A 144,179-nucleotide genomic window follows, 5' to 3' on the forward strand; every position below is an offset into this window, starting at 1 on the left:
GGACCGTTTAGACGGGACGGTTGGTCGAATGGGTTGGGTTGGGCCTAGGAAGACCGAATAAACGATCTAGGAAGACCGAGTTATGAAAAACCGACAATTGTCTTGTACAAACTATTCCCTAACCTTGTTCAAGTTTCACCCTTTTGGCTACACGTAAGTGTATTATCCCCAGCGGCGTCGCCAAACTGTGGACGCGGGCCCACGGGGGCGCTTGGGAAGAACAAGCGTTTGCATTTGTGGAGTCGCCGCCAATTTATTGTGGAAAATTGGAAACCGTTCGAATACCTCGTGCCATGTCAAGACACAAAGTAGTGATATGAACACCAATAACTCGTTACCCTTAGCATTCTATGTCTAGAATGACTCTCGTGGATGCCAATGAACATGGGTGTTCACAGAGATCTGGAGTAAGGGGTGAGGTTACGTATTAGGAAGCTCTTTTGATCGAACACCTAATCCCGCCCGCCTCGATATCGGCCTCTACTAATGATTAGGGAAATTGTTTATACTCGATATATTGTCAATTTATATGCATGCAATGCAACATCCAATAAATTAATCCTAGCATGTGAGAATTAGATTAAGTCGGTTAACACGAAATTTATCATGCAATTGAGTCAAAGTAGGGATTTAAGTTCAATTACATGTGAAAAACATACAAACATTATGATAAAAGAAAATTACAATAAAGAAAATTACAATAATTACATAGGGTTAATTGATTTATGTCGAAAATACTTCTAAAACGGATAATTTAGAAAAGAAAGAATAAAGAAATTAACGAACAGGAATTAGGGTGATAATACGAATAGTAGTTAGTTAATACGTAACTAATGAACTAGGTCAAGGCAAGACGGGAGTTCAGAGACAGAAATCAACCAGAAACAGGCGCAGCAGAACTACGCCCTCTGGAAGAGGCGCAGCAGTTGCTGCGTCTGTTCCTTGGCTCAGTTTTGGTTGTGAAGCCAGAATTGCAAATTGTTAATGTTAATTGGGTGATTTAGTGATTGATTATGAACAATTGACTCGGATGAAAGTGATTAATAGGTTATTTACATGTGATTAATGGTCATAAAAGCAATAAACATGGATGAAACCGATTAATACGAATATTTACAAGATTATAAGATTAATTAATGAATTGAACAAATTAATTAGGTTAAATATGATGAATTAATAATGGACTAATGATGAATATGATAATAAACAGATGGAAATATATCAAAGATCGAATTCCAGAAACTCAATATGAATGAATCGAATTTCTACAACCCGGATTGACTTTAATGACGAAAACCCGCAAATATTAAATATTTGGGATTTAAATCGGGATTTAAAAGATGAATTATATGCTAATGATGATGAATAATATGTTGAACTATCATGTGGATGAAATAAGAACAAACAAAGACGAAAGAAAACAAAAGGACGAAACCAACAGAAGACGAAGGAAGGAGAAGAGAAGCAAGAACGGCGGCAACCTCAGGAAGAGGCGCAGCAAGTGCTGCGTCCTTTCAAAGAGGCGCAACAGTTGCTGGGTCGCTTCTCGACGTCTGTCTCCTGTTAATCCGTAAAAAGGGTTTTAAGAAAGGGTTTTAGAAATCAGTTTTAATTGTATTTTCGACATAAATCTTACAATATGATCACAATAATAAAGAACAATAAATAAAAGAGAGATTTACACCCTCAGACTTACATGTTTGACGAAACGAGATGAACTAAGTTAACGATTAGTGATGCTCGACTCGAATGTAGACGAAAGTGCCCTCGTATGAGGAAAAAAGACTAAGATTGATTAAGTTGATTATGGTGGAGTTGGTCAAATTGGTCGGTCATGCAAAACGAGGCTGGTACTCAGAAAGATCCGAGCTAACGTGGTCAAAAGTTCAAGCACGTAGACGCCAAAAAGTAAGAACGTGGTCTAGAATGCAAAGGGAGAAGCGAAGGGCGGACACTCGTGTGAGAAATATGTGAGACCGAAGGTCTCTATTTATACTAATCACGTGGAGGAAGTAGGGTTTTCGGAGAAACTTTGGAAGTGAATCTTGAAAAGATATGAAAAGATACGAAAAATACGCAGAAAAGGACTTGGGAAGAGGCGCAGCATGCACTGCGTCTCTTGGAAGAGGCGCAGCACTTGCTGCGTCCTTTCCCAAGTGGTTTCCCTCTGCGGAAGAAAGATTTCCGTGTTTAGTTTATGGAATAACGGAATAATTTTGTTTTCCTTAATATTTTGTGTGAATATTACGGGAAATTGTTTTCCAAAGATTAAAAGATTAAAAGATATGGAATGGAAATATCCGGAACATTCCAGAACATTCTGACTCGGGATTTAACGGTTATCAGAAAATGAAAACGGTTTTAGGCCCGGACTCCAAATGTACTCTAATTACTGCCAAAACGACCGTATCGGCACGTAGATGACAATTAAGAGGTAGACATAAATGTTTGAGCGATCACTTGACGATAAACTTATGAACTGTCACAAATCGTTCCGCGTATCAAACTGTGGACAATGGGCCAACGGGGGCGCTTGGGAGGAGAACAAGCGTTTGCATTTGTGGAGTCGCCACCAATTTATTGTGGAAAATTGGAAACCTTTCGAATACCTCGTGCCATGTCAAGACACAAAGTAGTGACATGAACACCAATAACTCGTTACCCTTAGCATTCTATGTCTAGAATGACTCTCGTGGATGCCAATAAACACGGATGTTCACAGAGATCTGGAGTAAGGGGTGAGGGTACGTATTAGGAAGCTCTTTTGATCGAACACCTAATCCCGCCCACCTCGATAGCGGCCTCTACTAATGATTAGGGAAATTATCTATACTCGATATATTGTCGATTATATGCATGCAATGCAACATCCAACGTTTTAATCCTAACATGTGAGAATTAATGCTAAGTCGGTTAACACGTAATTTAACATACAATTAATGTCAAGGTAGGAATTTAGATTTAAATTGATTGCATGTGAAGGTTTACAAACAATACAAGAAATATAATAAAGACAACAAAGAAAATTACAATGATGAAAAATACAATAATTACAATAGATTAAACGATTTATGTCGAAAATACTTTTAAAACGGATAATTTGAGAAAGAATAAATAAATAAATTAACGAACAGGAATTAGGCGACAATATGAATAATAGTTAGTTAAATACGTGATTAAAATTAGGTCAAAGCAAAAACGGAAGTTCAGAGACAGAAATCAACCAGGAACAGGCGCAGCAGAGCTGTTTCCCTTGGAAGAGGCGCAGCAGTCGCTGCGTCTGTTCCTTGGCTCAGTTCTGGCTGTGAAGACGGAATTGTAAATCATTAATGTTAATTGGTGATTTTAAGGCTTGATTAATAATATTTGACTCGGGTGAAAGTGATTAATAGATTATTTACATATGATTAATGGTCATGAAAGCAATAAACATGGATGAAACCGATTAGAACAAATATTCACAAGATTATAAGGTTAATTAATGAATTGAACAAACTAATTAGCTTAAGTATGATGAATTAATGATGGAATAATGATGAATATGATAATAAACAGATAAGAATATATCAAAGATCGAATTCCAGAAACTCAATATGAATGAATCGAATTTCTACAACCCGGTTTGACTTTAATGACGAAAACCCGCAAATATTGGTTATTTGGGATTTGAGTCGGGACTTAATGACAAGTTATATGTTAATGATGATGAATAATATGTTGAATTATCATGCGAATGAAATAAGAACAAGCAAAGACGAAAGGGAACAACAGAAAACGAAGGAAGAAGAAGAGAAGCAAGAACTGCGGCAACCTCAGGAAGAGGCGCAGCAAGTGCTGCGTCCTTTCCAAGAGGCGCAGCAGTTGCTGCGTCCCTTCTCGACGTATGTCTCCTGTTAATCCGTAAAAAGGGTTTAAACAAAGGGTTTTAGAAATCGGTTTTAATTGTATTTTCGACATAAATCTTACAAGATGGTTACAATAATAAAGAACAATAAATAAAAGAGAGATTTACACCCTCAGACTTACATGTTTGACGAAACGAGATGAACTAAGTTAACGATTAGTGATGCTCGACTCGAATGTAGACGAAAGTGCCCTCGTAAGAGGAAAACAACTAAGATTGATTAATGTTGATTATGGTGGAGTTGGTCAAATTTGTCGGTCATGCAAAACGAGGCTGGTACTCAGAAAGATCCGAGCTTACGTGGTCGAAAGTTCAAGCACGTAGACGCCAAAAAGTAAGAACGTGGTCTAGAATGCAAAGGGAGAAGAGAAGGGCGGACACTCGCGTGAGAAATATGAGGACCGAAGGTCCCTATTTATACTAATCACGGGATTAGGGTTTAGGAAAGGAGAGAAAGATCCGGAAACAACCGACGTAGGTTAAACACGGAAACTTGGACAAAAAGAAAGCCTTGAGGAAAAGGCGCAGCAGGTGCTGCGTCCCTTGGAAGAGGCGCAGCACTTGCTGCATCCTTTCCTCAGCGGGTTCCTCCTGCGCAAGAAAGCGCGTTTGACAGCCTGTCATTTTTTAGGCATAACCTTCTCTACAAGATTCGAAATAAGGTGATTTCAGTGGCGTTGGAAAGCTAAGAAAGAGATCTAGAACTTTCTGTGAAATAGGCCTGACCCAAAAAAGTCATTATCACCTCGTAAAACGGGCCTAAAGGTCGGGTTGTAATTTTAGCTAAATGAAATGCACATTTTGTAATGTAAACTTTTAGTTTAGCCTAATGAAGTGACATGAGACTCAAAATGAGATATAATCTCAACATTTTATGACATCCTAACCTTAGGTAGACAAGCACATTGCTTTGACTCGGGATTTAACGGTTTTAGGAAATGAAGACGGTTTTTGACCCGGACTCCGAATGAACTCTAATTACTGCCAAAACGACTGTAATGACACCTAGCTGACGACCATGAGGTAGACACAAGTGTTTGAGCGATCACTTGACGATAAACTTACGAGCTATCACAAATCGTTCCGTATACCAAACATGCGGCCCAATCATCACCGGGTGGCTTGCGGGAGGTGCAGAAATGAGGTATCTACACAAACATGCGGCCCAATCATCACCGGGTGGTTTGTGAGAGGTGCAGAAATGAGGTATCTACAGGGTCGTGGGATTCCAGCTCCGTCTTCTTAATTCCTCTAGTTAATGCTCAAGGAATCCTAAGTTGATGTTTAATGCCTTGTTTAATCACCCGATTAAACTCTTCAACTAGCATCCTAAGCTTCACTAAGCATCCAATGTTTCTACCTTAGTTGGACTTCAAATCTTGGGATTGTCTTTGCATAAGACTTCATTTTGCATTTCCCATTTAAATTCATATCTTTATGCATACAAATCCATGTAGTAATTCAAGGTTGGTCCAATTTTTGCTTCTCACTTAGTCTTACTTCTAGTTTCTTGCACAAGTGATGGAAAAAGCTTCTAAAAGCTCAACTTCCTACAAAATGTGAAAAAACATGCAAAGACAACTAGAATACAATATTAGCTCATTAAAACACTAAGGTTAGTGCAATAATCATATAAATTTGAGCTAAAATATGTGGTAGAAGTATATATAAAATGAACACATCACACATGCATTATTTTTCAATGTTGGACAAATAACATACTAAGAAATACTCCATCTTTTTCGCCCCTAGCTCGACATCCTCCAAATTTCGAATACAGAGAATTGCTACTTCAATATATGTAATAGTTATCTTTGCCATTTATTAATATTCCTACGTTTTTTTTCTACTTTTTATCATAATTAAAATATGTACAAATAATAGGAAATTTATACTCTAATGATAGCATTTTTACCAACAGTCTAATTATATTATTTTCGTAATTTTTATAAATTTTGAATATAATATAGGAAATATATATTATATTCTAGTTATAATAATATTTAAAATACTTTCACTATATTTTTATATCAAAAATATTATTTAGGATATTTTCCTAAATTAATTAATTAACTAGTTTTGTGACCCGTGCAATACACGGGTTTTATTAAGACACTTTCTTAAAACTTTGTTCTGATACGAAAATTTAATGAAGGGGAAGGAAAATGAAGACCAATTTTTTTTTCAACTTGTTCCGGGTGTAATTCCAGAGCAGTTATTTGTTACCACCCGTGCTTGTAGAATGACGTCTTTGGTTGAATCCTCCTTGCTGTCTCCTGAAACGATGAACAAACTGAGGGCTCGGCTTTGGACCGAGCGAACTCACTCCGACGCTCAAGTCAGTAAACTCAAAGAGAGAAGTTGTTGTTACTTGGCGAAGTATATATATTGTAGAGAGATAAGGAAGATATTACCAGATGAATAGTGATTCTTAGGTTAAATTGTGGATCCTTTCCTCAATGAGGGTTGAGGAGTATTTATAGACTTTCACCTTTTGTCACGTAGTGGCCAAGTGGCCAAGTGGCTAGCAGGTGGAAAGACTGATGTACCCTCGGCCGAGGGACCCATGGCAGGCCGGCGGGCCCTGATGACTCGCCGCCGAGGGGTCTTGGATATGAGTTCGCGGATATGTGCCCCGGCTGGCTAGTTGTCCTAGCCGAGGCACAAGAGACAGGCCGAAAGGCTGCGTCGGTTAGGCTGTCTAAGTCGTTGACTTGTTGTGGATATCTTTGACCTTGCTCAATGTGTTGACTCGGTCAGCGGGTGCAGAATATGCCCAATCACAACTATAAATAAAAGATTTTAAGATAAAATGTAAAATGGTTGACACATGTTGTAAAATAATCCATGTTGTGGTAAGATTTATAATAGGAAAGAATTTAGTTTGAGAAGTGGGTTGTTTAATACAGAGTATAACTAGTATAGACCCCGTGCAATCTATGCACGGTATTTACAGCGTTTTACTTTTCAGTTATTATTTGTGAATTTTAAATTGCCGATTCATCTATTTTTCATGTTTCTCATCATTGTATTTTGATATGAGAAATAAAAAATTAAATCGTAAAAAGTCATGAAATGAGTGCTTTTTTTGAATTTTTTTTTTACCGAGAAATTAATGACGTTACTTTATAAATATTTACTAATAACATATTTTTTTAGCGGCAACTTTAATCATAAATAATCAATGAATTTTTATCATAAAGTTCTTAAGAAAAAAAATAAATAATTTCTTTATCATAGAAAGATTGGAGATAAATTTTTGCAAAATGTGAAATATTCAATGTTATAAATATTCAAATGTAAAAGATTATGCCCATTTATAACCCGTCATGTAAATAGCTATAGTATATGCTAAAAATACAAAACACTATTCTAGGAAACATGTTTTAGGCAGGAAATTTGGAGTTTCGCCTATTCATTTAGTAAATAGGGGATCCTTCTTAAAACTTATTCATGCATATGTTTGTTCAAAGTGGGTTGCGAAGTCGAAATGTACTTTTTTGTTAGTAAGTCGACATGTACTTAATGTGATGACATTATAAATAAAGAAGGAACACATAGTTTTATTTACGCGGAAATTCTTATGTTAATGACAAAGTATGCAAACTTAAATTCATTTTGGTGGAGTATCTTGTGAATTTGAGTTGTATTATAGTTATAATCTACATGACATTCTAAACATGATTATGTAAATTGTTGTCTCAAGTCATATGCATAATCATTTTTCATTGTTTTTAATTACTTTGTAGGGTAACAACCGGATATTCTACATCACGTTTCAAACCAAACAATTGTTGTGACTAATCACATACTGCAAATCTGTAGGAATCTTGAAATAGGACAAATTTGTCTTAGCAATGTAAATCAAACTACTTAATGAATGCACAACATCTTCCATATTGGCTTGTTCAATTACATAATCTATATGTACTACACTACGCCAAATAAGACCTTTAATAACGGTCAGATAATGCAATTACCTTTTTTAAATAGAAACACGGGACCGTTATTACGACGACGGTTGTTAAATATATACCACGGTTATACAAACACGCGACCGTGATATAACATCAATAACGGATCTATATTACCGTTATCACAACTCAAGAACCGTTGTCGTAGTTTACTATTGACAACGTTTTATCGTTCCAAAACCGTTGTTAAATATTATATATGATAACGGTCATTTTGTTATCTTATTTAATTGAATGTCAAAATTTAACAACGGCTTTATTGCGTGCAAAACCGTTGTTATATTTCTGCTTAAATAAACCGTTATAAAAATTTTGAATTCGACAACGATTATCTTCGTTATCTTATATTTTTGGCGGTTTGAATGGGAGGGAAAATATGTCAATGGTTATTTATCTAAATGAAACCGTTGTCAAATAATTGTTTGCAACGGGTTGTTTTTAACCGTTATCGTTTTTAATTATTGTTTTTCTAAAAAAAAAAAAAATTTTAGCTTGTTATAGCAGCTGCTGAAATGCTATTTTTTCAGCAGCTGCAGAAAAATAGCATTCCAGCAGCTGTGCACTAGAAAAATTCAGTCCTGCATCAAAATATTACACCTCATGATCAATTAAACCCAGTTTAAAAAACAGTACAAACAGGATGATCAAAAGCCAATACACAACTTCCTCAAAAAATACAAAAGAAGCCAATACACAACAGCTCTATATATACACACGTACATAAAGTATGAGCAAACTATTGAGACTCCGTTAATGAAACAACATAACTGGTCCACATATTTCTCAACTGGGTGATGTCCTTTGGCGAATATTCTGGGGCTTTGTTGAGTATAAGTGGAAACTACAATTCAAAATATATACATAATCAAAATAGATATAATACATGGAAGTATAAAGAATTGAACTCAATTTACGTCTGAAATAGTTTTTAAATCAGATTAACCCATATCGGAATGGTAGAATAATTTCTGTTGATAACCTCCCACAAGGACTGACAAACGTAAAAGGCGCATTGTTTCTCGTTTGGTGTTTTAGGAGACTATTATATAAATCACACACAAATCAGCTGAATTAGATAATCAACCTCTCGCATAAATATAAATTAAATTATACGAGTAATTATTAAGAATATACTTACTAATGGCGTGATAAAATTGGGAATATTGTTGCTTTCATATTTCCCAAGTGGACATAATATTCTTTTTGTTTTAAAAACACTAATTCATAAATATACACACATGCCATTATTATTTGCATATATATGGCTCAAGTCATACAATAACAAATGACATTATTGAAGATTGTAAACTTACTCAGTTATCATCTTTACACAACTTTCAGAGGGTTTGCCTTCGCGAGAGTCAATCCAGTACACTGTTTTTGTTTCCACTTGGATTGCCAGTAACACCCAATGCTTCCTATTCAATTCGGAACATTGAATTGTTAGTTCATTTACACGCATGTAGGCATGTTAATAATAAATTTATAGAACCGTGATTCATTACAATAATCACGTACTATACATACATATTCTCATGTAGGGGACAAGCCATAGTTTTTTGGTCGACATCAGCCGACGAGCGATACTATTGATTTGTTCTTCGTATGAAATTCTGTGCATAGAGAACGCCTTAGGACTCAAGAATCCGTAGGCATGAATTGGGAGCTTTCACTCAGCAATCTGATTATTCAGGTACCTATTACGCCACATGGAACGAAGAATGTTATTGTAATTGATAATTTAAACAAACATCATTATTCGTAAATGGAAATGACTAAATAGTTTTATTAATAAAACTTACTTCATCCAAATCAAAATGTGAACAACGTCTAAATTGTCAAGGTCGACAAATTTCATCAGTTGCTTCGGGTCTAGTACGGCTATATCAGCTGCGCCCATAATTTCCTCTTCAATTTTAATCATGACTACATCCCCTCTAGGTGACTTTTTCTGACCCGGTTGTGCAAAGCCTTCAGCGAAGCAGTTTTCATTTTTTTCTTATATGCACACGATTCATAATAAGAATCATAAGCAGGCTTGACTGCAACAAAAGTAGCTGGCTTATATTGTATGTCCTGTGGTTTTATTTTTGGGGAAGACGTAGTCCTTTCGGTGACTTTGTCCGTTGACGTAGTAGTAATTGCTTTAGCTGCCGCCATGGCTTTGCTTAACTTCTGCAAATGTAAAGATTAAAGTTCTTACGATATGTTAATATTCGTACCCAAATATATTTAAAGAACAAGTAATAATTAACGTCTGCATATAGGTACCTCGGGGATGACAACATTATTGAGGTTGTCAGGCCATTGCACATAAGAACATAGGACTTCTTTCAAATAAGTGACCTCCTCATTAGAAAATGGTATTTTTACTTCCTCATACTCATCTTCATATAATTGGGACACTTCTACTTTCCTGCATTTGTCACGAAGGAGTATACCATGAACCATAACTTGTTGAAGCCGGTCGTAAGCGAACACGTATCCTCTGACAACAACAACTTTCTGTTTTCCCTGTAAATAGAATAGACGACAAGTCACCTTACAATCGCCCTTCACGGCATCTTTAATCAATTAGTACACATACATTCGCTACCTTTAATAAATTTCATAGGTAAAAAACGTGTATGATATGAATAATTATAAACTAGCAGCTATTACCTTTTTCGGTGTTGAGAAGAACGTCTGATCATCAACTATCTCAATCGCATCCCGTGTCACGGCCTTCCTGGCTTCCTCTTCCTCTTCAACTGCCTGATATCGATCATCGGCTCCCACCTCAATCTCCTTTGCCATTTCCTTCTCCCTTGCCATGTCCTCCTCCGCTTCCCACTGTACATTAACACTTGTCCATATAACACGTACTGATTTTCTAAATCATATAACACATTATATATAAGACATAAATATTATTACCCCTTTTTATTCTTCCTCCTCCTCCTCCTCCTCCTCCCCCTCCTCCTCTGTTTCCTTTATGACTTCTTGAACCATATCGAACTCTTCTTCTAATGGCTTTTCCCCAGTTTCCTACATTCTCAGCATCAACCTGGCCATTTTCTGTAGCTGTGTAGTAGAAATTAATGTCAGCATATATAGTTATAAATTACGTTGGTTCAAATACAGTATTTATATGATTACTTTCTCGGAATCATCACCACTCATCATCATTCAAGCAGTTTTCCCAAAATATTTAGTGATACCAACATGCGTCGATACTCCTCTCACATGACCTGGATGCTCTGCTTTGCCAATTGCCCTAGCAAGAATGTCATCACGTCCTAGAGGCTTCCATTTTCCTTCATGTACCCTGATACGTGCTTATTTCATACATTTACTTTACTCATTTACACGCATTTCTATGCTTATTTAGTAGCGACTAGCTACTATTCTCCCATGAATCGGCTACTTTGGCTTCTTTTGTATTTTATGCATATTTGGACCCGAAAGAGTGTAAACAAGCTAAAACCCGTCCCCGGAGTTGCATTCGAGATACTAGTAAAGTTAAGCTCGGGAATGATCATCTTGGAATGTGTGAAGACGTAAGGAAGCAGGATAAAGTGATGATGAACGCTGTTGTTCTCCCAGAAAAGTCGATCGACAGCCTATAATGGTCGATCGACTGGTTTTGCTCAGAGGATTAGTCGAACGACTATTTTCATGCCAGGCCGTGTTTGCTTAACTTGTTAATTCGGCCCATTAATCGTTTAATTAATAATTCTCATCTATTTCTATATAAAGACAAGCTGAGAACTTTATTAGGACATCTTTAGTTTTAAAAAAAAACCAGTTTTACACGTTACTTTGCTCCTTTGTTTTTCGAATATAAACCTGTAATCTTTCTCTTTCAATTTCGGTAATTTCAATTGTTCTTCGTTCTTTATTTTTATTATTGTTCTTTATTGTTCTTATTTGCTCCGTTTTATGCTAGTTCAATATCTATTTAATTCTGTCATGCAATTCTTAGTTTTCTCTTCTACTTCAATTGTTGTCTTTCAATTAATTATGCATAGCTAATTCCTTTATGCTAGGATTTAGGGGATTCTCGGTTGTATGATGGTATTGTGTTAGGTTCTTAGGTTTAGCGATTTACTCCGTCTGAATTGTTAATCGTAGCATCTGATAGCGGTTTGATTAATTAAGTGCACGTAATTAATTGACCATCTTGTTAAACCTTGACCTGGATAAAGAGATTGGAAAAGGCGAAGACTTGCTATGAACAATATGATACTCTAATTAGGGCGAGAGCTTCATTAGAATTCTAGGGCGAATAGTGGACCGAGAGAACCTCTTCAATTCCCTTCAGACCGTTTATTGCTGACCGTTGACTTTACCTTAGATCGTTGTAGACCGTGGTGAACCGATCATCCTAACTGTTTCTCTCTTGTTTGAAATCGTTTATCGATTTATTTTCCTCTGTTTGATACCTTAGTTAATAGACAAACCCAATTCAAACCCCCAAATTTGTGACTCAGACAGACTTGAATTGACAATTAGATTGTAAATAGCCTCCCTGTGGATACGATCTCGACTTCCCTAGCTATATTAGTTAGAGACCAGCTGGTAATTTTTGATGGGTTGCGACAGCCGTGTCAAATTTTGGCGTCGTTGCCGGGGAGGCGACGCATTTTTATATTTGTTTTTATTTTAGTTTGTCTCTTGTCTCAAGGAACCTGTGTTCCTTGAGGCCGTTTCTCACCTTTCAATGCCAGTTTTTTTTACGCCCAGGTCTTTTAGGTCTGAGCTCATACCCTTCACGTGCATCATTCACAATCTCCCGTACACAGAGGACGGGCATGGAAAGGCTATACGAGAGTATAGCCTTGACTGGTTAATAAGTTTGATTCAATTAGACAGATTGAATTTAGTTCAAACTATCTACCCGGACAATGAGGCACATGATGGCTTCGGGCGGTGCGCCCTCATCGAGTTTACCGGGGGTGAGGAGCGGGAATGCTTTCGTCAGGCTCGCAAACTTGAGCGGGCATTCTATAACAATGACTCTTCGAGACTCTGGTTTGATCACGATGATCAGCGGGTAAGCCCATATTTATGAGTTGCGAATGAATCTGGCCGTTTCTTACTACTTCCGATTCTGCACCACCAAGGCCGTAATGCCGAACAAGGGACAGTGTCGTTGGAATGGGAAAACGACTTTGTGGATTGGGTTGAAGGTGAAAGAGACATATATGGTGATATTGTTTGTGAATTCCAGAGGATGGGGTAACAAAAAACATACTTCCTCCATTCAACTCCACACTACACATTTTCTTTTTCACGTTTGTCAACGCTTGTTTTACGCGATAAATATCATTAGCTAGATATTTTTAATGTACTCCTAAAGACCTAAGTCATTATAATAAAAGTTAGATATTTTTCTGGTGATATTGTCTCTGAATTCCAGAGGATGGGGTAACAAAAAACGTAACAAAAATCATAAATAATTAAACTTTAATTCAAACCACCACCATAATCCAAATACAACTTATAATGCCAGATAATAATTAAAGACTTAATTATTAGAATCTGGTGAAGTATTAGGATACTAATCATGAATTTCGGTATAGAGCAAGTCGTAGATTGGCCCTTCATTATCACCGAGAAGCGCATGTGGAATGACCTCTTTCTCCCATGACATAGGCACGGTGGCAAGAATATGATGCCCCCTGTGGAGTCTCAGCAGATGATGATCAAGATGGGTCGCAACCCATAGATAAGGGCCTTGTTGTCTATCATCCGAATAGAAGTCCTTTTTCCCTGCATCTTCCCCCGCAAATCTATCCCCTAATTTTCTTGTCTGACGAAAAACTATCATGACAGTTGGCTTCGTCAAACACGATAAAAGCGAAGCCTACAAAACCTTGCTTGTTTGTAGACATAGGGTACATGTTTTTAACCACGGTGAAACCGGAGTCATGAAGCATTTGCGTCAACCACCCAGAATCAGGGTTTAAACCCTTTCCATTCACATCATAATGAACCGGGAGATTATGGAGAATGCAAGTAAAAGGCTGTGCGTAACGAGAATGTGATTGTAGCTCCGTTACACCAGCCATATTTTTTTAGGGAGAAATTAAAGAGTAATTGTTTGATAATTTAGATTTTGACCTAAAACATTATGAAGACATATTTATAGAATTATTAGGGTCAAATTGAATATTATTGGTCAAATTGAATATTTATTAAAGTTCTGATAAAGTTTTGAATGCAGTAGTCAAACTGAAAAATCTACTCAAATACTGACAACGGTTGAATTGAAAAACCGTTCTTTCATAATGGAAAATAATAACGGTTACAAAAAACCCGTAGCTATAACATAACAATGGGTACCACAAACCGTTGTTGGTATTAATTTAGTAACGGTTTTCGAAATGTTGTTTTCTTAAACTAGTAACGGTTGTCTAACAAACGTTGATAAGAGTGATTCTATAACGAGTTTTTGGAAACCAGTTAAATGTTTTTGAGAATGTTTTGTTAAACAGCCGTTGTCACATTATAATAACAACGGTTTTCGAGGAAAACCGTTGTTCTTATTAGCGCGGTCTAGGTTTCCGCCAATATTTGGAAAACGGTAATCTAAGTGTCGTTATTATATGCATTAAACCGTTGTGATAAGCTCATTATTGATGGCCAGATTTGGCGTAGTGCTACTTGCATGTTGATGGGGGCAAAAATTACAATTTTGTTAGATAGACGACGTGGCAAGCATCTATTGGTGAGAATAAAAAAATGGATTGATGACGTGGACAAATGAAGGCCATCAAATTAGTCAAACCAAAAAGAGTCCACATGCGCCTTATTTTACAAGCTATGAGCAAGTCAGAGCAGTTATACTGCCTATTAAATGGGTTATGGTAGTTACAAATCTGGAGTAGGAGCCTGGACGGCGGACGCAGATGCATGAGAAGAAATATAGAGATTGGAGCATTCAATGGAAAAAGTCAATAACGGCTAGTCTTAAAGGGGAGCATTTAGTGGAGAATTTAAAGGAGCATTTAATGGGGCATTGAAGGGGTTAAGCAACTATATCCTATTCTGGTGTAACCGATGCAGGAATTCAGGAGCAGAAACAGGGAGGATGCTGTGGACTCAAACCCTAGCAATCAACCACTATATAAAGGAGAGAAAAGGCCAACTAAAGGGGAACTCATTCTACATCGACACTTCTACAACTACACTTCCACCAATTACTAAGCAATATTCACTAGAAAATCACCCTTGTATTTTCTTACTCTCGGATTTACGTCTCGATTATAGTGCCAAATTGGTGGGATTCCGACTCCACCCGCGGTTGTTCCTACATCGGGTTTTCCGCGTCACCAAAATTTTGCGTGTCAATCTTTTATTTCGTCGTTCATTCGTTCGTTAAATTTGTTTCACTCATACCGTCGGTTACACCAGAATAGGATATAGTTGCTTGACCCCTTCAATTCCCCATTAAATGCTCCTTGAAATTCTCCACTAAATGCTCCTCTTAAGACTAGCCGTTATTGACTTTTTCCATTGAATGCTTCAATCTCCATATTCCTTCTCATGTATCTGCGTCCAGGCTCCTGCTCCAGATTTGTAACTGCCATAACCCATTTAATAGGGAGTATAATTGCTTTAACTTGCTCCTAGCTTGTAAAATAAGACGCATGTGTACTCTTTTTGGTTTGACTAATCTGATGGCCTTCATTTGTCCATGTCATCAATCCCATCTTTTTATTCTCACCAATAGATGTTTGTCACGTCGTCTATCTAACAAAATTGTAATTTTTGTCCCTAACACATGTCAACAAAAAAATACATGTAAGCAAATTAATCACCTTATAAGCAGATTGCAAATACTAATCACGTGATTTAGAGATTAGCAAGGAAGGAACCAGAGTTGGTTATTTGACTTCATAACTATGAAGTTGAACTTTTTTATTTTACGCAGAACTTAAATATTAATTTTTTAAATTTGTAGCTTTATACTATGAAAACTGTGAATAATCAGGAGAAATCAACATGCAAACAAACTAAAAAATTTAAACTTTAGTAGCAATGTAGCGCCTTTGAGATCCAAAATTTATATGAAATTGAACCATCGATTTTCAAAGCACAATAAAACGGAGGTGGATGAAATGTTTGTCTTCAATGTACGTTTCACATGACCCATGGAGAATTAAGGATGAGTGATATAAAATGTGTTTGACTTTAGAGAGTTACAATATTGATTTTGTATTTGCTTGTTTCTCTTATTTATCTATGAGGAGATATTTATACAAACTCAGTGAGCAACTGAAAAGTCACCACTAATACACTTCATTATGCAAATTCATTGTATAATAATTTCACTAATAAACTTAATTATGATAATTTTCATCGTGTCATAATATACACATACCGACTCATATTCTCTTACTATTCCTAATAAAATGTAAAGAAAAATAACATAAAATATGGCACTTAAAATTGCTTAACATGAAACACGTCAAATAATAAACTACTCATCTTTCATTTTTATTATATTGTATAAATACTAATAGTTAAGTCATTTATCATACTAAATTTCGAAAAAACAATTAATTTGGAATAAATTTTAAAGGATAATTAAACAATAAAAGTGGAATGGAGAATGTCTCATTTAAATTCACCATGAACACAAAATTATCTCTCTCTCTCTCTCTCTCTCTCTCTCTCTCTCTCTCTCTCTCTATATATATATATATATATATATATATATATATATATATATATATATATATACATATATATAAATCTTCTAACATAACCGCTGACATGACATCTTATAGGTGAAGAAATGATTACATGGCAAGTATATACTCCATCTCCATATATTGCATTCAAGATTTTCCCATAGACCCGTACTAAATGCATTTACCACAATCTTCCATTTATATTATGCCTGTGTTATCTCTAATATTTATAAAATAAAAATGTACAATTTTACATTCGTATTCCTTCATATTCCTATGTCATCATCTCTAATATTATGTTAAAAAAATTCACTAGAAAAACATATAAATACATGCCAATACACAATAAATTTGTACACACTACCAAGCAAATCGTACGAAACTAATATTTAAGCAGAAGAATGGCCCAAAAAAACACCCTAATCACCATATCCATGGCTTAAAAAAACACCTCTGTGACATCCACCATAACCGATAGACCTGTCAAATGGGCTGGGTCATATGGGTCGGGTCAAATACATCTCGGATCTCGGGTTGGATTAGGGTGAGAATAAAAGTAAAAAAAAGTTAACGACGTCTTTTATTTTACCATTTTTCAGCCGAAAAACGTACTTTTTAAAATTAAACATATTTAATATTAATAAAATACTCCTAATTATATTAATTACATGTCGTAGCTATATTAAATGATTATAAAAATAAAATTATTTTATTATTAAATGATGGAGTATAAAAGATATAAAATTTGTTTTTTTATTTAAAATATTAAAAAGATTTTTTTATTATTTCAAATAAAATATAAAAATGTCAATATTTTAATAATATTAAATTTATCTTTGACCCATCGAACGGGTCTGGTCCTGTTTTGACCCTAAAATAACGGCTTATTTCGGATCGCGGGTCAAAATTTACGGGTCCTTGACGGGATTGACCATTAAATACGGGGTTGGATCGGGTTTATGGGTCAGGTCAAGCTTTCACGGGTTAAATGGACATAATAATACAATGAGCAGTCCCACATAGGCACATAATATTCATGACAATTATTATATTTAAAAAAAAAATTGTGTGATTGTAAATAATATTGAATACGGAGTTTTTTCATAAAGTTATAACTATCCATCTGATTTAAATAAAAATTACTACATTACACATATCCAACAACTCTACTTTGTAACTCTTACATCTCCAATGATTGTTTATATAAATGATAATTACATATTAATTTTTGAAATTTATACAAACATGTTCTATGTAAACAAATTAAATTATAATCCAGTGAATTTCACGGGTCTGCTTTTAGAATTTTAGATGCATATAGACATATGGTATTAAGATTGTACAAGTAACCATTCTAATTTGTTCCATTTTATATTTATAAGAATTATTTTAGCGATTATAATTCTCTTTTTTGTGGTAACATATATTAGCTGATTCTATTCATCTGAATGTAAAACAGCCCGTCAAATTCACTGGTTTAAAACTAGTAAATATAATTATTTTAGTTTTACTTACTAAATATACATGGTATTACTACCCTTTTAAAATTCTATTATTAGTGTTTAATTTACTTAAGTATTTACAGAATTTGTTTGTAAATTACTTAGATTAAACAAATATTTTCTTTTCCATATATTTTATATTTTCCAAAACCTTATCCTTTATGTGAAATAATTTCATGAACTAAATACACGGTATTACCACTCTTTTAAAATTCTATTATTACTGTTTAATTTCACTTACGTATTTACAGAATTTGTTTGTAAATTACTTAAATTAATAAATATTTTATTTTCCATATATTTTATATTTTCTTAAGAAAATATTTTATATGAACTTTAATACTCATTTGTCGATTAATTAGTTCTGTAAAACATCTTCTATATACAACAAAGTTATAATAACAACAATAGTGAATTAGTGCCTTTCAAAAAAAAAAGTAGTGAATTGTGACAATACAATTTTTTTTTTGTTTTCAACTTCATTTGTTCTTCTTCGTTCTTAATTTCTTATGTATTCAGTTTTTTTTATTTCGAATACATATAATATTACTCCATATGAAATATCTTGAAATTATTAACTTACAGTTAATGCGTATTTTTTTTATTGTAGTTTTTTTTTGAGTTAATTAAGTTTAAAGCTAATGGAATATGGATGGATTTTTAAAGAAAATAAGTGAATTAAATTAATGCAATATAATAATAAATTGATAATCCATGTCATATTAGTTTGCAAAGTCACATTGTTATTGTGTACGTGGCTTTTTTCCAACCCATGTGGCATTGTCTACGTGGCATTTTTAAGCTAACCTTTTAATAATATTTTATAGATTTTTAATAAGAGTAAATTAACAATTACTCCCTTTTATAAACCACTTTTCTAAAACAACTCCCTTATGAAATTTTTTTAATAATTTACTCCCATAAAACGTTCTCATGTCAAAAATTACACCCATTTTCACATTCCAGTGATATATTCCGTCAAAATTCAAATTTTCTGTTTCAAAGTCTAAATATACGAAACTGCCCTTCTTTATGTTTTTATATATATTCCGTCATGTTGTTCTTGTTGTTCTTGTTGTTCGTTTAACTCTTTGGCGTTCAACATCAACACCTGCGATTCTTCCCTCACTTGCCCGCCATCCTCCATATCTTACTTCCATGCTTTAACATCACCCCAATTACCCAAAAACCTTAAACCCCTAATTCAATTTTAGGGTTTCTTTAACCTCCAAAATTCAATTTTTGTTACTGGTTCCATAAAATTAAGAGGAATGGTGGTACGATGATGGAGACGACGATTCCACTGCTACAATATAGATAACGATACTCAAGAGCAAGCTGCTGGAAGTAAAAAGAATGTGTTGGTTTTTTATCTTGGCGGCAGTACTTTTGATGTCTCTTTGGTTGCTATTGATAAGGTGGTGAATATTTCGACACGATTTAAAAGTTGAATTTGGATTTGTTCGAGAGTTGTATTGATATGATCAATTAAAAAACCTAGAAAATTAACCAAATAGACCCCTCAATTTTCTGGGCTAAGAACAATTTTATTTTGGTGAAATCTTGGTTAAGAACAATGTTGATGGTAATTGATGATGTTGAGTGGCAAAAAATTAGCGACTCAGAGTTGTCGTGCATCGTGGCTATAGTGTTTTCACTTGGGTTGCTGCGAATTGGTGATGCAGATGACGGAGAGGCAAGTTGTTGGTGGTGAATGGCTGACTCGGATTCGATTCCGAGTTCACAATTAAAGATGGAGATGGTGGTTATCCAGAACACATGTCTTACAAATGGAGAAGAACAAATGGGGAAGAAGATGAATTTATAGGGGCAAAACAGTCATAAAAAAGATTTTTCATCTGAAAGTGCAACTGGGTGCAATTTTTGACCTGAGAACATTTTATGGGAGTAAATTATTAAAAAAATTTCATAAGAGAGTTATTTAAAAAAAGTGGTTTATAAAAGGGAGTAATTGTTAATTTGAAACTTTTAAGAGTCCTCTAAGACAGTCACACACTCATATTCCGGAAATACAGAAAGAAAGAAATTCCGCGATCGAACTACCAAAAAAGGGCAATACTTAAGAGACTCAAAAGATTTTTGCTTGATACCAAAGTTTCGAAGATGACTCTTATTTATAATCATAGGATCACCCACCTAATGGTAATCTTCCAATGTGGGACAATTCTACTATCTATAAAATCTTATTAAAAGACTATCATAAAATGCCAATTTAAAGCCACCTAGATAATGCCACATTGGATTAGAAAAAGCTATATAGACATTCAATACTCATGTCACCACTCAACAAAATGCCACGCATACATTTCATACCCCATATCATCTGCTCTACCCAATTACCCCGTCAATCTTCACTGTTCCTATCGTCACCGATATACTACGGCCTTTCCCTTTATTCCGCCATCCGACCATCGAAAATCCACAAGGTCCACCGAACTACCCCACCTTCAGAATATGGTTTCCACATATTCTCCCTTTTCTCCCGTGTTCCATTGCCGTTTGTACTCGGCCCATGGTCTCCGTTACGATTCCGCTACAGCTCCTTACGTGGGCCCTTGGTGACGGCTCCAGTTTTCCGCCGCAGGTCAGTTGTTGCTTTAATTTTTAGCAACTTTTCAATACCCCTTCTTACGGTTACTAACTCATACATTGATGACATTTAATCGTCATCTGTTCGCCTCCCTAATGATTTAATTTTCGGTTTTATTGCATTCCTCTATTTCTTCAACTGATGTTTCTATTTTTTTGGGCTCAATTTACATGTCTATTCACCTACATGTTTGATTTAATTGTGTGTTCTTTTATCCGCTATATGATATACTGTTTGTCGCCTTGTGTTTGTGATTTCTACTTACGCAGTTTTATTTTAGTACGTGTGATTAGTTGTTTGAGATGGTATTACTATGATTAGTTTGTGAATCTTACCCAGACTTTGTTTACTGATAGCTATGCTTTCAATTTTAGGCCACCATGAATGTGGATGGAGGAGGTAGTCAGACGGATTAAAGCTGAAATTAGTTGCATTCTTTTCCGGCAGCCGTGTAAGGTATACTCTTTGTTCACCCGTGTTTTTCATTGGTATGATTGTAGTATTACTTTAGTGGCTCATCAGGTTTTGGTGTTGGAATTACTGTGAAATGCGGAACGGGCCTTTATGAATCCCCAACCCTTTTTTGAGCCTTTGAGGAGTTATAGCTGTCAACTCAAATTCCGATTTTGCAATTCCCATGAATGGGGATGCTCTATTGATCACGTTAAGAAATGGTATTACGCTGAATGTAATTACTGTGAAATGCGGAACGGGCTTTTATGAATTCCCCAACCCTTTTTTGAGCCTTTGAGGAGTCATAGCTATCAACTCAATTTCAGATTTTGCAATTCCCATGAATGTGGACGCTCAAATGCTCAAGTTTAGAAACGATATTACGTTAAATGAAATTACAGTGAAATGAGGAACAGGGTTTTATGAATCCCCCGACCCTTTTTTGAGCCTTTGAGGAGTCGTAGCTATCAACACAATTTCAAATTCCGCAATTCCCATGAATGTGGATGCTCCAATGATCACGTCTAGAATTGGTATTACGTTTACAGTAGTAGAGGTTTCTATGATTTCGGCAACCGTTTTAATTGATTTCGTTAGGCATGTATGAATAGTGTCGGTGTAGGAGAATTATGAATGTGGATGCTACCAGCTTTATTTAACCTATTTATCGTGTTTTCAGTTCAGAACTTTTGTTGTCGTTTCACCTAAGATGTTCTGCTAGTGCTTGGGTGTGCTTCCTTTGACAGCAGCAACATCCGTATCAACAAGCATTTGCCCAACTTGCGGCGCCTACTCTAACTAACACGCCCTTCGAAGGTTCTGAGAAACCTATTTCTTTGCCTTTTCACAAATTATTTTTTAAAAAAGACCTGTTAAATATATTTTCTAACCTGTTTCCCCTTTAATTTAACCAACAGATTTGCAACGGTGCACAGTTACCGTAAAAGAAGCCGTCCACGTTATCCCAGAACTCCGGACAACCCAAACTCGTGCACCCCACCGGAGAATAAACTGAGAACGGATAAAAGAAAACGGGTTAGTTCTCATATATAACCACAAAGGAGAAAAGAAAAAATACAAACCCAGCATACAATTGGGCCTGAATAATTGACACCAAGACGGATACAATAACAGACCGCAACGGAGGTTTATGAACGGAAAACCAATGGAGAAACTAAAAACAAAAAAACCCGTGAATTTCATGGGTCCCAAAACTAGTTTATATGTAATATATTCACCACATCTACATAATTCTTCAATGTGTGACAAATAACATATTAAGAAGTACACCATCTTTTATCATAATTAAAATATGAGAAAATAATAATACTTCGTTCATACCATTGAATTGTTTACGTTTTCTATTTTACGTTGTTCCGCTTGATTGTCTACGTTTTTATATATGGGTATCTTTTTTATCAATCAAATGACCCACATACCCTTGTCTACTTTTATACCTTTTGGTGGGTGGGTGCCAAAACATGAGGGGCTTACATGAGAATATTTGTGTAAGTAAACATATGAAAATAGAGATATTCCATTTTCTTAATATTTGTGCAAAAAGTAAATATAAACAATTCAATGGAAGAGTGGAAGTAGTAAATAATACGAAATTTATACTCAATTGGAAGCATTTTTCGCTACGAATCCAATATCTAAGTTTCTAAATTTTTTGCATTATACTTTTTTGTTAGATTGATAATCAAACAGTTCTTCTATGTAAAATATAGCTTTGATATAAAAATATTACATAGTATCTTTGTCATAATCTTGGAAGATCTTATAATATACTTTTCTAAAATTAAAAAAGATGATGTGGACGCTTTAATATCGCTCGAAAAAAGCCTCTTTTATATATGTATATATAGATTAACCATATGGTCATTGTAACACCCCCATCTACCAAGGAGCCTTAACAAGACCTTCCCCAGCAGATAAGGGCTTTATCATCTCGGTTACCTGAGAAATAGTAAATATCAAACGTCAATAAAAGAACAATTACATTTATTACAAGATACTCGACAAAAATAAAAGATACAATTGATGACATCTATCAACTACGTGATACTATCTCTGCCATAACTCGTGCAGTCGTGCTAGACTCGTCCCTCCAAAGCACCCAGCTAAGCTCCACATATCAACCTGCTAAGACCGACTGCTCACCATAATGGATCACGATAGACACAACACGAGAAGAAGACATAGACAACACTCCACAAGGTCAGTAACTGAAGGAACACACAAAACTAGATACAACAAACATACACCCAACACCTCCTCCAATCACCAACACTCCTTTGACTGCCCGAAGGTCAAGTCCTGCCAGATTACTACCGTAACCAGTAATCCTCACCGCCAGTGGGGAACCACAGTCGTTCCCACCTAAGCCACGCTCATAAATACCGAGCGTAAACCCATATTCCTTAATGTGCACATCCCCTTTTTGGCGGGTTCCACAAAGGGCGAATCAAGGGCGTGAACCAGAGACAAACACACAACCACCAACTACAACCAATCCACGCTACCAACAACCATACCAAAATCAAGTAAACAATACAATCGACAAACTAGACAACCAACAGTACTGAGTAGGAAAACCAATCTATAGCAATCCGCAACAATACCGCATACGACCATAGGATGACAAGCAACCACCATAACCACCTATTAGAAACAGTATGACAACCCTATTACTACTACCACAACCATAATCAGAACTAAGGAAGACGACGATGATGATGATGACATACCTATATATAGCGTTCCGGTGACAAGACCGCTACCCAACTCATGCTTCCCATCCCTGTAATACTACGTATTTATGAGTCTCTGGGTACTCTATCGAGTAGGCCTTACTCTGTCGAGTAAGGGCGAGTTGCAGTTTAAAATAGTTTCTGACCCGTTGGGTACTCGATCGAGTAACGCAGATACTCGATCGAGTAAGGGGGCACTCGATCGAGTACCTCAGCTACTCGATCGAGTAGCCGGTTTACGGGGGCTGTTTTCTCGGGTTTTGTTAATAATGCAATTAAGTATATAATAACTTCCGTCATTGTTCTTTAAACACTTTTAAAACCTAATTACTGTGAAAAGAGAAATCAAACTACGTCATTCGCTTTAATCGCATTGTTGGCAAATTCCGGAGTTTGGAAGGTCGGATTTCACCTTTCTTTGTACCGTTGTGATCCTTGCGTCGAGGGTAAGATCTACATACTATTTTTATAGTATTTCCTTAAGGTTGGTTAAACTCTAATATTGGGAATTGGGGGTTTTGTTGTATTGTATGATTGGTAGTGATTATATGTTTGTATGTTAGGAGGAGGATTCGTAGAGGAAGAATTTTGATATCAGCTGTGAGATCGTCTGATTGTGTTGTGCTTTCCAGGTAGGGTTTCCCTACTCAGTATTAGTCCCATAATGCATTGTTGGTGTTGTGTAATTGCTGATTATTATCGTATTGGTTTTATGACGGTTGTTGATTGATTGTTGTTGATGGTTATGATTGTTTATCTCTGGTTCTCGAGATGCGTTCTCGGCTGAGTGGAGTCACTTGCGGGAGTGGCTTCACGCCCTAGATTCGCCCTCCATGGAACCCGCCACGGGAGGGGATGTGCACATTAATGGGACAGGGTTATCGCTCGGTATGATGAGCGGGGATTTGGTGGGTACGGCCTGCGGTCCCTCTCGGGGAAATTGGTCGGTGGTCCAGTGGGACGGTCGATGACGGAGATTGATTGGAGTGGGTGATTGTGTGTGATTGTTTGAGTTTGTGTTGTTTCCGTCTTGTTGGTTATATAGATTGTGTGATTAGTACCGACCCGTTTAATGTTTTAAAAATGTGGTGATCCATTCGGGGATGGTGAGCGGTTATTGAGCGGTATGAGTCGATTCTTGGGATAGCTGGGATGTGCCACCGTCGATGATAGAAGTATTCATTTTGTAGCTTAGTAGTTTTCATAAACATTTCAGTTAGCTCAGTAGACAGTTGGTTTGAGAACATGTATTCGTATTTTGGTTTGGTTTTTGGATTGTAACCTTTCACTAAAGTATTTCTATTTAAACGTTGTTTCATTATTGTTTATTTGATTATCATTGCCTCGGGTAACCGAGATGGTAGCATCCTTATACCTGGGTGGTCCTGGTAAGGCACTTGGAGTATAGGGGTGTTACAAAATGGTATCAGAGCGACGATCCTGAAACCTGTAGCCAATGAATCTAATGAATATAGGGAGTCAATTAAAATGAACCCGGGGTAAAGGTTGTAAGAGCTAATGCAAAGTCTTGGGAGACGTCCTAAAGTCGCGAACTCGCCCTACAATTTTGAACCGATCACATGAGGGGTGTATGTCAAGGTCGTATGTGTTGTTTGTTAGCTTGTGTGTGGATGTGATGAAGTATGTTGTAATTGTTGAATGTTTGGGAGTAGAAGGTTGAGTTTGTGAATGAAAGGTTGGTGAAGTATATAGAACTGTTGTTTGAACATGAAGCATGTTGGATGTTTACTATGTGGCGTTTGATAACATGATATAATTGTTTTGTTGATCGTATGAAAAGCTTGGTAGAATCGCATGCTTAACTATAGTATAATGTTGAGTTTATAAAGTTGTGTAATATGTTGGGATATGATATAGCATGCGGGTAGCATATTCGAGTTAGCATGACTCGATCGAGTGGGTCTGACTCGATCGAGTGGGTATTTGACGATTTTGCAACCAAAATCGTGTTTTTGGGCACTCGATCGAGTACCTCGGGCACTCGATCGAGTAGGGGGTCACTCGATCGAGTAGCCTGGCTACTCGGTAGAGTATGTTAGAGATCAGAAGGTCTGTTTGGGGTCTGATGTCGAGGCACTCGATCGAGTATGGTGGGCACTCGATCGAGTAGCCTCTTACTCGATCGAGTAGGTTTAGGCACTCGATCGAGTGTGTTCTGGGCAGCCTGTTTTCGTGTTTTGAGGTTTTAGTGCGTATGTTTATATCTACTCTTTCTTATATAGTTTCAAGATGCCGCCCAAGAGAAACGTGTATTATGCGAGAGCTGAGACCATGAACATAGATGATGTCGTTAAGATGTTGGAGCATCAAGATGCTCTTACAGAGGCTTTAAAGAAAGTGGGAAAGGAAAAGGAGGTTGATCACTCTAAGATCAACCTTTATATAGCGAGGTTTAACCCAAAAGAGTACACGGGAACCGGGGAACCAAACCTTCTTGACAACTGGCATCGTGAGATGGAGAACATACTAGACCTGGTTCACTGTCCTGATGAGATGAGAGTAGAACAAGCTGCGTTCTACCTGAAGGAAGCAGCTGGCAAGTGGTGGGATACGGTGAAGGTGGGTGCTAAGGAGATGTATGCGAACCAGGGCTTACCTGCTATACCTTGGAAAGAGTTTCGGAGGGCTATGAGGAAAGAGTTTGTACCGGAACATGTGAGGAGTAAGCTGAGAGAGGAGTTTGATGGGTTTAAGATGACATCTGATATGTCGATTCTTGAGTACTACAAGCGAGTTCAATGAGAAGTCTAGGTATCTTTGAGGATATGGGTTTGAGTGAGGAGAATGCGCCGAGGTTTGAGAGGGGTTGACCCCTAAGATCATGGATAAGCTACCTGTAGGAGTCCTTACTGATGTTAAGGAAGCTTATGAGAGGGCTGGGAGAGCTGAGAGGTTAGTGGAGATGGCTCAGGAGAGAGTGGGTATTGAGAAAAGAAAGGCTGAGAGTGAGGGTGGAGGCCAATCTAGTCACAAGAAAGGCAACCACAATCAAGCTAGAGGGTTTTCTTCTGGGTCAGGATTCAGTGTTGGGGCTTCCTTTGGGCATGGCCGTGTGAGTGGTAGTGGTAGTTGGGGGATGACCTGCTATGGCTGTGGCGGTGTAGGCCACAAGAGACATGAGTGCACGAGTGCACCGGGAGCTTTTCAGGGATCGGCTTGGGGGAGCTATTCTCAGAGACCTGCACAGAGTTATGCGAGCAATAGACCGTCTGGGTCATGGTCTAACCGGGGAAGTCAGAGCTATCAGGGTGGAGGTAACCGTAATGGCGGTAATTCTTATCAGAAACCAGCTACGAACAACAACAACAACAACAACAATCAGGGGTCAGGTGCTAAGCCGACCACATCAGCCAGTACTGTCCAGGGAGGTGGGCAGAAGACCGGTGGAAAGCTGTTCATGATGGACAAGAAAGCAGCTGAGGATGATGCACATGTTATCACTGGTACTTTTCTTATTAATGGTATTCATACCTTTGTTTTGTTTGATTCGGGGGCGTCTCAGTCGTTTGTATCTTCGAGTCATATTAAACGGTTGGGTTTGAGGGTATATGAGTCTGTAAGTGAGAAAGTTTTTATACCTTCGGGTGAGTCTGTATCATGTGGGAGGTTGTTTAGAGATGTATCTATGATAGTTGGGCAAGTTGATCTACCTGTAGACTTGCTAGAGTTTCCTTTTGACGATTTTGAGATGATAGTCGGGATGGACTGGTTAGGAAAGTACAAAGCTAAGATATTACGATACAAGTCAACATCTATTATGATACAATCCTAAATTTAATGTTTAACAACATACAACAATTGCATTAATTGAACTAATTTAATTTAAAAGCCCTAATCTTGTAACTCTAGAACAAAAACATAGATACAACAATTATATCTAAAGGCGCAACTTTTTAATCTAATACTTAACAATACATGTTCGCTCTGATACCACTGAAGGGTTCTGTAACGATTTTCAACAGATTTGAATTATAAAATTCCCAAGACCTCATGCATGTTAAGTATTAAGATTAAAAAAAAAGGGGTGATTAGCAAACTTAGTTGGATGCGGAAGAATTCCAATAATATGCTAATAATAAGAAGTATAATAAAACCCAAATCATGGATCCTTGAATAGTAATATAATCTGTAAGACCGTCTCACAATAACGCCTTAAGTGTTGCGCCTCTACCGGTATCCACACAATATGAGTATGTATGCTAGTACAAATTTTAAGGCAATTTTCTTCATTTTCTCTCTTGAGGAGTTTTTTTCTTTCAGAAAAATTGATATATAAACATCTCCCCTTATATCTCTATATATAGGGAGTTCAAGGAGAATCCTAAACTATCTAGGATATGAAAAGTCTAATGGAATAATTTTTTATTATTCTTATTACATTTATAATAATTAATCTATATTAATTATAATTGCCCAAAATTCATCTAGTGTGTGACCCTGTAGGACCGATTAATACTACCGAATCCTAACTCATTTAGGACTCAGACTACAAATGGCTCCTAGCAGAACATTGTAGCCACATAGAATTAATCGGTTATACAATATTCCGGACATATGGGCACACTAACTCTTTCAGTGGAAACAATTCGTTAACATGCCCCGAACTCCCGAAGCATGAGCGTATAAAAAACAGATAAAGTAATCGAGTGAAAATGAGAGAAAAACAATTAATTGAATGAGTATTTTTGTAAGCATGCGTGTTTAGTACAAAAATCGGGTTATCGTGTATGATTTTTTAAAACACAAGGTTACCATGTAGAAAAAAATCAAAATTAAATTAGCCACCTCACTTTCCGTTAGGTACTTAACGGAAAAATTGACGAAATACAAGTATAGGGTCGTGCCAATACGTATTAATAGAGTTCAGGGTTACCACGTGTGTGTTTTGGAAATGGAAGGTGATCATGTAAAATCAAAAAAAATACAGGGTTACCATGTAGAAAAACTCAATCAATCAATATATATAACTAAAAAAGGCTTTTTTTCGAGACACTTATTTACAATTTTCCTATTAGGAGATAATTAATCATTTACAATTTTTCTATTAAAATTAGGAAATATTAATTATTTACAATTTTCCTATTAGAATTAGAAAATTATTCTTTAATATTTTTACACCTATTTTTAACATTATAAACTTTTTCCAACATTTTCAATTACAATTAGAAGATTGTTCTCTAATATGAAAAGTTTAATATAATTTAGAAAAAAACTATAGATATATTCGTACTCTCTAATTTTATTCGGAATAACAAATGTGATAATTCACAACATAAAATATTTGTAACTGACTAACAATATAAAAAAAATGGAGGTATTAAGAGGCCTAGAGGCCCTAGGCCGAACTAAGTTATGACAAACGTGAATGCACAATACGGAGTACAAGGAATTTATTTATGTAATGAGCAAAAAGAACACCGAAATATGCTCCTACATCTATTGTTATTGCTAATGTCATGCTTAATTATGGATAATACAAAGTTTTTTTTGTTAATGATATATGTATTTTTCCCACCAGTTTTAAAATTATCACCCTTCAAAACATTTTGACATTTATTGTTACTCTATTATATTGTTTAAATTCATATTTCATTATAAGAGAGAGATATATAAAAATCTATTACTCTAATTTACATAAAATAGTGAAAAAGTTGAACATCTATTGATTCACAGACTTTCATTTCTTTTTAAAATTCACGGAAACTTCTATTTCTTCACATATTTTTATACTAGCAAACAAACAACCCCTAACTTATTGTACAACCAACTAAAAATGCATATATCCGTTTTATATAAGACCGCATTAGATTTGTCTCACGTAACCCTCAAAACTAATTTACCACTATTTCCAATATTAATATTATGATCGAGTATATTTTTGTGGAATGATACTTCTTTCATCTCATTATTTATAATTTTTTATTAAATATATGATATGTAATGATTTAGAGGATACTACACACGACTATTATTACACCTTTATAGTCTCGTGCATAAAAAGTATAAATATTATGAAATATTTAAACAAATAATTTACTATGTGGGATAATCAAATCTTTCATAAAACGCAACTTTGTAATCGCAGCCATTCACGTCAAGTTATTTGCTTATACTCGAACCTTAGTGCATATATCCAAATATTTAAAGGAACGAATATGCGATGTATAGATTTAATTTGTTTCCTCCCCAACTAATACTCCCTCCAACCTAATCATATGTACCCATTTATTTTTGGGTAGTCTCGAAGCGACACTTTGACCATATTTTTCCTCCTTTATACATAGAGTTATTTTTATCAAAAATATAATTTTGTGAAAGATATTTTATAGAAAAACTAAATATATTAGTTTTATCTTTCAAAAATTTATATTTTTTAATGAATTAACAGTCAAATTTTGACCTATAAAAAGTAAATTAGTACATCGGATTAGATTGGATTGGAGGGGGTAATTGATTAGTGTACAAGTATGATATTAAGGTTTATAAATTTGAATATAAAACAAATTCCATGAGGGGTTGTTTAGTTCAAAAGGCCGGAATGGAATATGATAGAGTGTGATACCATGGAGGTATCGATTCTGAATCCCCTACCTTCTTATGGTTGTTTGTTCCTTTTTAAGGAGTGTTTGGTTGGGTTTTCTCAAATGGAATGAAATAAAGTTGCTCCATTACAGTGTTTGGTTGGTGTATTATGAAATGGAGTTAAATACCCATGAATTCTAATTTCATTTTAACCCCTTCGAATTTCATACCCATATTCCTCCCTGGCAAATTATTTAATAAGGCGGTCTTATAATATAAGACCTCCCTATTTGAAGGGCCCAGCCCAAATTCTCTAATTGCTATTTTTATAGAAAAAAAAGAAAAGAAAAAACAACTACACTGTAAACTACCCATCACGGCATCACTCATAGTCATCGCTACAGTTTTTCTTCTCTTTCAACATTTCCTCTCTCTCCTCTCCCACACCAATCCGCACAATTCATTTTTTTTTGTATTTGCTTCTTCTAAGAATCTCCGGCATCTCTCAGTCTCTCACCCCATTATGTACTACGTAGATGTTTTTTTCACCCATTTTATTACATATTACGGGGGTTCGTGCTAAATTGATAGAATAGAGTAAGTTACTTTTTCCTTCTCTTAATTGTATTTTAGTTTTTGTTAATCCAATCTCGGTCATTACTACATTTCTCCGGTATTCAAGGATATTTAGAATTTCGAGTGATTTTGTTTATTTAGCTATATTATGAGCTTGATTTCAAGCTTTGTCAAATCGTATATTTTTGTGTACTATTTCGTGTCATGAACAATTTGTTTGCATTGATTGTCAAATTAAAATCTTGACTGATGCTCCGTCATTTCAATTTTTTTGTTTTTCAAACTTTGATTTTAAGCAAATAATTTGGGATTTTAACTTAAAAACTCAGGTTTTAAATTGCACTTTTGTCAAAAGCTAATTAGCTCAAATGAAAGAGCATGTGTAATACACAAGGTGTGGGTTCGAATCCCGCGTTGGCTATGTGACATATGGTATTTGGCACCAACAATAAACGCCTAAATTATCACCAGTTATAATTTGTTTTTAGAAATAATGGTTGTTTACCTCTATTATTATATTTTTAGTTGAAAAATCAATTATAAGTTTAAGCTCAAGTTTGTGTTAAAAACCCTTGATTTTAGCTTGAAAGGTTGAAGTACTTAAGAGATCCAATTTTAAAATATTAATTTAAACTTAAAATTTTGAGTTTTTAAGTTCAAAATTCTGGATTTTAATTTGAGAACTTGACGTTTTAAGCTAAAAAGTCAGGAATCATAAGTATGAGGCTTTTTATGTTTTAAGTTGAAAACTCAAAGGTTTTAACAATAAAACTATTAGTTGATTATCTTGGATTCAATGTTTTCTTATGACACAGAAATTTCAATGTTAAATATAATAAAAGGTTGAAAACTCAATATCTATAAATATTATTAAAAGGCTAGCCTAAAAATGCCACGTAGACAATGCCACACGGGATGAAAAAAAGCCACGTACACAATAACAATGTGACTTGGCAAACTAATATGACATGTATTATCCAATTTATTATTATATTGCATTAATTTAAAATACTTATTTTCTTTAAAAATCCATCCATATTCCATTAGCTTTAAATTTAATTAACTAAAAAAACTACAATAAAAAAATATGCATTAATTATAAGTTATAATTTCAAAATATTTCATATGAAGTAGTATTATATGTGTTCGAAAAAAAAACAAAAAAAAAACTGAATACATAAGAAATTAAGAACGAAGATGAATAAATGAAGTTGAAAACAAAAAAAAAATTGTATTGTCACTAATTCTCTACTTTTTTTAAAGGCATTAATTCACTATTGTTGTTACTATAACTTTGTTGTATATAGAAGATGTTTTACAGAACTACTTAATCGACAAATGAGTAATAAAGATCATATTAAATATTTTCTTAGGAAAATATAAAATATATGGAAAATTAAATATTTATTTAATTTAAGTAATTTACAATCAAATTCTCTAAATACTTAAGTGAAATTAAACACTAATAATAGAATTTTAAAAGGGTAGTAATACCGTGTATGTAGTTCATGAAATTATTTCCCGTAAAGGATAAGGTTTTGGAAAATATAAAATATATGGAAAAGAAAATATTTATTTAATTTAAGTAATTTGGAAACAAATTCTGTAAATACTTAAGTAAATATACAATATAGTTAAAAGGTTAGATTAAAGCATTTAATTTAATTTCACATGGCATTAGCATTTAATATTTTACAACCCATTAATTTCTATTATTTTTATTGATTATTTAATTATTTATTAATTATTATTAGATTATTGGTTATTTGATATAATTCTTAAAAAATGAATGATTACTAAAAGTCCTTACAAAAATGTCATTACATATTGTGTAACATACAAATAAAGAAAATCAAAAGACATCATTAATATTCTTAAATTAAATGTATATATTAAAGATGTGATGAGCTAATAAAACCAAGAAAAGATGTAACTTAACAAAATTCACATAAAAGTTTCATAATTACAATTATATTTCACATTTTAATTGAAATTTTTGGAAGAGAACATAGTTGTTAGTGAATCGGTTAAATTTTTTTCATATTAACACGACTCATAAAATTAAAGTATACATTTATTTATTTCTGTAAAATTTATATAATAAATAGTATAAAAAGGCTAACATTGAGTACATTTTTAAATGACATGTGATATAATCACATGATTTCAAGAAGTCATATTACAAGTCTCATCATCATAATTATTTTCTTTTATGTCCCCTAATATTTATTCTTACAATTACAATATTAGAAAAAATTAAAGAAGACAATAAACTTTTTATCTTCTTCCACTTCAATACTTTATTCAATTCACCACAAGCATTTAACCATACTTTTCATCTTCATTCTCCATAACTCATTTCTCAAGTTTCTTTATAATCATTCATATTTTTAGTTTACCTTAAAACTTTTGATGATATTATGACTTCTTAGTTACTATTTTTTTTCTTGAGATGATAATGTTTATTCCATGAGCACAACAATAGACATGCATTTTTATTATAATTTTTTATCAACCTACAACTCATTCGTTTTTCTCATGTTCTTTTTTCCATTATAAGATTTTACTATATTGGTGAAACTCATTTGATAATATTTTAAATATACCCGGTATACATATCTTATGCAATTTTATATTTCGTGTACAATTGATTTTGACATAATACTAATTTGTACATATTGATTGAATTTTCAGGAGCATGACATACTTGGAGATCAATACGTGCAAATGACAATCGACAAGTATGCGGATTTTTTAAGAGGATGATGTTTCTCATTTTTTTCCTTTGGAATTTTTTTGGGAGATTTTCCTATTTTAATTATTAATACAAAACTCATTTGATAATATTTTACATATACTCGGTATATCTTATGCAATTTTGTATTTCGTGTATTGATTTTGGCATAATACTAATTTGTACAATTGATTGAATTTTCAAGAGCATGACATACTTGGAGATCAATACGTGCAATAACAATCGACAAATATGTGGATTTTTTAAGAGGTAGCATGATGTTTCTCTTTTTTTTTTTTTTCTTGGAATTTCTTTTTTTTGGGAGATTTTCCTATTTTAATTATTAATACATGATAATCGGTGAGTACATAACACAATTTAAGAATTATCAATTTTTATATTTCAGATATTAGTTCAATATCAGTTAACACGATAGTTGATGTTGGATGACGTGTTCATATGAATGATCAAATCTGAAGCTCTTGAATGGAGTAATCACCATATTGAGGATGTATTTTTATGTCGTTGATCATTTTAATTGATATTAGCCTATCTATTTTTGTTCCAATAATTATGCTAAGGTTTTTAGCTTATTAGTTATTCTTGGCCTTTTATTTGTAGTGATAATATCGACACAACATTAACGGATAATTCTTACAAGAGAAAAAAAAAACATCAAATGATAATTATATTTGAAATGGAGAGACACGTATTCAATGTATTCAATTACTATATTTCTTTTAGCTATTGAAGGAGAAGAACTTGACCGCCTTTGGTAAATTGGCGGTTAAGAAACTCCTCAATCTCCGGAGCACCAATATATTAATGTTACATAATACAAAACCCATGTATAAGTATTAATCATTGATTTCTATATAAACAATTTATGTCCATATACATGTAATTAGACTATTTAATTTGAGTATGATGAATTGAGAATGCAAATCATTACTGAATTTACGAGTTAACATAAATCATGAATCATCAGAGCAATGAGCAGCGTCATCCGTTCAACATATACATTCAAAAAAACTCTCTATTAAATGCCTAAATCCCATTAATTTACTAGGTTGTTAATAGAGGAGAAGAAGAGTTACTCATGATTAGATTTTTTTTTTGTATCTTTTACAAAGAACCACATTTTAGCGACAAATACAATGCCTCTATTCCCCACTAATCTCATATTATTATTATTTATATTACCGTGTTATTATGTTCAATCTCATAATTTACATCCTATTTTATCGTCTGCAATGTTTTCAAATCAAAATATATTTTATACAAGTAGTATAAATAAAAAAAAAAGGGAATTTGTATAGGACCCGTGATTTTTCACGGGTTTTAAAACTAGTTTTTTGTTTAAAAACCACATATTAAGTTGAAAATCCAACATATAAAAGGTAAACAAATATTAAAAACCCAAATTTCTAAAGTTAAAATGTAAATATTAATATTAGATAATTCACCTTTTAATTTGTAAATTATGTGCTTTTAATTTAATAATTAGACATTTTAATTTAATATCCAATATTTATAAGCCAAAGTCATAAGCTTCACTTTTGATCTTGATGAAATATCAATTTATCATGAAATTATGATTAAGTAACTTGTGTGCTGAAAAATCACCAAATCATGAACATGGTACAACACGGGAGACATGGAGTGGGACCCAAGTGAGATAAACTCGTGATTTTCAATTTGGTCTAAGCCACGTTTTCTTAATATTACTTTCCCATTTTTTTTTTATCAAAACTCTCTGGTTGGACTAGTTCCTCTTATTGGGCCCGTCCTATGTTATAGGACGGTCCTATAGGAGAGTAGTTGTTCCTCCCTTGATATCAAACTCTATTCCTTTCCTTTACAAGTTTAGAATGAACCAAATAATTTTAGAAAGCAATAGATTCTCGATCCCATAACTCTATCATTTTATGGTATCATATTTCATTCCATTCCATTCCATTTCTTTACCTTAAACCAAACGACCCCAAAGAATGTATACTAAAGGAATGGAGCTTATAACCTTGGTGAAAATCAGGTGGGTGTGAGATTTCAACGGATTGGAATGGAGTTAGATTCTAATTGATTCTAACTCCATTTCAAGATAACCAAACTAAACATTTGAATGGACCAAATCCATTCTAACCCATTCCAATAACTCCAACCAAACAACCCCTGAGTGTATTATAAAAAGTGGTATTAATCATAGTTATATTACATAAAGATAGTTTGTATTCTGTATTCCCTTTTTTTTTTGTATGTTCAAACTATTCTTTACAGGTGGCACATGGATCTAATAGGGCGAGGGCTGATTTTATAGTAGATGTTTTATTTTTACGAGGGGTGGAGGCGGGCTTTGGGGAAGGGGAAGAGTGTAGTCTCGACGGATACGATTCCTCTTTGACGTTTACGAGTGTGATTTAGGAGATAGAAAAAGGTATTTATACGCGGGGGCTAAGTTGGTTCTTCAATGATAAGGTTGATTTGATGTTTAGGTTGGTTAGTTGGGTAAAAAGGGTTTGGATATGGAAAAAGGTTGGTTTGATTGAGGTGTTGATTGGAGAAGTTAAATAGATAAGTTTTATTTTAAAAGTGTATTATATGAAAATAAGAACTCGACAAGTAATATAAATATAGGTTAAAAACCTTTGAAAGCTAAGTATATAAACTCAATTTTTTTTTCCTTTATTTGTTACACACAAAACTAAACAATCAAATGCTATACCCCTTCCTCCAACCTAATATTCCCTTGGGTCAAGGCATAAATTTTGATGTGGAATGATTTTATATTGTTTTTGTGGGGGTATTCTTGAAAGTAATTAAGAGTGTTTATAAAAAGATGTTGTAATGTAGAGTTTAAATAAGGTAGTTACAAAATTATCATTGTATATACGAAGAACATTGGAATGGACTGAAGAGAATATATGTCATGTTAATATTATACACAATTTATTTTCGCATTACGTTTTTTACTCAATTCAGTACATTATGGACACTATTTTCCATTTTGTTACCATTAACAACATTCACCAAACAAATTCTCTCAATTTCCATCAACTAGATCTCAAATCAACCAAAATTTCTTCAATTATAATTTTTAATTTGAATGTATAACAAGTATGATGTGGTGGTGGAAGAGGCGGTAAAGGTGGTCGTTCTTGTTCATAGACGGTTGTCGGGGTCAGCATAGTTGGTAGGTGGGTAGTCAGGGGTGGTGGAAGCCTAGAAATTGCAGTACGTTGTTTGAGTTTTTTTTTCCATGTAGTACAAATGTACAGTAAACATAGGAACAAATGAGAGGGGCAATATGAGAAAGTTGTACTGCAATGAGTAAAAAACGTACTGAAAAAATCAATACCCATATTATATCACTAACTTTTAACCGAGTTAGATTTCTTTTTATGATGAGAATGATTCTAACTACACACGTTGCTCTATTATATCGTCTTGAGTGTACTATTTGGATCCCTCCATTCCTTCACCATTTATCTCATACCTTATTTGCTAACCAAACAAGGAATTTTGCATGCTTTTGTTCCCCTCTCATTTCGCAATCCAACAAGGTCTTGATGGTCAAGACATTTTGTTGTTCTCTACTACTTCTCCATATAGACATAGCGTTAAGTTAGTAACTGCCTGAAATCTAAAATGACAGTATATCAAACATTAGATGCACTTACAACTAAAATAAGTATTGCAAGACAGTATAATTATAACTTATTTTAGTATCCGTGCAACGCACGGGTAAGAAAACTAGTATTTTTTTTAATCTAGATATGATTAATTTGGACAATATTTTCACAAAACGGCTATTTTGGTAGGTAGAAATTATTTTGGCAAAAGAGCCGGACGGTCTTGTAACAAAACCTATAGAATTTGGGTCGTGTAGAGCAGAAACAAAAAGAGTAAATTATCAATTACACCCACGTCAAATACACATTTTTACATTAACTCCCACGTCAAATTTTTTTTTTAAATTACACCCACGTTAATGGCTCAGGTTAAAAATTGCACCCCATCCCATTTTCAGGTGAAAAACCGTGTAAAATGACAGATTTGCCCCCGCGTGTTTCTACTTGTGAATGAACCTGTTAAACTCTTCATTCACTTCCCCCCTTTCACTTTTAACCCTAATTTCATCCCCAATATTTCCCCAAAATCGTCCCCTTTCAAATTCCCCCAATTAAATCTTAGAATCTTAATTATTAGTATATTGATCATCCGTCACCATCAATCACGTTAATAATCATATGTAAGTTCCCCTTTCATCTCTTCTTTGTAATTTGTTTGTTGGTTAATTTTTAATTTTTGATTTCTGTTGCTATCAATCACGTTAATAATCATTGCTATGGAATTATTCAATGTTGTTTATCCTAATTTGCGACTTTATGAATTCTGGGTATTGTAGGAAAGATGAGCAGCAACGCGTCTATAGTTCAGGGTATACAGGATAAGATTGATCGCATATTGGGTGAGGCTCCAAAACTATTTCAGCGTTTAGATGTTGTTTTGGCACCAACCGCCGTGTGGGATTTGACTAGCCAAGATCCGGTACTCGACTGCTCGGCCTCTTCTCGTGAATATCCCAAGTCCATCTCACGCTCTGAACCTTGGTGGTGTCGTCTCAAGTAGTAAGTTGCAGTATCCATAAGAGTTAGGTTTGTTGTGATTTTGTGATTTGCAACTACCAGTTTCATTTACGTTCGCAAAATTATGATGCAGCCGTAGCAATTATTATATTTTCCTAGCTAGCATTGTACCGTGGATTCAAGTAGTTGTCTACTCAGGGCTTGCTTAGGACGGATAATTGTCATCAGGATGATGGAAGGGGGAGAAAGGGGTGGGTGATAGGCTATAACTTGTACTTCCAAATGGTAAAGTGGTCATCTGTCTTATAGAAGTATTCAGTAGCAAGTTATTTTCAGAATTATTTTAGGTTTGTTCCTTTCTATGTTTTTGAATTGTGTGCTCATAGGTACTAACTTTGTCACCGACAAATTTAACATTCTTAACTGTAACTAGTGGGGTTGAAAGATTTTAATGAGAGGGTTGATCTGATATTTTGATGTTCTTTGTTAGCTTCTTTCTGCTGTGAACTGTTGGCTCAAATGCATTATGCTTAGGTTTGTTGTGATTTTGTGATTTGCAACTACCAGTTTCATTTACGTTCGTATGTTTGGTCTGTTGCAGGAATGGTTGCCGATAAACGGGAGGAACTGAAACAGCTGACTAATGAGGTGCTCCTTCTTTTTGAAAGGATCCGAAATGTCTTGTCCTGGGATGCAGTGGTGGATATATGCCGTGCGAGTAGGAGAATTGTGAACCTCCCAGAAGGACAGCATGAGTACCTCAGGATTCTGGATGTTTATTGTGATCATTTAGAGTCCCTACACGAAGACAAGCTTAGAGAAGAAAGGCTTCGAGAGCTTGACTCTTCTCCTTCTTCGATGACGATTCATGTACCGATGAATGAGTGTATTCAAAGGGGGCAGGCAAGGTATGGAGGTTGGGGGGTTCTAGCATGCTGTTGAACAATATGTTGTATTTGCACTGATGTATTTGCACTTATGTAATGGATGCATTAAGGGATGTATTTGCACTGATGTACGGTGATGTATGCTAGAGTAGTGTTTCAATTAGAGTACTCTTTCAATTAACAGTTGTACTGTTGAACAATATGTTGTAATTCAACAAATTTCTTTCGCTCATCTTTGTCTGATTCATCAGTTCCGTCTGCTAACCAAATGCAATGCCAAAAATTGCAGTGTGTAATTGTCATTGCCATTACAAAAATTGCCATTACAAAATTGTCATTCCCACAACCAGTACAACCATTTCAGACAAATATTAAAGAAATTGCAGTGTGTAATTAGACTCTCAATCACGGTATCGTCGTACTCCGTAGTATATAACAATAAATTCACCCTGTCTCTATTCGTCACTTCGAGGTTCATATTTATCAAAGATAAAATTGCTTGGCATATACCCTATGTCTTCGTCCTCTCGGCATACGTAACCCATAAAATCAATGAACACATGACTCCAGCGGATACGAGTACTAGGCCTATATAGATCCACTTTGTGTATACAATCCAAAGGCTACATTCTCTCTTGAATTCATTTGGTTGTACAATGTCGGTGTTAGCCTTCCTGTTGTCGTGCATATCTCGTTCTTATTTACTCGTTTTGCCTCACAAACGTAGTTCTTCCACACCTGCATTAACCCAATTAAGGTAGTCACTCGTTTTGCTTTCAACTGGGTTGCTCATCAATACCACTATGATGAGTGCTTTCATAGCTACTTTCAATTGACATTTTAAATGAATTTCTAACCCTAATATTCAAAAGAGAACCTAATTATCAAGAACCATGACAAGATTAAATGGAAACGAAATTTATTGAATACAAATTAATAAAATTGAACACATTGAACAAAAACAAAACAATGGGGAATGAATTACCTTGAGGATTAGTAACACAATGAAGCAAATCAAATTAGGGGAAATATAAGAGAGAATGATGAAGAAGGAAGGGAAGGGAATGAATGAGAGAGTAAACATCAAACACACACAAGGTTAATAAAGAAAGGCAGAAGGGCAAAATCGTCCTAAAAATATGTTTTATCCCAGAAATTTTGAAAATTGACGGAAATTTGGCCGGATTCCGATATTGGGTGCAATTTGTAAACTGAGCAATTAACTTGGGTGTAATTTAATAAAAAAATTTGACGTGGGAGTTAATGTAAAAATGTGTATTTGACGTGGGTGTAATTGATAATTTACTCAAACAAAAACCACTAAAATAGTAGGCCAGTACAGAGAGAAGACGTTGAAGCCCAACAGAATACTTAGTATCAGGCAACATGAAGTGATGAAGCGGAGGAGTGCATGATAAATCAATGGCGATGGAGAAAAGTGGAGTAGACGTTAGCAATGGTCATCTTTACAAGCTCATGCTCTCTTGTCCCTCTGGTTTCACTCCCTCTCAGGTTTCCCTTCCCCCTTCTTTCTTCCTCGATTCTCAAACTTAATTGTAGTAACAACAATTCTTTCCTTGTTAACATTATTTAAATCGGTTATGAGTGCCGTCAAAACTTGTGACCGTAACAAGTAGCTTTTTAATTTATTTGATTTTGGTGAAGGTGTCAGTTGTGTTGGACAAAGCATACGATAGGATCCCGCATCCTGACATTATTCTCGAGAATTCAATCAATCAGGTATTCCTATGTCTTCCTCTTTTAATCTGTGTAAAACCGCCAAATCCCTTTAATGACTACTTTTACGCACTAATTTGGTTATGTTTTAATCCGTTTGACACTATTTTTTTGTTTGTGTAAAACCGTCTTACACAAGAATAACTAATTCGTTTATGCTAATACGGGGAATTCCAATCTGATCACACTGTCTAGTGTCTACTCTACAACTGTTGTGGAGCCTAAATAATTGCTTTGATCATACTCGCTCCCTCCATCCCGGTCAATTGTTGTCCTTTGGTTTTGGCACAAAGACCAAGGAAAGAGGAGGAGGTCAATTATAAAATGACAAGTAGACCAATTTGAGTGTGAATGATCAAATTGCTCATCAAATTCATTCTTAAAATAGAAAGGACAACAATTGACTAACCCAAAATGGAATAGGACAACAAATGACCGGGTCAGAAGTAGTATTAGCTTTTTGCGTTGAGACTCGAGAGTTATTTAGTTTTCAGTATCGCCATTTCTAGAGAATTGGCTCATTCATGATGCTTGTTGACTTGTTATCTTTTTCTTGTCTATATATGCTAGATATGGGATCAGAAGGCACAAAGTAATTCATCGTTGTATAACGGAACCAAGTTTAGAGTATGTCAGCCTCTCCACTTGGACAATGCGTCAATGCTACATTTGGTTTTGACTTGAATAGTGTAGTTTCCTTCACGTTTAGTCATTTTGCTTTGTTAATCTTGTTGGAGACATCATGTGTGTGGAAGTGAGCTCATGAAAAGTGTTTTGCAGTATGGAGGTCATCTTGTAGAGGATGGTGATGGAAGTCAAATGCAAAACTGTCATGTTCGTTTGCACCTTGGTTTGACGGATTACAGGTTACTCTCCTCCTCTAGCTTCATGCCAATTACTTTGCACTTTTACAGTTTTAAGTTTCAATCGTTCATGTGATCTGTGCTGTGTATTGGCTTTAGATTATCGTGGACATTCCAGGATACACGTAGTTCGTTGTTGAATGACACGAGTTAAATGAATATGTGATGGTAGGTCCTTATCATCAGATGTGCGGTGTTTACATCTGACAAGTAGAGCCGTTGACTGCCTATTGATTACTGTGTCAGTTTACATTTAGCCTTCTCCATTATGCTGTATATATACCCAATCTGGATCATGACGGACTAAGAGTCCAGGATATCACTTATTCTGTTTTCTTGTTGCTACCATATTCAGTACTAGAATTGTTTCACATGACATACTGGCTTAGGTTTCAGTCCTTACGTCCCTACTCTAGGTAGTTAAATTACCTCCCATGTTTCTGCAGTGTTTTCTTAGTGAGTGCCACGGCACTGAGTGGTATTGTTTTGAGGGTTGTTCTGTTACTAACAAACGCTCTGCTAATTCATATAGGACATTCATGGGGACCAATCTAAATGCGTTATGGGAAAAATTTCTAGTTCAATCAGAAGGTAGCTTATCAATGGTTATTATATTTGATGCTTGTGTTGTTTGGACTGATGTGAAATTTTTGTGCCATGTTTGTAGCTCTATACTTCTATATGCATAATTAAAGAGTGCTAAATATAACATCATATAATTTTGCCCATTAGTATGTTTGGCCAAATGCATTAGTTGCTTCGTCAAATCTTTCCCTGGGAATTAGAATTGTTGATGCCGCTAATGCAAGTTGTTCAATTGTGAAGGAATGGTTGTCCTCCTGCCCCTTGTCATGTTACATGTTTTTAATAGTACTTAAACCCATTTCCAAGTTCAAGTTTCTGATTGTCATGCCATCATCTTAATTTCTTCCATTTGTTATATTCAAATAAAAAGATTTTCGGATTACTATCATTAAACACATGTAACTGGATTGCTGGTCAATTTTACAGATGAAACTGTGCGATGTCAACACACTTCAAACCCTCTAGGCAACGGTGCTATTGTCGAGACCAACGATGGCAGAATTCTTGTGCTGAGACGCAGCAATAATGTGGGGGAGTTTCCGGGACACTTTGTTTTCCCTGGAGGTCATCCGGAGGTAGTTACAATCTCATCACAGAATCTACAGTTTCAATCTTCAAGGCCGCTTGATCTAAGTAGTCTGCGAGTGGAAATTTTGTTGTGATGCGTTTGAAACCACCGCTCCCAATTATATGCTGTTACACTCGTTTGTGGATATTGGCTGTGTGTGACCTGGTTGCCAAATAGTAGCATTTCTTGAGAAAAAACTGAACATTTGGAATTATAAATACTTGAAACAGATGTTAATAATGTTCTCTACTCATTTATTTTCCCCAGCCAGAAGAGATTGGAATTATCTTTCATGACGCTTTGGAACCAGCAGATCTACACAAGAAAGTTGTTGAGGAGATGTTCGATAGTATCATTCGTGAAGTAGTAGAGGAAACTGGGGTACCAACCGAATCCCTGGTTAGTCATATTTTTCATTTATGAGGTGCTGTTTTGGCTTTAATGATGAAAAACTGAGTGCCATATATTATTGTTTTTAAAATCAAGGGAGATTGTTGTTAGAATATTCAAGTTATCTGTTATTTGCTTCATTACTATTTATTTTATCGTCCTATTTCCTACCGGTGCTCCAAGTAGTTCTTTGTTTGTGAAAACACAAGGAAGATTCTAGAGCAGCATTTCAGATTGTGTGCAAACTGGTACTTTCCTATTACGATGTTTATGGTGGTTATTCGGCTTTCTATGCAGTGCAAACCAGTTTTTATTGGTATATCAAGAAGGGAGTTGAATGTGCGACCAACTGCTTTCTTCTTCATGAAATGCTCGCTTCAGTCAGAAGAAGTTCAGAAGTTATACGGTTCTGCGCAGGATAGTTTTGAGTCAACTCAACTACACACAGTTTCAAAGGTTAGTTACCCCATTCTCTTTGGATTGTGTTTTGTGCCTATGTGCTCAGCTTCTTGATTCTCGTGTTGTAGGTTCGTAATGCTTTCGACAATATTTTGCATCTTCTGACTATGAAAACTTGTATACGGTTAAAATGTGAACAATACATTTACATGAACTATGATGGAGACAGTATATTGGTAACTTCAGATGGAAAATAGCATAGATGATATTTTCAAAACATTGTGATTGCTTTCTGGAATTCACGTGTAGTAGTTTACAAGCTATGTAGGGGTTTTGAAATGTAAATTTTAATCCCAGGATGAACTAGAGAACATGGCATGGAAGATGCCTGGTTGCCACCATGGAGGTTATGCTTTGTTCAGACTAATGGTGGATGCTACTAAATCATAAGGTACGGACCTGTATCTTAAATGGTCATTTTATACTCCCCCTATAATCACACCTTAGATTTTTCCAGCATTCATGGATTCCTTCTAGTTGCACTGGTAGATTGATAATTTTATCGTTCAAACTGTTGTTACAGTGAGATATTCTTTAGACTATTGTCTACCATTTAGAGCTGTATGAATATTTATTCCGAGCATCACGTATTTTATCTCAAGGATTTTATATCTGAATTACGTGGCTAGTCGTTTTGCCATTGAACTTTCAAAGTTTCTAAACCCCTAATATCCATAGGCCTCTGATTTAATATAGTCAGCTTGATTATTTTAAAATCTGTAACCTTATGCCTTGTTACCAGAAAAGGGCAGAAACTATAGCTTAGTCTTCCTTCTCCCTCTGTCTGGGAATAACACATCTTTGGTCAGTTTATCATATGTGATTCATGTGAACCAATTAGAAGACTCTGGTAACCTGAGTTCAGGTGGAGATCTTCCGGCATTCAGAAAAGTTGGCCAATCCAGTAATATGGTAGCATGATACTTTGCTTTGACACATCGATCACCTACGTAAGACTATAATTTACCCAACTGACTTTCATGTTGAATAGTTGTATTTTAAGGTATAGAGTTGTGGGACAAGAGACGCAAAATGGTGCAAAGAATCTGGTCTCGGCAAAGCTGAGAGTCAGGAGTAAATGGAAGTTTTGTGGTGCAATGATGGGTCCGTTTTTTTTTTTTCCCCTCACTACACTAGCAAGTAGCAAGTGTTCTTTACACTATGTGCCATATTAGTGTCATGGCTTTTGTTATACCTGAGTCATTTTGACCTTGATAAAATTACTAAAAGTAAAAAAGAATGGTTGAGTGGTAGGCCAACGACTCTTTGGCATCTTATATTCTTATTGACTGAATAAACCATCTGCATGGTTATTCAGTATTCATGTAGGATGCAGACATTTTAGCTACCACAACATTGGATAAAGCTCGAAGACTTTTGATGCCGAATTTATGTACTTTTGAGAGTAGAGAACCTTAGACCTTTGATTTAAGCCTTCTTAATCCCTTTCATAATAAATCAGACCTACCTTTAGTTGGTACAACATTCCTTGTTTGAATTGAAACACTTTCAGATAGTCACTTGTTTGTTGAATGGAAAAACTTTCCTCATGCCTTGACATTATGAGAGCATTATTCCCATGAAATTGTCCTTTTTTCTTTACAGATTTTCTTGATATAGCCTTATATTAAAATTATATTATCATGAGACGGACCCATATTGGATTCAGCATAGGATTTATCGCTTTATTTCATTTTTTTTTTTAACCTTTCGTAGATGGATGTAATTTGTTAGTTGAATGACTCGTCTCACCCACCTATTGCCGCGGTCAGTTTTCACGCATCCGTGGAATGTATTTTTCTACATGGTTTTTGTGGAACAATCAATGATTCTACTGACATTATGCTTTTCGTATTCTAGTTTTCATTGGTTTAATTTGTTCACTTGTGAGATTCTATTTTTCATCTTGAAGCGTCATTATCAATACATTTATACAATGGGTGAGGTTTTTCAACCAAGCAACTCCCATTCAAGTGATTTAACTCACTCAAGCACCAGGCCAAGAATTCATTGACTGACTTATTACAACGATGTCGACATTTCGTCTTGACTTGTTCATTATTATTTACTCCGTATGTTATTTTCTCGTCATTATCAGCTCAAATCCAAATTAAAAAATTTGGCATAACTTGCCTTTGAAAAACTATCAAAATTTGCCCTTTGAGTAGATTACGCATGTCCCTTGAGTTATACTTAATCTTTCCTTTCACTGTAATTAATTGACTAATAAAACCCAGTAAAGTATTACGAAATATAATACAGTGCACAACAAGCAACTAAACAAGTGAACCATAGCTTAATCAATAAAGACATTGGTTTATGCTTCCGCGTCAACGGTGACCGGTGCAATATCATTGTCAATAGTACGTACAGCTGAAGCAGGCATTTGAACTTCTAAAGAGCTAATACAGAACTCGTGTAGTCGTGTGATAGATTATACGGAAGATCTTTATGTGACGCATTATGGTAATAACTCGCTCGTGTATTTTTTGTGTTCAATAAGGCGCAAGGCTAGTATAGTACATGGGGGTAATCGGGTAGGGGATTCGGACCTATGACCTTGGTGAAGATTTTTTCGGTGGAAATAACTCGTTTTCGAATGCGAGTCTCTGAGTCAGCCACCCTTTTGTAAGTCATTTCGTGAATTGTGACTATCACACCAAAGTCACCTCTTTACTTTACTTTTTATGTTAATTTTTTTTAGCTTTTGAGTGAAAAAGGTGATAATAATAGATTCCCTGAAAAAGAAGGGCATTATAATAATGGTGGTTGTGAAAATAGACTTGTAACGCTGAATGTTGCATGGATAGTGGATGAGCTGAGTCATATGATTCTATATCAAGGTCGTTTGTCTGCTAAACCACGTGCACTTTTGCACGTGTGCTTAAAACGTATTCTCCTAATTTTTCAATAAATAAATTCGGTTAGAAAGTACTGTAATTAAACTGAATGTCAAAAACTGACAGAAGAATGAGTTGAGGTAAATTCAGCCCCGCAATCAAAGGGTTGATGCTAATTCCTCAATTCTAAGTCATACTGGCATGCATGCAAATATGCAATAATGTGAACCAGTGTAATTTTGTCAATCTAATTATAAATTCAATCATGATGTGGATCAGATTGATTGAGCTTAATTGTATAAATTATGGTCCATACTCTCAATTACGAAAGTTGAATCATATCAAATGACATTATTAACGGTTTAGGAAACAATGTAGGACAACCAAACATAGGGAAAAAGTTGAAACCAATACTCTAAAAGATCAATCAAGAAACTCTAACATCTCGAAATAATGGTGTAAAGACATCGTTCCTAGAAATGTACTTACAACCAAATATATTTGCATTTTGTATTCACCGATTATGAAACTACTTACTTGGTCATAGTTTTGTTGGTAGGAGTATTATAACCTTGAGGCAGCGTAATTCGTAATTCATACTCCGTAAATACTAAGAATTTCTAAAAAGACGACAATTATAACATAATTGTCAAGCTCATATTTCTTTAGATCTTACTTATGGCTGCCTGGCTAGGCTGTATATTTCATTATGTTTTTAACATATTAACAAAATAAATAAAATGTCTTAGTTTAACGGTTGAGAATTTGCTTGCGATCTTATCTATCTCGGAAATTGCAAATAATGCAAAATGGAGGTGGGGAATATAGCGCGTGGTGGAGGGAATTGTCATTGTGATTTGTGATGCATTAACAATTAAGCTAGTTTTCTTATAGACGGATATATCTGTCTATAGCTAAAGACGGGTCAAATAGCTTAAAAGTGGTAATATTTTTTGCCCCCACCACCCCACTTATTGCTCGTCTTATTAGAAATGCGGTATTGTATTTGACCCGTCTTTAATTATAGACGGATACGTGCCGTCTATAATGAGATTTTGTGTACCAATTATCAACCAGACATTCGACAGTGGATTGTTTTTGGCCTTTACCATCTTATTCTCTCTCACTGTCTTCCTCTCCCTCCCATTTTCTGATTGCAAATCTAACTTAGCTTTTCATTAAAGAATCCTTTTTATTGCTTATATTGTCTTTCATCCCTACATACATTTTTTTAATTACATTCTTCCTATTATTCATCCTTTTATTGTTTGTTGCTTACATGTGCATAATTTATATATTCCGTCTGTTCTAAATTCTAATCATTTGTTTATCTTTTATATTCCGAGGATTATAAAAACAAACATTCAAAAGGCCCTTTCAAATCTTATGCAAAAAAGCTCTTTATGCATTAATCTACAATGTCTAGCTCCTAAGTTATTTGGCTATTCTGATTTTTAATGGTTGAGAGTAAAAGTAGCTGTTTCCTTAATCTTCAGGTTATCTCTTTTCTTCAATCTTTTTAGTTGTAACCCATCACATATTTCTTTCATCTTTTTTGTCATCTTATGATTTAATTATTTATTTATTTTTAACATATTGGTAATAATTTAAGAATTTCATGTTTTATGGACCATGGTATGTGCAATGTTATAAAACAACCAAATTGGTAATTTTTATTTTTGTTGAATTTCGCCGCATCAGGTGATTTTCTGAGGGTTTCAATTGCAAAGACTTGAAATTTAGGATTTGTGAAAGATTAGTGTATGTTTTATGTGAGGTGAGGAACAAAATTTTAGATAAAAAATGGAAAACCAAGGGCAGCCGAATGCGCCGCAGAAGAAGATGACAAAGCAATTGACAGGAAAGAGGGATGACACCAAACTTCATGCCGCAGCAAGAGCTGGAAACTTGGATGAGGTGATGCATATATTGAATAATACTGATGAGGATGAATTGAAGGAATTGCTTGTAAAGCAAAATCAGGCAGGGGAAACTGCACTCTATTCTGCTTCGGAATATGGGCAGGTTGATGTTATTAGGGAGATGATCAATTATTATGATCCTATTGCTGCTAGTATCAAGGCTAAGAATGGTTATGATGCATTCCACATTGCCGCCAAGCAAGGGGATTTGGGTATGTGTTATTTCATCTATTTGTAGATTAGACTGCTTGTAAAATTACGCTGAGAATTGCATTGAATGATCGCTATTTGCCTACTTTACAATAAAAAAAGGAATTGGAGTTAGTTTAGCGAGTCATTTTGCATTACTAATTGGAGTTATTAGTAATACCAAAACTAATAACCCATACGCGGAACGAATTGTATCAAGTCGGACAAATACGTCTTAAACTATTTTAATTGCTACCCAACTATTATAGATTAGGAAAAATACTTAATAAATTAGAAAACATGACTACGACGATAATTAATTTAAAAAATTACCTAAAAGACCTGATATTATTAAGTTTCCTGATATCAGCATCGTGTTTGTCATTGTCCTTAACAAGAACAACTGATCAAACCTAAGATGTGTGAGTCTAGTGGAATTCCAGGGTAACCTCAAAGTCTCCTAAGGAGGAATTGCGAGGTCCTGGGTTCGATTCCCTAGATGAACACTTTCCTGGGGACCTGACGCCCGGAGAGGGAATAATCCCCGCGGGAAAGAACTCACATGGTACAGGCGCCTAGCAGGGTGGGGTCCTGTACCCGGGGAGGATCCAACCTCCTCGTCACCAAAAAAAAAAAAAAAAAACAACTGATCAAGGTGTAAACAACGATTGCTTATCGTCATCGGACACATGATCAAGATATTTCAACATCCTTGTCGTCCTAACAAGATCGGAACGACGTCGTTTCATGGTCTTTGTCTTTGGTCTCGTAGGGGCAGGTGGAGGACATGACAAATTAACCTTAATCTTGTGCTCAATTCCTGTAGGAGTCTTAAACCCGTCATTATCTTCCTTAATCTCTAGCATTTCATCATCATCATTATTATTATTATTACCTTCATCTAATAAAGATGGTGTTTTGATCATCGCGGTTAAATCAAAATTACGTAAATGCCCTTGTTCTTGATCTTGGTTGTGTAATGGCATTGAAGAAGGGGTCGAAGTCGAAACGGAGGTGATGAACGTGTTATTCGAGATGCCCATTATATAATATACGCTGAGAATTGCATTGAACCTTACACTATTTTGTGAATGATGTGACAGAAACATTGAAAGTTCTGATGGACGTACACCCTGATCTCTCAATGACGTATGACACATCCAACACCACGGCATTGCAGACAGCTGCGACTCAAGGGCACACCGAGGTGGTGAATTTCCTCTTGGAGTCGGGAAGTGGACTGGCTACCATTGGCCGAAGTAATGGTAAAACGGCCTTGCACGCTGCTGCAAGGAATGGGCATGTGGCTGTGGTGAAAGCGCTCTTGGAGAAAGAGCCGGGAATCACTACAAGAACAGACAAGAAGGGCCAGACCGCACTTCACATGGCGGTCAAGGGTCAGAATCTTGAGGTGGTGGAGGAGCTTATTAAGTCAGATCCTTCTATGATCAATATGGTTGATACTAAAAGCAATACAGCATTGCATATAGCTTCAAGAAAAGGCAGGGGTCCGGTTAGTTTCATTTTCTGTCATAATTCTTCTAATACCTTGCATTACAATGATTTGTGAGGGTATTTTTGATGATTCGCGGTCTGTAGGGGGTGGGTATATTGGTGAATGAGAATGAAGTGTTGAATAGTCACAAGTTAGTTTAGCCTTCCATAGAGTACGAACACAAAAATCTTAACTTTTTAATTGAAGGAGATGTATAGACACCTAGACAATCCCAAATTTCCCGGAATTTTGCTATATATTGATCCCCTTCTGGACCTTTTATTTAGAAGTTTTTGCTTAAATGGGGTTGAAATCCAAATTATTTAACAAAATAGTACGGGTTTCAAACTATTTACCAAAAATGGGTCCACGTCATTATTTCCGATTTTTTTTTTTTTTTGAAATTTAGAACATGTCGCTGCTGAGAAGTTTGCTTCCATGTTCAGTTATTTGACAAGCTACATTCGTCGTGTCCGTTCTCCTTACTCCGACCACCAAATAATGAAATACAACCACCATTCTCTTCTTCTCACTTCCCTTATCATATACACATCTTTGTTTGAGTTATTAGCTTCATGGTTTATGCAAAAAATGACCCGCAATATCACCGTTCACAAACAATTTCGGTTTCGAGAAATTTTACATGTTGCAACGCTATTCTGAGTTGCGAGCTTCAAGCTTCCAAGAAGCTGCTTATTTGCGGTTTTGAAAAGTAAGCGTCCCATGAAACAAAGTTGTATCTTTCAAAGCTGACCATAATTCCTAAATCCTACTCTATATCACTATCACCATAATTCCTACTATATATCAGTATCATCACTATCAATATAAATGGATTTCTCGAAACCGAAATTGTTAGTGAACGGCGATATTGCGGGCCGTTTTTTGCGCAAACCATGGAGCAAATAACTCAAACAACAATGTGAATACGATAAGGGAAGTGAGAAGATGAGAATGGTGGTCTTATTTCATTATTTGGTGGTCGGAGTAAGAAGAACGGAGACGACGATTGTAGCTTGTCAAATACCTGATTATGGAAGCAACTTCTCGCTGTCCAGGATAGCGACAAGTGCTAAATTTCAAAAAAAAAAAAAAACAGAAATTTTGACGTGGACCCATTTTTGGTAAATAGTTTGAAACCCGCACTATTTTGTTAAATAATTTGGGTTTCGACCCTATTTAAGCAAAAACTTCTTTTATTTATATGTCGTATTGGTCTTATCTGCTTTGTCCTGTGAATCTTTGAATACTTCGACAGATCATTACTGGAACTGTCCTCGGGTGCTGTACTGCTGTTGACTGACTTAGTATATGCGTCTGTAGTTGTTGCGTTGAGATGGTCAGTCATATGGAATCTGAATCCGATATGTTGCCTGCAGATTGTCATGAGATTATTAGCAGAAAAAGAAACAGACACAACCGCAGTGAATAGGGCCGGTGAAACTGCCCTTGACACGGCAGAGAAAATGAATCATCCAAACATTGCAACAATCCTTCGTGAGCATGGAGTTCAAAGTGCCAAAGTCATCAAACCCCAAGTTACCAGTACTAATCGCGAGCTTAAGCAGACTGTGAGCGACATAAAACATGAAGTCCATTACCAGCTAGAACACACCAGACAAACCAGAAAACGAGTACAAGGCATTGCAAAGCGGCTCAACAAGATGCATGCCGAGGGACTCAATAACGCAATCAACTCCACAACTGTTGTTGCCGTTCTTATAGCAACCGTTGCTTTTGCAGCCATCTTCACTGTTCCCGGTCAATATGTTGATGACCCTAATAATATTCCAGCTGGTAGTTCCCTTGGAGAAGCAAATATTGCTCCAACACCCGCATTTTTGATCTTTTTTGTTTTTGACTCAATTGCCCTTTTCATTTCTCTTGCTGTCGTCGTAGTCCAAACCTCGGTGGTAGTAATAGAGAGCAAGGCAAAGAAGCAAATGATGGCGATCATAAACAAGCTAATGTGGCTAGCATGTGTTCTTATATCGGTGTCGTTTTTGGCATTATCTTTTATTGTAGTAGGAGCCAAGGAGAAATGGCTAGCCATTGGGGTGACCATCATTGGAACTACAATCATGGTTACTACTTTGGGTACGATGTGTTATTGGGTTATTCAACATCGAATGGAGGATAGAAACCTAAAGAGCCTCAGGAAATCGTCGTTAGATAGCAAATCACGGTCTTATTCAGTTTCTGCCATGTCAGATTCGGAGCTACATGGTGAGAAGTTTAAGAAGATGTATGCAATATGAAGCTATATATAGATGTTGTATTTTTCTAAGGCATAGTAGCTCTAACTACTGATGTTTGCATCACAGACTAATGTAAATTCTTACTATATTCTTGATGATGATTTGTAAATGGCTGCTTCAGATTTTTCTGTAGATTATAAAGATAAACCAGTTGCGATCAATGCTACTCCTTTAACTTAACAGTGTAGGGATCCAACTATGAAGCCTACAAAAGGGCAAGTTCGTTTTGAATTAACTTTGCCAAAAACCATTTCATTATAAATAAATAAATAAACAAAAAGATGTTTATTATTAGCGAGCCTTTTGTATTAGCGGATTTTGTCCCATTTTCCATGTCTCATATGTGTTCCACTGACTTTATCTTCTGACGCATTATTATCTTATGAAACTCACACTTTCTGTTTTAATAATTACTCCTTCTGTCCCGGTTGTTTGTTGTCCTTTTCCAATTTGAGGTGTCTAAGTCATTTGTTGTCCTTTCTATTTTAAGAATGAATTTGATGAGTAATTTAATCATTCACACTCAATTAATTCCACTTGTCATTTAGTAATTGGCTCCCTCCCTTTTCCTTGGTCTTTGTGCCAAAACCAAAGGACAACAAATGACCGGGACGGAGGGAGTAGTTTCTTAGTTTTGGAGTCGAGAACTATTGGTGTGCTAGTCTCCTTTCGCCTAAGGGGATTATCAAGCAAATTAATAAGTTCTTCTGAATGTTCTTCATGGGCAACGAAAGCTTATGTTTAAAAGTTGGTATAATGTCCGCTCTCCTAGCTCGGAATGGGGGATTTAACATTAATGAGATTCTCTCTTGGAATAAATATCTTGTGTCTTAAAAGTTTTTTGAGCATTGTTAGTCATAGAGGTAGCATTTGGTCTCAATGTATTAGGAATAATATTGTTAGGATATTCTAATGCAATGCACTACTTAACCTTCATTCTCTTAACACAATGGCTTAATGCATATGTGTTGCGGAAATTAGATTTGTGATATGTTCATGTTTCTGATTCTGATTGAGGATGTAGGCCTAGTATCCTTCGTTTTAAGGATGTTCCCATGTAATCCAATTATTTTTGGATATCCAAATTATTTGTATCAGATATGGATATTTGATTTCATGAACTTTATTATGTTTATGTGATTCGGATCAACACTTTGGATCGACTATGCAAGCCATGGGACATATTATGAGCTACGATCTTCGACAGTAAGATATTTGTATAATAATACGTATAGAATAATATTACAACAAAAAAATTTCAAACACAAGAAAATCTCTCTAAAAATTGAGAGTCTTCTCTCTGCGGAGAGTTTCCATAGAAAACAACAAAAAACCTAAAAAAAACACCTTTTCTACTTTTTAATAATCTAGCTAGACTACAAACAAAAAACCTCTTAATAGACTCCTCTAAGAGCCGTTGCACCCAATCAGACAAAGGCTCCCAAATCCCTCAATTAAAGGACACGGAATAATTCCTTCCTATGTTTATATTGTATATATTATTTACCATATTTACTTGATTCTTTGCTTGTATATAAAGAGCATAACCTAGCATGTAAAACACAAGTTAATGAACAATAATAGTGATAATCATTCCGTCAATCTCATCTCTATCTCACGTTTATAATATGGTATCAAAGCTAGGGATTTTCCTCTGAAATATTCAATCACGATTCACAGCCGTGATCTCTCTGTCTCTCTTTTCTCTGTTTCGCTTCCATGACGAATCCGGAATCCGGGGTCGTGGTTAACCCTACTCCACCTCCATCTTACAATCTCGTTCATGTCGAACACATGGGGCACAGTATTACCCCGATCGTTTTCGATGGCACAAATTATGATGAATGGTCTCGCTCTTTTCAACTCGCTCTTCTCGCTAAGGGCAAACTCGGTTATATTGATGGAACGATCTCGCCACCATCCTCGACATCTGATAAATTCGAGGCGTGGCAATCGACCAACGCCTTAGTTACCATGTGGATTTTTAACACGTTTACTCCTGCTTTGCGGCGCCAAATCTCGCTCCGACCAGATGTAATACTCCGTATTTATGAGTCTTTGGGTACTCTATCGAGTAGGCCTTACTCTGTCGAGTAAGGGTGAGTTGCGTTTTAAAATAGTTTCTGACCTGTTGGGTACTCGATCGAGTAACTAGGATACTCGATCGAGTAAGGGGGGTACTCGATCGAGTACCTTAGATACTCGATCGAGTAGCTTAGGTTTACGGGAGTTTTTCTCGGGTTTTGTTAATTATGCGATTAAGATATATAACCTTTTTCCGTCATCATTCTAAACACTTTTCCAAAACCTAATTCTTGTCAAAGAGAGAAAGCAAGTACGTTCATCATCTTAATCGCATTGTTAGCAAATCCGGAGTTTGGAAAGTCGGTTTTCATCGTTTGTTATACCGTTGAGATCCTTGCGTCGAGGGTAAGATCTATGTACCCTTTTTATTGTCTTTCCTTTAAGTTGGTTAAACCCTAATCTAGGGATTTGGGGGGGTTTTGAGTAGTTTGTGATTTGGTAGCATTTGTATGTTGTATGATAGGAGGAGGTTTTGTAGAAGAAGCCTTTTGATACATTTGTAGAGACCGTCGATAGTTGTGCTTTCCGGCAGGATTTCTACTCGGTATTAGTCCCATAATGGGATGATTGTTGATGTGTTGTGGTTGATTGAATAATATAGTAATTGTATTATGACGGTTTGTTGATTGTGATTGTTTGTCTCTGGTTCTCGAGGCGTGTCCTCGGCTGAGTGGGGTCACTTGCGGGAGTGGCTTCACGCCCTAGTTTCGCCCTTCGTGGAACCCGCCACGGAAGGGGATGTGCACATTAATGGACAGGGTTATCGCTCATTATGAGGAGCGGGGATTTGGTGGGTACGGTGCGGTCCCCCATCGCGGTGGTCGGTCCAGTGGACGATCGATGATTGAGATTGTTGGGATTGGTGTGATTGTGTGTGTGTGACGGTTTCGCATGTCTGTTTATCTTATTGTTGATATATTGAATTGTGTGATTAGTACCGACCCCGTTTAAATGTTTTAAAAGCGTGGTGATCCATTCTGGGGGGTGGTGGCGATTATTGAGCGGTATGATATGACGCGTATGGGATAGTGGGATGAGTCATCACGTGGCGTTAGAAGTCTTTGTGTCGCATCGACGATGTTTTATAGCTTTGATAGTTTTAGATGAGACCGTCCGAGAATCTTGTATTTCTTTTTATCGTTTGGAATTGCTATGTAATCACTTTAAACTTTATTTTCTTTTAAAGTTGTTTCGTTATTGTCTTATGAATATCATGCCTCGGGTAACAGAGATGGTGACATCCTTATACCTGAGTGGTCCTGGTAAGGCACTTGGAGTATGGGGGTGTTACAAATGGTATCAGAGCGACGATCCTGAAACCTGTAACCAATGAACCCAATGAATATAGGGAGTCAATTAAAATGAACCCGGGGTAAAGGTTGTAGGAGCTAATGCAAAGACTTGGGAGACGTCCTAAAGTCGCGAACTCGCTCTACAATTTTGAACCGGTCACCATGGGATATGAGTCGGGATCGCTATGTGTTTATCCTGTGAATTGTGTACCTATATGGTGATGTGTGGCATGAATCGGTGGATGTATGTATGTGGAGAATGGGGAATGTGTATAAAAGATGGTGATAATGTGATTTCGTATGTTGTTGATTGAAAGCATGTTGCATGATAGTTGGTTTACAATGTTGGTTGGAATTGTTAGAAAAGTGTATGAGAATGATGAGTAATGTGTTGGAAATGGATGAATTGATTGGAAAAGATGGGGTAGCAATTGCATGAGAATATGAATTTTGTGATTATGAATATGTTTAAGTGACGAAGTGTATTTGTAATGTTGTTGTATTAGTAACATGGAAATAGGATTTGTAATGTATGAGAATGTTGTGTTACGAAAAGTTATAAAATTTAAAGTATGCGGTTAGTACATGACTAATGAGTTAAATAATATATGTGCATGATGGATGTTGTTGCTTGATTTTTGAAAATAGTAACATATGATTATGAATACTGGTTTTATGAGTTTTGGACTGGTTTTGTTTGCTTGGTTGTTGTTTAAGTTGTTTGGAAGTAAAATCAAGTAGTTGTGTTTTTTTTCGATTATAAAGAGGTTGTCTTTAAACTGTTATAACTTGAGATGCATAAATGATTTTGATGTGATTCCAATTGGAGGTGATAGCTTGTCCTTTTACGATTCTAACGATAGGTCACACGCCCAAAACGACCAAGTAATGAGTGAGTTATGGCATGTTTTACTAAAACGGACAGATCTTGAGAATTGGGGTACTCGATCGAGTAACTAGGATACTCGATCGAGTAAGGGGGCACTCGATCGAGTACCTTAGCTACTTGATCGAGTAGCCCTGGTGATTTGTTTTACGTGCTTCTGATCTTCACCTACTCGATCGAGTAAGTCCCTTACTCGATCGAGTGGCTAGTACTCGATCTAGTGACCCATGTTTTGGGTCATATGCTTATCTTTTGACATTCGTTGCATATTATGTTTAATTCAAAGTTGTTATTTTACTTCTTTATGCATTGTTTTACATGTAAGTTGGTCTTGATACGTAAGTTACCCAATCTTATGGGGTGGTGAGTGGCACCTTATGGTGAGTATGAGTTTGGTGGGAGGAGATGAGCTATATGTGGTTGTGCTGAGAAGTGGAAAAAGAAAAAGAATATTGATGAGCTGATTGAGGCATGGTGCAAGTTTTGGTGAGACGTGGTGAGTGATTTATTCGCGAAATTGAGTGATGTAAAAGTAAGTGAAAGTGGGTAAGGGATGATGTGGGTCTAAGGAACGTGAGAATGAAAAGATTGAAAGGAAGGTTTGGATAGTGGCAACTTGAGATGTGTAAAGAATTATGGAGTGAGATGGTTAGGAGTCGTGTGGGTTAAGAATATACACAGTGAAAGTTCGTTTTAAAGGGGTTGAGAAGAGTAGTATATAGTGAACTTTATGGAGACATGTTGCGAGGTGGATTTGTAGACAGTGAGTGAGTTTGGGAGATTTGGTTTATTAAGAGGTGAAACTAATGTGTGATTTCCTTGGGCATTTAACGGCATGCAATGAAATTGTTTGAACAGTGAACGTTGATTTTATGGATAGATTAGTGGCAAGTTTGAGTGATAGCATAATAAGAGAAGATCCATGGTAGGAAAGAGTGAGATGATATCGATATAAAATAATGAGATGTGAGTATTGGAGTAATGAGAAAGTAACCAGAACACTAAAGAGTTAGGTAGAAGTGATAAGGAGTTGAATGGTTAATTGATTTTGTCGAGTGTACAAGAAAAGAAGGAGGGGAGTAAAACTAGGAAAATGTTGACCGGAGTTATGTGACATAAAAGTAAGGAATCGTCGAGATGTATGATACTATCAAGAGTAAGTAAGTTAATGGTTATACAGAAGTTTCAGGGCAACATGATTAATCATGAGTTTCGAGGAATTAAGGGAGTAAGAAGTTGGTGGAGAATTTGCACGATAATAGATAATTGGTGGGGAGTTAGATGAAAATACGAGTAAGATAGTATTGGGAATGATGTTGAGGTAATTTTGTTGATGGGTTTGATGTTCTTTATTTGGGGATGTTAACCAAGGATAGGAGAAAAACCGTGTTGTTTTGATACGAGTGTAAGAGGTTTGATATACGAGCAGTGGTGGTATTGTGGTGTTGTCACTAGTGGTTAAGGGTGATGATAGATAAGAAAGACAGCAGTCCTAGAGAGGTTGATTTTACAAAGGCCGGATTGATATGTATGGTTGTAAAGGAGTATAAGATGTGGTTATACGAGGTGAGCGCTAGTGGTTGAATATTAATGGTATGGCATGAGGTGATGGTTATGCGAATGGGAAAATATGTTATGAGGGGCATATGAGTTAAGCTCGGGCGACAGGTAACCTTTATCGAGTGGTAACTTACGTGATCAGGATTGACTAGTTGGATGTGATTATGGGTCTATGATGTGTATAAATGTTTGTGTGAGGTTCTGACTTCACGAGAAGTGGTATGGTGTGATAGTTATAAAGATGTTATATGAATGTTTGTGATATATGTAGGGTACGACAATCTGATGGAATGAGGCTAAAAAGGTAATAATTTGATTGATTTGGCATGGCTAGTTATAATTTTATGTGTATTGATAACACATGCGTATTCCGTGAAATGGTAGAGATGATGTTCATGAGGTGCTTATCTGTTTATCCATATAATATGTTGCGTTGTGATTTAATAAAGTGGATTTGAGTAAGTTTTCTTGTCCGAGAAGTTATTTTTGAGTCGGTGTTTATGGGTTTGAGTAAGTTGTGATGTCTATCGGTGCGGTTGTGGTGCCTCGGGTGGTGATCCGGGCACGGTACTTCGTGTTGTGATGAGGGTATTTTCGCACTGCGGTGCGGTTGTTGGTGACGGTGTTGTGATGCCGTCACCGGTTGTGGTGGAGTAGGCGGGATGATTATGATACGAGTTTTCGAAAGTGCATACCAGTTATACAAAGATTGTTGTTTTGTTTGCTGTTGTTCTTTGTGAGTTTTGGTTGAACATGTAGACTGTTGTTTTGTTTGTTGATGTTTCTTACCAGTTTCAACTTGGGTGTGAGGGTAGAGTATGATATGGGAGAAAGTTGTGTATGTTTTGTTGTTGTGATGGTATAGTGATTTTCTGTTGATAGGGCACAGTTGTAAGAGGTTGTACAGAATATTTGACCTTGTTGTAGATGAGACATCGGTGCACATAGTCATGGCAAGTGATTCGTAGAACATGTGTGGTAATGATCTGAAAGCTGAAGGTGGTTTTAATCTTTCTTTGGGCCAATGAGGGAAGGGTGTTTGGATTTAGTGTCTTGTTAAGTCATGTATGAGTTTTGCAGTGATGAAAGAAAAGAACTTGATGATCTTGTGTGAGTGTACGTAACACGTGTGGATCGTGAGTTATGCTTTTCGCGATAGAAGTTTTATATAGTCTATATAGAGAGGTATGTCATGTTGCGGTAATGTGGAAGAGTTGGAGTATTGGTTATGCTAAGGGTTTTGCGGTATTGGTTAGATGGAGTGCAGAGTGAATTGAAGTATGAGAACTGTTTAAGTAAGAAAGCCTTGAAAATAGGAACGGTTATAGAAATGAGGTTATAGGCGGTTATCTTTGACATGTGGAGGTGATGAGGATGATGAGATGATTTAACTAAGGATTTAGTATTAGTAAGTTACGAGGACGTAACATTTGTCTTAAGAGGAGTAGGATGCGATAAAAGTGAGTTTCATGGTTGTGCATGTTGTAAAATAATTGGAAGTAGAGTGTTAGCATAGCGTAAAGGAGGGATTTGTTTTGTGGTTGATGTTGTTAAAAGGCCATGGCCGTGCTTGTAGTAGTGTGATGTTTAGGAGTTCGAGAGTTTTGATAGTGGCATGATGATGTTTATGAGTGTAAGTAAACTTCGAGGACGAAGTTCCTTTTAAGGGTGATAGAATGTAACATTCCGTTTGATGTTAGAGGTATTTTGATATTGGATTGGCTCTGGATGATATATTACGGAGCTAGTTGGTAGTGTATGGAGTTAGTGTTGAGAGAGATATAATGGAGTCGATACGATATCGTGAGCCATGTTGTGGAGGTAGGAATAGTTAGTGGAGTTGGTGTTACGAGTTCATGTTTGGGTTGGAGTTTTATTTTGAGTTCTTAGTCACGTTGTTGTGTCTTGATCGAGTTAGTATGTTTGTTTTTGAGTATGGATTGAACTTCGGGGACGAAGTTCTTTTTAAGGAGAGAAGACTGTAATACTCCGTATTTATGAGTCTTTGGGTACTCTATCGAGTAGGCCTTACTCTGTCGAGTAAGGGTGAGTTGCGTTTTAAAATAGTTTATGACCTGTTAGGTACTCGATCGAGTAACTAGGATACTCGATCGAGTAAGGGGGGTACTCGATCGAGTACCTTAGATACTCGATCGAGTAGCCGGTTTACGGGGAGTTTTTCTCGGGTTTTGTTAATTATGCGATTAAGATATATAACCTTTTTCCGTCATCATTCTAAACACTTTTTCAAAACCTAATTTACTGTCAAAGAGAGAAAGCAAGTACGTTCATCATCTTAATCGCATTGTTAGCAAATCCCGGAGTTTGGAAGGTCGGTTTTCATCGTTGGTTATACCGTTGAGATCCTTGCGTCGAGGGTAAGATCTATGTGCCCTTTTTATTGTCTTTCCTTTAAGTTGGTTAAACCCTAATCTAGGGATTTGGGGGGTTTTTGAGTAGTTTGTGATTTGGTAGCATTTGTATGTTGTATGATAAGAGGTGGTTTTGTAGAAGAAGCCTTTTGATACAGCTGTAGAGATCGTCTGATAGTTGTGCTTTCCAGGTAGGATTTCCTACTCAGTATTAGTCCCATAATGGGATGATTGTTGATGTGTTGTGGTTGATTGAATAATATAGTAATTGTATTATGACGGTTTGTTGATTGTGATTGTTTGTCTCTGGTTCTCGAGGCGTGTCCTCGGCTGAGTGGGGTCACTTGCGGGAGTGGCTTCACGCCCTAGTTTCGCCCTTCGTGGAACCCGCCACGGAAGGGGATGTGCACATTAATGGACAGGGTTATCGCTCATTATGAGGAGCGGGGATTTGGTGGGTACGGCTGCGGTCCCCATCTTTGGCGGGTCTGGGTCCAGTGGACGATCGGTGATTGAGATTGTTGGGATTGGTGTGATTGTGTGTGTGTGACGGTTAAGGTCGTCATTTATCTTATTGTTGATATATTGAATTGTGTGATTAGTATTGACCCCGTTTAAATGTTTTAAAAATTGTGGTGATCCATTCGGGGTGGTGAGCGATTATTGAGCGAGTATGATATGACGCGTATGGGATAGCCAGGATGAGTCATCACGTGGCGGTTAGAAGTCTTCCGTGTCGACGATGTTTTATAGCTTTGATAGTTTTAGCGATGAGACCGTCGAGAATCTTGTATTTCTTTTTATCAGTTTGGAATTGCTATGTAATCACTTTAAACTTTATTTTCTTTTAAAGTTGTTTCGTTATTGTCTTATGAATATCATACCTCGGGTAACCGAGATGGTGGCATCCTTATACCTGAGTGGTCCTGGTAAGGCACTTGGAGTATGGGGGTGTTACACCAGAGGCCAAACAAGTTTGGGTTGATCTAAAAAATCGGTTCTGTCAAGCCAATGAAGCCCGTATTTATCAACTGCAAACGGATCTCCATTCATGCCGCCAGGGTGCCTCTGAGTCGTTGGTGGATTACTATGGCAGGTTGACGACAATTTGGGACGCTCTCCTTGACCAAGACCCACTGCCTCGCTGCTCGTGCAATCCGTGTAATTGCGATTGGGTCACACTCATCAATAGCCGCAGGGAAAAGGCGCGGGTACGTGATTTTTTAATGGGTCTTGATACTCGTTTTGCTAATACGCGGTCTCAAATTCTTGGTATTACTCCTCTTCCCTCTTTAGATATTATTTATAATCGCCTTTTACAAGATGAAGGCGTTAGAAATTTATCGTCTGCTAAACTCGATACTACACCCGACGTTATGGCTTTCGCGGCCCGTGCCTCTAATGGGTCTCGACAATCACACGGTGGGGGCCGTCGAAATCCGAATGAACCCTCCAAATATTTTTGTGTCATATGCCAGAAACCGGGACACAGTGTGAAGTTTTGTTATCAGGTAACAGGTAATTATCCCGAAACCTGGGGTGATCGACCCCGTCCCCGAGTCCACCTTGAACCCTCTGTTCTTGCTGCCCTCTCGCTGACCGACTCCCGTGGTAAGGCTCAGCCTGACCGTGGGAAGTCCACTGCCTCTCCTAAGGTTAATATGGCCTCTGGTAAGTCCTCCTCGTCGACTACTGCCACCACATCTATCTCAGGTTCACAAACCCCGCTTGCCCAGTTCGACAAAATCGACCTTAACTCTTTGACGCCATAAGCTTTGGACGAATTGGGTCGCCTCTTGCAAGCTCGACAGTCTGACTCTACTACCGACCGTCTCAATGGTAATACTTCTCCTTTATCTTGGATTATAGACACGGGGGCATCCCACCACATGTCCGGGTGCCTTTCGCATTTTTCGAATTTGAAACATATTACTCCCCTCTCTGTTGGTTTACCAAATGGGGACCTTACGATAGCCACTCAAAGTGGCGACATTTGTTTATCACCTCGCCTTATTTTACGCGATGTTTTATACGCGGCTAATCTTCATTGCAATTTACTCTCCGTGTCTAGCCTTTTAATGGATAAAACGTTAACTATTCAATTTTCTCATAATATGTGTCTTATTCAGGACCGTACCTCGAAGACGGTGATTGGTGCGGGTGAACAATATGAGGGGCTTTACCATTTGAAAGGTGTTCGACGTGACCGTGTTCATGCCAACATGACTGGTAAAAACAATTCTTTTGAGCTTTGGCATCGAAGGTTGGGGCATCCCTCTTCCAACATCTCTCGTTTTTTATCTTTTCTTAATAAGAATTCTCGCACTTGTGACGATTTTCATAGCAAACATTGTGACATCTGTTTACGAGCAAAACAAACTCGTGAGCATTTTAATTTAAGTTCTAGTCATGCAATTTCTGCTTTTGAACTCATACATTGTGATTTATGGGGGCCGTATTCCGAAAACGCCTCATGTGGTTCTAAGTTTTTCCTCACCATAGTTGATGATTTTTCAAGATCTACGTGGGTTTATCTTTTACGATCAAAAGGTGAGACTAAACAAAAATTGCTTAATTTTTTTGCCATGATCGAACGACAATTTGATACAAAAATTAAGATCTTACGAACTGACAATGGCACTGAATTTCAACCTCTTATTCCTTTTTTTAAAGAAAATGGCGTCTTATTTCAAACTTCTAATGTCGACACCCCACAACAAAACGGGCGGGTCGAGAGAAAACACCGTCATATCTTAAATGTTGCACGCGCTCTTCTCTTTCAAGCAAGCTTACCTATTTATTTTTGGAGAGAATGTGTCTTAAGTGCGGTCTACTTAATAAACCGTACTCCGACATCAATTCTTAAAGGCAAAACGCCATACGAGCTCCTTTTTAATAAACCACCTCCGTTTGACAACCTTCGAATATTTGTGTGTCTCGCCTATGCCAAAACTTTAAACCGTACTCATGATAAATTCGCGTCAAGAAGCCGAAAATGCATATTTGTTGGGTACCCGTTTGGCAAGAAAGGGTGGCGTCTGTATGACTTAGAGACCGGTGCATTCTTTGAGTCCCGAGATGTTGTTTTTGTCGAGACCGAATTTCCATATCAACAACTAAACATCCATGACTCAACAAATGATCCCACCTCGTTTTCTTTTGAGACTCTTTCGCCTGTTATCGTCTCACCCACATCTTCCACAACTCCCTCCACCTCGCCCTCTACAGCCGAGACATCTACCTCGCCTAATCCCACTGCTTCCCCTTCGACAGCCGAGAAATCTCCCCCGGACCCATCTACCTCGCCACAAGCTCCACCCTCCACGGACCATCCACATCCCGAGTCCACACACACCCCTGCCACCTCACCGGCTGGGGACACGGTCCCTAATACGGACCCTTCACCTTCGACCATCTCGACAGCACTAGGACGCGGGCATCGAAAAAAAATACCAAACTCCAATTTGAAGGACTTTGTCCTCTCTACCTCTCGCCCCTCGATAAATTCACTCCTCACCACATCATCATCTTCAGGTACCGTCTATCCCATTTCACATTATCTTAACTATGCACATTTTTCTACTAACCATAAAGCCTTTTTATCGGCCGTGACTAAACACCACGAGCCTACGTTTTATAAAGATGCAGCACAGATACCCGAGTGGCGAGAAGCTATGAAAAAGGAATTGGATGCTCTCGAGAAAAACAAAACTTGGACTCTCGAAACTCTCCCTCCTCACAAAAAGGCTATCGGTTCGAAATGGGTCTACAAAATCAAATATAATGCTGATGGGTCCATCGAACGATACAAAGCCCGATTAGTGGTGATGGGTAATCGTCAAATTGAAGGAGTGGATTACAATGAGACATTTGCTCCGACAATTAAATTGGTAACGGTCCGCACCCTCCTTGCCATCGCTGCAGCAAAACGATGGGTTATTCACCAAATGGACGTTCATAACGCTTTTCTCCATGGTGACCTTAATGAAGAAGTCTATATGAAGCCTCCTCCGGGTTTCCTTCCCTCAACCGAAGGGAAAGTCTGTCGTCTCAGAAAATCTCTATATGGCCTCCGTCAAGCACCTCGGTGTTGGTATGCTAAGCTTGCTTCCGCTCTACGAGAATATGGTTTCAAACAATGTCCTTTGGATCATTCTTTATTCTCCATCTCACACGCCAACACCGAGGTACACGTACTCGTCTATGTCGATGATCTGGTTATTTGTGGGAACGATGTTCCCTTTATTACAAAATTCAAAGACTATTTGCACAAATGTTTTTACATGAAGGATCTCGGGGTCCTTAAATACTTTCTCGGAATCGAAGTTGCACGAAATAATTCCGGCATTTTTATCTCTCAACGTAAATATGCGTTGGATATATTAACGGAAACAGGACTTCTCGGTACCAAACCCGCCTCCACACCCATGGAACAAAATCATCGTCTTGCCACTTCTAAAGCCGACTTACTAAAAGACCCGCAACCCTATCGAAGACTTGTGGGTCGACTCGTGTATCTTACGATTACGAGACCCGAGCTCACATACTCGGTTCACACTCTTGCTCAGTTTATGAATGCCCCTACCACTGATCATTGGCAGGCAGCTCTTACCGTGGTGAGATATTTAAAGAACTCTCCGGGTCAAGGTATACTTCTTCGCTCCGACAGTAATTTACATCTCAATGCCTACTGTGACGCCAACTACGCCTCTTGTCCAACGAGTCGACGCTCACTTTCGGCCTATATCGTTTTTTTGGGATCATCCCCAATCTCTTGGAAGACAAAGAAACAACCGACCGTTTCACGCTCTTCATCTGAATCGGAATATAGGGCTATGGCAGTTACCATTTGCGAATTGAAATGTCTTAAAGGCCTACTTCATACCCTCGGCATTCCTCAAGAGCAGCCCATACCACTTCTATGTGACAACAAGTCGGCACTTCACATTGCCCGAAACCCGGTCTTTCACGAGCGCACCAAACACATCGAAGTCGATTGTCATTTCATCCGCGACGAATACAAAGAGGTGTGATCGCTCCTAGCTATGTTCACACTAAAGCTCAACTTGCGGACATTTTAACAAAAGCTCTTGGCCGAGCTTCCTTCGATGACCTCTTAGGGTGTGTCATCAACCCACACTCCAACTTGCGGGGGGGGGGGGGGGGGGAGGGGTAATAGACTCCTCTAAGAGCCGTTGCACCAAATCAGACAAAGGCTCCCAAATCCCTCAATTAAAGGACACGGAATAATTCCTTCCTATGTTTATATTGTACATATTATTTACCATATTTACTTGATTCTTTGCTTGTATATAAAGAGCATAACCTAGCATGTAAAACACAAGTTAATGAACAATAATAGTGATAATCATTCCGTCAATCTCCTCTCTATCTCACGTTTATAATACCTCTACCTTGCTTTTCTTACCCCTCTCTTTTTTACCAGCCTACTTTACTTCTCTAAAACAATTTCTTCCTCTTATCCTTATCTGTTTTACCAGATTTCTGGACCCACATACAATCTATCTCTTTCTTTGTTTTGACACATTTCTCTCCACCGTTTTTCCTTTTTCTAATCTTCTGCCACAACTTCATCATCTGCTTTATCACCTCCTTTTTTACCCTTCTTCATTTTTCTTTACCCTTCTCATCCTTAAAACTTTTTTATTTTTCCTACCTTCTTTTTTACTGTTTTCACTTTCCCTTTTTTTCACCATGTCTGCTTTACCATATCAAGCTGGACCACTTATTTCTCTTCCCCTAAATCTTAGAGTCAACCTTTCCTATATTAATTTTGATCTATCTCTTGCGGGCTTTTTCGTTGACCAAAGACGTTTCGACTTAGCCCGTGTTCAGCATAATATTAATCTTTTTTGGACTACTCGCGAAGCTGTCAAGATTCACTTTATGAAGCCTTATTTCGTCTTCGAGTTTTCGCATCCTGCCGACTTTGAGTACTTTTCGCTACTCCGCTTTATTAATGTTGAAGGCAGTATCTTGGTGTTCCGTAATATTGCTTGGGATTCTGTTCTTGAGAATATGAACTTCACTTCTGTCCCTATTTGGATTCGTGTTCATGGTCTCCCTCTTCAATTTCTTCATCCCTCTGTCGCCAGTCACCTTCTTCAGCATGTGGGTGACGTTATTGAAGAAGAACACATTGGTCCCGGGCTTCCCTCACGTCCTTTTGTTCGAGTTCGGGTTTGGGTGGATCTTAATCAACCTCTTATTCCAGGCTGTTATATCCCTCTTTCAGGGGGACCGAGTTCAATGGGTTTCTTTTGGTTATGAGGGCGTTTTCCGCTTCTGTCGTAGGTGTGGAACTGTGGGTCATAAAAGATCATTCTGTAATCTTTCTAACGCCCGTGCCACTGCTAAGCTTGAACATCGACTTCATGGCCTTCACTTATCAGGTTTTCAGGTTATTTATGGTCCGACTGCTACACCACTTTTCTCAAATGTTATCAAGGGCCTCCAATCCTCTTTCTCCAATTCAAATACTCATGTTAATTCCACTCCGAATCGGCCTGTTAATCGAGAGGATTCCTCTTCTTCATCATCTTCAGGTTTGGGTGATTTCTCGCCTTCATCAAGTGACGGATCCGGCCATAACAATTCTCCCCCTCCTGTTTTTGGTTCTACTCTTGCGGGTGAGCGGATCATATCGCTTATGTTGACCCTCGCCATAACGAGCACGACACTCATAATCCGAATATTGTTATGAGATCCGCTCCAAATGTTTTAAATAATACACCTGCAAATGTTCCTAATGGTGATTTACCTCGAGCGGGTTTTCGCATCCGGGCTCCAGAACCGCCTGAAGATGTCTCAGTTAATTTTCACCAAATTGCGGATGACCCTCTGCCTAATGATGCTGTTCCTGCTCATTTGGTTAATCCAAGACAGTTGGTCTCCGTCTGAATTTACTGTTTCTGCGTCATCTTCTTTCTCTCCGGTCTCTATGGTTGGTTTTTCAGATTTCCTTAACGGCATCTCCAGTCTCGGCTCGCGGGAACCATCCTCTTTCTCCTCTTCTTCTGATTGATTTTATGATGTTTACCGCACCTGCATCTGCTTCTCAGAAAAGGAATTTTGCCTGCTTTTCTGAAGCAGAATCATCTCAAGGCTTTATTCCTTCTTTCCCAAATAAAAGGCTAAAGATTTGCTCTCCCCTTGCAGATTTGGACCCAGTTTCCAATCTCGCTTCTCCAATCAACTTTGCTGATTTTTCACAACCTTGGGTTGTGGCAGGCCCGTTTCTGCCACCAGTAGACCGATGAAGATTTTCTCTTGGAGCTGTAGGGGTTTGGGTGGAGCGGACGCCCCTATTGTTCCGTACATAAAGTGGTCCGTTCGCTACTATGATATTTCTTTAGTTTTTCTTCAAGAGACTAAGTGCTCTTTAGCGGATAGTGTTTGTAAAACTAGTTCACTAAACCTGCCTAATAGTTGTGGTACAAATTCAGCGGGTTTAAGTGGTGGTTTGCTTTTGCTTTGGGATGATAGATCAGATATTGTGCCTCTTGTCGTTGATCATCATTTCATCCTCTGTAAAATTGTAGATCATAATTTGAGCTATGTATGGTATGCTCTTTTTATGTATGGTGAGTCTTGTAGTGAGCTTAAAGCAAGTTTTTGGAAAGAAATGAAGCAGCTTTGTTCCGCTTATTCTCCGCTTTGTATGATTGGTGACTTCAACCAAATCGAACAATACTCCGACAAAATTGGAGGCTCGCCCAAAGACATTCTTGGCGGAACGCCTTCGTTTGATTGGAGAATTAATTCGCCTCTCGTGAACTTCCTTTCTCGGGCCCTCGGTTTACTTGGGCTAATAAAAGAGAGTCCTCAAGCCTTATTTTAGAACGTCTTGATCGTGGATATGCTACACAAGACTGGCTACTCAAGTATCCTGAAGCTCATATTCAGAATCTCTTTATCTTTTTGTCGGACCATGCTCCTATTATACTTGATTTTTCTGCCCGTTTGATGAAACCAAAAAGGCCTTACCGTGTGGATATATGGTGTCTCAATCACTCTGACATTCAAAAACTTGTTCTATCTATTTGGCAAAGCTTCTCTTCTGATCCTGTTACTTCCTCAGTCACCTACAAACTTACTCAAATTCGTACTGGTATTCTCAATTGGGTTATTCAAAATCGACACCAGTTCATGCTTGACTGGAGTTCTTTCTCACAAGATTTATATGCTTCCGCTTCTCACATTCACGACTCAAATTCCGCCTCTCAATACCTGCAAAATCTTTGATATTCTGAGCATGAAGTCCACGTCCAGCATTCTTTCTGGCAACAAAGAGCAAAATCCGATTTCCATTTAAATGACGGTCTTCCTACTTCTTTTAAAGGACACGGAATAATTCCTTCCTATGTTTATATTGTACATATTATTTACCATATTTACTTGATTCTTTGCTTGTATATAAAGAGCATAACCTAGCATGTAAAACACAAGTTAATGAACAATAATAGTGATAATCATTCCGTCAATCTCCTCTCTATCTCACGTTTATAATACCTCTACCTTGCTTTTCTTACCCCTCTCTTTTTTACCAGCCTACTTTACTTCTCTAAAACAATTTCTTCCTCTTATCCTTATCTGTTTTACCAGATTTCTGGACCCACATACAATCTATCTCTTTCTCTGTTTTGACACATTTCTCTCCACCGTTTTTCCTTTTTCTAATCTTCTGCCACAACTTCATCATCTGCTTTATCACCTCCTTTTTTACCCTTCTTCATCTTTCTTTACCCTTCTCATCCTTAAAACTTTTTTATTTTTCCTACCTTCTTTTTTACTGTTTTCACTTTCCCTTTTTTTCACCATGTCTGCTTTACCATATCAAGTGGACCACTTATTTCTCTTCCCTAAATCTTAGAGTCAACCTTTCCTATATTAATTTTGATCTATCTCTTCTTAGGCTTTTTCGTTGACCAAAGACGTTTCGACTTAGCTCGTGTCCAGCATAATATTAATCTTTTTTGGACTACTCGCGAAGCTGTCAAGATTCACTTTATGAAGCCTTATTTCGTCTTCGAGTTTTCGCATCCTGCCGACTTTGAGTACTTTTCGCTACTCCGCTTTATTAATGTTGAAGGCGTATCTTCTTGGTGTTCCGTAATATTGCTTGGGATTCCGTTCTTGAGAATATGAACTTCACTTTTGTCCCTATTTGGATTCGTGTTCATGGTCTCCCTCTTCAATTTCTTCATCCCTCTGTCGCCAGTCACCTTCTTCAGCATGTGGGTGACGTTATTGAAGAAGAACACATTGGTCCCGGGCTTCCCTCACGTCCTTTTGTTCGAGTTCGGGTTTGGGTGGATCTTAATCAACCTCTTATTCCAGGCTGTTATATCCCTCTTTCAGGGGGACCGAGTTCAATGGGTTTCTTTTGGTTATGAGGGCGTTTTCCGCTTCTGTCGTAGGTCTGGAACTGTGGGTCATAAAAGATCATTCTCGTAATCTTTCTAACGCCCGTGCCATCGCTAAGCTTGAACATCGACTTGTGGCCTTCACTTATCGGGTTTTCAGGTTATTTATGGTCCGATGCTACACCACTTTTCTCAAATGTTATCAAGGGCCTCCAATCCTCTTTCTCCAATTCAAATACTCATGTTAATTCCACTCCGAATCGGCTCGTTAATCGAGAGGATTCCTCTTCTTCATCATCTTCGAGTTTGGGTGATTTCTCGCCTTCATCAAGTGACGGATCCGGCCATAACAATTCTCCCCCTCCTGTTTTTGGTTCTACTCTTGCGGGTGAGCCGGATCATCCGCTTATGTTGACCCTCGCCATAACGAGCACGACACTCATAATCCGAATATTGTTATGAGATCCGCTCCAAATGTTTTAAATAATACACCTGCAAATGTTCCTAATGGTGATTTACCTCGAGCGGGTTTTCGCATCGGGCTCCCGAACCGCCTTTGAAGATGTCTCAGTTAATTTTCACCAAATTGCGGATGACCCTCTGCCTAATGATGCTGTTCCTGCTCATTTGGTTAATCCAAGACAGTTGGTCTCCGTCTGAATTTACTGTTTCTGCGTCATCTTCTTTCTCTCCGGTCTCTATGGTTGGTTTTTTGATTTCCTTAACGGCATCTCCAGTCTCATTTCATGGAACCATCCTCTTTCTCCTCTTCTTCGATTGATTTTATGATGTTTACCGCACCTGCAGCTGCTTCTCAGAAAAGGAATTTTGCCTGCTTTTCTGAAGCAGAATCATCTCAAGGCTTTATTCCTTCTTTCCCAAATAAAAGGCTAAAGATTTGCTCTCCCCTTGCAGATTTGGACCCAGTTTCCAATCTCGCTTCTCCAATCAACTTTCTTTGATTTTTCACAACCTTGGGTTGTGGCAGCCCGTTCCGCCACCGTAGACCGATGAAGATTTTCTCTTGGAATCGTAGGGGTTTGGGTGGAGCGGACGCCCTATTGTTCCGTACATAAAGTGGTCCGTTCGCTACTATGATATTTCTTTAGTTTTTCTTCAAGAGACTAAGTGCTCTTTAGCGGATAGTGTTTGTAAAACTAGTTCACTAAACCTGCCTAATAGTTGTGGTACAAATTCAGCGGGTTTAAGTGGTGGTTTGCTTTTGCTTTGGGATGATAGATCAGATATTGTGCCTCTTGTCGTTGATCATCATTTCATCCTCTGTAAAATTGTAGATCATAATTTGAGCTATGTATGGTATGCTCTTTTTATGTATGGTGAGTCTTGTAGTGAGCTTAAAGCAAGTTTTTGGAAAGAAATGAAGCAGCTTTGTTCCGCTTATTCTCCGCTTTGTATGATTGGTGACTTCAACCAAATCGAACAATACTCCGACAAAATTGGAGGCTCGTCCAGCATTACTGGCTGGAACGCCTTCGTTGACTGGAGAATTAATTCGCCTCTCTTGTGAACTTCCTTTCTCGGGCCCTCGGTTTACTTGGGCTAATAAAAGAGAGTCCTCAAGCCTTATTTTAGAACGTCTTGATCGTGGATATGCTACACAAGACTGGCTACTCAAGTATCCTGAAGCTCATATTCAGAATCTCTTTATCTTTTTGTCGGACCATGCTCCTATTATACTTGATTTTTCTGCCCGTTTGATGAAACCAAAAAGGCCTTACCGTGTGGATATATGGTGTCTCAATCACTCTGACATTCAAAAACTTGTTCTATCTATTTGGCAAAGCTTCTCTTCTGATCCTGTTACTTCCTCAGTCACCTACAAACTTACTCAAATTAAATGACTGGTATTCTCAATTGGGTTATTCAAAATCGACACCAGTTCATGCTTGACTGGAGTTCTTTCTCACAAGATTTATATGCTTCCGCTTCTCACATTCACGACTCAAATTCCGCCTCTCAATACCTGCAAAATCTTTGATATTCTGAGCATGAAGTCCACGTCCAGCATTCTTTCTGGCAACAAAGAGCAAAATCCGATTTCCATTTAAATGACGGTCTTCCTACTTCTTTTAAAGGACACGGAATAATTCCTTCCTATGTTTATATTGTACATATTATTTACCATATTTACTTGATTCTTTGCTTGTATATAAAGAGCATAACCTAGCATGTAAAACACAAGTTAATGAACAATAATAGTGATAATCATTCCGTCAATCTCCTCTCTATCTCACGTTTATAATACCTCTACCTTGCTTTTCTTACCCCTCTCTTTTTTACCAGCCTACTTTACTTCTCTAAAACAATTTCTTCCTCTTATCCTTATCTTTTACCGATTTACGGACCCACATACAATCTATCTCTTTTCTGTTTTGACACATTTCTCTCCACCGTTTTTTCCTTTTTCTAATCTTTTCGCCACAACTTCATCATCGCTTTATCACCTCCTTTTTTACCCTTCTTCATCTTTCTTTACCCTTCTCATCCTTAAAACTTTTTTATTTTTCCTACCTTCTTTTTTATTGTTTTCACTTTCCCTTTTTTTCACCATGTCTGCTTTACCATATCAAGCTGGACCACTTATTTCTCTTCCCCTAAATCTTAGAGTCAACCTTTCCTATATTAATTTTGATCTATCTCTTGCCGGCTTTTTCGTTGACCAAAGACGTTTCGACTTAGCTCGTGTCCAGCATAATATTAATCTTTTTTGGACTACTCGCGAAGCTGTCAAGATTCACTTTATGAAGCCTTATTTCGTCTTCGAGTTTTCGCATCCTGCCGACTTTGAGTACTTTTCGCTACTCCGCTTTATTAATGTTGAAGGCAGTATCTTGGTGTTCCGTAATATTGCTTGGGATTCCGTTCTTGAGAATATGAACTTCACTTTTGTCCCTATTTGGATTCGTGTTCATGGTCTCCCTCTTCAATTTCTTCATCCCCCTCGCTTGATCACCTTCTTCAAGACATGTGGGTGACGTTATTGAAGAAGAACACATTGGTCCCGGGCTTCCCTCACGTCCTTTTGTTCGAGTTCGGGTTTGGGTGGATCTTAATCAACCTCTTATTCCAGGCTGTTATATCCCTCTTTCAGGGGGACCGAGTTCAATGGGTTTCTTTTGGTTATGAGGGCGTTTTCCGCTTCTGTCGTAGGTCTGGAACTGTGGGTCATAAAAGATCATTCTGTAATCTTTCTAACGCCCGTGCCACTGCTAAGCTTGAACATCGACTTCAGGGCCTTCACTTATCAGGTTTTCAGGTTATTTATGGTCCGACTGCTACACCACTTTTCTCAAATGTTATCAAGGGCCTCCAATCCTCTTTCTCCAATTCAAATACTCATGTTAATTCCACTCCGAATCGGCCTGTTAATCGAGAGGATTCCTCTTCTTCATCATCTTCAGGTTTGGGTGATTTCTCGCCTTCATCAAGTGACGGATCCGGCCATAACAATTCTCCCCCTCCTGTTTTTGGTTCTACTCTTGCGGGTGAGCCGGATCATACTGCTTATGTTGACCCTCGCCATAACGAGCACGACACTCATAATCCGAATATTGTTATGAGATCCGCTCCAAATGTTTTAAATAATACACCTGCAAATGTTCCTAATGGTGATTTACCTCGAGCGGGTTTTCGCATCCGGGCTCCAGAACCGCCTGAAGATGTCTCAGTTAATTTTCACCAAATTGCGGATGACCCTCTGCCTAATGATGCTGTTCCTGCTCATTTGGTTAATCCAAGACAGTTGGTCTCCGTCTGAATTTACTGTTTCTGCGTCATCTTCTTTCTCTCCGGTCTCTATGGTTGGTTTTTCAGATTTCCTTAACGGCATCTCCAGTCTCAGCTCGCGGGAACCATCCTCTTTCTCCTCTTCTTCTGATTCAGATTTTATGATGTTTACCGCACCTGCAGCTGCTTCTCAGAAAAGGAATTTTGCCTGCTTTTCTGAAGCAGAATCATCTCAAGGCTTTATTCCTTCTTTCCCAAATAAAAGGCTAAAGATTTGCTCTCCCCTTGCAGATTTGGACCCAGTTTCCAATCTCGCTTCTCCAATCAACTTTGCTGATTTTTCACAACCTTGGGTTGTGGCAGGCCCGTTTCTGCCACCAGTAGACCGATGAAGATTTTCTCTTGGAACTGTAGGGGTTTGGGTGGAGCGGACGCCCCTATTGTTCCGTACATAAAGTGGTCCGTTCGCTACTATGATATTTCTTTAGTTTTTCTTCAAGAGACTAAGTGCTCTTTAGCGGATAGTGTTTGTAAAACTAGTTCACTAAACCTGCCTAATAGTTGTGGTACAAATTCAGCGGGTTTAAGTGGTGGTTTGCTTTTGCTTTGGGATGATAGATCAGATATTGTGCCTCTTGTCGTTGATCATCATTTCATCCTCTGTAAAATTGTAGATCATAATTTGAGCTATGTATGGTATGCTCTTTTTATGTATGGTGAGTCTTGTAGTGAGCTTAAAGCAAGTTTTTGGAAAGAAATGAAGCAGCTTTGTTCCGCTTATTCTCCGCTTTGTATGATTGGTGACTTCAACCAAATCGAACAATACTCCGACAAAATTGGAGGCTCGTCCAGCATTACTGGCTGGAACGCCTTCGTTGACTGGAGAATTAATTCGCCTCTCTGTGAACTTCCTTTCTCGGGCCCTCGGTTTACTTGGGCTAATAAAAGAGAGTCCTCAAGCCTTATTTTAGAACGTCTTGATCGTGGATATGCTACACAAGACTGGCTACTCAAGTATCCTGAAGCTCATATTCAGAATCTCTTTATCTTTTTGTCGGACCATGCTCCTATTATACTTGATTTTTCTGCCCGTTTGATGAAACCAAAAAGGCCTTACCGTGTGGATATATGGTGTCTCAATCACTCTGACATTCAAAAACTTGTTCTATCTATTTGGCAAAGCTTCTCTTCTGATCCTGTTACTTCCTCAGTCACCTACAAACTTACTCAAATTCGTACTGGTATTCTCAATTGGGTTATTCAAAATCGACACCAGTTCATGCTTGACTGGAGTTCTTTCTCACAAGATTTATATGCTTCCGCTTCTCACATTCACGACTCAAATTCCGCCTCTCAATACCTGCAAAATCTTTGATATTCTGAGCATGAAGTCCACGTCCAGCATTCTTTCTGGCAACAAAGAGCAAAATCCGATTTCCATTTAAATGACGGTCTTCCTACTTCTTTTAAAGGACACGGAATAATTCCTTCCTATGTTTATATTGTACATATTATTTACCATATTTACTTGATTCTTTGCTTGTATATAAAGAGCATAACCTAGCATGTAAAACACAAGTTAATGAACAATAATAGTGATAATCATTCCGTCAATCTCCTCTCTATCTCACGTTTATAATACCTCTACCTTGCTTTTCTTACCCCTCTCTTTTTTACCAGCCTACTTTACTTCTCTAAAACAATTTCTTCCTCTTATCCTTATCTGTTTTACCAGATTTCTGGACCCACATACAATCTATCTCTTTCTCTGTTTTGACACATTTCTCTCCACCGTTTTTCCTTTTTCTAATCTTCTGCCACAACTTCATCATCTGCTTTATCACCTCCTTTTTTACCCTTCTTCATCTTTCTTTACCCTTCTCATCCTTAAAACTTTTTTATTTTTCCTACCTTCTTTTTTACTGTTTTCACTTTCCCTTTTTTTCACCATGTCTGCTTTACCATATCAAGCTGGACCACTTATTTCTCTTCCCCTAAATCTTAGAGTCAACCTTTCCTATATTAATTTTGATCTATCTCTTGCCGGCTTTTTCGTTGACCAAAGACGTTTCGACTTAGCTCGTGTCCAGCATAATATTAATCTTTTTTGGACTACTCGCGAAGCTGTCAAGATTCACTTTATGAAGCCTTATTTCGTCTTCGAGTTTTCGCATCCTGCCGACTTTGAGTACTTTTCGCTACTCCGCTTTATTAATGTTGAAGGCAGTATCTTGGTGTTCCGTAATATTGCTTGGGATTCCGTTCTTGAGAATATGAACTTCACTTCTGTCCCTATTTGGATTCGTGTTCATGGTCTCCCTCTTCAATTTCTTCATCCCTCTGTCGCCAGTCACCTTCTTCAGCATGTGGGTGACGTTATTGAAGAAGAACACATTGGTCCCGGGCTTCCCTCACGTCCTTTTGTTCGAGTTCGGGTTTGGGTGGATCTTAATCAACCTCTTATTCCAGGCTGTTATATCCCTCTTTCAGGGGGACCGAGTTCAATGGGTTTCTTTTGGTTATGAGGGCGTTTTCCGCTTCTGTCGTAGGTCTGGAACTGTGGGTCATAAAAGATCATTCTGTAATCTTTCTAACGCCCGTGCCACTGCTAAGCTTGAACATCGACTTCAGGGCCTTCACTTATCAGGTTTTCAGGTTATTTATGGTCCGACTGCTACACCACTTTTCTCAAATGTTATCAAGGGCCTCCAATCCTCTTTCTCCAATTCAAATACTCATGTTAATTCCACTCCGAATCGGCCTGTTAATCGAGAGGATTCCTCTTCTTCATCATCTTCAGGTTTGGGTGATTTCTCGCCTTCATCAAGTGACGGATCCGGCCATAACAATTCTCCCCCTCCTGTTTTTGGTTCTACTCTTGCGGGTGAGCCGGATCATACTGCTTATGTTGACCCTCGCCATAACGAGCACGACACTCATAATCCGAATATTGTTATGAGATCCGCTCCAAATGTTTTAAATAATACACCTGCAAATGTTCCTAATGGTGATTTACCTCGAGCGGGTTTTCGCATCCGGCTCCGTAACCGCTTTGAAGATGTCTCGGTTAATTTTCACCAAATTGCGGATGACCCCCGCCTAATGATGTTGTTCTGCTCATTTGGTTAATCCAAGACAGTTGGTCTCCGTCAATTTTTGTTTCGCGTCATCTTCTTTCTCTCCGGTCTCTATGGTTGGTTTTTTGATTTCCTTAACGGCATCTCCAGTCTCGGCTCGCGGGAACCATCCTCTTTCTCCTCTTCTTCGATTCAGATTTTATGATGTTTACCGCACCTGTTTGCTTCTCAGAAAAGGAATTTTGCCTGCTTTTCTGGAGCAGAATCATCTCAAGGCTTTATTCCTTCTTTCCCAAATAAAAGGCTAAAGATTTGCTCTCCCCTTGCAGATTTGGACCCAGTTTCCAATCTCGCTTCTCCAATCAACTTTGCTGATTTTTCACAACCTTGGGTTGTGGCAGGCCCGTTTCTGCCACCAGTAGACCGATGAAGATTTTCTCTTGGAACTGTAGGGGTTTGGGTGGAGCGGACGCCCCTATTGTTCCGTACATAAAGTGGTCCGTTCGCTACTATGATATTTCTTTAGTTTTTCTTCAAGAGACTAAGTGCTCTTTAGCGGATAGTGTTTGTAAAACTAGTTCACTAAACCTGCCTAATAGTTGTGGTACAAATTCAGCGGGTTTAAGTGGTGGTTTGCTTTTGCTTTGGGATGATAGATCAGATATTGTGCCTCTTGTCGTTGATCATCATTTCATCCTCTGTAAAATTGTAGATCATAATTTGAGCTATGTATGGTATGCTCTTTTTATGTATGGTGAGTCTTGTAGTGAGCTTAAAGCAAGTTTTTGGAAAGAAATGAAGCAGCTTTGTTCCGCTTATTCTCCGCTTTGTATGATTGGTGACTTCAACCAAATCGAACAATACTCCGACAAAATTGGAGGCTCGTCCAGCATTACTGGCTGGAACGCCTTCGTTGACTGGAGAATTAATTCGCCTCTCTGTGAACTTCCTTTCTCGGGCCCTCGGTTTACTTGGGCTAATAAAAGAGAGTCCTCAAGCCTTATTTTAGAACGTCTTGATCGTGGATATGCTACACAAGACTGGCTACTCAAGTATCCTGAAGCTCATATTCAGAATCTCTTTATCTTTTTGTCGGACCATGCTCCTATTATACTTGATTTTTCTGCCCGTTTGATGAAACCAAAAAGGCCTTACCGTGTGGATATATGGTGTCTCAATCACTCTGACATTCAAAAACTTGTTCTATCTATTTGGCAAAGCTTCTCTTCTGATCCTGTTACTTCCTCAGTCACCTACAAACTTACTCAAATTCGTACTGGTATTCTCAATTGGGTTATTCAAAATCGACACCGTTCATGCTTGATCGGAGTTCTTTCTCACAAGATTTATATGCTTCCGCTTCTCACATTCACGACTCAAATTCCGCCTCTCAATACCGGCAAAATCTTTGATATTCTGAGCATGAAGTCCACGTCCAGCATTCTTTCTGGCAACAAAGAGCAAAATCCGATTTCCATTTAAATGACGGTCTTCCTACTTCTTTTAAAGGACACGGAATAATTCCTTCCTATGTTTATATTGTACATATTATTTACCATATTTACTTGATTCTTTGCTTGTATATAAAGAGCATAACCTAGCATGTAAAACACAAGTTAATGAACAATAATAGTGATAATCATTCCGTCAATCTCCTCTCTATCTCACGTTTATAATACCTTTACCTTGCTTTTCTTACCCCTCTCTTTTTTACCAGCCTACTTTACTTCTCTAAAACAATTTCTTCCTCTTATCCTTATCTGTTTTTTGCAGTTTGACCCACATACAATCTATCTCTTTCTCTGTTTTGACACATTTCTCTCCACCGTTTTTCCTTTTTCTAATCTTTCGCCACAACTTCATCATCTGCTTTATCACCTCCTTTTTTACCCTTCTTCATCTTTCTTTACCCTTCTCATCCTTAAAACTTTTTTATTTTTCCTACCTTCTTTTTTACTGTTTTCACTTTCCCTTTTTTTCACCATGTCTGCTTTACCATATCAAGCTGGACCACTTATTTTTCTTTCCCTAAATCTTAGAGTCAACCTTTCCTATATTAATTTTGATCTATCTCTTGCCGGCTTTTTCGTTGACCAAAGACGTTTCGACTTAGCTCGTGTCAAAGCATAATATTAATCTTTTTTGGACTACTCGCGAAGCCGTCAAGATTCACTTTATGAAGCCTTATTTCGTCTTCGAGTTTTCGCATCCTGCCGACTTTGAGTACTTTTCGCTACTCCGCTTTATTAATGTTGAAGGCAGTATCTTGGTGTTCCGTAATATTGCTTGGGATTCCGTTCTTGAGAATATGAACTTCACTTCTGTCCCTATTTGGATTCGTGTTCATGGTCTCCCTCTTCAATTTCTTCATCCCTCTGTCGCCAGTCACCTTCTTCAGCATGTGGGTGACGTTATTGAAGAAGAACACATTGGTCCGGGCTTCCCTCACGTCCTTTTGTTCGAGTTCGGGTTTGGGTGGATCTTAATCAACCTCTTATTCCAGGCTGTTATATCCCTCTTTCAGGGGGACCGAGTTCAATGGGTTTCTTTTGGTTATGAGGGCGTTTTCCGCTTCGTCGTAGGTCCTGGAATCTGTGGGTCATAAAAGATCATTCTGTAATCTTTCTAACGCCCGTGCCATCGCTAAGCTTGAACATCGACTTCATGGCCTTCACTTATCAGGTTTTCAGGTTATTTATGGTCCGACTGCTACACCACTTTTCTCAAATGTTATCAAGGGCCTCCAATCCTCTTTCTCCAATTCAAATACTCATGTTAATTCCACTCCGAATCGGCACGTTAATCGAGAGGATTCCTCTTCTTCATCATCTTCGAGTTTGGGTGATTTCTCGCCTTCATCAAGTGACGGATCCGGCCATAACAATTCTCCCCTCCGTTTTTGGTTCTACTCTTGCGGGTGAGCCGGATCATACTGCTTATGTTGACCCTCGCCATAACGAGCACGACACTCATAATCCGAATATTGTTATGAGATCCGCTCCAAATGTTTTAAATAATACACCTGCAAATGTTCCTAATGGTGATTTACCTCGAGCGGGTTTTCGCATCCGGGCTCCAGAACCGCCTGAAGATGTCTCAGTTAATTTTCACCAAATTGCGGATGACCCTCTGCCTAATGATGCTGTTCCTGCTCATTTGGTTAATCCAAGACAGTTGGTCTCCGTCCGAATTTCATGTTTTGCGTCATCTTCTTTCTCTCCGGTCTCTATGGTTGGTTTTTTGATTTCCTTAACGGCATCTCCAGTCTCAGCTCGCGGGAACCATCCTCTTTCTCCTCTTCTTCTGATTCAGATTTTATGATGTTTACCGCACCTGCAGCTGCTTCTCAGAAAAGGAATTTTGCCTGCTTTTCTGAAGCAGAATCATCTCAAGGCTTTATTCCTTCTTTCCCAAATAAAAGGCTAAAGATTTGCTCTCCCCTTGCAGATTTGGACCCAGTTTCCAATCTCGCTTCTCCAATCAACTTTGCTGATTTTTCACAACCTTGGGTTGTGGCAGGCCCGTTTCTGCCACCAGTAGACCGATGAAGATTTTCTCTTGGAACTGTAGGGGTTTGGGTGGAGCGGACGCCCCTATTGTTCCGTACATAAAGTGGTCCGTTCGCTACTATGATATTTCTTTAGTTTTTCTTCAAGAGACTAAGTGCTCTTTAGCGGATAGTGTTTGTAAAACTAGTTCACTAAACCTGCCTAATAGTTGTGGTACAAATTCAGCGGGTTTAAGTGGTGGTTTGCTTTTGCTTTGGGATGATAGATCAGATGTTGTGCCTCTTGTCGTTGATCATCATTTCATCCCTCGTAAAATTGTAGATCATAATTTGAGCTATGTATGGTATGCTCTTTTTATGTATGGTGAGTCTTGTAGTGAGCTTAAAGCAAGTTTTTGGAAAGAAATGAAGCGACTTTGTTCCGCTTATTCTCCGCTTTGTATGAATGGTGACTTCAACCAAATCGAACAATACTCCGACAAAATTGGAGGCTCGTCCAGCATTACTGGCTGGAACGCCTTCGTTGACTGGAGAATTAATTCGCCTCTCTGTGAACTTCCTTTCTCGGGCCCTCGGTTTACTTGGGCTAATAAAAGAGAGTCCTCAAGCCTTATTTTAGAACGTCTTGATCGTGGATATGCTACACAAGACTGGCTACTCAAGTATCCTGAAGCTCATATTCAGAATCTCTTTATCTTTTTGTCGGACCATGCTCCTATTATACTTGATTTTTCTGCCCGTTTGATGAAACCAAAAAGGCCTTACCGTGTGGATATATGGTGTCTCAATCACTCTGACATTCAAAAACTTGTTCTATCTATTTGGCAAAGCTTCTCTTCTGATCCTGTTACTTCCTCAGTCACCTACAAACTTACTCAAATTCGTACTGGTATTCTCAATTGGGTTATTCAAAATCGACACCAGTTCATGCTTGACTGGAGTTCTTTCTCACAAGATTTATATGCTTCCGCTTCTCACATTCACGACTCAAATTCCGCCTCTCAATACCTGCAAAATCTTTGATATTCTGAGCATGAAGTCCACGTCCAGCATTCTTTCTGGCAACAAAGAGCAAAATCCGATTTCCATTTAAATGACGGTCTTCCTACTTCTTTTTTCTTCAGCAGAGCTAAAGCAAGACAGAAAAAGTTGCGTATTATCTCTTTGAAACATAATGATGGTTCCTGGACTTCGTCTGAATCGGATCTTTCTGATTTAATTATGAACCATTTTCAGAATTTGTTTACTTCTTCTCTGCCTTCAACCTCTTTCTCAGAACTTGAAGACTTGTCCTTTCCCAGTTAGATGTTTTGCAGCAGGATTATCTTTCTCAGCCTTTCACTGCAAGTGATGTTAAAAAGGCCTTCTTTGATATGAAACCTAACAAGTCACCGGGACCTGATGGTTTTCCACCCAGATTTTACCAGCTCTTCTGGCACACCGTCAATGTGGACATTACATCGACCGTTCTCGGTTTCCTCAATAACGGTCATCTCCCTCCGGCGTGGAATAATACTCACATTGTTCTTATACCAAAAGTTGTTAATCCCGAATCTATATCCCAGTTCAGACTCATCAGTCTTTGTAATGTCATCTACCGTGCTGCCTCAAAATGCATTGCTCTCAGACTCCGCAAGGTTACTAATAATATTATCGACCAAAATCAAAATGCTTTTCTTCCCGGACGACTCATCAGTGACACCGGCTTTCTTGGGCATGAAATTATTTCTTACATCAACCAAAGGCGAAGTGGTACTCGGTGTTTTGGGGCGATCAAACTTGATATGAACAAAGCTTTTGACAGAGTTTCTTGGCCTTTTCTGTTCCATGTGCTCAAGCTTTTTGGTTTTCCTAAAGCTTTCCGAAAACTTATTAAAGCCAGCGTCAGAACTGTCTCTTTACAAGTGCTTACTAATGGTACTCCTTCAAGACGTCTTTTTCCTCAATGCGGCTTGCGTCAGGGAGACCCCATTTCGCCTTACCTTTTTATTCTCTGTATGGAGATTCTTTCTCTTATGATTATTAAGGCGGAATCAAATCGTTCTATTGAAGGCATCAAGCTTTCCAGGAATAGCCCTGCATTTTCTCATTTACTATATGCTGACGATGCTCTCCTGTGTTTTCGGTTTTCTCCAACTGCCTGTGAGTCTTTACGGGACATCTTAATCTCTTTCAGTGCTTTTTCGGGTCAGATGATTAACCACCAAAAATCTTATATCAAATTCAGCCCAAACACACCTGATGATTTCAGAGACCATGTCACAAACACTCTCAGAGTACCTTCAAAGCAGAATTTTGGTATTTAACTTGGTGTTCCAATTGATATTGGCAGAAGGAAAACTGCAGCTTTTCAGTTTATTTTAGACAAGATTTCTACAAAAATTCTCTCCTGAGGTGCAGCTCATTTCTCACAACCTGCTAAACTTCTGCTTATAAACACTTTTCTCATTGCCTCTTTTGCTCATGTTGCATCCATCCTTCCGATCCCTCTTCAAATTACCACGAAAATAAATTATTTAATCGACCTCTTTTGGTGGAAACAATCTCAAAATAAAAGAGCCCAGCATTGGTTGTCCCCAGATATTCTGCAGCTGCCAAAAACGGAAGGTGGTCTTGGTATCAAAAATGCTCGTATTGTTAGTCAAGCTTTGTTATCAAAGACTTTATGGCGCTGTCATCATCAGCATGCTTCACTTATTTCTACTGTCCTTCGCACGAAATATCAGAAAGACTTTCCTATCCCCGAAAAGGTTTCAAAATACTCTGCTGCGTCTTTTGCTTGGAAAGGTGTGGTTAAAAATACATTCCTTCTTCAGGATGGTTTTGCTTGGAAATTTGGGAATGGGAAATTGATTAACATCAAGAACGATGCTTGGATTCTTGGTACAACGCCTTCTCTTAAGCCCATGTTCAAATCACACTCTATCAGGTTTGCAGACTTACTTTCTGGTCCGACTCAATGGAATAAGCAAAATGTCTTTAAATTTTTCAACACGGTCTCTGCTTGAAAAATTTGTGCTCTTGAGCTTCCTCCTGAACCTATTGATGACTTCGTATATTGGAAATTCACTGAAGACGGAAGGTATTCCACCAGTTCTGGGTACTCATTCCTTTTACACAATTGTTCAACAGCACTTGCCTCGCATCAATCTCCTGCTACAAGGGAATTTAAATGGTCTTTCATATGGAGCCTACCTTGTCAACCAAATATCAAGATTTTTCTTTGGAAAATTGTACACGGGGTATCTTGCCTACTGCAGATGTATTAATCAGAAGAGGTATGGCGGTTTACCCAAATTGCTCTTTCTATCATGAAGAACCTGAATCCATAAACCATCTTTTCCGTGACTGCCAGTTCGTCAAACGAATTTGGTGCCGATCTTCTTGGTATTCGATCGGATGCAAGTTCCCAAATTTCTTTCTCCACCTGGTTTAAAAATTTTTTACGCTACACCACTCGACCCTCTGACGGTAATGCCCTTATACTGCTGCATTTTCCTCTCACTATGTTTGCAATATGGAAGCATCGGAATAATGTGATTTTCAGGAATAGCTGTGTTTGCCCTGACGAGATTATTCTTTAAACTCGCTTTCGTCTTTCCCAAAGAACAATATGATTTCATTTCCACTTCAAATGCTATGACAGCACTACCTACCTCACCGAGGTTATAACCCCTGTTACCTCTATCCCGCAACGCTTTTCTTATTATTTTAGGACGGAGGTGGTTTTCAACAAGAACTTTTCCATTGGATCTTTTAAAGTTTTCTGCAACGATCATGTCACATATGAAGCGTTACAATGCTTTGGATCTTCCCTTCTTCAAATCAATATTCTAGCTCTGAATGAGGCTATGACTTTCGCCTCAGTTTTCAGACTTCAAGACGTACTTTTTCAAATCAAAAGCATCCGACTTCTGCGTCTGATGCAGGATTCCAGCAGCTCCTCTATTCCAGTTGCTTTATCTAGTAGTATTAGTCGTCTCAAGTTTTTTCTTAGCTGTAATGTTACTTGGTATTGTAATGGTATCGTGTAATATAAACTTTTATATATATATAATAGTACACAATTGTCTAAAAAAAGACTATGCAAGCCATGCTTTGCCATAATTTTACATAGGAGACCTTGAGTTGACGAGTTACTTGAAAAATTATAAAACTCATAAAGTCAAAAGCATACAAATTACCACAACTTGTAAAGCTGTTCAAACTTAACCAAATGAGTAAGTCTTGCTTAAAACGGGTCGGATTTTAAGACGGGTAGTTGTGTGAGAGGAAATGGGTAGAGGGGACAAAGGTGGGACCCTCCATGTGCTTCTCCACTCACCCTAAATGGGTATTTTGTGAGAGAATATGGTATCCGTCTTATTAATAAGACGGATACCCTTGGTCTGAAATAAGAATTGGGGTAACCAAATATCGTGTCCAGCGGACATATCCGGCTCGAATCCTATACCATGATCTATTGATATACACCCAAAAAAAAGGAAATAAAGAAAGAGAGACTCGTAGTCTTCCTTAAAACGCTTAGTTCCACTTTGTAAGGTGAAGCTAGTGTGTGATTGAATTGAAATTGAAGATGGATGAAGAATTGCTTGAATTGCAGAAACAATTTGAAATCGCACAAGAAGCGAAATCAAGCATCCGATTATCAGAGAGAAATGTTGTTGAATTAGTTCAGAAACTTCATGATCTTCATATCATTCAATTTGATCTTCTTCATACCGTCTCCGGCAAAGAATTCATCACTCCTGTATTCATTAATTTCTCTCTTCTTATTGATTTATTATTATTCTGCTTGCTTACACCAATTTATGTCGTCGAGGTTTAGGGTTTTACAAATTACTCCTTCCGTCCCAATCATTTGTTTACGTTCAATTAAAATACCTCGCAAAGAATAGAAAAAGGTAAATAAATGATTGAGACGGAGGTAATAATTATATAAGTTAGTGGAGTCTTATGTTGCGTTGTTGCAATAGGAACAATTACGCCTGGAAATTATAGGAGAGGTTAGGAGGCTAGGGCGTGTGTCTTTGATCGATCTTGCGGATAGTACTGGTGTCGATTTGTACCATGTCGAGAAGCAAGCTCAAGTTGCGGTGTCAAATGATCCTGAGCTTATGTTTGTCCAAGGGGAAATTATTTCCAATTCATATTGGGACACGATCGCTGAAGAAATCAATGAGAGGCTTCAAGAATGCAGTCAGATTGCTGTGGCCGACCTTGCTGGGCAGTTGCAAGTCGGTTCTGAGTTGGTTGCTTCCATGTTAGAGTCGAGGCTTGGTACTTTGGTATGATGGCTTTCTGTGTCATTTGCTCCTATTAATAATCTCCTGTGCATCCTTATGTTAGCTTTGTTTCATAATGTGTGCTGTTTTATGTTGGTGTGAGGTGTGTAGATAAAAGGTAGGCTTGAAGGCGGGCAATTGTACACCCCGGCATATGTTGCACGTGTGAATGCAATGGTTCGTGGTGCTGCAAGGGGTATAACAGTTCCTATGAATTTGTCTGCATTATGGAGTTCCTTGCAGCAGCTACTACAGGGAATGGAAGGAGCTACTGGTGTGGCTATGGATAATTCGTTTTTCCAATCGTTGTTTAACGGGTTAGTGAAGGAGGTGGAGATCCTTGGCTCTCTTCGCGCTGGAGTCCACTGGACACCTGCTGTAAGGATCAACATTCCCATTTTTTGTTCATGCTTTTCTCCACTTGTTTTTCCTTTGGAAGTTGCAATTGTATTTTGTTTTGAACTTTTGATTAATGTTGATCAATGATGGTGATGTTTCTTATTTGTTCTGTTGTTTTGTCCTAGGTGTTTGCTTCTGCTCAAAAGGAATTTGTTGATTCCTTTCTTTCACAGGTGATAAGCTTAGCGAAATGATTTTGTTCTGCGTCCACCTTTTCCTTAACAAGATAGATTGAAACCAAACGCATAATAATGGGTCACTGCAACACTCTTGATTGTATAATGCACCTTACTGTAACATTATATACGCCTTTGTGCTTGAAAGTAGCTGTAAGAGTTACTGTCACATGGCGTCCTTAAGGCTATAAACTATGTCATTTTAATGGATTTGAATATGGTGAGTGAAAACATGAGCTTGAAAAACCGTAGTTGCTCAAATCCCTTCGTATCATATCCACTGTCATAATATTTTAAGTCGAACTGTAATAAACACAATTAAACTTTGAGCATTAAGGAAAGAAACTGGTTCACTGATAGCAATTGTTTCTGAGAGTTCATGGGCGTGGAATTAATCTCCTAATGGAGAACAGTATTGAAGACAAATTAATTAAATAGGAACCTCTATTTTTGTACTTGCTGATAATTGATGAATCGATATTGTATAGTAGTTGTACATCTCATGGTGTCTTTCTCTACTGTTGCAGAATTCCTTCATAAGCTATGACTCTCTTCATAAATTAGGAATACCCCAGCCTATACAGTACTTGCAGGTATATAGCAGCCATTTCTGTTTACATGTGCATATATCAATTAATTCAGCCCCTACAGATCTAAATGATTGTGTTCTGACTCCTGAATGTAGTCTAGATATCCTGAAGGTGTTCCATTAATCACCATGTTCATTCATCCCTCAATGATTGAGATGTTGGATGCATCTGTTGATGATGCAATTGAACGTAATAGCTGGTAAGCATCTGTATTTTGCTATATGTTGATCTTAATGGTGCATCCGATTTCTTGAAATATATAGTTTCATCATTCATGGAATGCAATTTTCGCTAGCTTAACCACTTTTAGCGAAGATGATCAGCAGGCTAATCTACAAAGGTTTTTTTTTTTCCTGGGGGGGGGGGGGGGGGGGGGGGGGGGAATTCGTCATCCTTGTAGCCGCTTGGGTTTCCAGTAGGCCAGTATTTTGAAAGCCTTGCCTGGTAACTAGGGAAATGCTATCTCAGTCGTGTGAGTCCGATGACTTTCTACTCTGTTAAGATAAATCTTGATTTCGATAATCTATGTTGGCAGTTTCAGTTTGTAAGGGTATATTTTTTTAAATCAACAGTCCTTTCTACTTAAGGATCATGAGTGGTCTTTCCTCTCTCCACCCATCCCATTTGGTATTAAGAGGCATATTTCTTTGGAAAGTAGCCTCTTTATGGTCTAAATTGTGCCTTCAAATAAGGAAGGAGCCTCTTGTGGCTCTGTAGTCGTAGAATCCATCCTGGGCTTCACTGTCTAAATCTGCTACTGCTAATGTTGAATGTTATTAAGAACGGGTAGAAGATAGATAGCTCTATAGAGTTTAAATCTCTAAGAAATATCTCTATTTTTGATTCTGAATAGGTTTCTTGGAGGGACAGTGGGCTGTTTTTTGTTTCCGACTTCCCGTTAAGTTACAGTTTGATTTGCATGATAATTTCTGCCTTCAGTGACCGGTAACTGTATCTTTAGAATACCCATGAATGTGTATGATATTGCAATTACTGTAGCACTTTACTGCTATAGTCCATGTACCCCAATCGCTTTGTAAAAGTTCCAGCAAAAGAACAGTTTTTTTGGGAACCTGGCTCTAACATTAGAGATTTTGGATTCCTTATTAGTTTAGCTCTTTACTTCTATTGTTTCTGGAGTTGTATCTTGGTTTGGTGTAACACAACAATCGTATTATCTATGGAGTACTTAACTTTTACTTAGGCTTGAGTCCTTGACTATTGAATTGCTACAGGATTGACTCACTCACAATACTACCCACCTTATGTGGTTCGCAAGATGCGTACAAGATTTTGTCCCTGTGCCCATCTGTTCAGTCAGCACTAAAGGTGACAGCTCAGACCATTAAGTTATCTCCCTGGTTTATATTATCTGCTCCTTTATATATGTTTTTCTTATTTTGGCTACAGTCTAATTATAATATTCTAATTTTGATGACAGTCTAATAAAGCACTTATTGTGGGAGAGACCTATGTCCTAAGTGATGGGTTTATCAAGGTATGAGATAAATAGTCCTGAAAGCAAATAGCTGATAGGCAAATTACAGTCGACATGCATAAGTATTTGCTGAAGATATTGGACCATTACTGTCCTATTTTCTTACATGATTAACCCTGATTAGTAATAAATTTTAGATTCATTCTCTAGGATGTCTTCAGTCGATTGGAAAAGGACATGCCATCCCTAGCTGTTGCTTCACTTTCTACTCCCATGCTAGGTGATGGGAAGCAACTAACCAAGGAGAGTAAAGGTGGAAGGGATTCAGCTAGATCATCTGAATTAAATGAGGAGAGCGGAGGTAGAGCAGGCACAGAAAGAGGTTCCAAGAAAAAGAAAGGAAAATCTTCAGGAAATAGTAAAAGTTCGACCATAGAAATTGCTCAAGATAATGAAGAAGTCATTCCCACAAAGTCTAAAAAAAACCAGAGGAAAGGCAAGGACTCCTCAGCGTCACATGTTTCAGAGTCAAAAAGATCAAAAGAGAACAATGTTGACGTTCCTTCAGAAGATTGGATAATTGACAAGATTTTGGCTTTGGTTCCCGAGTTCGAAGAGCAAGGTCAGCAAATCATTTTATGTTCTCTTGACAGCCCTCTCTGCTGTAATTAATCATGCGTAGTTGGGGTTGTATAGGCATCGATGATCGTGAGGCAGTTCTAAAACCTTTGGCAAACCATTTAAGACCTATGCTGCTCACCTCATGCAACGAGAAAAGAAAAGCAATGCTAGCAGAGAATTCGGATAGAATGAAACATGTGCTGGATAATATGCAAAAGAAGCTTGATGAGGTTAGCTTTGTCGTATCCCTTTCTAAAAATGTCAAAAACCATTCGTTCCTAAAATTTGAAAATATTTGCAAACGAGAATTTAGCGGCAGGGCTGATTATTTATTGGGGGTAGCATCTGAGACCTGGCTTGACAACCCTGTCCTTTCCAGTTTGAATTTTTTTTGTCAGTACTAGCTCGAAGTAATGTGCTGGATTTAAATTTATTGCATTTTATTGGGTCTCTTAAGTTCTCGAACTATATTTTCTAAACCTTCTGCTTTTCTTCCAGTCGTACTTGAACATGCAGCTCTATGAGAAAGCATTGGATTTATTTGAAGATGACCAATCCACCTCTGTAAGCTCATTCTGTCATTTGTACAAACAGAACATTTTACATACTGGTTAATTAGTTGTAGGGCCCGAGTAATAGTGCTCAAAACAAGGAGAAAGTGGAGGATATTGGTGGCAAGTGTGTTAGTATAAGGTAGAAATAGGTGGTGATGTGGGAATTATTACTCCCATATAGGATGAGGGGAGTGGGTAACTACTCCACACCTTTATGGGATAACTATTACCCTCTCTTCCTCATTTCTACCTTCATTTTCATTTTATCTTGAGCTTTATTATCCTTGTAACAATTACCCTCATAGGCCTCGTCCCAAGCAAGCCCTTGGTCATCCTGAAGGTTGCCATGAGTAAGTCCTGTTATTGATGATCATTCTCTCTTTTGGTTTGTAGGTTGCATTACATCGACATCTGCTAAGGACGACTGGGACTTCCATTGTGGACTTCCTTTTGATTAACTTGGTATCGCTATCATTTCGTTTCCAGTCTCGTACAGCTTTGTTGTTGATGCTTTAACATCTCTTAGTATGGTAACTATGAATCTATTTAATTTAGGATGTTTACAACAAATTGAGGAACGGGATTACTGTGGAAGAGTCTCAAAGTTCAGAGCCTATCTCTCTCAGTCCTGGGGAAAGAAGTTCTCTTGTAAGTGACTGCAATGGAATTGTTGCTGTATTTGACGAAAATTGCTTTCTTAAGCTTACTAGTTTTTGAAACTTCTGTTTTTATTTTGAAGTTGCTATATTTGACGAGGCTCATGGGTTTTGGTTTTGTTCTAGGCTAAGAATTTGCACGGTTCCCTTTCAGCCAAGGCCTCTGCTCTGGTGGAATCTTTGGATGGGAAGGTAGGTGCTTATTTTTTCCTAGGTTTTATCCCTCTATTAAGCAAGTCCTATGGTGGTGAAAAATTTATGCTTAATACCCGTGCAAAAATGCACGGACATATATAGTATACTAAATGAGTGAACTACCATTCGGACCAACCCAGTTGGCCCGTTTGTCATGTCTACCTTCACAGTTCAGGTCAACTGGGTTCGTCCGAGTCGGTCGGTTCAGGTGCAAAAATTTATGCTTAATACCCGTGCAAAAATGCACGGACATATCATTCACAGTTCACCTCGTATTTTTTTTTGAAGGGAAAAGCCCGAAGGCTTACTGCATTAAAGAAAGATCATAAAGAACAGCACTGTTCACCTCTTATTTTTAGTTCTTCCTCTTTATGCATATAACCATGAGGTCTTTGGAAGTGAAAAATTTATGTGCCTTGAATCTTCTTACATTTATTCTGTTGGAGCTTGTATCCTGCACACTTTTTTTGTGTGTGTGTTTTTCCCCTTTAGACCTGATTTGTTATTGAGAGAAGGGAAAAGATTTGAAGGCATATCTGAAGCTTTAATTTGCTATATAGTTCTTGTCTCAAAGAGTTCATTTAGCATAATGCGATTCCATGAAGTTCTCCTCCAGCGACCTTTTTACCTGGTTATTATACAAGCTTGGAGCTTGAATCCATGTTTGGAATTTTGGATGCATAATTCCTCTCAGCTTTGTTATGCCTTGTACTATGCCTTTGTTTACGGGATTCTAAGTGTATAATTATTGAGTGAGTTGTGCTCTGTCCGAACAATTATATTTTACTCACTTCATTTCATAGTTAATAAGACTCATAATTTTTTTGTCTGGCAGCGGGTTGATACATTTATGACAGCACTATCAGCCGCAGCAGAGGAAAGGTATTTACATATTCCAATTCCTAGTATATCAGTAACCAAGTTTAGATGAGAGGTCTACTAGAGTCCTGCACGCTAAAATTTTAACGTTTTAAACTAACTTTTTGGATCCTGTATTGACTTGTACTCTCTGACATTTGTATCTTGTTTTCTAGTGGACTTTACTTGAGGAAGCTTGATAAGAAACTGGAGAAGGCACTAGTGCATTCATATCGCAAGGTAGAGTTTCCTGTGTTTATCAGTTCTTTTTCCTTCTTTTCTTACATGCACATTGTCAGGCTTTGCTAATTTAGACGATGTTGTGATCACCCTTTCCAGTCCTTAGCTTAAAACAGTACATTCTATAGTCAACCCACCAAATTATCCTTGTTTTACACGCACAAGTAACATATGACTATAGGACAGAATGCACCCAAGAAGTCAATGCACGAGTAGTGTGAATAGAAGTGCAGGGTTTAACGTAGAATTCAATGTTTCCAGTCTTGTATGGTTTTTTTTTCCTATGTTGTAGTTGTTTTAAATTTACACACCAGCAAGATAAGAATTTGTTCCTGTTGGACTGACAGTATGTAGACATCTTTTTTAAATGAAAAAAGGATTTCTTGACATAATGTTTGTTTATGGCTCTAATTTTGATGTTGCTACATGTATCCAGGATCTCACATCTCAGGTATCTTCTGAAACGGATCCTGTGTCATTGCTGCCGAAAGTTGTCTCTTCACTATATATGAAGGTTAGCTAATATTTTGAAGTTCAAATATTATGGAGCATATCTTTTTTCACGTAATGATCCTTTTCTCTGATACTCTGGTTATATCATGTTTTTCCTCTTGGCTCATAGGTCTATAACAAAGCCCTTCAGGCTCCAGGAAGGGCCATGTTTACTGCGGTTTCTCGGTTAAAGGTATTTGTGATTTCACCTTGTTAGCTACTGTTGTTTGACCAAAAACATTATTAAGGGTTACACTTACTCCTTTGAGTTCATGACATATTACTTAGCATGCATGAATGTCAGGGAAATTTTACTAATTGAGTGGAGAAGGCAGTCTATGTCTGATCATTGCTTTGCAGAGTTTGAAACCCACAAATATTCAGAAATCTTTTTATCTTTATAAGTCTGTTGTTTTATTATTATGAAAATAGTTGTAGAATTAGTTTGATGATTTCCGGTTCAAATAAGGTAAGACCATCGAGATTTATTTAGTGACCTAAATTATATTTTCTTAAATAATACGGAGTAGTACATCTATGAAAAAACTCACCAAGCAAGTTGAGAGGAGTAGAGGACAGGGTATGATGCTTGATGATTATTGGCTGAGTAGGGAGCCTACAAATGTACAATATTTTTCTTATATGTACGTCTTTTTTAACATGAACAAAAATTGTTGGACTTGGAAGTTTTAAGTTAACCTAGTGGCCTGGATTGTTGTCTGTGAATTTTTACGTAAGCGCAAGGTTGTTTACTTCATACCCCTTCTTATCCTGTTATAGGTGGGAGTTCCTGAAACAAACGGGTAATGTTGTTGATTTTTACGTGTCAAGCTGTTTACTTATGAAGAAACAATGAAAACACTGAGCACCCTTTTGTTTGAACTTTGAACAACCGTACTATCGAATAGTGGTTCATTTACCAAATCCAAAGTTTTGAATCTTCTTTTCAGGATAAGTTAGACGATTCTGCTTACAAGACCCTAATGGACTACCATTCTGCTACAGTGGCACTTTTATCATTGATGTCATCCCCGTCGAATGATGTGAGTGATCCTTCCCAATTTCACGCTAGGTTTTTCCTTTTTAGTTTCAGTTTTGACTTTTGATTTCTCATTATTTTGGTTTAATACCCTGTGAAGTTTTGATAAATGAAGTTTTATTTTTCTAAATTGCTTGGATAGCATGAGGGAAGTCTGTTGTCTCTCGTGGAACTATTTTTACCTTTAGCTCCCCTCTTAACTTTCTGAATATATCAAAGGTTGATGTCTGTTCCTCTTGGAAGGATACACATACACGGGTTGTCATGTGCTTTTGCTTGTAATTGGTGTTAACTTAGTTGTTAAGTCTATATTGAGTAAAGTCTGAGACTGTTTTATGCCTACAACCGAGACACTAACCCTGATTATTAGATGTAGAATACTGTATGGAATAAGATATACTCCTTCCATTCCACTTTTATTGTCCTCTCTTTCCCCAAAATTTATTCCAAATTAACTGTCCCTTTCTAAATTTAGTATACTAAATGAGTGAACTACCAATATTGCCCCTAATATTTTAATCATCATTCCCTCTATCAAAATGACATTGGCCTCGTTCTTTTTAATTGAAGGGGTAAGGTTGTTATTTTACCATTATTTCTTAAATCTTCCTAAAATAGAAAGTGGGATAATAAAAGTGGAATGGTGGGAGTATGTGTTTTGGTTGTATGCATACAACCGTCTTATATTAGAGCAAGTTTTTGTAATAGGTCTAATAGAATCTTCTTGTATGAGATTCACTTGTATGTTATCTGATTTTGGTTCCAATCAGGAGGAAGGCGGTTCAGGGGACCAAATTTCGTCCAAGAAGGAATTTTTAGAGAGCCTAATGCCAACACTGAAAAGTTTAGTGTTAGGGACTCCATTGCCGCAGGAATAGTCTGGACTCTGTATATCGCCGGTGGTACTCCAATAATAAATATTTGCAAGCGAGGACTTCCTTGAGTCATAGGTGGGGACTTGGGAGCAACCTTTAAGCTTTTTGTGAACTTGTGATAGTTTTATACTTTATAAAAGCTTGGTCGACTTTTGTGGCTTTTTCTTGTAGTTTGTATGTCACGTTGTTCATGAATGCAAAGTTCGCTACTCACTATACTTTCTCAATTGAGACAACATGAAACTAACGCAGAGTAAGGATTCATATTATGGTGATCCTCTACATTGTAATGGCTACAGAGTACAGAGTAAGGATACACTCCGTATTTAATATTGTGTAAATGGTTTAAACTTAAGTTGAAATTTTGTTTACACAGAATTTGGAAGGGAAAGAGGGGTGAGAGTGTGAGACTTGAGAGGCATGGTGGAGAAAACTTGGAGGGGAAGGGAAAGAGCTACAATCACCCACCCAACCACCACCAAACCCAATCCTCCACCCCAAGTCTCCAGTTTTTTAGCGCCACCACTGCTGCCTATTATCCTAGATAACTTTAACCTCACAGCAACAGATATTGGAAATGCAGGAATTGCATCAGTTTCAGGTGCAGTTTTTGCTCGTATCGCTATGGGGACTGCCTGTGACCTGGTTGGTCCACGGCTTGCCTCGGCGTCCTTGGCCCTTCTCACTGCGCCCGCTGTGTACCTTACATCCAGTGCAGATTCAGCTACCGGGTTTCTTTTGGTTCGGTTTTTCACTGGTTTTTCTTTGGCCACGTTTGTTTCGACTCGGTTCTGGATGAGCTCTATGTTTTCGCCTCCTGTAGTAGGTCGCGCCAATGGGGTCGCATTTCTCAGTCTTTCTAGACTTGCAGTTGAGATGCATCTAGCAGAAAACAGAGATTGCAAGGTCCCTCCTTGTCGTGTTTTACTTGATGAATGTATCAATTTCGAGTTATGAGTTGAGACTGAACTAGTTAATGCTATTTGGACTTTGAAATGCTTACGCGAGGAAACTAGTTTTATTGAATGGCCGAAGATTGTGCAATAATGAGTGTACACAATATTGCCAGAGTTTTATAGGAGACGGTCTTAGACTTGAGACAATTACAAAATAAAGCAATGTAAGACAACTGTGATTAATATGATATGCTAATAATAATCACTCGAACTTTAGCAATTATCATTACTAGTTCTAGGAGTCTGTGAGGCATTGCGAACTGAGGTGGGCCATCATTGGTGCTTGAGTCTATGAAATTTCCCCACATGATCAGACAATCTTTTTGAATAAGTTATGCAGCTTGTTCGCGTGTCACACAAAACAACCTGTTTTTCGTGGGAAAGAATATAAATCAGCTTTTCATTGTATGGGTGTACCCCAATGTCCTTGGCGTCAACGTAACTTGGGAGAGGAGAGTTAGGGTGGGACTTGGGGTGGAGGATTGTGTTTGGTGGTGGTTGGGTGGGTGATTGTAGCTCTTAAATTGCCGGAATATAAAAATAGTGTGAATTTGGACATAATCTCAAACGTTCGGGGTTAAATTGCACATATGGAAACATTTGGAGGCAATTTGCACATAGCCTCAAACGTTTGGGGACAATTTGCTATTTTCTAAGAAAAACTTGCAAGAAACAGTCTCTTACTGAAGTTACGTATTACTCCAGTTGATATGATTTTTATAACCCCTTTATCATTGGTGATGGTTCAAATCGACTTTTTTATTTGGCACATTTTTTCATAATAAGCGTAATTTTTAATATAAATCGTGATCATTTTTATCGGTAAACCATTTCACATTGCATGTAATATGATTTTTATAACCCCTTTATCATTAATATCATTAATGGTGGTTCAAATCGACTTTTTTATTTGGCACATTTTTCCACAATAAGCGTATTTTCTAATATAAACCGTGATCATTTTTATCGGTAAGCTATTTCACATTACACGTAATACGATTTTTATAACTCCTTTATCATTGATGGTGGTTCAAATCGACTTTTTTATTTGGCACATTTTTTCATAATAAGCGTATTTTTTAATATAAATCGTGACCATTTTTATCGGTAAACTATTTGACATTACACGTAACTATTTTACTATACTTGAGATACCCTTTTATTTCAAAACTAATATGGATCTTGCGCATGCATGCGCGGTATTTATAGATCTTTTAGTTTATAAATAATGTATTATTTATAGATTTGAAATTGACATATTATTAATTTTTCATATTTCAATATGAGTATAAAAAATTGAAATGGAAAACTAATAAAAAGAATTGAGCAAAGCCATAAAATGTGTATTTTAATGAAATTTTTTACCAATAAACTAATGGTGCTAATTTATAAATTTTCTCAAATAATTTTAAAGGTTTTTTTTTGTCAGAAAATTAATAATGTCAGTTCATAATTTTTTTAATACGAATTAAGTACGTGGTATTTTTTTTTTATACCAAACTAATAATATCAATTTATCGGGTTTTCGAATTTTTAGATTTATACCAATTTTATTTTATTTTAATTAAAAGATTATAATTTAGTTAAAAAAAAAAAAGATAATAATGGTATATCTTAATTAAAAGATATCATTTATTAAAAATTAAAAATAGAGTCTTATTGTTTCTTTATTTAGCTAGATTTCATTTGGAGGAAAAACTATTGAAAAGTTATTCTCTTAGTAGTAGGGGATTATAAAATGATAATTCAACTTAGTGCGAAATCGTCTCCCTACGGCCGCAGCCGCGAATCTGTAGATCCAATCAAAGTTTATTATGAATCCTGAGCCCAATTGCCGCCAAATTCCGAGTTTACGGTTTACCCACCGAAATTAATACTCCAGTTGCAGTTCTTCATCTTCATCTTCTCCCTAAAGAAGTTCCTTCTCAAACCCTAATCCTCTCAGATTTAAATCGTAATAATTACAAAATCAGTTGCCAAACAAGAAGATGGTTTGGTTTGATAATACTCTCTTCGTCGTTGATTGTGCTCAATGTTGTGCGCTTAATTCCATTGATTTAAATTCCTACAAACAAGCTATAATTTAAGGTAAATTTCATCTTACGACTAATAATTCTTCTTGAATTCATTGTTGGTTTGGTTTGATAAAAACCAGGAATAAGATTTATATTATTGTTTTCTGGCATTACAGGAAATTATGGCAGAGGATCAAACTTGCATCGTCCAATTGTTGCTGTCTAATTGCCCGACCTACGGAACTCGCAATTCGATTACCATTTTTCACATCAGCAGTCAGTCAGTTTAAACGGTAGCTGCTTCTCGTCATATATCTTTGCTGACTGTTTTAGTTACATGCCTAATTGTGAACTGTGTAGTTCCACCAAATGACTATGTTATGTTACTTCTGACTATCATTGCTTGTTGGACCGTGTGAATCCATTTTATCCGACATAGTACTCCCTACGTTCCAATCATTTGTTTACCTTTGATTAAAATACCCCTCACAAAGACTAAAAATGGTAAACAAATGATCGAGACAAAGGGAGTAGTAACTTCTGAATAGAATTGTGCACTCAAAATGGTACTGTGAAATGCCTGCATTGCTATTTACATGATTTCTTCATGCACACTGTTTCGAAGCAATTGACCATTACAATCAAGTTATAGGAATAACTTCAACCACTAGCTTTTATATACACATGATTCATGCCAAAAGAACTTCACAAATTCTCATTTGTAACGGAGAAATATGAGTTGCGACGACCATTTTATGGTAAAATGTCACCATCATCTGATAAATAATAATTTATGGATGGTTACTTTTAATCATAAAATGGTCACATTTCCTCCATCACAATTTGTGACCCGTCACAAGAGAAACCAACTGAATGAACTTTTAGTAATTATTTGATTTTGCTAGTTCACACTTCACTCTTTGCGGTTTCCTCCTTCCCTAGATATTCTTAATTGCTATGACAAATTATGGAACTATATTGGATGAGATGGAGTCTAGGAGAAGAATCCAATCCTCTTCGTTCACATCACGTGCCATTTGAGTCCATTTTATATCTGTAGAGTAGTCTGACTTTTCGAGTTCATTGTTCCTTGCAAATCGGCCTCTAACTCTTGGCCTGCTATCAGCTAATGTCTTCCTACAAGTATACTGATCCCCAATCACAGTACAGTATTGTGTTAATTTTTTATTCAGTAAGTTACTTGAATGATATAACAGATATAATCTTTTTATCAAGTTGCAAAATTACCTCGTAAGTATAGACTGACCTGAATTTTTTTGCTGAAGTTCCTTTGGCTTCTCTTGCTGCGATACCTTTCAATCCTTTGCTTTTTCTCGGTAGGACTATATCGACATGGCTTCGTCATACCTTCAATAATAATGCTCGTGGTTTCGTTTGCCAGGGGACTTGCGTCATGGTGGTAATGCTGATGTGGCATCTTAACTCCCTGTCAAGATAAGATCAACAGTGTCGTCAGTATGAAGGTACATCATTTAATAGAGTTCACGTTTGAGTTTCTTTTATACATTGTTCCCCCTTGAGTCAGAATATAATAGTTACATTCCCTCCCCACTAGGTGTATCTTCAGAATGGAGTTTGTTACGGAAGTAGTTAAGTAGAGATTGAGAAATTTTTTTCTTGATTTTACCAAGTATAGAAATTTCCAATTATGTTGGAAATGACCCGAAAACTGGCGACAATATTAATGAGATGGAGGGACTATCCGACCGTTGGAAGAGTTACCTGATCTAGATCAAATGTACTAGACACTCGTCTCATGGATCCCAAATTCAGGTTTGAAATGCTTATATGAGGATCTGAAACAGGTGTGTAGATCTCTTTTTTGTGGAGGGAGTAACTACTTAGGCTTCTCTTAAACAACGTCCTAGTGGAATTAAGTGGATGACTACTGGTACAGCTTAAAGGCGAACTTGGTGAACCTATATAACTACCACCAGTACTAGTACTACCGTTACCATTCTCAGCCATTCCAGTCTCGTCAACAGAGTCAAATTCACATGCAAGAGACTCCCTGAATAGTTGTGATAAATTGGAAGATTCAAACTGGCCAAACGAACCAGATGAATGCTCGTATAAATTGTACATGGCTCTTTAAGGCGTTGTGGTTATGGAAAGTAAATAAATGAAATCAATTGGGAATGAAGTGAGAATAGACTTTGATGCTCTCTTTGCTAACTTATATAAATGAGAAGGTAATTAGGAGTTTTGTTGAACAGAGGGCTGAATAGTTGACTCATTTCCTACGATGTCTCTGTCTATATAGGGCTCTACCATTGCTCTCCTATTTTTTCCCACCCCACAAAGAAAAGGTTAGTAGCCTTTCTTTTTCTTTGCATCAGATGCAGCATTGTCTCAATCCATGTGATTGAACATTGAAGTGACTTTAATATTCTCTAATCGCACTATGGTACACGGTCTGTATGGAGGGCATACGGTATGTGAGGTTAGGGTTTTATACAAAAAAAGTAAATGAAATGTTGATTAATTAATTAATACTTTAGTAGTAGTAGTAGTAGTAGTAGTAGTAGTAGTAGTAGTAGTAGTAGTAGAGCTTGTTATTGATACTAGTGTCACCTGTAATATAGGAAAATAAAATCCCATGTATGGATGATTGATATCTGAATGTATCACTATAAATTTCCTCTGTTTTTGAACTCCCATTAACTCGTGAAAACTACCCTCAGTACAAGTTGAGCCCTTAGAAAATAAAGATTGCTCAAAAGAAGGGAAGAGTAAATTTTATGAGAGTAAAAGACGAAGTCCACTTATTCAGAGGTCTTAAGTCTGGAACTTTGAGAATGGAGTCGTGATATTACTTATGAGGGGATAGCTTTACTGCTTTTGTGATACTAGAAACTTTAGTTTAAGCAAATAGGATACTGAAAAGAATTGCTATATCAACGATTTCATGGGCAGAAGTCAGAACAGTGAGTTATTCGGTAAAACAATAAACTTGCTACGGGAAGTAACTAGGACCTCGTTGTATTACTGCAGTAGTAATCCTCCCGTCTCCCATGCCACTTTTTGAGGGATAGAATGGCACCTTGTGGGATATGTATATGAGACTACATGAGGTAATGGTATTGTCATTTTTATTGGAGCTAAAACACTTGATTTAGTATCTAGGCAAAAAAAAAAAAAAATTTGATTTAATATATCATTATTGTTGTAGAGGCTTTTGCATAAGGGAAGGTATTTTATCGAGGTGATCACTAGGAGTTCCGAAATTAATCATTAAAGAGATTGTTTGTATGTTATCGGCATTATTCATGATGCTTTGCAGATGGCTTGGGATATATATCGAGTTTGGTGGAGACATAAAACTAGACTTCCGATATTTCAAGGTAGTAGTAGTCGAGTCATGAGTGAGCACTGTCTCTGTTAGGCTAATGAAATCTCTGTCAAATTTTGGATATTCCTATTACATTTACAACTATATATTTACTGGTTGTCTCCCTATTGTTTGAAGGCCGTGAAAGAAGCCTCAAAAGGCCCCAACCTCTCTTCTACTAAATTGCGCATTGCATTAAAAAAAAGTCATATTACACAAACCAAAGTAATTGTAGCCTTGTAGGTAGGATGAAGTGATGAACGATGAGACCCTGTATCTTAAACTCAAACTCCCTCAATTTAGAGGTTTCAAAGAATTGTAATGTAAAATCTTTAATTAATGAAATGTTCGCCTCCTTATATTCAGGATTGGCAATTTGAATTTTGTATGGCTTTAAACCAACTGAAGATACGCATGAATGAATTTCTTCAGTTTGGAGAACTTTGAGCAGAACTTGGCCTAGTTGTTAATGGGTTGAATGATGCTATAAACGTGCGGCGCCTCAAGGAAAATATGAATTTTTTTTATAAATTTGTCTAATTAGCGTGCCTTTTTTTTTTTTTTTTTTTTTTTTTTGGGTACAAGAGAGGGATAGGCATCCTGAAAAGCGAAGCTAACTAGAAATTGAAACTTCAGTAGCATTCTCGCGGAGGATGGCGCATAGCTCAGGCCGAGGAGAGTCGAGATGGATAGATCGAATATGTTCCGAAAATCAGCTTGCTAAGTGAAATGAAGACTAACATGCATGAGAATAAGGAGAGTATGTATGCCCTTTTAGTAGAAAGGGATAGTGGGGAAGCTATATGGCATCTTAGAAAGTGGGTCACTGGGTCCATCAATTTGATCACTATCACTGTAAGATTGAAAACGGGCACCTAAACCTTAAAGTATATAGTGCTGACTGCTGAACAGTGGAAAATGGAAATGATTTGCTACTTGGACTTGTAGCACAATAGAGTATACGTACATGAGAGTAGTCACTAGTCAGTAGAGCTTACTAACCTGAGACGACTCTTAACTTGAGACGGACTTGACATAAGATTAGCGTTTTAGCTAAAAAATTCGCGAACTATTGTTGCAAATGGTTGATATAGGTGACACGAAATAATTTGGGTTAGATTCGAGTTGAAAAATGAAGATGCAAGAGTATATAGTTTTCTGTGTGTGTGTGTTGACAGAAACTACAGAATTTACTTGGACAACGTTCCATCAGTTGGTTGGGCAATTGCTGGTTGAGCACCAATTGAAAACCAACAAACCCTTGCATGCATCTTCGGCCAATAAGCATGTCCATATACAAAATTTACTTTGCCACCAAATGAATTGTATTGCCTTCCCTTGTGTTGTCACTTTCACTAAAATTTCCTCCTAATTGTCATTCAAACAATTTGATTTGGTTTGTCCACTTAGTCATGACATTCTATAGTTGATACAATGATGTTTCTAAGAATTCTTATGTTATTTCTTGTCAATGATTTTCATAGCGGTTAGATCTGAAAATGATTTGAGAACATTGTGGATTCGTAATTCAACGTACCTTTTATTACAAGCGAAGAAGTTAGTATTTAGATCCTACAATAATAACAATTTGTCTTGTGTAGGGTGGTTTTACATAAGGATATTGTAAAACGGATCCAAAATAGAAAGGGGACAAAAGTAACATTGTCTAACATGTACAATCCTCATAATAAACTGCTTACAATTTTCATATTAACCACTTACTGAAGATATCTTTCATTTATTTCCCAAAACAATATTATAGTAATTTATAATGTAGATTGGTAGAAGAGTTACCGAAGTTCATAGTCATGAGGCTAATTATTAGTTAAATGTTAGGCTTTGAGATGTTAAGCATCACATTTGGGTGTGATTCTATTTTTGCTATAGCTATTTTTACTGTGAAAAGCATTGTTCATCCCTAGTTACATGGAATAGACATGTGCAAATTTTTTCACCCCTGTAACATGGTTACTGAATACTTCCCCTGTTCCCCACCTCTGACACACAGCTTTAGGTAGTGTCAACAATGGAAATGAAGTAGTAGAAGCACAACTCGACACTCTACTGTAGCCTCCACCGTATCCCTACGATTGTAGGAATGTCCTAAGTTGAATTATGGGGTATCTATGCAACCTTAACAGCCACATAGCCATGGTGCGCAGTGGGACTGCACACTTTCTACTCTTCTAGAACTATCTTCTCTGGTGATGTAAATGCAGTCAAGTATAGTTATGGATGTGGCCTGATTGTGGCCCGCAAGTCCAATATTTCCCCCCACCCCACAGTATTTTGTGTGATTCTACGTCTAAATCAAGACCGGCTCAGTGACTCAAAATTAATGAAATGACTAATATTGCAGATTGCAGTAGTGAAGATTGCGGTTTGCGGAATGCAGATTGCAGATTACATTAAAGGTCACTCTCTTCATTCTTCACTGACTTCCTTCGATAGACATTGGACATACATCTTTGTTTTTTTAGCTATTCATAATGAGTGACGCAACACATTTTATGAACAATGTCAATACTACATGAAACATGCAGTCGGCTTACGATTAATTTATCATTCCCTTCCCAAATCTTTAGTGAGTTAGAGCTTGTTATTCCCATCCCAAGCAATAGGTTTTGCAAAGTCAGCGTCATAGCCAGTTTTTCATTTATTTTTTTTGATGGAGGCTGACGCACTCTCTCAAAATCAAAATATACGTGCATTATACATAGAGTTTTTCTAATTATCTTTGTCCACTGTCGCAGTCGCTATCGCTGTCACTTTCTAGTTTTCTTTTAGTCTTGGACGTAACACACTCCTGAAAAAAAGAAAAAGAAAAAAGAAAGATGCTTAGTCAAACCGTTGAAAGCATAGGATGAGATTAAGAAGTAAACTTTCTGATACTTTTGGCGACATGGATTGATGATTAATTATTTGGGTTATCTAGGTTGGAAATAATGACTAACTAATAGTATGCATAAATTCTTGTTTAAGACGGTGATATTAATTTTAGTTGTAAAACGGATTCAAATAAGGATCATTTTACTCGTTAAAACGGATGTCACGGTCTTCTTATGCAAAACTAGCTGAATAGTGTGTGCAATAACCAATCACAAATCTCAAAAATGGTGATATATGTAGTTGGGCAGGTTTGAGATGAGGGTCAACGAAGATGGCTATAGGCTGCTGTGTTTTTGCATGTCAACGCCGCACCAAAAGAAAGAAAAAAACTACGTGATTGATTATTTAAATTTGCAGGATTTGCATTTCGATCATTTCGTCCCTTTGACCTTTCTTTGCCTTTTTCATAATCTAACACAAATTGGGCATTTGTCATGTGGTAATTCTATTACACAATTGTCATTTTTTTCTTGTGTTAAATGACGCCAAAATCAGTATAATATGTGGGATATGAGATTTGAACCTGTGACCTATTATTACGATACTTTGATTTTAGCAACTAGGTTAAAACCTCTTTGGTACGACTTACGAGATAGTGGAGTATTTTGTAAGGCTAACCATATATCGCTTTTATTTTCTAGTGGATTACTTAGTGGGTATAAAAATAGGGATTCTAGTTAAATGCTTGATCTCGAATTACCTTATCATTAGACCGTCTCATGGGTGATGACTATCTGTAGTTACATTATGTTTTGGGAATGGTTTTTGTTGAGATAATTCTACTTCTCTAGATGCATGCATGATTAAATTATGCGAATACATTATGTCTAAACACAAATGCATTGGTTAATCAGTTTGAAAAGGTTGATGCATTTTGCATCACAACTGCACAAGTGGTCGTAGTTCAGCCTCCCCCACCCCACCATAGAACAGAAGATAAGCATAAGAAAAGACAAGACTTAATATTAGTGATATAAAGGTTATTAAACTTTCTAATACATAATTACATATACATCCTCTCTTTATTGCACCTTTCTATCACAAATTCTCACTTTAGACGGACACTATCTGTCTAAAGTTGTAAACGGGTTAAATATCACACCACTTTTATAATAAGACAAACAACAAGTGAGATCTCACCACTTTGTCTTATTATGTAAGTGGTAACATTTTTGACCCGTCTACACTTTAGACGGATATACCCGTCCAAAGCGAGACTAATTGCCTTTCTATTCACTCTTCAATTATACCGCCATTTTTGGGATTAGATGTGTGATATATCAACTATTAGTCTATCTATACTACTCCATTACATTACCTACAGTCCTACACTAGTACCTCTTGCTTTGTGAACTTGATTACACGAGATCGTCAGATAAGAAATACCCCCTCCCTAATGGTTGATAGGTTTGGATGAAATCTGATTTGAACTCGACCCATAATTCTTGTTGTTTTCCTTATGACAATTTAGGTCTATCTATTTAAGTTTATTATATTCGTTATCATTTGTTTTATGTGTAGACTTGACAACCGGTTAATTAGGTTGAGTGTGGGTTGGTGTGTGTGTCATTTTCAGGTGTAGTGTTACCAATTTACTGTATTTAGGAATGACAGTCAGTTTGCGACAATAGACATTCAGATCGGCTAGGGTCGGTTAATTCTAGCTGCGGGTTAATTTAGGATCCTATGTTCGGTGCGAGTCGGGTACATTTAGTTAGTTTTGTCAGGTCAAGTTAGGCGCGTACTATTCACTGATAAATGGTACGAGAACTCGTGAAGGCCTCCTAATCCTCTGTTGGGCCAGACCGGCATTAAAGAGTGGGCCTTAAAAGTCCTAGGATTTAGTTAACTTAACAAAGGCATGTGGGCTGTGGCCCATGTAAATTCAACCTGACTGATTTCTCCGTTCTCTGATGGAAACTAAAAAAAAAAGGGACGTGCTTTTTCACATATGGATTTTACTCTTTTACATACGAATTTTACGATTTTACCCTTATTATTTTTTTCATCCCTTCATCCAACTATTATCCCTTCCGTGTCTCCCTTCACCACCAACACGGCAACACCACCTCCATTCTACGCCTTCCTTGCTCCAGTCAGCCTAGTCGTCGTCCGACGTTACTTCAGTCAACAGGATTTATCTTTTTCAGTTTTGTCAAGACAACTCTTAATTGTTCAAACCGGTGCATCTAAAACCAATAATTTATAAATGGAGATCGATGAATTTGATCAATGAGGCTAAAATTGAATTTTGTATGGGCTAAGTTAAAGCATTTTTTCTTTTTCTTTGTATTAGAAATGCACTAAGTCCAGATCCCTCAATTGCAGAAATGCTTCAATTCTAGCACAATAACAGCCACAACATCTTTACCGCCGACATGCCATTTGTTATTGATTTTAGGGAAAAGTATTTAACAAACCCTAATAATTTCAACGAAAGATATTAATAATTGATAAACAACAAAATTATTTCACTAAATAATCCATTATTCAAGTTTTTAGAACAAATAAATTCGATTTTAAGAAAGTATGGGTAAAAGTTGATTTGATTAGGTTTAGTGAAAAAAGGGTATGGTATGGAAATTTTATGAAAAATTGTATGTGAAAGAGTAAAGTTTGTATGTGAAAAAGTAATTCCAAACCCAACCCTTAACCGATAATGCCATAATTTAGTTAGTCTTAAAATAAAACTATCTTGTAAATAAAAATACCAAGTCCAAAGGGGCAGTACAACAGATTGCAAGTGTGCTAATAGCATTAAACTAACATCAAGTTTTGCTTAGTGACGGTGACAAGTTTGTGACAACATTATTTAAATCGGGTGTGAGTTATCACTAACTTGTGACTGTCACCAGTAAGAATTTGTATTAAGCTAATAGCGAGCAGCAAGTAATGACTGTGATTCCTTCTCATAACGGAAACCCAAACTCTTGGAATCATCAGCACACCATACAAATATCCCATATAGTTGTCTTCTTTTCTTCAGTATCTTACACGCCGGGAAAAATGTTGTTGCCGGCGGTAATCCCTTACTTCCGTCACTGATAAAACTCGTTAGAATCTTACCCCCTTTATAATTCCTTGTTTGCTCCTCGTAATACTTGATGAATTCAGGAATCGTTGTTGTATTATCATACGCATAAAACTGAAAATTTACGTAATCTATAACATGCCCATAACTTTTCCATAACGCAGTATAATGACTTTGGACATCTTCATCATCAAACGGCGCTATAGAAGCAAATTTAATCACCTTTTCGTGTTTAAGCCTTGTTATAAGCTGTCCTATACACTTGGCAAAAGTACTTGAATCAGTCTTGAAGTGCTCATAGTCGATGTCAATCCCATCGAGATTGTATTGTATAATGATCTTTCTTAAGGAAGTGAATGCGTTGGTGACCCATGATTGAACTGAGGTCGGGTCGAAGTAAGCTGGATTGTTGAACACACTGTCCCCTCCAACGCTTAAGGCGACCCTAACGTTTTTGTGTTTACGCTTGATTAAGGAAACTTGGGAAGGCGACAGATTATCGGAATCCCAAAAAATGTTGAAGTTACCATTTGTGGGAGATGGAGGAGAAGTAGAGGTGTAGTCTATGCCAAAAGAGAGAATGAAGTCAAATTGGACATTTGGGTTGATTGGTACATCTGAAAAGGTAATATTTCTGAACTCTGCTCCTATGTATTCTCTAAAGATGTTTGAGTTTTTTGCTTGGGTTATTTTTGGGGAAAATAGGGTGATTAAGCTCAAGATTATTGGTAGAAAGATGGGATTTTTCTTGAGTTTTGAGATTTCCATGATTTGTTAGTTATGCATTTTCATGTGTGTGTATTCATGTGTTATTATATAATGGTTCTTGAGAATAAAATGGCTTGTAGTTGTTGTAGCTTTAAATTCAAAAGGTTGACTTTCAAACAAGATTAGTATATCCAATTAATAAATTGTTAAGGTCTTGACATCTAGAATGTGACAAATTTATGGATTTATTTAGATATAAAATGATGAAATTGACTTTTATCCAAATTAGTACATCCAATTGAGTGAGTAATTGTTAAGGTCATTTCATTTAAAATTGGACATAATAATATTCGGTTTACATGTTAAATTTTAAGATCCGAATGTACTAAATGTTTGATGTAGTCTCAACTAATTATTTATATCATTAGTTATTGTATTTGTTTTTTAATTTTTCTCAAGTATTTGGCTTTGTAAAAAGTTGTACGAGTACAATATTTATAAAGGATTAACATTAAAATGAGCTTATGATATCTCTCTAATATTGTTACTATATTTTGCTAATATTGTTAATGTATTTTGCTGATTCTACTCTCTACGTTCGAATTATTTGTTTACCGTATTTATTCTTTGTAAATAATACGGAGTATTTTAATTAAAAGTGAACAAATGATTGATTATATCATAAGGAGTAACTAGCATTTTATGAAATATTATACTCCGTATGTGGTATTATAGTATACGAGTAATTTGTACTTTCTAATATTATTGTGGATCAATTTACAAAGAATAAATACGTCCATGATGTATTAAGGTCGCATGTTGTTGGTCTAACTAATGCGGGTGTTATCATTTACCAACTCCACACATTCTCTAACTAATTTTAGATGCTCTTTATACCACGCCTTCAATAGAACTCGATGTCATTGACCCATACATGATAATAACATTAATAAAGCTTGTATGTAAAATAAAACTTAATGCTAGTTAAACTTGCAAATTGCTAATATTAATTAGAAGAGGGTTGCTATCTACCTTCTCTCCAACCTTTTTCCTTTCTCTTGTTACAACCGATTAAACTAGTATAGATTGTGTGAGCTTAAAAGGCAAGTGGATGAAGCAAAATATATTTTATTTTAATCAGTTGTGCGAAGAGTAGGTGGAAAAGAAGGTAGAAAAGAGAAGGTAGATAGTTATTCTCTAGTTGTAATGGCTAACGTACAGTACACAACACTGTTTCGGGGCAGTTGGCATGCTGAGGCATAAATAAGTGGCTTTGGGCATGGGCGCATGCCAACTTGATGGTCAGTGGACATGATTATATTGCAAGTCAACTATTTCAACTCATCAACTTATTAATATGATTATGATTTATAATAAAAATAAAAACTAAAGCAAGCATGCATAAATTGCATATAGTTTATTCTGTCAATGTTTTCTTCTTTTCCCTCTTCCTTATTTTTGTATCAGTCTTCCTTGCTATGCTCCTCAGTGAGGAACCACATGCAAAAACCTCCAACAGTTCAACTGTCCAAGACCAATTAACATGCTGTACGTAACAGATCCTGTGTTCTAAACTTTGTTAGCCTTGATGTAATATATTATATTCCGTTCCGTATATGGTTAATTAAAAACCTTCCTCTTATGCTTGATCCCGAAAGGAGTAACTACTTGATCACAAAGGTCATAACCATGCCAAATGTGCCTAGGCAAATAACGACGAAAATAGAAATAATCTGAATTATAATGGGCCTTATCCAACACCCGAACCTGGGCAAAACCGGGTCGCCAGTCATCGGATCCTGACAACTTTAGATAAAGGTAACAGATGGTTGTATCGACGCAGGAAGCATCAACCTGAAACTGGTCTACACTACAAGGCTGAAATGGCTTCCTTGGCACATCATTTAAGACGTCCGGCTCTAATGGGTCCACCCACCTTACGCGCCTCGTGTTTAATGGGTGGACGGTAATGTCATTACTGCTTGAATCTCCAAATCTCAGGCTAATGTGGTTCAATGTGCCAGCATCCCTGGTGCAAGAGGTTTCTATTGTGATAACATAGCTGCAGTTTCCCTACATTCAAAGCCACAACCCACAATGATGACGAACAAATAAGACGGTGTTAGGAATGAAATAATTCCAGGCAAGTTTACTTACTTTGAGTTGCTGTTCCCCTCCGACAAATACCAAGTTTTGCAAACCTATGGCAAATGCAAATAAGATGAGCAGAGCAGTGAAAACAGATTGATTAAAGTTGCCCATCTTTTGAAGTCCTGAGACTGGTGCTAAGTCGTGAAGAAATCGACCTATGTGTTGTTTATATCCGCACAATTTTGGCTTGTTCAATTCATACCTTACTTGAAGAATAAAAAGGCTTTAGATTCCGAAACCATGCAATGTGTAGAAGCTTAAAAGAGAAATATTGTAGCTTGTACATCTCCTCTAGTTTTCTGTAGCGAACGCCCCTGTATTAAAATAAAGCTTGCTGTAAAACAAAACTTCCAAGTTTCCTTTATTCCCATGACTAGTGTACTAGTGTTATGCCATGACAAATATGGCAGAAAGATTGTATGGAAAGTAAAGCACATATGCAATGGTTGGTAAAATTCTTCAAAGGAGAATGCTTGAAAATGTGTCAATCTTTTGGCATTTTGGGCTTTTGGCCCATGAAGTCGTTTGGCCCATGTATAATAATAGCCTTCAAAGTCCATGTTCAATGATCATCTGGTGTGCAAATTCTCTGAATGACTTCAGGTCACTAGCAATTTGTTGACACTTAGAGTTGGACCATAATAAATTAATAATGTTACACCGGTGACCCTTATATAACAAGTGTTTCAACTAATTTAAGGCCCTGTTATTTTAGGTTGAAAGTAGTGAACTGAATTGAAATGAGTTGAATTGCTTTTTACTTAGGGTTGCTGGTTAATAAACCTACAATTATAAGTTATAACAACATGTTTTGTTTACTGTACTTGACGGGAACTATTAAATTAAATAATTATTAATATTTGTACTCGTAGAAGTAGAAGTAGGATGGGTAAAAATGGATGAAGAAGTTGTATCAGAATTCAAATATTCATCTCCTTTGCTGTGATACCCGTCTTAATCGTCAAAGTTTCGGAGAAATACCTCAACAAGACCTTGGATGATATTTATATGTATGAAAATCGTTCTTTTTTTTCATATGTATGAAAACCTTTCTTTTCAATTGCCAAAAAAAAAAAAAAAAAAAAAATCAAAATATTGGATGATATTCAGAAGTCATAACTTTGGTCAAATCGTTCTTAACCAAAAAAACTTTGGTCAAATCGCAGCAATATATTTGTCCCCACGCGCCGTAGCTCGTTTACACCAAAAAGGAAAAAAAGAAAAAGAATAGCGAATGGGCTGGGCGGAAGATGGGTCGGATAAGAATAAGTAAAAGAGGGGAAGCCGAAAAGAAGAGAAATTAGGTTAGCATTAACAAATACGGAGAGTAGAGTACTCACTCCATAGCAAGCGAGTTCAGCAGTAGCACGATACGATGTCAGGGAAGATAGGTCACGCCGGCGGTATTCCTGAGCGTAAAGTCCGGCCAATTTGGGACGCCATTGATTCTCGACAATACAAGACTGCTCTTAAACTCTCCTCTTCTCTTCTCTCTAAATTCCCCAATCTTCCTTACGCTTTGGTTAGTTTCTTACTCTTTCTAGGGTTTCCTTTTACTTGCTTTCTCTTCGTCTTCATTTATTATTTAATAAATCGGTTTAAGTATTTGGTGCATTAATTAATTAATTATATTGTTGTAAGCAGGCATTGAAGGCTCTTATTTTGGAAAGAATGATGAAACCTGAAGAAGCGCTCTCAGTTTGCCTTGAAGCTAACCATTTGCTTCATCATAATCTCTCCTTTTTAATGGATGATCTTACTCTCAGCACTTTACAGATTGTTTTTCAACGTCTTAACCGCCGTATGTTCCTCTTTGTATATATATATATATATATATATAAATGCCTTGCTTGTCCTAAGTTAAGGCGGAGGTCTTAATTTAACACGGTCTTAATATATGTAATTCAACAGTGGATTTGGCGACTAGCTTGTATGATTATGCATGTGCCAAAATTCCGAATAACTTGGAGCTTATGATGGGCCTTTTCAATTGCTATGTTCGTGAATATGCCTATGTTAAACAGCAACAGGTTTTCACTTCACTTCCCTTTCTTCTACTCCCTTTGCCCCGGTCATTTGTTGTCCTTTTCTATTTTTGGGTGTCTCAGTCAATTATTGTCCTTTCTATTTTAAGAATGAACTTGAAAAGCAATTTGATCATTTACACGCAATTTATTCCACTTTCGTTTAGTAATTGGCCCCCTCCCCTTTCCTTGGTCTTTGTGCCAAAACCAAAGGACAACAATTGACCGGGACGGAGGGAGTATTCAATTACGGAGTGTGTTTTATTCAACCACCTTAATGTACTCTCCATTTTCTGCCAGACAGCTATTAAAATGTACAAGCTTGTCGGCGAAGAGAGGTTCTTGCTCTGGGCTGTTTGTAGCATTCAGTTGCAGGTTAGCTGTGGTCAAGGTGCCCTCAACCTCTTAGCCTTGGCCGAAGGTTTACTTAAAAAGCATATTACTTCACACAGCTTGCATGAACCTGAAGGTTTCATTTCCTTGCCTTTTTCTCCGAATTCTTTTTTTTCTTTTGTTATCTGTATGCTAAACTCTGCCACACGGTGCAGCTCTTATTGTCTACATATCTGTGCTCCAACAGCAAGGCAAATTTAGTGATGCCTTACATCTATTATCTGGGAATTTGGGCAAACTTATTCTCATTGACGTTGATCGCTTACGCTTACAGGTAACTTCTCTACTTTTTATAGTTTCCCCTATCAGTTCCTGCATGGAGTGTATTAAGTTTTAGGAAGCTCGTTTTAGTGAATGCCTCAAATAACTCCGACGTTTGATAATGCTTGCATTGTAAACCAGGGTTATCTTACCCGCTTTTCCAAGTCAGGGTAAACAATACTCTTTGGTTTCTCAGTTTGTTTGTATCTCCCAAGTCAAATGAGTATCGGTATCTCAAATCCGGAATAAAGCGTATTTCTTATATTGTCGCTTATTTACTTATGCTCCTTTGCTTAATCTGGCAGGGTAAACTTCTTGCTCAGTCAGGCGACAATGTTGCTGCTGCCAGTACGTTTCAGAAAATCCTAGAATCATGGTATGCATGTGAAACCTTGGGGGGTTGTTTATTCTTGTTGTAATGTTTCAACTATATGAATACATGCGAGTACTTTTAATCATTGGATGCGTTATGGAGAGTTCAGATGACACTACTAGGACTGGAGTTACCATTAGCTTTACCCTAATTTTTTTGTTAGATGATTTTACATTTTTACTGTTCTATTTGATCTTTTGATCCTGCTCACTCGGCTTTTCTCTTGAATCCCTGATACATTCATGCTGAATCAAGTGAATTATTTAATCTGAACCACGTAAAGATCCATTGAAGGCACTCTATGATGCAGTGTGTAGGGTGTCCAACAACTCTTGATTGGCCCATTGTTTTGCACTCATTTCTGGGAATTCATAAGCTTAAATTGGTTCTGTATGTGAAAGGAATATCACGTAGGTTGATTTGTCAAACATAGTTTTGTTAAGGTATTGAAACTATAACTTGCTATTATGCCATGTTCTTGTGTCATGCCATGTTCTTTTATCAAGAAAACCGTAAATTTACCTCTTTTAGTCGTCTAGTATATGCCATCTTCCATAGGTTTTGTATGATTGTTTTTGAAATTCTAAAAGAACATTCTGGCTCATTTTTTCTGAGCTTGGCCCAAATTGATGAACGGCCGAGATCTTTTTGAATGCTTGTTCATCAGCGGATTCAACCCAACCGTCGCCTTAGAAAACTATTTCTTGCTCAAGTCCATTAACACATGCACAACCACCTCTTAATGGTTGATATTTATTCAGCTAGTCTTCTCTAATTTGTGTAGAAACTGTAGAGTTTTTGTGAGGCTGAAACTGAGGCATATGTGGAAGTCGAGAAGTATGCTGTGGGTTATTATAAAGGCGATTTTTTAATTGAATAAACTTTGACAGTTTCACTGCCTCTTATTTCTATAATGTTGTTTCATTTGGTCTTTTAGGTCATTGTTCTTAATTGATTGGTTATTTTTTTTATTCTTTTTATTAATCTCGTGGTCATTTTGTCGGGATGTAGCGTTTTTTTACTTTGCTTTTGCCCTTTCCTAACATTGTTACTTTTTACTTGTACTGGCAGTCCTGATGATTGGGAGTGTTTCCTACACTATCTGGGTTGTTTGCTAGAGGATGATAACAGTTGGTGTGATGGATCAGCTAGTGGAACAAGGTGTCCTCCTATATCTGTGGATAAACCCTCTCATATTACTGAGGATTTGGTACGTGCCTAGATCTAGGCGATCATCTTTTTTTCAGTGAGATTAATCTTGAGCTTGATGATACTTTATGCTTTAGACATCTGTTGAGTTTTATTTTTTTCAACTAAAATTTAGAAAACCGAAAGTTTGCATTATATCTGAATATTATGAGATGTGTCCTGTAATTTCCGGATTTATGTATGTCTAGTTTCCCGAACACCCAAAACCTAATTATGCATTTGGTTTTTCACTTGTGCAGTTTAATAATCGTGTCCAAGATGCATTGTCCTTTGTCCAGAAGCTACAAACTAAAAATAGTGGTGACCCAAAGAGGGGCCCTGATCTGGCTTGTCTTGAAATTGAGAGGAGAAAACACTTGCATGGTATGGGGGATAAGCAAAAATTCATTGATGCATTGGTGCAATATTTTTCAAGGTGGGTTCTTGCATGTATTGTCCATTCAAGGTTACCGGATTCGCTCGAGTACCCTACAAATCGCTAATCCTTAAGAATGAATTATATCCCGTCGCTTACTGAAAGTACGTATAACAGACATTATATAAGAGCGAATCGCGAATCAGGAAGGGTGTATTCATAGCGAATCCGGTAACGATGGTCCATTTAATTATGGTTGTCCCAAAACTGTAGGCACCTGTTAAATTTTATAGTACTCGGTATATTTTATCCACCATTGACTATATGGATATATTGAAGCAATGATGGGAATGGAGTTAGTCTTACCTGGAACCAGCTGGAAGCGTAGTTAACTTAATTTGTTTCTTAAAACTTGTGTCGCTGCTTCCCAAATTAACCTGGAAATGGTTATTTTTGTTTCCCCTCTTCCTACATCACACCCCATTTCACCCAAAAAAATGTCGCGGAGTTTCAAGAGGCTTGTTTTTTGAATTTCCGATCTCATTAGTGCATAGTTACTACGGTCGCGTGTCGACACGACACGACACTGTATATGTGTCAGATACGACATGATGGGACGATTCTTGACTCGCTCTTGACTTGCTGAAGTTCTAAAACCAGAACTACTATTATGGATATTAGATAAGAGGAGAGAGAAAGAAAGAAAATGATCAGAACAAAGATGATCTACCGACTACCGGCAACATGCAGCGACTCCGTGGATAATAACTTCGAGAGGAAAGAGGAAAGAGAGGCGAGACTGCGAGAGAATACCTTACTGAAAAATAAAAAAGTAGGGCACTAGGGCTCATATGTGGCGTTAGACAAATAAGTGCCTTGAGGGTTTTATTAAAGATGGACATGATGATCTTTTTAACCTCTCACCTGTATATTCTAATTTAGTTTATTTTGGATTTTGGTTCCAATAAAACAGCAAAAGAATTAACACTTTTTAACATATGTACTTCTTGGCTGTGTTACCCCGACTCTCCGACACGGGTGTCGGGTGTGACACATGTCGAATACAGCTATTTTATGCGAATTTTTCAGTTTTTTTTGGCCTAAAGTGCAGTGTCGTTAATCGGTGTCGTGTCGGACGCGAAAGGTATCGGACACGCGGCACGGCAGCTAAGTGAAGTGTCGGAGCAACATAGCTTTTTTGGTAGCTACTTTTTATCCTTAAAAACTATAAGGCCTGCCATACCCGTGTCTAAGTAAGTGGTCAAGCACGTATTTGACTGTATCATGACACTTCTCTGCCTTGTTGAAGTAACATAGTTGTAGCGTGAACTTGTTCTATATCTTCTGCAGCATATTTCTTGTAAATCCACGTGCGTTTAGGCTCATCAAAAGTGTATTGTCTATATGCAAACTTACTCATATTTTCAATTGCAGATTTGGCTGCTTAGCCTGCTTCTGTTCTGATATTGAAGTATTTCTTGATATTTTGGCTCCTGATGAGAAAGTGGTGTTGCTAGAAAATTTTAAAACAACCGCTGCATCCATGTCAATGGTACCTACCAAAACTTTGGCCCAGACTATAAGTTTGCAGAAAGTGCAATTGGAAATTGGCATCAACTCTAAGCTGCCTATTGCAGGTATTCTTATTGCGCTTTGCCTTCTACCTTAGTTTAAAAAAGTCCCCCTCAAGTGCCAAGGCTCAGTGTAGCAATAGCCAAAACACCTCGATGTGCCTTTTATACGAGTCACAGCTAGCGAGTGACTCTACTATGCGTGCGCCTCGTAGATAAGTCGTAGTTAGGGAGGCACACTACTATTCCCCATAGTCCTTTTATTGTGTTTTGCTCCTTGCCACATTATCTCTAGCTTTTACTCCGTTACATGATAGTCCTCTTTAAATCTATCAAATGGTATTCTTACCATAAAATTATTTTAAAAATACAAATTTATTTGCGAAAATAGTGTGGCTCATGTCTATGGGGCACGCGTATTGTGCCTTGTGAGCCTCACGCCTTTTAAAACCCAGCCTTGTTCAATGTGCAACATGATTCTACAAGTTTGTGCTTCTTTGCAAAGTGGTATCTCATGTATCACTAACTCACCAATTATTGTTTGTCACAGAACTTGAATTAGTGGCTGCAAAGATGGTTGGCTTGTTTTGTGAAAACCTTTCTCTTTCAAAGGATTTGGATCCACAAGAGTGTATGCATGGTGAAGAGCTTTTATCCATGGCTTGCAACATATTGGTCCAGGTAAGGTTGTTTTTGTCCAAGTTACCTAAAATGGAGTGGACTTGCCCAAAATGGAAAATGGATAGTTTGGAATGGTTTGGAGATAGTATCCACTTATTTTCTTTCCATTGATAGCATTTTATCTTTGTGAAGTCCATGGCCTCTTATTTTTTTTTGTCTAACCTGTCATAGCAGTTTTATTTGAACTGCTGCTTGTACTAACTGTGTACCACGATTTCCAGTTATATTGGCAAACTAGAAGTATTGGCTATCTCATAGAAGCTGTTATGATACTGGAATTAGGCTTAACTGTCAAGAGGTCAGTTAAATTAGTTCCAAAAGGTTTTTAAAATTTAATTTTCGTTTTACATCTCTTAGTGGCTTCAATCACACTCGATTGTTGTTCAATTCAACTCAAGCATTGATAGATTATGTTAGATGCAGTAAAAATTTAAACTGCTACTATTTACATAAAATTTTTTGTGTACTTTGTTGTATTTTTCAATCCATTGATTCTTGTTGAAGGTAGAAGAACTTCATAACTGTTATTATACTTATTAATCCTATGAGGTTAATCATCTCCTTCGAGGTTCTAGCTTAATCAGTTCCTGAAAAATGAGAAATAATGACTTTGGAATCCTTGCTTAACAGACAGAAATTTCACCCTACATTAATATGTTAGATGTTATTACTAGCTGGCTAGATTAGTGTATGTTGGGCACTGCAGGAGTCTGTTTTCAATGTATAAGTTTTTTTTTGTTCGTGGAACAGATCTGTGTCACAGTACAAGATACTTTTGGTGCACATTTATTCATACTTGGGTGCTCTTCCAGCAGCCTACGAGTGGTTAGTATACTTATCATTGATCTGTGTCACAGTTTCTTTTGGGACGTGTGCTCCTTTTAATTCTATTACTCTAAGATTGCCCTTTATTCATGTGGTAGATTTGTGATATGTACTCTCTTATAGGTATTGCTCTCTGGATGTCAAAAATATCTTGTTTGAGACTGTTTCACATCAAATCCTGCCACAACTGTTGATATCTCCTCTGTGGGAAAATCTAAATGATCTTTTGAGGGACTATCTCAAGTTCATGGATGATCATCTACGAGAATCTGCAGATCTGACATTTCTTGCTTATCGCCACCGAAATTATTCAAAAGTAAGCTCTAGAAGCAGCTGATACTTGTCATCCTGCTTATGGTTGTTGCATCAAGAACATATTTGTGTGTTTATTTCTCTCCACCTAATATCTTTTGTTGTTTTGTTGTGAGTGACCTTTGGAGAACTGCTGATTTGTGTGATTTTTTAACACTAGTCGGGTTTCTCAGTTTATTCTGTATTTTGTGTTGAACAATTGGGTCCATGTTTCTGTCATATGTTTTACAAGCCTGCTACATGAGTTCTCTGCATGTTGAGTAGCGTTGCTTTTGCTTCTCATGTTTCAGGTGATCGAATTTGTACAATTTAAAGAGCGATTGCAACACTCTAACCAGTACCTATTTGCAAGGGTTGAATCAGCTATTCTCAGATTGAAAGAGGAAGCCAATAATATGGAGGAGGAAGAGGTAACATTTATTGTAGTACATGTCTAAAACTCCAAAAACTTTTGTTATGTTGTTTCTATGTTTGAGAAAAGTGACATATTTGCTTCTCAGAGTGTTTTTGAAGGATTGAAATTTGGAACACAAGTTGTCGAGCTTGTAAGTGAGACCTCGTCAGATTGTTTGACATTTAATGAAGACTTGGAGTTACGACCTTGGTGGACACCGACACCAGAAAAGAATTATCTTTTAAGTGAGTGAAACATGTCATCTACTCTTCGTAGGTACCAGTAATTTTGATGTTCTACCTTTATATTACTATTTTAGCATTCTGAGTGCTGACCCGATTATCACCCGAATTGGTAAATAGTAGATTAGTTATGTCTTCTATATTTTACTGGTGAAAAGAATAATTAGTTTGACTCAAAATTTCTTTTCTTCACTTATATCAGCTTTAAGAATGAAAGATATAGTTCTATGTGCTCTTTTTTGTCAATGCTATGATGTACTGGCTTTAAATCTCGGCCGAGACGTATCGTATCGCCCGAGATGTATCGGTATCGGAGGCCGCCGATACGAGATATCCCGAGATGTATCGGGCAGATTGTAAACAAGAAAGTATCGGCCGAGACGACCGATTTATATCGTGTATCGGCCAACTCGGCCCGATATAGCCCGCGATGAACCCGATATGAACGAGTTATAACTTGTACCGGCCAAGTTTTTTTAATGAAAAACTCTTAGAAACTGTATAGCATTGGTCAAAGTAATTATCCTAAGTAGAATTAATCTACAAAAGCTTGTAAAATAAATATCACCGAGATAACAGCGATTCAGAGTGCGGCGGCCGAGTCGGGGACGATTCCGCGACTCCGTTACCGCGACCGATACTGCTATTTAAAACCCTTGGCTCTCTGAGTTTCTTGAGTTATGTTCTGTTTTATTCTCCCCCACCCCGCCGCCACCCCCCCTTGCTTTCTCCACTGGAGTTCATGTATTTTCTGGATCGTAGAATCCAGATATACCTGATGAATTGGATGTTCCTGTGATTTAATAATTTATTATGGTAATGCAGGACCATTCGAAGAACTCTATCATCCTAGGGAACTTGCGGTATAAGATTAAAAACCTCGGTTTATCAATTTAACATTACATGATTTCTATGCCACATTGTTCTATCTAACTTTTCTGATTCTGAAATGCACAGCAAGAATATAGGAAAATCTGGGAAACAAGCGTGCAGAAGATTGTTAAGAAAAGATCTTTGATTCCTCGGTTGGTCTATCTGTCTGTTCAGTGTGTGTCAACTTTTGTGAAGAAAAACGTAGAAGCCAATGGGCCTGCATCTGATTCTAGCAGCTGTTTGGAGATGAAATCTTTGCTAGAGACCTATGCAGAGACCCTTGGTCTTTCGTTAGATGATGCTATAAAACTTGTGCTTGATGCTGCTGAGGGTGAAAAACCTTTGGAGGTGTGTTACAAAAAAAACCTTCCTAGTCATACCTAATAATTTTTTCTATATTGCTTTCTAATACTGCATTTTTTTTTTCTGGTTGCTATCTGATTTCTGAATTAGCATGACCCCTTCAGTTTTTGTCACTGTTAATTTTTCTGGGGTATGAGTGTATTGGAAAGGTCAAGAAACTTGCATACTTACCTGTTACCATCAGACAATCTAGTGACTCTAGTCACCCTTTGGCCATTTCAAGGCTATGGTTTGTGTTTCACATGCCTTGAGGGTTTTGTGTGCCATTTCAAAGATCTTTGTGTCTCACAGCTGGTGCCGCACAAAATCTCCTTATTGCTTCTGTTTGCCATTTAGCCTTCAAAGTTGGGTGCAGTTTTTGTGATGTTGTTACTAAGGTTTTCCGTGGCAATAAATTTCACTTGTGCACCTGTGATTTTTTTTTTTTGGTAGCCTTTCTTTCACTGTATTGCTTGCATTGTACCTTTTGCCAACCAATTTGGGATGGTTTCAGGCTTTTGGGGCTGACGTAGTGGAATGGATGAGCTTTGCCGTGTTTCTTAACTCATGGAGCCTGGGTTCCCATACATCAGTATTTCCGGAGAGCAAAGGGCATCCGGCTGCATGGCATGTCATAAATTCTTTGCTACAGAAATGTATAGTAGAGATGGTCAGAATAACATCAGCAGGTCCTTTGATATGTTCTCCGGGAGGTGATCTACCAGTGCTTGTGCAGCTAATCACGGAACCTGTAGCTTGGCATTGCCTTGTTCTTCAGTCTTATATTCGGTCATCTCTTCCTTGTGGCAAAAAGAAAAAGAAGAGTGGATCTACAGACAGTGCAACAACTTCATTAATATCTCAGGCAATCAGGGATTCAGTGGTTTCGGTTCAGAGCACCATTGAAATGGTTGCAAAATGGCTGAAAGAAGAGATGAACCGAAAAGAGAAGGAAGCACTAGACCAGTTAATATCCTCTATTGAAAGAGAGACAAATGAAGGTCCTGGTCAAGTATTCCGAGTTGTTAGAGATTCAGTAGCTGTTGCAAATAAAGCCGATGTGGGGGATCGAATCTTTGAGGCAATCAAGTCTTGGAGTCCTACGGATGTTGGCAGGAATATGATCAAGAGCCAATGTAAGATGCTGTTAGATTTTCAGCAGATTTGTGAGTCGAAACTAAAATTATTGGAGATATTGAAGCAGCAAATGTAGGGCTGCTGCCTGTATTATTACCTTAGGATCATTTGTTTTCAGAGGGAGGGTACTCTGAGTTTGATTCCCAGGGCGGTCTGCAGATTTCAGTCCAAGTTTTCAGTTAATCTGTTTGGAGTGTGTTCTGCTCTACCGGGGGAATTGAGTTTGAACCATGTACATTAAATAAAGCAATTTTTTCAATTTCTGGTACATAGAGGGAAATGTTTGTAGTTCCATTTCTTATACAAATTTTGTTAGTTTTCTATGAATTCAAGTTTGTTTGACCGATGTATTTAGCGGTAAGGATTGCTTGCTGTTGACATTGACTGAGATACCTTAACCTTTTATTCCAGGGTGCAGTCTTATTCTCTGATGAAGTCTGCACATGTTTTGCTAAGGGCACTAGTTAATAGTTATAGACAAATGTCAAATGAGGTGTGTTATGCCACATTATACAATTCACAAACCTTCAAATAACAAACCTCTAGACAACAATATAGTGAATAGGCAAACCTATCAAAAGTAAACAAACCCCTAAAAAGTCATCCTTGTATACAAAATTTTAACCCTTTTTAGGTCATGTTTTTTTCGGTTGAATAGAATTGAATTTAATGAAATTTAACTGAAATGAGTTGAAATAAAGTTCAAAAGAATAGTGAATAGGCAAACCTATCAAAAGTAAACAAACCCCTAAAAAGTCATCCTTGTATACAAAATTTTAACCCCTTTTAGGTCGTGTTCTTTTCGGTTGAATAGAATTGAACTTAATGAAACTTAACTGAAATGAGTTGAAATAAAGTTCAAAAGAACAAGGTCTTATTCATGAACCACTATCCAAACCCAACAATAGGAAGGTTACATACACCTACTTCTAATTCCATGGTTGCTTCCTTCTTCGAATCCAATACTCTGCGGTTTGTTAATAAACCTCTAAAATAGTGGCCAAACCACCTTTGATGAACCTATATTGCTAATGCCCTAATGTTTTGCTTTGACTTCTTATGCTAGCATCAACTTTGGATCAGTGTCGGAAGGTTTCCATCTCTGTCAAGTCTGAAGCCTATAATTAACGATTTTGGGGTGACTGGGCCCTAGAATATATTGTCCAAAAATTCGCGTCGCAATCAGTCCATACTATATAAAAATGTCCGAGGGTAACAGAAAAGGATACTTGACGGTAGAGACATCAAAGGCCTTAAAGAGTTTGAGTCCTCTCTGATATAAACATAGCATGTTGTATACTACATTGAATGTTGTTTCAAAGGGTTGGTGTTCTAAAAATTTAAGGGGAGTATTATCCAAGGTACATATGATTCGAAATATACACATATAGAGGGCTTAATAGTATTTTTAGTCGTGTTGGATATAGATAAAACAAGTTGTATACTCCGTTTAATGTCATTTCTTAAGTTACCGAGACACAGAATATGCATTATTAGTTTTTTTGGTAGAGAATAGACAATATTAGTAAGAGTGGCCATAGTGACAAAGTTTCACCAAAAAATACGACTAGTGTCGAAAATCACCCAAACTACGGATTCTAAAGTTATCATCTGAGATCGATTGGGTGCTGGAACTAAAAGTAAAAAAAATCACAAAAGGGGAGAATGAGAGATTGGGTTAGAATTGGATACCTTGTCTTGGAAACAGTAACCCCTATTTATAGGGTGACTGGTGAGGATTTCTAGGTGCTTACGTGGCAGCTTTCACTTAGACCTTGATTTGGCTGACGTCATGACACTCGGGCAGGGTGCTGAGGGCAACTTTTTCACGAGAGTTTCGCCTCGTCAGGCCGAACAAGTGCCCCTGGGGTATCGGGGTCGACCTTTGGGGTACTCAGAGCATCCGCAAAGGTGGGGAGGTGCCTCCCCATATGTCCTCTCTCCTCATATGGGGCTCCTCATTGTTGCACAAAGCTCTCCAACATTTGGGGTTCCACTGTTTTTAGAGGAGCTCCCAAAACAAAAGTAAGGCAATTTGTGTTACTTTTGGGGAGGTTCCCAAATTTTTGTGTGTGAATTGGGGAACCCCATTGTTGCATAGATGCAATTATGAAATGGGAAGGGTAAATGAAAAAGTTAGTGGAAAATGAGGTGGACGAATAAGAAAAGGAAAGAGAAAATATGGGGAGCCTCACCTTTGCGGATGCTCTCAACGTCTATTTGAGCTTAAGCATTCGGATTCAGGTTTTGATCCGCTGGATCATGCTGTAGATTCTTTAGTGGGCCTTAGCAAGAGATTGGGCCATAAATTCGTGCTGCATCAACATCTATTAATCAATTGTTCCTAGTTATCCGATATTCGCAAGAGTCACGATTTATCGCATACCGGTACTTTCAAACATCCTCTGTTAATTTTCAAAATTTGTGTGGTTGCTTTATCTGACGCGAGGAACCATGCATAAAATTTACGGACATTTTTTTTACGGGACCCTGGAATCCCGAAAATCGTATTACGCTTCAATTTAAGCTGTACGGGATGTCGCGCCGAGTCACTTTTATTTTTCTCCCAAACTTTCTACCACGTGTCCTAAGTCACTTCAAAAAATACCCTATTTGATTTTACCACGTGTCCTGGGTCACTTCAGAAGTTACCCAATTTGATTTCAGCCCCAAATAACAAGTATTAATCCATTATTCATAATTATCTAATTTTCACACGAGTCTCGTTTATCTTATACCATGCACCCTCAAACGTCCTTTGTTATTTCTCAAAATTTGTGTGACCGCTTTGTCTAACCCAAGAAACCGTTCATGTGATTTATATACATTTTTGTTCTGAGACCCTGAAATCCCGAAAACCGTGTATTATACCCTTCAAATTGAGCCGCTCGGGATGTCATACCAGATCATATTTCTTTTTTTTTCTAGTTTTTATACCACGTGTCCGGGGTTGCTTCAGGAGTTACCCTATTCTATTTCAGCCCGACATAACAAGTCTTAATCCATTTTTAAAGAGTATCCATCCAATACTCACCCAAGAGTGACTTATTGCATACCGGCACCCTCAAATGTCCTCTCTGACTTATGGACATTTTTGTTCCAGGACCTGAATTCTCGAAAATCGTGTATTATACACTTAAATTTGAGTCGTTCGAGAGATCGTATCGAGTCATTTTTTTCTTCGGGTTCTACCATATATCTTGAGTCGCATAAGGAGTTAGCCTCATTAATTTCAGCCTCAAATAACGATTCTTAATCCATTTTTAACGAATATCCGATTTTCACTCGACACTAATTTATCGCGTACCGGCACCATTAAATGTTTTCTGTTGCTTTTCTAAATTTTTGTGGCCGCTTTTTCTCACCCAAGGAACCTTCCTTGTTATTTATGGATAGTTTTGTTCCGGAACCCTGAAATCATGAAAATCGTGTATTATACGTTTCAATTTGAGCCGTTCCAGAGGTCGTACCAGGTGAAGTTTTTTTTTTCTCCAGGTTTTTCTACCACGTGTCCAAGGTAGCTTCATGAGTTACTCTATTCGATTTCAGCCTCATAAATAATAAGTGTTAAATTTATTTTTAACGAGTATTCGATTTTCACTCCAAACTGATTTATCGTATACCAACACTCTCAAATGTCCTCTATTTCTTCTCAAAATTTGTGTGGTTTCTTTATCTGATCCGAAAACCATTCGTGTTATTTACGGACATTTTTTTTCAATGACCCTCAAATCCCGAAAACTATGTATTATACGCTTCAATTTAAGCCGTACAAGAGGCCATACACTAATAACGAGTCAAGTTTCTTTTTCTCCAAGTTTTTTCTACCATGTGTCCAGGGTCGCATCAGAGGTTAACCTATTCGATTTGAACCCCAAATAACAAGTCTTAATCCATTTTTAAAGAGTGTTCAATATTCACTGAAGACTGATTATCGCATACCGGCACGGGCGCACCATCAAATGTCTTTTGTTGCTTCAAAAAATTTGTACGGCCGCTTTATCTGACTTAAGGAACCGTCCTTGTGATCTACGAACAATTTTGCTCTGGGCCCTGAAATTCCGAAAAACCTATATTCGCTTTAACTGGAGCCGTTCGAGAGGTCGACAGGTGATGTTTTTTTTTCTCCTGGTTTTACCTCGTCTCCGGGGTCGCATAAGGAGTTAACTTATACGATTTCAGCCTAAATGACAAGTCTTAATCAATTTTTAAGAAATATCTGATTTTCACTTAAGACTGATTTTTGTCGCATATCGGCAACCAGAAATGACCTATGTTGCTTCTCAAGTTTTGTGTGGCCGCATTATCTAGCCCTTGGAACCGCCCAGGTGATTTACAGACATATTTGTTCTGGAACCCTGAATCCCGTAGACCGTATATCGCCTCAATTTGAGCAGTTCAGGAGTTCGTACCGTGTCATGTGTCTTTTTCTTCCCGTTTTTCTACCATGTGTCTAGGATAGTATAAGGAGTTACCTTATTCGATTTACAGATATATTTATTCCGGGACCATGAAATCCCAAAAATTGTGTATTGTATGCTTTAATTTGAGTCATGCGGGAGGTCGTACAGTGTCATGTTTTTTTCCACAAGTTTTTCTACCGCGTGAGAAGTTACCATGTTCGATTTCAACCTCAAATAACGATTCTTAATCTATTTTTAATGAGTATCCTGATGAGTCATAATTATATACATATTTATGCCTCCCCTAAGTTGCTTTTGATACGGTTTCGTGCTAAATTATATTATTTACATGCCTTTTATACTAGAATTTCGATACTTCCACTATTTGATGTTTAATGCAGGAAATCAGGAATGATGCATTTGAAGAGCAAAGGAATGAAATGGGCATCGCAGAGTGGGCATGAAGGAATACACGAATTATGGCACGGGAATCCATAAGAATGAAGGAAGAGAAGTTAAGAAGACAACACGAAGAAAAGAGTAGAAACGGTGTGGTGCCTCGATCAACTGAGCATAGGCTCGATCGAGGAACCATCGGTCTCTAGTATTTTCCGCAAATTTCCTTAAGTCGGTTATGTTTTATTATAAATACCCAAATCGTACCCTAGTTTAATTTAAGCTGTATTTTCCGTAGCTACAGTAGAATTACCCTAGAAAACTCTCAAATACTTTTAGTTTAGTTTATTGTTCTTAATTTTGGATCTAAGCTTGTTCTTCATTATTATTACGGTATTATTCTAATCTTGCTTCAATAATTATTATTCAATCTTTATTCATCTTTTATTATTGTTCATCATGTTTCTTATTATTACCATTGTTGTTCTTCCCTTTAATATGAGTAGCTAATTCTCTTATCTAGGGTGAATGGGGATCTAGGTTGTTAGAAGAGGGAGTATATTGATGAATTGATAGTTAAATTGCTCTTTATTGTTGTTCAGTTTGTTGGTTTGAATCTAGTTGATTAGCTTCTGCAGGGTTAATTAATTAGTATTGCATAAACTAGGATTTTCACCGATCAGGTTAAGACTAGTAAAGGATACGACAACTAAATAGAACTAATTTAATGATAGCGATTGCATGTTAGATTAGATCTAAAGGACATATTAGAATCGACCGATCTTATGACCTTAAACAATATAAATTGCTCTATCAATAAGTTAAATCTCACCCCCGAATAACTACCTAGTGAACCTAATCCCTAGACCTTTTAATATTATTGAATTCGTCCTATTTATTTACATTGTCATTAGTTGCTAGAAATCAAACAATCAAAACCCTCAAAAATTGTTACTTTATGACGAACTTGGACATTAGCAAACTGATTATTACCGCCTCCCTGTGGATACGATACCTTACTTACCGCTAGCTATTTATTAGTAGTATTATAGGATTTATTTTGATTAAGGCCAAACGACTGAAAATAACCTTATCATATCCAATTTTTACCGAGACTGATTTATCGCATATCGACACAATCAGATGTGCTCTATTACTTCTCAAAATTTGTGTGGCTGTGTTATCCGACCTGAGTAACCATCCTTGTGATTTACGCACGGTTTTGTTCCGAGACCCTACGGGGTCATGGTTCTATTTCTCCATGTTTTTCTACCACGTGTCCAGGTTAGCTTCATGTCTTACTCTATTCGATTTCAACCTCAAATAACAAGTACCAATTCATTTTACGAGTACCCGATTTATACTCGACACTGATTTATCATATACCGGCACCCTTAAATATCATATGTTGTTTATCAAAATTTGTTTGGCCACTTTATCTAATCCGAGGAACCGACCGTGTGATTTTGGAACATATTTATTCCGGTACCCTGAAATCCCAAAAATCCTGTATTATACGCTTCAATTTGAGCCGTTCAGGAGGTCGTACCGGCTTATTTTGTTTCTCAAGGTTTTTGTACCTCGTCTCAAAGGTCGCATAAGGAGCTACTATATTCTATTCAGCCCCGAATGAAAAGTCTTAATCCATGTTTAAGAATTATCCGCTTTTCACCCAAGAGTCCGGGACTGATTTATCGCATACCGGTACACTCAAATGATATATGTTGCTTCTCTAATTTTGTGTTGCTGCATTATCTGACCCTAGGAACCGTCCTTGTGCTTTACGGATATTTATGTTCCTAAATCCTGAAATTCCGAAAGTCGTGTATTACACGTTTCAATTTGAACTGTTTGGGAAGTCATATTGAGTCATGAGTCTTTTTCTCCCTGGTTTTTATACCACTTGTCGGGGTAGCATATGGAGTTACCCTATTCGATTTCAACCTCAAATAACGATTTTTAAATTATGTTTTGGGAGTATACGACTTTTACACGAGTCTGATTTATCGTATTACGGTACCCTCAAATACCCTTTATTATGTCTCAAAAATTGTGTGGCCGCTTTATCTGACCCGAGCAACCGACCATGTGATTTACGGACATTTTTTGTTCCGTGACCTTGAAATCCCGAAAACCATTTATTATACGTTTCAATTTGAGCCGTTTGAGAGGTCTTACTAGGTCATATTTTTTTCTATAGGTTTTCTACCACGTAGCCGGAGTCGCATAAGGAGTTACCCTTTTCGATTTCAGCCTCAAATAACGATTCTTAATCTATTTTTAACGAATATCCGAATTTCACTCGCGACTGATTTATAGTATACCGGTACCATCATATTTTCCCTATTGCTTCTCAAAATTTATGAGGCCGCTTTGTCTGATATGAGGAACCGTTGCTTATGATTTACGGACATTTTTCTTCTAGGACCCTTAAATCGCGAAAATTGTATATTATACACTTCAATTTGAGCAGTTCGGGAGGTCTTACATGGTCATGTTTCTTTTTCTCCATGTTTTTCTACCACGTATCCGGGTTAGCTTCTGTGTAATAACTCTATTCGATATCAGCCTCAAATAACAACTTTTAATCCATTTTAACGAGTACCCGATTTTCACTCGGAACTGATTTATCCTATACCGGCACCCTCGGATGTCCTATGTTTTCTCTCAAAATTTGTGTGACCGCTTTATCTAAGCCGATGTCCATTCGTTTGATTATACACTTCAAATTGAGCCACTCAGGAGGTTGCTCTTGGTCACGTTTCTTTTTCTCCTGGTTTATCAACCATGTGTACGGATCGCATCAGGAGTTAGCCTATTCGATTTCACCCACATATAACAACTATAACTCCATTATTCCTAATTATACAATTTTCACACGAGTCTCGTTTATCTCATATCGGCACCCTAAAACTTCCTCCGTTAATTCTCAAAATTTGTGATCTCGCTATATCTAACACTACAAACCGTCCATGTGACCATGTGAATATATGTGATTTAAGGACGGTTTTTTCCGGATCCCTAAAATTTCAAAAACTGTGTTTTATACGGTTTAATTTGAGTCGTTCGGCAAATCGTACGGGGTGATTTTTTTTCTCCTGATTTTGTACCTCGTTGTCGCCCGGCGAGGTCGCATAAGGAGTTATCATATTCGAATTCAACCCCAAATGACAAATCTTAATCCATTTTAAAGAAATATCCGTTTTCACTCGGAATTGATTTATTGGAAGGTTGTATTGGGTCATGTTTCCTTTTTTTGTCCATTTTTTTTTACCACGTATCCGGGGTAGCCTCAAATAACAAGTCTTAGTCCATTTTCAATCAAGACTGTAACACCCCCGTACACCAAGATGCCTTACCAAGGACCACCCCCGTGTATGAAGGTGTTACCATCTCGATTGCCCGAGGTAGTAGATTGATGCGTGCATTTTATATAGACTTATTGTACCATATTTGCACGCATCTTTATGCATATTTAGTAGTGTTTAGCTACAAATGTCCCCCGAATTGTCTACTTTGGCTTATCTTGTATTATTTGCAGGTATGAACCGGAAAGAAGCAAAATCAAGCTTAATACATGTCCCTATGCATGCATTTAGGAGATGAGTTGAGTCGGAGCTTGGAGACTACTATTTTGTAATGCACAAAGAAGTAAGACAGCTAGGCGAGCAAATGAAAAACTTCAAATTACTAGTGCCTACTTTGAAGAGCCATATCTCGAGTTCTACAACTGGTTTTAAGGTTATTCCAATTGGAGATGAAATCTTGTCCTCTTAGCTTTCGAACGCCACCGGAAATGCTCTGTTTGCCCAAGTAACGAAGAAATGGCAGCCGTTTGAAATTCAGTGCATGAAGCAGGAATTGTGCGCTGGAAAGTACTCGATCGAGTACTATCTTGTTCGATCGAGTCCTTTTTCTACTCGATCGAATGGACTATTTTTGATAGTGTTCGATCGAGTACCTAATGTACTCGATCAAGAGATTTTAGTTTGGATTTGTTCGATCGAGTGATATAAAAGTCCTCGATCGAGTATTTAGCTATTATACACGGGTTTCTTAATTCGTGTTAGGTTTATTTTATGCTAATTATTACTTCCCTATATAAAGGAAGTCGTGATTAGGTTATAAAGATATCTCATACACTCTTAAACACTATTTTTCTCTCTTAATTGCTGCTACTTTGTTCTTGCCTCTCTTTACTCCGGATCTTAACTTGTAATTCTCTCTTTACTCTCTTTAATTTGCAATGGTTATTGTTTCTTCATCTCTTGTTCTTTCTTTATTTACGAGTATGTTTAGCTAATTCTCCCGCTAAGATTTAGGGGACAAAAAAAATGTTATTAGTTGCTAATTAGGTTTGCAGATCTGTTGCTAAAATCATGTCTTTGTTGTTAATCACTGCATATAATTGTTCTTGTCTACTTGAGTCGACACAATTAGATAATTAATCTAGGTAAGCCTTGACCTAGACCGGAAGGTTGGAAGGGATGTGACCTGCAATGAACATTAGGATGATTTAGTGAGGGCGGAAGCTAAGCTAATAGTGTTTTAGGGCGAATTGAGACCGGAAGGAGATATCCGTTGCCCTTAGACCGATACAAGTGACCGATATGTGATCTTAGCTGCAATTATCTGACATTCATTGATGACCCGACAATTCTAGTTCTCTCTCTTGATTGTTAATTCCTTTATTTTTATCGCTCAATTTCTCTTGCCACCTCTCTTAGTTTAGAAATCATACTCAAACCCCCGTTATTCTTAGACTAATTTAAAACAGATAAATCTCATTTTTGCCTCCCTGTGGAGATCGACCCTACTTACCGCTAGCTTCTGTTAGTAGTACTTAAGTATTTATTTTTGATACTAAAACGATGGTATCAAATTTTGGCGCCGTTGCCGGGGAGGCAGCGTAGTTTTATCTGTTTTTATTTAGTCTATTTCTTGTCTCAAGGAACCTCGGTTCCTTAAGACCATTCTCATGTCTCTCGTTCTTGACTTTCCGTAGAGAGAGAATGAAAGTTTTGGTTATTATATAGACAGGTGGGAGGAGTGGCTCGAACCAAGACGAGGAATGCTTTCGGGACTCCAAATATGCCAGTCTATCATCCGGGGAATTAATGCCTCTACGCGAGCATACCTCGAGGCTAATGGTAAGTGGGATTTCGAAGGAATCCCCGTAAAAAAGGTATTAGAATTTTTTGAATGGTTTGCTACTGAAACTCTTAAACCCAATTTCTCTCTTCATGTTGACTCAGATGAGGGAGTGGGTGAGACCTTAGAAACCGTTTTAGGAAATAGTGACGGAGAAATAGAGGAGACCATTAGCGTGGTTGATAATCCCTTTTATAAGGATAATTTAGAACCCCTCTATGATTCTTTCACAGATAGTGAGGACGACTGGGAAGGTCTCTTTGAGAACTTTCCTACTGACCAGTCTAGCTATAAGGAGAGTGAGGAGAAAAGTTTTGACAGTCTTGAGGTTAAATGGGATAGTTATGACGATATTATGGATGAACCTATTATTGAGGACTCAATTGACTTTACCGTCCCTTGCATTTGGGATGAATACCCACCTTCTCCTTTAGCAGACCAGATTCCTCCACCTCATAATACAAACCCGTCAGTGCATCTGGATTATACTCGCGTTATTTTTGAGTCAAATGCTCATGAGCTCTCTTATTTTCCATTCGCGGCTAATTTGAGCTTCTATATTCCGCCCTTAGCTGGAGGGAGGAATAATTTTGTGGATGTTTTTAGGAGCTGTCATAGGAAATTTGTTAGACTTAAATGCTATTTCATTTTAATTTCCTTTGCTATTGCTATTTTATGGTGCTACTTACATTTTTGTGTAGCACATGCTCAGTTATTTGATCGATTGCTGCGTGCTTTGAGCTGTTTTGACTGGGCTTAATTGGAGTAACTGACTGAAAGAAAAGAAGGTCGAGCTGGGACCTGTCTGAAACTAGCGCTGTCCGGGAGGCAACCCGGAGTTTTAATTTTTTTAGTTTTTTTTCAAACATTTCAGTTGTGTGTGTAATAATTGGTTTTTGAACCATAGACTCTGCAAAATTTAGGCTTGGTTTTGGTCGTATTTGTGGTTGCTATTTGCGTCTTTTGCAGGTGTTTTACTGAATGCCTAGGAATTCACGCAATAGGGAGCTCTCAATCGAGCAGTTTTCTACTCGATCGAGTGCTCGAGCCCTTCGATCGCACTAGTCTTCTCGGTCGAGCACCCAGAGATGATGACCATTCGATCGAGCCCTTTTGTTTTCTCGATCGAAAGCTTTTGCAGCCCAGTGTACTCGATCGAGTCCTATACCTTCTCGATCGAGTAACATCCAGTTTGCTTGGTTTGATTCGTTTCCAATGACGCCACTGTGAAGCTGTTTGTGACCTCCCATGTTGCTGACTGGTTTGGGGAGGTCCCTACTTCGCGTATTCGTGTGAGTTTTCCGCATCTCCACTCTCTCCTTTTTAGTTTGCATTTCCTTTTCCTATTTTTGAGTACAATGAGGGCATTGTACGGTTTGGTTTGGGGAGGTTATGCATCCATATCTGTGGATGCACTTATGTTTTTATTGCATTTCTGTTATCACGTTTAATTTCTGTATTCATTGCTTGTTTATTTTTATAAAAATCGAAATCTCAAAAAATTAAAAAAATCTATAAAATAAAAAAAAATCACGTTTATACTTATAATTTCTAAGATTTAGAGCCTTATAAACTGGTATCATCTATGACCGGTTTCATGTAGGTTGTGAGTAGTATACTCCTTGCATAACATGTAACATTAATTTGCACAAGTTTGAAATTCAATTGCTTTTTTTTTGCATACATTCGGGTTAGTGGTTGGTGTCACATGCAGGGAGGCGCTTCCATTTCCCTTTTCTTTCATTTTTAACCATTTAACTCCACATTTAGCCAAATTTTGCTTTTGACCCTTAACTACATCCAAAATTTAGCCTGCCTTGTCAAGCTAGTTTAGTGTATGTTTTTACGGTATATAATTTATCGTGCCAAGTTTGGCTTGTATCTGATGATTTGGAGTTGGTAATTTTTGAAAAAAAAGGAGGATGAGAAAAAAAAGTTGAAAAAAAAAGAAAAAAAAAGAAAGAAAACCGAGAAAAAAGAAGAAGAGAAAAATGAAAAAAAAAGGGTTTGTTTGATGAGACGGTTTCTACTCCTATGCGTTATTTATATCTTATGAGGAGTATGTTTGGTTTGGTTAGTGAGTTTGTGTGCCAAAATAAATGGCACTTATACTTGATTTCTGATGGATTAAGAATCGGATTTGGTTCGTATGGTTTCGTTAGGTTGCTAGCTTGATTATTATCTCACAGTCCCATAAATGTTTTGCCTTTTCTTACCCATTGCCTCACTAAACCTTATTTTTGTAAGCCCTCGGCTGTGACAGATATTGATTGGTTGGAATGTATGTGTGGTGATTAGAATTGTCTATCATTTTAGTTGCATGCATGTTTATGTGGGTCGTAGTCTAGGTGAGCGACTTCTTATTCTTTCTCTCTTACATTTAATTGCTTACCCTTTGCTTCATGAGAGAAGAGTGACCCGTGAGAGTCCATCATCAAAGGTCTTGCAAAGTTTACGGTTCAGCTTTATTATAGACATCCCACAACTCGTTTGCACTTGACTGTTTTGGTATAAGTATTAGTTGTTTGCATTAAATCGGTTTAAGTGGACAATTTGTAGCTAGCTCTGAGTTTTCTTTTATGTTCCATTAGTTTTGCATATAGTTTGCTTGGGGACAAGCAAAGGTTTGGTTTGGGGAAGTTTGATGCGTGCATTTTATATACTTATTGTACCATATTTGCACGCATCTTTATGCATATTTAGTAGTGTTTAGCTACAAATGTCTCCCGAATTGTCTACTTTGGTTTCTCTTGTATTATTTGCAGGTATGAACCGGAGAGGAGCAAAATTAAGCTTAATACATGTCCCTATGCATGCATTTAGGAGATGAGTTGAGTCGGAGCTTGGAGACTACTATTTTGTGATGCGCAAAGAAGTAAGATAGCTATGCGAGCAAAGGAAGAACTTCAAATTACTAGTGCCTAATTTGAAGAGCCATATCTCGAGTTCTAAAACTGATTTTAATGTTATTCAAATTGAATATGAAAGCTTGTCCTCTTATCTTTCCAACGCCACCGGAAACGCTCTATTTACCGAAGTAACGAATAAATGGCAGCCGTTTAAAGTTCAGTGCGCGAAGCAGGAATTGTGCGCTGGAAAGTATTCGATCGAGTACTATCTTGTTCGATCGAGTCCTTTTTCTACTCGATCGAATGGCTTATTTTTGATAGTGTTCGATCGAGTACCTAAAGTACTCTATCAAGAGGTTTTAGCTTGGATTTGTTCGATCGAGTGATATAAAAGTCCTCGATCGAGTATTTAATTAGCTATTATACACGGGTTTCTTAATTCGTGTTAGGTTTATTTTATGCTAATAATTACTTCCCTATATAAAGGAAGTCGTGATTAGGTTATAAAGATATCTCATACACTCTTAAACACTGTTTTTCTCTCTTAATTGCTGCTACTTTGTTCTTGCCTCTCTTTACTCCGGATCTTAACTTGTAATTCTCTCTTTACTCTCTTTAATTTGCAATGGTTATTGTTTCTTCATCTCTTGTTCTTTCTTTATTTACGAGTTCCACATAATCGAGCTTGTCACCGTTAAGACCCTAATTCTATCACAACAAAGCACGTCACGAATCATAAAACTTTATTACGATACTTATGAGCGACACGTGTTTCTATGCACGTAACCGTAGTAAAAAATCCGTGTTACAACGAATATACACAATCAATATTGACTATATAATAGATAAGATCGAACTATGAACTTACGTCAACATACCTTATCATGCAATTCTATACATATTCGATACTTCATTACTCCTTTGGAAATCACATAAAAACACATTTCACACATGAGGTCTATCATATGCAACCACGCAACTCCCTCATCATATACCACCATGCTCAAATTATGCAATCCTCTTATAATTTCACCCAACAAACTCACGAGATTCACCATTTACAAATACCACACCCATAGTTTTAGACACACTTTACCACACAGGCTACTACAAACATGCACATGTGATACACACACTTGACACAAAACACTCCTATACATCTACCCTTACATGGTGGCTGGCTTAAGCATGATTGGGGCCGGGATTCTAAGATGAGGGCGCCTTCTCACCCAAAACCGACATAAGGGGCTCCCAACACACATACACCAGGTTCATTTTAATTTGACACCCTATATTCATTTGGTTCATTGGTTCAGGTTCCAAGATCGTCTCTCTGATACCACTTTGTAACACCCCCGTACACCAAGGTGCCTTACAAAGGACCACCCCCGTGTATGAAGGTGTTGCCATCTCGGTTGCCCGAGGTAGTAGATCAAATAAACAATAAAAGAACATTTATTAAATAACTTAAGACTTTACATCGTGGGACAACGTGGTATGATATAACATGAATAACTGTAAAGACTACTAAGCATGAGTGGCGGTGACATCTACTTTGGTAGCGTGATAACTCGATTCCCTTCCAAGCCCCGCAACATCAAGACCAGCTGTACCTGTTAAACCAACTGCTCACCATCCACGAATGGATCACCACAGTTTTGAAAACACAACACGGGGTCAGTTCACAGCATAATCAAAATAAGACTAGTACGATAAAGTAAACAACTGATCACCCTCCACCTCCAACTCCCAATCACATCATGTAACTGACTACACACCCTGCCAGTGGCGGGACCGCAACCGTACCCACCAAATCCCCGCTCATCAACGAGCGATAACCCTGTTCATTAATGTGCACATCCCCTCCCGTGGCGGGTTCCACAGAGGGCGAAACTAGGGCGTGAAGCCACTCCCGCAAGTGACTCCACTCAGCCGAGGACGCGCCTCGCGAACATCACCAACAACCATCAGAACACCAACACCAACTCCAATCCACCAACAGCAGATAATCACAATATCAATCGTAGAAGCAATTACCACATAATCTTAAATCAATTAAACAGTAAATCGAGTAGGGAAACCCTACCTTATCGTTAATCCATGAAAATGCATCCAACAACTAGCCAGACAAGACTCTGAGATGAAACCTACAAATAGTAACCACATCCTATTACAAGACCACCCCAAAGACCTACTGAAAGACAACAACGAAACAGCGACTTACCTTAAGACGCGGACCGAAGTCGACAACGATGACATCCCTACTTGAATACTCCACGCATAAACCAATCCCCCTTCTTGGGTTAGTGTCTAGGCTAGATGAGAGTGTATAGAGAGGTGGGTGATAGGTAAGAGAGAGAGATATATTAGGGTTAGAGAGATAGGGAACCGTCGAAAATGAAATAAGATTTACCAACTTGCGTTTTATAATAACGCGTCAACAGCGGCGATACTCGGTCGAGTACTTTCGTACTCGGCCGAGTATGTCCTACTCGGTCGAGTGTTACCACTACTCGGCCGAGTAGCCCCTACTAGGTCGAGTAAACAGATACATAGGTCCTTTATCCTCTCTCTTATCCCCTCCTACGGTCTTCTCTGGTCAAATGGTCGGTCAAGGGATCCTTAAATGGGGCGGGTATTACAGTCTTCCCCCCTTAAAAGGAACTTTGTCTCCGAAGTTCATCCCACACTTCCAAATACCACGGACAGAACACCTAAGGAAAGACATATGAAGTTAAGTTTTTAAACATCCTTGACAAGGCTTCGACGACCACAAAGCATCACTATACCGTTATTGTGTACAACTAATCCATAAATTACGTAGCAAGTTAAATTCAAATGTACACGTTACATCCGTTAAGTTTGTGACAACTCATAACTTGGAAGTTAAAATAAAGATGAGGCATAGTAGAACTTTGTCGATTCGTTAGAACTTTTACCGCGATGTTATCTACCCCTCTAAAAGGCTCATTCTACCCATCCACCAACTTATACGTACCCAAGAAGACAACTAACATGGAACACATATCCTAACACAAGACAAGTACGACACGCCCACAATGTATATAAATAACCACCTTCTTCATGCAATTCAAAGAGGCAAGACACAACATAGATAGGGGGATGCAAATAGTATTATGATATCACTGCCCTTCGATCAACACTGACTACCGTTAACGCATACATACCACATCTTATATTACTATTACCGTCGTATCTCAGATTTCGATCATATATCGTGATCATATAAACAAGGCGCATCTCATATAGTCCGAACACATTACTAAGGTATTGAAGCTCGCACGTACCAACACAGTTACCCAGCTAATTCTATAACAATCTCAAACAAGAAAGGATGTATTTTCCAGACGCTCGGCCGAGTATCATGGAGTACTTGGTCGAGTAACCGATACTCGGCATACTCGATAGAATTTTACAGGGCAGAATGTTATTTCACGGCTCCTAAAACACACAACATACAAGTTCGAACCTGCAACTGGAAAGATGTCTAACACCAACGCAAAGTCCCAATCAAACCAATTCAAACGAAATACTAAAAGCAAGTGGTGGCATTATGGCCAATTACAACATCTCAAAACAAAAGAATATGATAAAAGAGCAACAAATATCCAACAACAAAACAAAGAAACAAGTCCAGAAATACAACAGGAATCAAATATCCGCGCCCTCCTCCATCTCCTCACCACCTCTGGTGCCAGAGGTACCTGCTCCAGATGCTCCTGCTCCAGATGCTCCTGCTCCCTGAAAAGCTTCAGCTGAGTAGCCTCCACCGCCTAGCTGACTGCCATAGTTGGCTCTCCACGGTCCCGCGAGGCAGCCAAACTCGGTCTCCACTGGTGGTCTCCAAAAGCTAGGGTCAACTCCGTAACTATGGAAGACTCCCGTGTCATTCCCGGGTCCTCTCCACCAAACCGGCTGTGCTAACCCTGTCCCTATACCCTGGTTGGAGGCCATCTCATGCATATTCTGGAGCACCAAGGTAGTGGAGATCTGTTCAGTCAGGTCGCTAACCCGCATCCTAGGGTCGTGGACGGTAGGGTTGGGTGAGAACTGTGATGGGTAAAAGCTCAGTGTAAAGAAAGAAGGCTCAGTCTCAACCTCGTCCACCCTAGATGCCCTTGATACCGTCGTCAGGTACCAAAAATAATTACCTAAGTACTACTAACAGAAGTCAGCGGTAAGTAGGGTCTATCTCCACAGGGATGCGGTCACTATCTACTTGTCAACTCGGTCTGTCTACGGTCACAATTGGGGGTTTAAGTTGTTTGAACTAAAACTAAAGGAGATTAAAGTAAGAAAAGAGTAAGAGAGATTAACAGTAAAGGAAGAGAACTAGGATTGTCGGGTCATCAATGAATGTCAGATAATTGCAGCTAAGGTCACAGATTGATTAATTGTATCAGTCTAAGGGGCAACGAATATCTCCTTCCGGTCTCAATTCGCCCTAAAATACTATTAACTTAGCTTCCGCCCTCACTAAAGCATCCTATTGTTCACTGCGGGTCTCACCCCTTCCAACCTTCCGGTCTAGGTTAAGGCTTACCAAGATTAATTAAGCTAAATGCATCGATTCAAGTAGCTAGTTACAGTTAATTGCAGTGAATAACAACATAAACATGATAACAACGGAAGATCTATAAACCTAATTAGCAACTAACAACAGTTCATCGAATCCCCTAAATCCTAGCAATTATATTAGCTGGACATAATAGTGATAGAACAAGAGCAAAATAATAGAGGAATAACAAACATCACAAATTAAGGAGAGAGTAAAAGAAAGAGAAAGAGTAAAAGGAAGAATTACAGATTAAGAGATCCGGGAAAAAGAGCAGAACAAAGTAGCAGCAGTAACCAGAGGTAAAAGTCGAACGTATGTCCCCCCTTATTCTAACCTAATTATCCCTTATATAGTAGAAGATATATTTATTATAAGATAAATCTAAATATAAGATAGTCTCGACATAAAATAAGTTGCGTCCGACTCGATTAGCTCGATCGAATCGATCGAGAGGTTTCCTCAGCGAAAGTTCTCGATCGAATGATAAGGACCTCGATCGAACAAATTAAGGGCTCAAGGTGGTCGATCCAAAATAATAGCTGGTCATTCGAAATGTAAAGAGGTCGATCGAAATGTATATATTACCGAGCTCTCGATCGAGAGATTCAGTGCGTAATTTCCTACTTTGAGCACTGAACTTCAAACGACCGCCATTTCTTTGTTACTTGTCCGAATCAAGCGATTTTCGTGGGGTTTGAAAGCTAATAGGATAAGCTTTCACCTCCAATTAGAATCACCTGATTATAATTTGTAGAACTTGATATATGGCTCTTCAAAGTAGACACTAGTAGTTTGAAGCTCTTCCTTTGCTCGCCTAGCTTCTTTACTTACATGCGCACCTCAAATTAGTAGTTTCCAAGCTCTAACTCAACTCATCTCCTAAATGCATGCATAGGGACATATTTTAGGCTTGATTATGCTCCTCTCCGCTTCATACACGCAAATAATACAAGACAAACCAAAGTAGACTATTCGGGGGACATTTGTAGCTAAACACTACTAAATATGCATAGAGATGCGTGCAAATATGATACAAAAAGTCTATATTAAATGCACGCATCAAACTTTCCCAAACCAAACATTTGCTTGTCCCCAAGCAAACTATATGCAAAACTAATGGAACAGAAAAGAAAACTCAGAGCTAGCTACAAATTGTCCACTTAAATCAATTTAATGCAGCAAACTAACACTTATAGCAAAAACTGTCAAATGCAAACGAGTTGTAAGATGTCTATAATAAAGCTGAACCGTCGACCTTGCAAGACCTTTAATGATGGACTCTCACGGGTCACTCTTCTCTCATGAAGCAAAGGGTAAGCATATGAATGTAAGAGAGAAAGAAATATAGTCGCTCACCTAAACTACGACCCACATAAACATGCATGCAGCTAATATGATAGACATTTCTAGCTACCGTACATACATTCCAACCAAACAAGGTCCGTCACAGCCGAGGGCTTACAAAAGTATGGTAAAGTGAGGCAATGGGTAAGAAAAGGCAAAACATTTTTGGAAATGTGAGGGTATAGGCGGCCAAGCTAGTACCTAAACAGAACCAAATGGAACATATCCATTTCTAATCCATCAAAATTAAGCACAATGCCCAAATTTGGCATTCAAATTCACCAAACCGAACCGAACATACTCCTCAATAGATATAAATAGAGCATAGGAGTGAAACCGTCAACAAACATTTTTTCTGTTTGTTTTTCAAATTTTTTCTTCCTTTTTTTTCGGTTTTTTTTTCTTTTTCTGTTGTTTTTTCGTTTTTCAATTCTTTTTTTTTCATCTCATCCTCCTTCTTCTTCTTTTCTACTAACTCCAAATAATGCAATACAAACCAAACTTGATACAATAAACAATACACCAGAAAACAATCTAAACTAGCTTAAAAAGGCAGGCTAAATTTGGATGTAGAGGGTCAAAAAGGCAAATTTGGCTAATGTGGAGTTAAGTGGGCAAAAATGAAAAAAAAGGGGAATTGTAAGCGTCTCCCTGCATGTGACACCAATCACTAACCCGAATGTATGCAGGCAAAAAGCAATTGAATTTCATATACGTGCAAATTAATGAACATGTTATGCAGGGAGTATACTACTCACAATCCTACATGAAACCGGTCACAAATGACACTAGTTTATAAGGCTCTAGTTCCTTAGAAATTATAAGTAGTTTGCCAACATTATCAGGTCAAGTCTATTCGTTCAGCTGAATTTTAACATTAACTCGTAGGTATGCAAAAAGACAAAGCTAAAAGATAATTAGTTTATGCAAGGCTTAAGCAAAAGGACAATTGCAGTGCAATTTCATCATTGAAATCCACCGTTCCGACTCAACCTACATGCAAAAATAAACATGAATTTTTTTTTGATTTTTCGTTTTTTTTTTTGAGTTTTTTTTAATAAAATAAAGAACAATGCATACGAAAATTAAACGTGATAACAGGAATGCAATAAAAACTGAATGCAGACACAGATATGGATGCATAACCTCCCCAAACCAAACCGTGCAATGCCCTCATTGTACCCAAAAATAGGGAAAGGAAATGCAAACTAAAAAGGATAGAGAGACTGTGGAAAACTGACAAGAACACGCGAAGAAGGGACCTCCCCAAACCAGCCAGCAACATGGGAGGTCACTAAATAGCTCCATAACAGCGTCATTGGAAGCAAATCAAGCCAATGTACTCGATAGTACTTGATCGAGAGGATTTAGTACTCGATCGAGTACATTAGGCTGCAAAACTGTTCGATCGAGGAAGTATGGCGCTCGATCGAGAAGACCAATTATTAAACACGCAACAAAAACTGAAATGTTCGAAAAACAACTAAAAATTAAAACTCCGGGTTGCCTCCCGGCTAGCGCTAGTTTCAGACGGGTCCTAGCTCGACCTTCTTTTCTTTTTCCACCTCAGCCAATCCGGTGGTCACGATCAAAGCAGCTCAAAGCTCTTAGCAGTAAATCATAAATCTGCGAATGTGCTACACAAGAGCATAAGTAGCACCAAAATAGAGAGAGCATATGAAAGAAATCTAAAGTACCATATCAGCCTAACAAATTTTCGATGACAAATACGGTGAAACTTTATTAAAGTATTTGTCCAACCGGGAGGGAGTAGAGTATCAGAATAAGAAGCAGGAATCGTAAGAGATAGTGTACTATTAATACCAACAATAATAAAATTATGGTTTACTACCTCAGGACGGTTGCTAACGGCAGAATCATTGACAGAAGGATACATTACCTCTTCCTGCTAGGAACAATCACTAACTCGATTACCTTCTCATTCCCCTCTTCTGTGGGTTCTATCCCATAAATCGCAGCCTCTAAAGCATCCAGCTCGGCTTTGAAAATGGAGGATTCACCGTAACCATTGTCTTCATCCATATCGTCATCCAAAACGAACCAAGATAACATTTCATTGCTCTCCCTGGCCAAAGTGCTCGATCGAGCAAAGACAGAACTCGATCGAGAATCTCCTCCTGAATATTACTCGATCGAACACATGTAACTGCTCGATCGAGATCCTCCTCATAATAGCTGTTCGATCGAGTGGTATTTTCTACTCGATCGAACACTTCCTCAGGCATATCACTCGATCGAACACTATAATCAGTTCGATCGAGCATTTGTTGTTGTACAGTGCAGAAATCCTTGTATGAAGCTTCATTTTCAGATAGACCTTCGTACTCCGAGTCATATAAATCATCAGTATCGATAGGCAACTCGGGTCCTTCATGGGAAAGACCACTCTCTGCGTGCCTAAAGTTCGTCTCAGCAGCTAACTGAGCTATTTCAGACTCAAGCTCATTAATTTGAGCGTAATTAAATCTATCATGTTCTTACAATTGGAGTGCAAGCACCTTCACCAAAGATTTCAGTTCAGCGATCTCTTCTTTCTGTTTATCAGGAGGAGGAGTAGCTTGTTGTTGCTGTGGCCAAACAAATGTAGGCTTTTGATAGCCTCGTTGATAAGGTGGATGTGGCGACACAATTGCAGTGGGATGACTAGCTTGTCTACGCTGCTTAAACGCATAGGCCTCATCGTTCCCAGCCAAGCAAATAGCGGCATTGTGCCCAGCAGTACCACATCTCTCACAGTAAACCACCTGTTGCGCCATAGAATGGAACATAGGTGGAAGATCAAAGGTACTCAAGCCTTCCCTTTGACGATCTTTTACCTAGAGTTGTCTAGGTAGGACCTATCAAAACAACACTAGAGAAAAAGATGAGAACGGCCTCGAGGAATAAATTCCTCGAGGCTAAAGACAGACAAAAATAACAAGCAAATAAATAGTTGACTCCCCGGCAACGGCGCCAAAATTTGATACCGTCGCCAGGTACCAAAAATAATTACTTAAGTACTACTAACAGAAGTCAGCGGTAAGTAGGGTCGATCTCCACAGGGATGCGGTCACTATCTACTTGTCAACTCGGTCTGTCTACGGTCACAATTGGGAGTTTAAGTTGTTTGAACTAAAACTAAAGGAGATTAAAGTAAGAAAAGAGTAAGAGAGATTAACAGTAAAGGAAGAGAACTAGGATTGTCGGGTCATCAATGAATTTCAGATAATTGCAGCTAAGGTCACAGATCGATCAATTGTATCAGTCTAAGGGGCAACGAATGTCTCCTTCCGGTCTCAATTCGCCCTAAAATACTATTAACTTAGCTTCCGCCCTCACTAAAGCATCCTATTGTTCACTGCGGGTCTCACCCCTTCCAACCTTCCGGTCTAGGTTAAGGCTTACCAAGATTAATTAAGCTAAATGCATCGATTCAAGTAGCTAGTTACAGTTAATTACAGTGATTAACAACATAAACATGATAACAACGGAAGATCGGTAAACCTAATTAGCAACTAACAACAGTTCATCGAATCCCCTAAATCCCAGCAATTATATTAGCTAGACATAATAGTGATAGAACAAGAGCGAAAGAATAGAGAAATAACAAACATCACAAATTAAGGAGAGAGTAAAAGAAAGAGAAAGAGTAAAAGGAAGAATTACAGATTAAGAGATCCGGGAAAAAGAGCAGAACAAAGTAGCAGCAGTAACCGGAGGTAAAAGTCGAACGTATGTCCCCCCTTATTCTAACCTAATTATCCCTTATATAGTAGAAGAGATATTTATTATAAGATAAAACTAAATATAAGATAGTCTCGACATAAAATAAGCTGCGTCCGACTCGATTAGCTCGATCGAATCGATCGAGAGGTTTCCTCAGCGAAAGTTCTCGATCGAATGATAAGGACCTCGATCGAACACATTAAGGCCAGGGTTCAAGGTGGTCGATCCAAAAGAATAGATGGTCATTCGAAATGTAAAGAGGTCGATCGAAATGTATATATTACAGAGCTCTCGATCGAGAGCTTCAGCGCGTAATTTCCGGCTTTGCGCACTGAACTTCAAACGGCCGCCATTTCTTCGTTACTTGTCCGAATCAAGTGATTTTCTTGGCGTTGGAAAGATAAGAGGATAAGATTTCACCTCCAATTAGAATCACCTGATTATCATTTTTAGAACTTGCGATATGGCTCTTCAAAGTACACACTAGTAGTTTGAAGCTCTTCCTTTGCTCGCCTAGCTTCTTTACTTAAATGCGCACCTCAAATTAGTAGTTTCCAAGCTCCAACTCAACTCCTTTCCTAAATTCATGCATAGGGACATGTTTTAGGCTTGATTATGCTCCTCTCCGGTTCATACCTGCAAATAATACAAGACAAACCAAAGTAGACTATTCGGGGGACATTTGTAGCTATATACTACTAAATATGCATAGATATGCGTGCAACTATGGTACAAAAAGTCTATATAAAATGCATCATCCCTCCCTCTACGGCGCTCACGTGGCAGGGGAGCGACCGGCTAGTTCTCCGTCACTGTGATAGGCTCGGGTAGGTCTCGTAGGATGGTGGGGTCGATCATGTAAAACTGGGGGTCAGGTCTAGGCTCACCACTCCCCGGATCATACTCAGCCAAATGGTCAATCACGGGTAGACGCTCGGGATCGGGAAGCACCATCCACATGGATCCTCTTACTCTCCACGCAAACGACCCATCCTCTAACTTCCTAAGACACCTGATATGACACCAATACCTCTCATCCATCGTAGAGACGGACTCAAACAACCCAGTACCCAACGAAGGTGGAGCCTCAAAGTCAGTCAGCCTCTGAGCCAAGCGAGTCACTATAGCCCCACACGAAATGTGACGGTTCGAAGACCGTGCCATATGGTCCAAACTAGAGCATACGACCCCGGGAGCACTATAGTAAAAAGGCTCTCCCCGGCGGAGGTTGAGGTAGGACATCAACAACATGACCTCATGAGAGTTCAACTTACTCACGTCATCCCTCGCGAACAAAAGGCAAGTCATCATCCTAAGAAACATACGGAGGGATACATGCTGAACGTCATTGATCAACATGGCACTCGCACTAGGAACGGTTCGGCCAGTCAGGTAAGGTAGGTAGTGGGGTGCCCCACTATTCTTTTCCACATCACTAATGTACCTATCTTTATCCGTCTCTAGGCCAAAGTGGCCGGCAAACTCATCAAGGGTTAAGTCATGATCCTCGTTCATAAGGCGGAAAGAAACGGTTTTCCCCTTTACATCATATACAAAGGAGCTCAAAAACTTTAGGGTCAGATACGGATAAGACTTTTTGCGTAGGTGGTATAGTCCCTCCATCCCCAAAATCTCAAAGATGTGCACTATAACCCCTTTAACCTCAAGGTCTCCAAGATGTAGGGATTCACACAACGTGTCGGTCTCATGGTCCGACCCATCAAGGCCACAAAAGCATTCCGCTGCTTAAAGTCAGAGAAAATTACCGATGGATATTTCTCTACCGGAGGAACAAC

The 144,179-nt window shown here is 37.7% G+C and overlaps 7 protein-coding genes and 2 long non-coding RNA genes across 14 annotated transcripts; 6 read left to right on the forward strand and 3 right to left on the reverse strand.

The window, feature by feature from the left end:
- Window positions 1–40,499: 40,499 nt before the first annotated feature.
- LOC141622989 (nudix hydrolase 9) lies at window positions 40,500–45,366 on the forward strand. 2 transcript variants are annotated; one of them, XM_074439020.1, is made up of 10 exons: window positions 40,500–40,716; window positions 40,870–40,944; window positions 41,512–41,568; window positions 41,722–41,807; window positions 42,337–42,395; window positions 42,816–42,964; window positions 43,225–43,356; window positions 43,645–43,803; window positions 44,104–44,197; window positions 45,125–45,366. In XM_074439020.1, the coding sequence occupies exons 1-9, from the start codon at window positions 40,627–40,629 to the stop codon at window positions 44,194–44,196; spliced, it is 900 nt and encodes a 299-aa protein (XP_074295121.1). In that variant the 5' UTR covers window positions 40,500–40,626; the 3' UTR covers window position 44,197; window positions 45,125–45,366. The 2 variants fall into 2 exon arrangements, with proteins under 2 accessions (XP_074295121.1, XP_074295122.1); XM_074439021.1 differs by lacking the exons at window positions 41,512–41,568; window positions 45,125–45,366 and having other exon boundaries at window positions 40,536–40,716; window positions 44,104–44,423.
- Window positions 45,367–47,721: 2,355 nt separating this feature from the next.
- On the forward strand, window positions 47,722–52,671 carry LOC141622991 (ankyrin repeat-containing protein At5g02620-like). Of its 2 annotated transcripts, XM_074439023.1 has the most exons (4): window positions 47,742–48,142; window positions 48,348–48,780; window positions 49,861–50,270; window positions 51,632–52,671. In XM_074439023.1, exons 2-4 carry the CDS (start codon window positions 48,450–48,452, stop codon window positions 52,508–52,510), a joined length of 1,620 nt encoding a protein of 539 aa, XP_074295124.1. In that variant the 5' UTR covers window positions 47,742–48,142; window positions 48,348–48,449; the 3' UTR covers window positions 52,511–52,671. The 2 variants fall into 2 exon arrangements, with proteins under 2 accessions (XP_074295123.1, XP_074295124.1); XM_074439022.1 differs by having other exon boundaries at window positions 47,722–48,780.
- A 27,788-nt stretch (window positions 52,672–80,459) lies between these two features.
- On the forward strand, window positions 80,460–84,457 carry LOC141616912 (uncharacterized). Its single transcript, XM_074434077.1, has 4 exons — window positions 80,460–81,326; window positions 81,725–82,721; window positions 82,824–83,352; window positions 84,139–84,457. Exons 1-4 carry the CDS (start codon window positions 80,460–80,462, stop codon window positions 84,455–84,457), a joined length of 2,712 nt encoding a protein of 903 aa, XP_074290178.1.
- A 373-nt stretch (window positions 84,458–84,830) lies between these two features.
- LOC141622992 (E3 UFM1-protein ligase 1 homolog) lies at window positions 84,831–94,108 on the forward strand. Its single transcript, XM_074439024.1, has 20 exons — window positions 84,831–85,173; window positions 85,400–85,711; window positions 85,820–86,086; window positions 86,233–86,280; window positions 86,811–86,876; window positions 86,969–87,072; window positions 88,109–88,202; window positions 88,315–88,371; window positions 88,522–88,933; window positions 89,008–89,162; window positions 89,431–89,496; window positions 89,880–89,948; window positions 90,042–90,134; window positions 90,269–90,334; window positions 91,173–91,219; window positions 91,372–91,435; window positions 91,872–91,949; window positions 92,058–92,120; window positions 92,878–92,970; window positions 93,737–94,108. The coding sequence occupies exons 1-20, from the start codon at window positions 85,000–85,002 to the stop codon at window positions 93,842–93,844; spliced, it is 2,436 nt and encodes an 811-aa protein (XP_074295125.1). The 5' UTR covers window positions 84,831–84,999; the 3' UTR covers window positions 93,845–94,108.
- Window positions 94,109–96,636: 2,528 nt separating this feature from the next.
- LOC141622997 (uncharacterized) lies at window positions 96,637–103,425 on the forward strand. Its single transcript, XR_012533159.1, has 4 exons — window positions 96,637–96,885; window positions 96,989–97,105; window positions 98,215–98,296; window positions 102,524–103,425. It is a non-coding gene; the product is annotated as an uncharacterized LOC141622997 (long non-coding RNA).
- On the reverse strand, window positions 97,473–99,250 carry LOC141622995 (uncharacterized). 3 transcript variants are annotated; one of them, XM_074439028.1, is made up of 3 exons: window positions 98,556–99,250; window positions 98,080–98,259; window positions 97,473–97,960 (listed from the first exon to the last, which is right to left on the reverse strand). In XM_074439028.1, exons 1-3 carry the CDS (start codon window positions 98,916–98,918, stop codon window positions 97,778–97,780), a joined length of 726 nt encoding a protein of 241 aa, XP_074295129.1. In that variant the 5' UTR covers window positions 98,919–99,250; the 3' UTR covers window positions 97,473–97,777. The 3 variants fall into 3 exon arrangements, with proteins under 3 accessions (XP_074295129.1, XP_074295131.1, XP_074295130.1); XM_074439030.1 differs by having other exon boundaries at window positions 97,473–97,949; window positions 98,556–99,037; XM_074439029.1 differs by having other exon boundaries at window positions 97,848–97,960; window positions 98,061–98,259; window positions 98,556–99,037.
- A 2,288-nt stretch (window positions 103,426–105,713) lies between the features above and the next one.
- LOC141622994 (chitinase 2-like) lies at window positions 105,714–106,925 on the reverse strand. The gene has a single exon (XM_074439027.1). The coding sequence runs from the start codon at window positions 106,850–106,852 to the stop codon at window positions 105,926–105,928; it is 927 nt and encodes a 308-aa protein (XP_074295128.1). The 5' UTR covers window positions 106,853–106,925; the 3' UTR covers window positions 105,714–105,925.
- Window positions 106,926–108,367: 1,442 nt separating this feature from the next.
- LOC141622998 (uncharacterized) lies at window positions 108,368–109,077 on the reverse strand. The gene is made up of 2 exons (XR_012533160.1): window positions 108,950–109,077; window positions 108,368–108,865 (listed from the first exon to the last, which is right to left on the reverse strand). It is a non-coding gene; the product is annotated as an uncharacterized LOC141622998 (long non-coding RNA).
- A 1,135-nt stretch (window positions 109,078–110,212) lies between these two features.
- LOC141622993 (N-terminal acetyltransferase B complex auxiliary subunit NAA25-like) lies at window positions 110,213–120,390 on the forward strand. Of its 2 annotated transcripts, none has more exons than XM_074439025.1 (18): window positions 110,213–110,465; window positions 110,588–110,744; window positions 110,855–110,973; window positions 111,268–111,436; window positions 111,516–111,634; window positions 111,927–111,997; window positions 113,066–113,204; window positions 113,443–113,618; window positions 114,993–115,195; window positions 115,680–115,810; window positions 116,032–116,108; window positions 116,561–116,635; window positions 116,759–116,951; window positions 117,238–117,357; window positions 117,448–117,586; window positions 118,409–118,446; window positions 118,541–118,804; window positions 119,313–120,390. In XM_074439025.1, exons 1-18 carry the CDS (start codon window positions 110,319–110,321, stop codon window positions 120,009–120,011), a joined length of 3,036 nt encoding a protein of 1,011 aa, XP_074295126.1. In that variant the 5' UTR covers window positions 110,213–110,318; the 3' UTR covers window positions 120,012–120,390. The 2 variants fall into 2 exon arrangements, with proteins under 2 accessions (XP_074295126.1, XP_074295127.1); XM_074439026.1 differs by having other exon boundaries at window positions 110,230–110,465; window positions 111,272–111,436.
- The last annotated feature ends 23,789 nt before the right edge of the window (window positions 120,391–144,179 follow it).

The sequence above is a fragment of the Silene latifolia genome, chromosome X (genome assembly GCF_048544455.1).
Source record: "Silene latifolia isolate original U9 population chromosome X, ASM4854445v1, whole genome shotgun sequence".
NCBI lineage: Eukaryota > Viridiplantae > Streptophyta > Magnoliopsida > Caryophyllales > Caryophyllaceae > Silene > Silene latifolia.

What these genes read in the sequence shown, in the direction of transcription:
- LOC141622989 (XM_074439020.1), top strand. Translation starts at nt 40,627, where the DNA reads ATGGCGATGGAGAAAAGTGGAGTAGACGTTAGCAATGGTCATCTTTAC. An exon ending in TCGAGAATTCAATCAATCAG is followed by an intron (nt 40,945 to 41,511) that starts GTATTCCTATGT and finishes TATATATGCTAG; the next exon opens with ATATGGGATCAGAAGGCACA. An exon ending in CTTGGTTTGACGGATTACAG is followed by an intron (nt 41,808 to 42,336) that starts GTTACTCTCCTC and finishes TAATTCATATAG; the next exon opens with GACATTCATGGGGACCAATC.
- LOC141622991 (XM_074439022.1), top strand. Translation starts at nt 48,450, where the DNA reads ATGGAAAACCAAGGGCAGCCGAATGCGCCGCAGAAGAAGATGACAAAG. An exon ending in CGCCAAGCAAGGGGATTTGG is followed by an intron (nt 48,781 to 49,860) that starts GTATGTGTTATT and finishes ATGATGTGACAG; the next exon opens with AAACATTGAAAGTTCTGATG. An exon ending in CAAGAAAAGGCAGGGGTCCG is followed by an intron (nt 50,271 to 51,631) that starts GTTAGTTTCATT and finishes TGTTGCCTGCAG; the next exon opens with ATTGTCATGAGATTATTAGC.
- LOC141616912 (XM_074434077.1), top strand. Translation starts at nt 80,460, where the DNA reads ATGAAGATTTTCTCTTGGAACTGTAGGGGTTTGGGTGGAGCGGACGCC. An exon ending in GTACTGGTATTCTCAATTGG is followed by an intron (nt 81,327 to 81,724) that starts GTTATTCAAAAT and finishes GTCCTTTCCCAG; the next exon opens with TTAGATGTTTTGCAGCAGGA. An exon ending in TTCAAATCACACTCTATCAG is followed by an intron (nt 83,353 to 84,138) that starts GTTTGCAGACTT and finishes TTATTATTTTAG; the next exon opens with GACGGAGGTGGTTTTCAACA.
- LOC141622992 (XM_074439024.1), top strand. Translation starts at nt 85,000, where the DNA reads ATGGATGAAGAATTGCTTGAATTGCAGAAACAATTTGAAATCGCACAA. An exon ending in GCAAAGAATTCATCACTCCT is followed by an intron (nt 85,174 to 85,399) that starts GTATTCATTAAT and finishes TTGTTGCAATAG; the next exon opens with GAACAATTACGCCTGGAAAT. An exon ending in TAGTGCATTCATATCGCAAG is followed by an intron (nt 91,436 to 91,871) that starts GTAGAGTTTCCT and finishes ACATGTATCCAG; the next exon opens with GATCTCACATCTCAGGTATC.
- LOC141622995 (XM_074439028.1), bottom strand. Translation starts at nt 98,918, where the DNA reads ATGTACAATTTATACGAGCATTCATCTGGTTCGTTTGGCCAGTTTGAA. An exon ending in GTACATTTGATCTAGATCAG is followed by an intron (nt 98,260 to 98,555) that starts GTAACTCTTCCA and finishes TTATCTTGACAG; the next exon opens with GGAGTTAAGATGCCACATCA. An exon ending in ACTTCAGCAAAAAAATTCAG is followed by an intron (nt 97,961 to 98,079) that starts GTCAGTCTATAC and finishes ATTGGGGATCAG; the next exon opens with TATACTTGTAGGAAGACATT.
- LOC141622994 (XM_074439027.1), bottom strand. Translation starts at nt 106,852, where the DNA reads ATGGAAATCTCAAAACTCAAGAAAAATCCCATCTTTCTACCAATAATC.
- LOC141622993 (XM_074439025.1), top strand. Translation starts at nt 110,319, where the DNA reads ATGTCAGGGAAGATAGGTCACGCCGGCGGTATTCCTGAGCGTAAAGTC. An exon ending in CTCATATTACTGAGGATTTG is followed by an intron (nt 113,205 to 113,442) that starts GTACGTGCCTAG and finishes TCACTTGTGCAG; the next exon opens with TTTAATAATCGTGTCCAAGA. An exon ending in ATAATATGGAGGAGGAAGAG is followed by an intron (nt 117,358 to 117,447) that starts GTAACATTTATT and finishes TTTGCTTCTCAG; the next exon opens with AGTGTTTTTGAAGGATTGAA.